The sequence below is a fragment of the Aythya ferina genome (genome assembly GCF_964211825.1).
Source record: "Aythya ferina genome assembly, chromosome: 13".
Taxonomy (NCBI): Eukaryota; Metazoa; Chordata; class Aves; order Anseriformes; family Anatidae; genus Aythya; species Aythya ferina.
In genome coordinates, this window is record NC_140311.1 from 1,457,050 (window position 1) to 1,593,796 (window position 136,747).

The 136,747-nt window shown below is 49.3% G+C and overlaps 10 protein-coding genes and 1 long non-coding RNA gene across 18 annotated transcripts; 6 read left to right on the forward strand and 5 right to left on the reverse strand.

Moving 5' to 3' along the window:
• Window positions 1-1,256: 1,256 nt before the first annotated feature.
• On the forward strand, window positions 1,257-4,836 carry LOC311443672 (diacylglycerol O-acyltransferase 2-like). Its single transcript, XM_084534007.1, has 8 exons — window positions 1,257-1,568; window positions 2,644-2,772; window positions 2,849-2,956; window positions 3,108-3,178; window positions 3,354-3,558; window positions 3,703-3,877; window positions 3,951-4,153; window positions 4,306-4,836. The coding sequence occupies exons 1-8, from the start codon at window positions 1,529-1,531 to the stop codon at window positions 4,458-4,460; spliced, it is 1,086 nt and encodes a 361-aa protein (XP_084390133.1). The 5' UTR covers window positions 1,257-1,528; the 3' UTR covers window positions 4,461-4,836.
• A 488-nt stretch (window positions 4,837-5,324) lies between these two features.
• On the reverse strand, window positions 5,325-10,173 carry P2RY4 (pyrimidinergic receptor P2Y4). The gene is made up of 2 exons (XM_084534006.1): window positions 10,045-10,173; window positions 5,325-6,943 (listed from the first exon to the last, which is right to left on the reverse strand). Exon 2 carries the CDS (start codon window positions 6,925-6,927, stop codon window positions 5,791-5,793), a length of 1,137 nt encoding a protein of 378 aa, XP_084390132.1. The 5' UTR covers window positions 6,928-6,943; window positions 10,045-10,173; the 3' UTR covers window positions 5,325-5,790.
• A 750-nt stretch (window positions 10,174-10,923) lies between these two features.
• Window positions 10,924-19,919, reverse strand: LOC311443943 (phosphatidylinositol 3,4,5-trisphosphate 5-phosphatase 2-like). Its single transcript, XM_084534629.1, has 27 exons — window positions 19,738-19,919; window positions 19,318-19,602; window positions 18,511-18,574; window positions 17,738-17,876; window positions 17,520-17,655; window positions 17,205-17,345; window positions 16,866-16,953; window positions 16,530-16,616; window positions 16,260-16,364; window positions 16,066-16,180; window positions 15,890-15,996; window positions 15,531-15,633; window positions 15,066-15,262; window positions 14,866-14,983; window positions 14,688-14,784; window positions 14,415-14,553; window positions 14,237-14,336; window positions 13,928-14,016; window positions 13,765-13,846; window positions 13,579-13,668; window positions 13,378-13,494; window positions 13,190-13,278; window positions 12,907-12,994; window positions 12,642-12,797; window positions 11,966-12,546; window positions 11,650-11,840; window positions 10,924-11,542 (listed from the first exon to the last, which is right to left on the reverse strand). The coding sequence occupies exons 2-27, from the start codon at window positions 19,452-19,454 to the stop codon at window positions 11,518-11,520; spliced, it is 3,381 nt and encodes a 1,126-aa protein (XP_084390755.1). The 5' UTR covers window positions 19,455-19,602; window positions 19,738-19,919; the 3' UTR covers window positions 10,924-11,517.
• A 1,692-nt stretch (window positions 19,920-21,611) lies between these two features.
• ARR3 (arrestin 3) lies at window positions 21,612-28,787 on the forward strand. The gene is made up of 16 exons (XM_084534633.1): window positions 21,612-21,868; window positions 22,748-22,792; window positions 22,905-22,935; window positions 23,235-23,295; window positions 23,559-23,603; window positions 23,818-24,017; window positions 24,103-24,162; window positions 24,357-24,424; window positions 24,712-24,847; window positions 24,969-25,053; window positions 25,170-25,242; window positions 25,741-25,878; window positions 26,134-26,217; window positions 26,406-26,429; window positions 26,547-26,603; window positions 27,751-28,787. Exons 2-16 carry the CDS (start codon window positions 22,776-22,778, stop codon window positions 27,848-27,850), a joined length of 1,179 nt encoding a protein of 392 aa, XP_084390759.1. The 5' UTR covers window positions 21,612-21,868; window positions 22,748-22,775; the 3' UTR covers window positions 27,851-28,787.
• RAB41 (RAB41, member RAS oncogene family) lies at window positions 28,070-44,869 on the forward strand. 4 transcript variants are annotated; one of them, XM_084534637.1, is made up of 9 exons: window positions 28,117-28,267; window positions 29,235-29,293; window positions 30,965-31,018; window positions 32,790-32,895; window positions 36,438-36,543; window positions 36,791-36,902; window positions 40,039-40,132; window positions 41,958-42,024; window positions 42,561-44,869. In XM_084534637.1, the coding sequence occupies exons 2-9, from the start codon at window positions 29,268-29,270 to the stop codon at window positions 42,623-42,625; spliced, it is 630 nt and encodes a 209-aa protein (XP_084390763.1). In that variant the 5' UTR covers window positions 28,117-28,267; window positions 29,235-29,267; the 3' UTR covers window positions 42,626-44,869. The 4 variants fall into 4 exon arrangements, with proteins under 4 accessions (XP_084390762.1, XP_084390761.1, XP_084390764.1 ...); XM_084534636.1 differs by lacking the exon at window positions 36,438-36,543 and having other exon boundaries at window positions 28,070-28,267; XM_084534635.1 differs by lacking the exon at window positions 32,790-32,895 and having other exon boundaries at window positions 28,087-28,267.
• Window positions 44,870-44,909: 40 nt separating this feature from the next.
• On the forward strand, window positions 44,910-48,019 carry LOC311443946 (START domain-containing protein 10-like). Its single transcript, XM_084534634.1, has 6 exons — window positions 44,910-45,150; window positions 45,235-45,382; window positions 45,606-45,709; window positions 45,925-46,042; window positions 46,246-46,298; window positions 46,444-48,019. Exons 1-6 carry the CDS (start codon window positions 45,007-45,009, stop codon window positions 46,651-46,653), a joined length of 777 nt encoding a protein of 258 aa, XP_084390760.1. The 5' UTR covers window positions 44,910-45,006; the 3' UTR covers window positions 46,654-48,019.
• PDZD11 (PDZ domain containing 11) lies at window positions 47,629-50,223 on the reverse strand (the record flags this gene model as incomplete). Its single annotated transcript, XM_084534639.1, has 6 exons — window positions 47,629-48,720; window positions 49,187-49,247; window positions 49,418-49,516; window positions 49,708-49,764; window positions 49,874-49,957; window positions 50,059-50,223. 6 exons carry the CDS (start codon window positions 50,221-50,223, stop codon window positions 48,686-48,688), a joined length of 501 nt encoding a protein of 166 aa, XP_084390765.1. The 3' UTR covers window positions 47,629-48,685.
• Window positions 50,224-50,226: 3 nt separating this feature from the next.
• On the forward strand, window positions 50,227-70,883 carry KIF4A (kinesin family member 4A). Of its 3 annotated transcripts, none has more exons than XM_084534630.1 (29): window positions 50,227-50,598; window positions 52,608-52,798; window positions 52,906-52,998; window positions 53,789-53,955; window positions 54,181-54,275; window positions 54,484-54,603; window positions 55,740-55,915; window positions 56,939-57,000; window positions 57,707-57,842; window positions 58,119-58,174; window positions 58,381-58,486; window positions 58,792-58,857; window positions 59,159-59,344; window positions 59,578-59,681; window positions 60,321-60,465; window positions 60,960-61,070; window positions 61,815-61,898; window positions 62,043-62,156; window positions 62,383-62,538; window positions 62,928-63,022; window positions 63,472-63,601; window positions 64,478-64,657; window positions 65,057-65,164; window positions 65,859-65,927; window positions 66,019-66,120; window positions 66,876-67,037; window positions 68,403-68,522; window positions 69,250-69,372; window positions 70,048-70,883. In XM_084534630.1, exons 1-29 carry the CDS (start codon window positions 50,358-50,360, stop codon window positions 70,231-70,233), a joined length of 3,684 nt encoding a protein of 1,227 aa, XP_084390756.1. In that variant the 5' UTR covers window positions 50,227-50,357; the 3' UTR covers window positions 70,234-70,883. The 3 variants fall into 3 exon arrangements, with proteins under 3 accessions (XP_084390756.1, XP_084390757.1, XP_084390758.1); XM_084534631.1 differs by having other exon boundaries at window positions 64,478-64,648; XM_084534632.1 differs by lacking the exon at window positions 68,403-68,522.
• Window positions 70,884-72,796: 1,913 nt separating this feature from the next.
• TAF9B (TATA-box binding protein associated factor 9b) lies at window positions 72,797-77,122 on the reverse strand. The gene is made up of 7 exons (XM_084534640.1): window positions 76,089-77,122; window positions 75,920-76,001; window positions 75,559-75,695; window positions 75,356-75,490; window positions 74,789-74,870; window positions 74,110-74,223; window positions 72,797-73,953 (listed from the first exon to the last, which is right to left on the reverse strand). Exons 1-7 carry the CDS (start codon window positions 76,137-76,139, stop codon window positions 73,787-73,789), a joined length of 768 nt encoding a protein of 255 aa, XP_084390766.1. The 5' UTR covers window positions 76,140-77,122; the 3' UTR covers window positions 72,797-73,786.
• A 2,969-nt stretch (window positions 77,123-80,091) lies between these two features.
• LOC311443950 (fibronectin type-III domain-containing protein 3a-like) lies at window positions 80,092-125,480 on the reverse strand. Of its 3 annotated transcripts, none has more exons than XM_084534643.1 (27): window positions 125,383-125,480; window positions 120,792-120,895; window positions 107,886-108,021; window positions 103,805-103,880; window positions 102,520-102,596; window positions 98,323-98,554; window positions 96,745-97,017; window positions 95,337-95,392; window positions 94,023-94,177; window positions 93,700-93,759; window positions 92,164-92,302; window positions 91,052-91,105; window positions 90,253-90,374; window positions 89,995-90,169; window positions 89,659-89,745; window positions 89,302-89,440; window positions 88,724-88,792; window positions 88,378-88,496; window positions 88,173-88,278; window positions 87,331-87,506; window positions 86,616-86,729; window positions 85,886-86,035; window positions 85,248-85,528; window positions 84,467-84,679; window positions 83,949-84,115; window positions 83,625-83,746; window positions 80,092-82,690 (listed from the first exon to the last, which is right to left on the reverse strand). In XM_084534643.1, the coding sequence occupies exons 3-27, from the start codon at window positions 107,979-107,981 to the stop codon at window positions 82,373-82,375; spliced, it is 3,576 nt and encodes a 1,191-aa protein (XP_084390769.1). In that variant the 5' UTR covers window positions 107,982-108,021; window positions 120,792-120,895; window positions 125,383-125,480; the 3' UTR covers window positions 80,092-82,372. The 3 variants fall into 3 exon arrangements, with proteins under 3 accessions (XP_084390769.1, XP_084390767.1, XP_084390768.1); XM_084534641.1 differs by having other exon boundaries at window positions 107,886-108,024; XM_084534642.1 differs by lacking the exon at window positions 125,383-125,480 and adding an exon at window positions 124,431-124,777 and having other exon boundaries at window positions 107,886-108,024.
• LOC311443951 lies at window positions 120,904-130,618 on the forward strand. Its single transcript, XR_014697577.1, has 3 exons — window positions 120,904-124,499; window positions 126,172-126,270; window positions 130,235-130,618. It is a non-coding gene; the product is annotated as an uncharacterized lncRNA (long non-coding RNA).
• The last annotated feature ends 6,129 nt before the right edge of the window (window positions 130,619-136,747 follow it).

The following is a 136,747-nucleotide window of genomic DNA, read 5'->3' on the forward strand; positions in this document are numbered from 1 at the left end:
GATGCCTTAATATAAATGTTTGTCCCTTTGCTTGGTGTGGTGGGCTCTGTGCAGCTGTAGATGTGTTGTGTAGGTACGCGTGGTGGTGTGGGTGTGTTTGGGACCCTCGTGGAGTGCTGCAGGGACCAACGCTGGGACCAGCAGCGCCGTTTTCAGAAGAGCAATGCGCTGGTGGTCAGCGTGCTCTGCGATCTGCTTATGGGATAACCCTGAAGGGGTGAAAACTGTGTCTGCAGTCCTCCAAACAAGCTTAAATTGCAGCTGGTGCTGCTCCTCGACTGACTGGGAAGAGAGAACATGACGGCCGTGCTGTACCTGCGCCCATCCAGAGAGTGGCACTGCCATTGCCGGGTGAGCAACGGAGGAACTGCTGCTGGGGGCTCTGTGCCTGCCGGCTGTGGGCCAGCAGCTGCTGGTGAGATTGTTCTAAACCTGTTAAAAATGCAAGGAACACTAAAAATTGAAAGCACTCAGCTTTTTTTTCCTTCATATTAGCATGATTCAGGCACACCTGAGCAGCCAGCTGGACTGAGGAGAGCTTAGACATTTAGACACAGCCACGGAGCCATCCCAGCTGCTCTTGAGTTCCCTCTGATGCTGAATGTCGCTTGCAGTGGATGGAGTTGCCCCTTTTTTTCCAGATATCGTTTCTCTGATCTACGAGAAAAGATCATGTGGGTGTGTTTGTTTGTTTGTTTGTTTTTCCTTGTGGGTTCTGCACCTTCCAAAACTTTTTTTTTTTTTTTTTTTTTTTTTTGCTTTAATAACGTGCAATCTTACACATCAATTTACCCTTCCTACATTTGCTGTAAGCCTGCTCTTCCCGGCAAGTCCTTCTGTGAGGGCAGCTCCTAAGACGCAGCTCTGCTGGGTGAGATCCCGCATTTCCTCCCTGTCCCTTCGCTGTTGGCCTGGAGCCCCATCTCAGGGCTGCTTCTGCTGCTTTTGCTTCATTTTTCTTCACTCTTTTTGAACTGTCTCTCTCCTATTTTTTTTTTGCTTTATTTACCCCCAACCCCTCTAGTCTCACCTGCCTGTTTTCCAGCCAGACCCACGGCCCGCCGTGACGGCTGTTTGGTGAGCTGCTGGAGAAGGTCCTGTCCCCAGGCACCTCGCCAGCCTGCCAGACCCCACGGAGCACAGGGGGGACGTTTTGGGGCGTCCCTCGAGGGCGTCACACCGTCGGAGCGTGGCAGCGGTTTGTGAAATACCCACGGCACGGACGCTACCATTCCCTGGGGGACGGCGGCTGCCGTCACCACCGAGGAGCCCTGCTAATTGTGCACGTCCAAGCTGCCTTTTTTGGGGGCTCCTCGGTGCTCTGCGTGGCTTCTCCTCCTCCCAAAGACCCCAGGGTTTGTCCTGGCCCCTCCGTCTGGCTCCGCTCCGCTCCCCTCCGTGCGTGCAGCCTCCCTCGGCTCGGCCGGGGCGGTCACCGAGGCTGGACCAGCGATCAATCGCCGCTGGGATTTCCAAACTCGCCTTTTAACCTGCTGAGCTGGGCTGTGGAGCAGAGCTCCCCGCCACCATGAAAACGATCATCACAGCCTGCTCCCAAAATCTGAGCGGTAAGAAATACCCGAAGCGTGTCTGAGGGCTCCTCACGCTCCGGCAATAAGCGCTTGCTGTCACTCTTGGCTCTTTGCTTTTGACTGCTCGGGGGGAAGGGGGGCGTTTGGGGCAGTTTGGGGTTAGTGGCACCAGAGGAAAGCACAAAGTTGCTCAACGGGAGTGGGATTTCTGCAGTTAATGCCGACCGTGCGGTAGGAAACGTTCCTCCTGCGAGATGCTGCGAATTCTCCTCCGGGTCCCCACGGAGGCCAAAATCCTCGGAGGAGGCTCCGGGGGGTAGCTGGGGACTGGCACAGTTGCTGGGCTCGGTCGATGGTTTTCGTTGTGTGGCCTTGGAGATTTGTGGAGTGCTTGGGGTGCGGGGAGGCGGCATGAAAACGTCTAAAAATGCAACTTTTGGGTAGGCACAGCTGGGCCGGGCAGAGCTGTGTCCTCGCTGTAAACATCACGGGGCTTGGGCAAGTTAAAACCACGGGGCTGGAGGATTTCTGGGGATGTGGTGGAGGAGCAGGGGGGTGTTCGTGGTGGAGCAGGGGGGTGTTCGGAGTGGGGCCAGCGCTTCGGGAAGAGGGAAGCCCATCCTTCCCCGCTGGGGATGGCTCTGGCCTTCTGGTGGCCGGCCTGGATGGGGACAGCTCCGTCCCCCCCCTCCTGCCCCGCGCGTCTCTTCTGAGAGATTTTGGGTTGTTTTCCCAAGCCCCGCTGCGTGCCATTGAGGCGCTCTCCGGACCTTTGCCCGTCAGGACAGGCGCCTCGGGCCCGTTTCGGGGAGGAGGGATGGGGCCGTGCGGTGGAGTTTGGATCCTGGCACCCCGCCGGGGTTTGTTAATGGTTCACCAGGGCCAGCCGGAGCGAGCGGGGCCGCGCTGGCCCCGCGGGGGCTTGGTGCTGGGGACGGCCACCCCTCCCCTGCCTCACCCCTCGCCGCTGTCCTTGGCACTGCTGGGGGGTGGATTTTGGCCTCGGGGCTGGGCATCCCCCAGCCCATCCAGCACCGGGTGGACCGGGGCCACCCCCAGCTTGGTGTCTCCGCACCGGGGTGGCCACTTCTGAGCCGTCCCGTCCCCGCAGGCAGCCGTGCCAGCCTCCTGGCCACCCTGCGCACCCTGCTCGCCGTGCCCTGGCCCTCGCAGCGGGACGTGCGCGCTTGGCTCCAGCTCCTGGCCGTGCTGCAGTGGGTGCTCAGCTTCCTGCTGCTGGGTGAGTGGGGCCGTGGGGGGTGGCGGGGACGGCCAGGCACCGACTCATCTGTCCCATCCCCATCCCCATCCTGCAGGCACCGTCAGCCTGCTGCTGCTCGTCTACCTGGTCTTCACCAGCTTCTGGCCCATCTCCGCGCTCTACCTGGCCTGGGTCATCTTTGACTGGGACACGCCGGAGAAAGGTACGGAGGGATGGGGCACACCCCCGTTTCTCAGCGCAGCAGACAGGCCAAAAAAATGGCAGAAGGAGGGATGCAGCGGGTCTACGTGGATTATTTAGCAGTCAGCTTGTTGTGATGGGCTTTACTTACCCTGTCCATCTATGGTTTGCAGGTGGCAGGAGGCTGCCGTGCTTGCGGAGATGGCCGGTGTGGAGGCACTTTCGGGATTATTTCCCCGTGAAGGTACGGAGCGGGGTGCCAGGTGGGGATGCCCACACCCAAAAGGAGGCACTGGGATGCCCATGTTGGGCCAGGCTCCTTGTTCCACGTGTCCCCTGCTTGCAGCACGCGGTGCTGCCGTGGGGACCGATCCTGGAGCCCTGGTGCCCCCTGCCCCAGCCCCGTTTTGCCCCCGCAGCTGGTGAAGACGCACGAGCTGTCCCCCAGCCACAACTACATCATCGGCTCCCACCCCCACGGCATCCTCTGCGTCGGCGCCTTCTGCAACTTCGTCACGGGCTCCACCGGCTTCGCCGAGATGTTCCCGGGCATCCGGCCCTCCCTCACCACCCTGGCTGGAAATTTCCGCCTGCCCCTCTTCAGGGAGTACCTGATGAGCGGGGGTGAGCGGGGGCAGCGCCCGCGGGCAGGGGGCTCCCCCGAGGTCTCTCCCGCAGCAGGGGGACCCCTTTGCCCTTTGGGGTCCCTCGCAGGGTCCCCGTCCCCGCGGCGTTGCGCTCAGCTCAGCGCTGCCGTCCCCGCTGCAGGCTTGTGCCCCGTGACGCGCCGTGCCATCGGGTACCTGCTCTCCAAGAACGGCACCGGCAACGCCGTGGCCATCGTCATCGGCGGCGCGGCCGAGTCGCTCTCCTGCCGGCCCGGCATCACCACGCTCATCCTGAAGAACCGCAAGGGCTTCGTCCGCATGGCCCTGCAGCACGGGTGAGCACGGGCGCCGCCGGCGGGGAGCGGGGTCCCCGGTGTCCCCTCACCTCGTGCCACCTCCCCTCCGCAGGGCCTACCTCGTCCCCTCCTTCTCCTTCGGGGAGAACGACCTGTTCCGCCAGGTGGTCTTTGAGGAGGGCAGCTGGATGAGGAGCATCCAGCAGCGCTTCCAGAAGATGATGGGCTTCGCTCCCTGCGTCTTCTACGGCAGGGGCCTCACCTCCGTGCGGTCCCGGGGCTTCCTGCCCTACGCCCGGCCCATCACCACCGTGGGTGAGCACCTCCGGCGGGTTTGAGGGCGCGGGGAGGAAGAGGAGGAGGAGGAGGAGGATGCCCCGGGTGGTGTTGGAAGGCACAGCCCAGCTCATGGCCCCGATGAGCTGAGCGCTGCCCCGCGATCTGAGCGGGTTCCCCCTTCCCGGCAGTGGGCGAGCCGGTGACGGTGCCCAAGATCGAGGACCCGAGCCGCGAGACGGTGGACATGTACCACGAGCTCTACGTCCGCTCCCTGCTCAAGCTCTTCAACGAGAACAAGACCAAGTACGGGCTGTCGGAGGCGGACGAGCTGCGCATTGTGTGAGCGTGGCAGGCGCCGCCGGGTGGGGGTCTCGGCCCCCCTCCGGCGCAAGGGGGACACGCGGGGACGCGGGGCTGCTGCGTGGCCCTGTGGCTCCCCCTCCTCCTCTTCCTCCCGTGGCACCCGAAGGCTGGCGAGGACCCGTGGGGGTGAGAGCCGGCGGTGGGCACGGTCCCCCCACGCCGACCAGGAGGCCGTGAGCGGAGGGAGGGGACGGGGTGGCGTGAGGAAGAGGAAGGAGCTCCCGGGGGTGGCTTCCCCATGGGGGGCAGGAGCAGGCTGGGGAGATGTCCCCCCGTGGAGGGGGGGAACGCCCGGGCTTGGGGACGGGTGGCAGTGACCTCGGCACGGCCGGGTGCGTTCCCTAATACAAATTTCCACCCCCTCCCTGCGTCCTGCTGGTGCTGGGGGTGCCGCATCGGACAGGGCACAGCGCTGGGATGTGTGGGCATTAAGGGGGGGGCTTTGTGGCACTGCAGGTGCCAGGGGGACAGCACAGGGGGGACACCCTGAGGATGCTCTGGGCTCCCTTTCCCCGTGCTTGGGGAGGACCGGGGGGGCCGTGGGAGGGCAGGGACAGCCCCGTCTCTCCCTGTCCCATCCGAGGCTGCCGTGGGAGTCACCAGCGCTGATAACCATCTCCAGCCTGCTCCTCTTTACGCAGGCACCTGGTTAAACAAAGGCTCTGGGCAAACATTTGGAAAGCAAACACCCGTAAAGGCAGATTCCCCAGGAGTCCTTCGCCACCTGTCCCTCGTCACGGCAGTGCCACCCCTCCAGCAGCCTGGGGCCGTGCCGCTGCCCCCTCGCCGCAGCCACCCCATCCCTCCTCCTTCTGGCACGGGGAGGACCACGGCACGATGTGGAGAGGGGGAAGGTGCTTTATTGGGGTCATGAGCAGCAGGACCCCTCACCGCCTCCCTCCCCAGCCTTCCCCAAGGGTCCCCACCGCAGGGACCATGCAGGGCAGCAGCAGTGGGAGGCTCGACCCCCAGCCCCATCCCCTGGCAGCATTGGGCGGAGTGGCAAAGGCTCAAGGAAGACCCCAGCCAGGTCCGTGGCCACCGCCCCGGCTGTCCGTGTGTCACTAACCCCAGAGGCAGGGGTGCTCCTTCTCCGTCCCCAAAATCAGCCTGGCCCCTGCAGGCTGCCATCGAGCAGACCAGGAGGGCCACGTGTGCCATCTTCCCGGTGACCTGTCCATCCTCGTGTGTCCCCAGGACCGCCGTGGGGTGGGACGTGCCCCACAGCCACCCACCCCTGGGCCTGCAGTCAGTACTCCGGGCAGATTTGGGGGGACCGGGGGTCCCACGCAGCGCTCCCCCGTCCCCCCTCACCGCCCACCTCCGCTCCCCGCCGTCCCCATCCCTCGGGGGTCGCCGGTGCAGCAGCTGCCCCCCACGCTGCTCTCCACCGAGGGGGACACCAGGGCCAGGAGCGAGGTGGGCGCGGGCCGGGGGCGCTGGGCTGCCCCCCGGCGCAGCCTCCCCCGGTACTTGTCCCCCGCCATGAAGTACAGGATGGGGTCCAGGCAGCTGTTGATGCTGGCCAGGGGCCTCGTGATCTTGTAGGTGAAGTTGATGATGTTGAGGGTCTGGCAGTCGGCTTGGAAGTAGCGGGAGGTGTAGTAGAGGGTGCGGGTGATGTGGAAGGGCACGAAGCAGAGGGCGAAGACGGTGAGGACGATGATGATCATCTTGATGGAGCGCTGCTTGAAGGAGGGCACGCGGGGGCCGGGGCTGGAGAAGCTGGGCTTGCAGAGCCGCTTGGCCATCAGGCAGTAGCAGACGACGATCACCAGGAAGGGGATGCCGAAGAGGAGGGCCATGACGGAGGAGCTGTAGTGCACGTAGTGGTCGAACTCCTCGGGCTTGGTGGTGTCGTGGCACAGCGTGCTGTTGCCCTTGGAGCTGGTGGTGACGAAGACGAGGTTGGGGATGAGGCAGACGGTGACGACCAGCCAGGCGCCCACGCAGATGAGGCGGGCGTGCTTGGTCTTCACCCACTTGAGGGAGCGGATGGGGTGGCAGATGCCCACGTAGCGGTGCACGCTGATGCAGGTGAGGAAGAGGATGCTGCTGTAGAGGTTGGCGTAGAAGAGGAAGCGCACGATCTTGCAGAGCGCCTTCCCGAAGGGCCAGTTGTTGCGATCGGCGTAGTAGTAGACCAGGGTGGGGAGGGAGAGGACGTAGAGCGTGTCGGAGACGGCCAGGTTGAACATGTAGGTGGTGGTGGCGTTCCAGGGCCTCATCCTGGAGACGAAAATCCAGATGGCCCAGCTGTTGAGGGGCAGCCCCACCACCAGGACGATGCCGTAGGAGATGGGCAGCAGGATGAACTTGAACTCCTCGTTGAAGACGCACTTGGCCTCCTCCTCCGCCGCCGCTGCCGCCGTGCCGTTCCCTCCCGGCCAGGCCGTCGGGGTCGGCGTCCACAGGGCAACTGGGAACATCCTCGCTGGGACTGCCATGCTCTCCCGGCCGGAGCTGGGGGAGCAGTTAATAACCACACGTTAGCTGCTGATCCCGGCCCATTGTCAGGCACAAAAAGCAGGGGGAAGGCGGCCAAAGACGCCAGATTTTTTTCCCCCCCTCCAGGAGCTCCGGCCACTTTGATGCCATCTCTGGTTTTTCTCAGCTCCGGGCTCGGAGCCTGACACGTCCTCCCCTTCGGAGCCCCCCCAGTGACACCCGCGGACCGTCCCTCGGAGCGGCGCGCCGTGACACCCGCGCCGCGCGGAGCCGGGCAGGGCGCCCGGGCCCGGCCAGCAGACCCGCGGCGCGGCGAACAATGAGGCCTTGATGAGCACCAGCAGCCCCGCTCGCTGCCAGCCCGGCCTCTTGGAAGCCGGCTCAGCCTAATTGGCACCATCCTGACAATGCTGCCGGTCCCAGGGGGGGCCCTGCCAAGAAGAAAGGCGGGAGGAGAAGAAAGGCTTGTCTGGGGGGTTTGGGGAGGGGGGGGTGGCGTGGCCCGGAGAAATCCTCGGGGGGCTGTTGGAGGAGCCTTTGGGAGAGGGTCCCTGCGCAGCGCGGGGCCTCCAGCTGCCGGCTGCTCTCCCTAGGAGGGCGATGAGCTCAGAGGGGCGGAGAGGAGCTGTGCCCGCGCCAAGCCCCGGCCCCAGCAGCCCCAGACAGCGCGAGTTCCCCAAGGAGCCATCGGGGACATTTCCCCCTCGCACGTTGCTGGGATCAAAGCGCGGGATCCTCAGCGCCCCGCAAAGCACTCCCCGGGGACGAGAGGCGAGGGCGAGCCGTGAAACGCTGCCATTGCCCTCTCCAAACGTCCAAAGCTCAGCTCCTGCTGCTCCAGCAGGCAGAGGGAGCTTCTCCGGCTGCTTCTCCACCCTTTGGGCAGGGGGTGGCCACAGCACAGCCCCCCCAGCCCCCCGGCACCGGGGAGGTGCCCCCTTTGTGCCACCTCTGCTGGTGGGCACCGGGCTGGCGCAGGGCTCGGCGCTGCGATGGGGATGCCGGTTTGCCCCCGCTTTTCCCCCCCATCTCCCTCTCCCCCCGTCCCCTTTACCCCGTCCTTCGCCACCACCGCGCCGTGCGGCTGCTGGCAGGGAGCGTGCTTGGCAGGAATCTCCTGCAGGGCGCATCCGTGGCTCAGGTGAGCCGCCAGCTGTCCTGCCCCAGCCCCGGCCCCGCGGGGACAGCCCCGAGTTGACAGAGATGATCATAAAGCAATCCAAGGCAGCTGGGCGGGCACCCCCTGCACGCACCCCCCAGCTCTTTTTGTTTGAGTTCTGGGCTGAGCGCGGCTTTGGGGCCAAAGCAGGAGCCCTGGCACGGCCTCCCCACCGCGGGCAGCCTGGCGGTGGGGCGAGTTCAGAGGGCACAGGCAGGTCCGGATCAAACATTAACAGCGGGAGCTCGCTCAGCTCCCCTCAAACCGGAGGGGAAGCAGGGACCGGGAGCCCTGCCCGGCCGGGACCCCCTCCGGAGGGGTTGCTGCTGGTCCCAAACCCACTGTGGCTCGTCCCCGAGCCGTGATGCTGACGGGGACAGGAGGGACCACGAGATTTCTTTCCTCTTCCCACCTCTGAGGGTGCATGAGCTGAAGCAGTGCGCCACGAAGCCCTGCCAGAGCAGCCCTGCCGCGGGTCTCGGTGACCAAAGCCGCTTTCCATGAAGCAGGTCAATAAATGAGTAAGACACGAAGAATCCAATTAAAAAAAAATAAATAAATAAAATAATCTGATGCTAGAAACACGCAAGGAAAAGGTGTGAGCAGCAGCGTGGGGCTGGATGGCCCTGTGGAGAGGGCAGCTTCTGGAAGGGCCCGTGGACAGCCTGCCCGCGGCACCCCGAGTGAGCTGCTCCCGGGCAAACGTCCCCTGGGAAAGCCTCTGACAAATCCCGATGCGAAAGAAGAGGGCATTTGACAGCCGTGCTCTCAGCAGGCAAGGTTTCCTGCTTCCTCATCTTAGTCACGATCAAAGTCAGCGGTTTAAACTGCTCTGATTTACATCCCCCACCCGGGGCCACGTCACCGCCCGCCCGCTCCAGCCCGTCGGTGACGTCCCCGGCGAGGCTCTCCCTGCCCGGCACCATCCCCGTGCGCTCCTCCAGGAGGGTTTGGGGCCGAGCAGGGGCTCCGAGCCCGGTGCTGGCTCCCCGTCGGGGCCGGCAGGGAGCTGGAGGCTCGGCACGGAGGGCCGTGGAGCTGGGAGCATGATGCTGAGCCCTGCCCTGCCCGCTTTGTGGATGCACGAGGCATGAAACCTGCCTCCCCCTTGCTCCGTGAGCTGCTGGGGGGGACAGCGGGATGGCACACGGGGGGACAGCAGAGGCAGAAAGGGTTGGGGACACCAGCAGGGCCACAAGCTGCCCGTTGGACACGGGGCAGGGGGATGGAGCCAAGGGGCTCGGGGTGGCGTGAGGCTGGGGCCTGGGACACACGGGGCTTTTCTTCCCTCTTAAGCTGTTGGAAATTGCAAAACAAGGGGGAATTATGCAAAACGCACTGCAGAAGGACCCTTGTCCCTAATCGCCACGTGGTTCGCCCAGCCAAAGCCCTGGCAGCAGGGGAGCGTGACCTGGTTTCTGTCCGCTCCTTTTCCGCTCCCGGGAGCTGCCCAAACAGGAGCTGTGCCCTCCCCGGGGTCCCCAGCAGCTCCGGGGCTGTGCAGCGCCCTGGGGGCAGCCCACCACGTCCCCCACCCCCAGGCCTGTCCCCTGCCCCGAGGTGGCTCTCAGAGGGACAGCGGGGGACAGGTTCCTTGCTGCAGGAGCCGGCAGCACCGGGCAAAGCTTTGGCAGCCCAAGGGGCAGCTTTGCCCTCGCAGGAGGCAGCACTTGGGGGGGATGAAGAGGAAGATGAAGAAGAGGAGGTGGCTGCACCGGGAGAGGCGAAGGCCCTTGGTGATGGAGGAGCACCGCGGTGCGTTCCGGAGGATGCACCGAGGGATTTAGGGGCAGCAGGAGGCATGGGGAGGACGGGCTCATCCCCCAACCCTCCACCCCAGGATGCCCCCTCCACCCCTGGAGGGGCCAAAGCAGTGCCCACAGAGCCCCCGAAAGTTTGCAGGGCCGTGGTGGGGCCGTCCAGCTGCCCCCCACCCACCCCAGTGCCCCCAGCTCACCTGCAGTGCGGGGCTGGGGTGGCTCTCAGCCGCGGGGCACCCCCGGGGAGCGCCTGTGCGCCGTGGGGCCGGGGGTCCTGCTGCTGTGCCACCCCATGCCGTGCCGTGCCGTGCCGTGCCGTGCCCTCCCGTGCACACCCCGCTCCTGCTCTCCCACCGCTGGGAGCAAAGTGCCCGGGAGAGGCAGGGCTGGAGGCGGGCAGAGGCGGGGGCAGGAGCCCGCAGCGCACCCAGCACCCGTGCCAGGCGCCCCTGCCAGCCCCACCGCTGCCCGTCCGCTGCCCCTGTAGGTTTCGGGCTGGTTGAGGCCCCCGTGGCAGCCCCAGAGATATGGGATATGTGTGCCTCCCCTGTGGGGACACAGCCTGTCACCCATGGGGGAAAGGACCCTTCGTTATGGGGACCCTCCCCTCCGGTGGCCGTGGTCTGTCACCCATGGGGACCTCAGCCCCTCACCCACGGGGACCACGGCCCTTCTCCCACGGGGACCTTGCCCTTCAGAGCACAGTCCCTCACCCCTGGGGACCACAGCCCCCATCCCTTGGGGACCACAGAAGCCCCCAGCCCCACAGGCTGCCCCATCCAGCCCCGGCCGTGGGGGTCCCAGCAGCGCCCTTGCCCCCTGGGGTGCTGACCCTGCCCGGCACCCCAGACCTGCAGGGCTCTCCTGGGGACAAAGGTGGCCACTGCCACCTTGAGGCCAGCCTGGGCATAGTGTCCCCAAACCTGGGGCCATCTCTGGGCACGGTGTCCCCAAAACTGGGCCCATCCCAGCACCCCAGCAGCGGGAGGGCAGCACCCAGCCGGGTGCGGGCACTCCCCGTGCTCTGTGGGGTCAGCGCATGCCCCCGGCTGCACACACCAACACGCACCCCAACGTCCTCTGAACCCTGAGACTTTATTGCAGGTGGGAGCTCATACAGAAACTACAACGCAGCCCCGGGAGCAGCCGCTGGAGGAGAAATCCTCAGGGATCCCCAGCCAGGCTGAGCGGCGGGACGAGGGAGCGGCCGATGCGGCCAAGGCACGAGGGTGCCCAAGGCCTCCGGGTCCAAAGCATCCAGCGGTCCCCACCTCCTGAGCGGCCTCCGTGAGCCCCATGTCCCCTGTCCCCTCGCTGGGGGGCTCAGCAGGGTCCTTCCAGTGCTTTGGGGAGGTTTTGGGAGGCCGGAGATGCGCGGTGACAGCCGGAGAGCATCCACCCCCATGGCCACGGGCACTTCCCGAGGCTGTCCCGAGGCACACCAGGCAGGTCGGGCACACGGCCAGGAGGTCCAGTCCCAGGTGCTGGCCATGCTCAGGCAAGGTGAGCACCAGAACCCCTGTGGGATTCCCAAATCCCACACCTCTGGGTCTATGCTCTCGGCTCGAGGCGGGCTCCCCAGGGGGCTCCCAAGCACCTCGCCACGGGGGGCGTTGCACTGGGCAGGGCTGAGCCCCCCGGCTTCCAGCAGGTCCCGCTCGGTGCCGTCCCTACACACGTGGCCAGAGGGATCCCCTGCCGGGAAGCCACTGAGCAGGAGCGGGGACCCCCCAGGCCTCCACGAGGACCTGGGGACACGGCGGGTGCACCCCCGGCCCCCTGCGCCCTGCCCTGAAGCTCACCTCTCGTCCCCCCCAGGGCGCGGGGCCCTGCCAGGGACCCTGGGGGCAGCGGTGCCGGGCTGCTCCGAGCCCCCTGCTGCCAGCTCCGGGGCCGGGGGGTACCTGAAGAACTCGGGGCCGTCCCAGCCGTGCACACACAGCCCCTCCTGGCCCTGCTGCACGCCGAGGTGGCTTGACCTGTCGCAGGGCCACTGGGGAAAAAAAAACAACAGGGAAAGGCTTCAGCAGCACCACGGCAGGACCAAAAGTGCCCACCTGCACCCGTGGGTGGCCCGCTAGCCAAAAGTTTCCCCCCCTGCCCTCCCCGTGGAGGTACCTCTCCAGGGTGGCCGTGCTGGCGAGCATCCGTGGTGCGCCCCGGCAGCCCCGGGGAGCGCCGGGGGGGAGGCTCCAGGGCGCTGTGGGTCTGGCGCAGCTGCACCTTGTGGCTGTGCCCCGCACGCTCGGGGGCCAGCCGCTCCAGCTGGCTCAGGCACGAGGCCATGTGCAGCGCCGTCAGCGAGCAGTCGCCCATCGCTGGCGCGTCCCTCTCCAGGACGGCCGATTTGGGGCGTTTCTGCCTGCCCGCGCCCGGGGGGCTGAGCAGGAACCCACGGGGCGAGGGCACCCGTGCCCTGAAGGGGCTGCGGGGCCGTTGCCCCCACGTCGGGCTCTCCGCCGGCGCCCCACAGGCCGTGGGGAGCCCCTCGAAGATGAAGTAGGCTGGGTTGGTGTAGCTGCTGGCCTCCGGGAGGCTGTGGGGCCGGCTCCTGCGAGGCGCTGCAGGGCAGGGCTCGGCACGGCCTGGGGATGGGGTGCGTGGCAGGGCAGAGCCAGGGGGGAACCTGAGAGGTGGTTTGGGGCACGGCGGGGTGTCCGCTGCCGGAGTTTCGTCCTCCTCCTCAAAGCTGATCCACTCTGCAGGGGCACAGAAATGTCACCTGTCCCCCCGGGGGGGTGCCGGAGGGACGGGCACCGCGTGGCAGGAGCAGGGTGGCACGGGGTTGCCTTACCGTAGAGCCTCTCGCGGGTGCTGTGCCTCTCCTTGGGGACCCGCACCTTCATCCAGCCCCGCATGGAGCCCGTCTCCTCGCCCCGGTGGAAGAGGAAGGTCTCGAACTGCTGGGCCGTGCTGCCGATCATCGACCTCATGGCGATGCAGCACTCGCCTGCGCGCACAGCCCACGGTAACGGGGTGGCTCCGGGGGGCCAGCGAGCCCCCCCCCCCCCCTCAAGGCACAGCAGCTCCCTGCCCGCGCCCCCACCCCATGCACGCACCGTAGGACTCGCAGCTCTCCACGCCCTTGATGCTGAGCAGCAGGTGCTGGTCCCCCAGGTACTCCAGGTCCGACAGGATGGGGTTCAGCTGCACAGGGAGAGAGCGGGGCTGGGGGGGTGCCGTGGGGCAGGGCGCACGGCTGGGCTCTGTCCCCGGGGACGGTGACAGCCCCCCTGTGCCCCTCGGGGTTCACCCCGTGCAGGGTGCGGGCACGGCGGGGTGAGAGGGACGGGGTGAAGGGGCAGGAGGATGAGTGAGGACACCGCAGGGTGCGGGGCGTACCACGGGCAGCTGCTTGGCCGACCAGCCCATCCTGAGGAAGCCGGGCACGTCGCAGCTCTGGGAGTTGTTCTCCCCGCTCCGCTGAGCCTCTGCGGGGACACAGCCGGGGAAAGGGGGGCACAGCTCCAGCCCCGTGCCGGCAGCAGAGCGTGCCCACCCCAGGGACCCCTCCTGCGGGGCCACCTCACCCTCCAGGCAGTAGGAGTGGAACTCGATGTAGCACTTGCTGCGGCTGGCGGTTTTCACGATCACCTCGATGCTCTCCCACTCGATGCAGGCCAGGGGCTCGGGGCTGCTGCCGGGGGCTGCGGGAGGCGCAGGGGGGCTCAGTGGGTGTGGGGTGGGTGCCCAGGACCCCGCGGGGACAGACCCCGTCCCCTCGTCCTTACCGCTCTTGGGCACGAACTGCGACGTGACGCCCACCTCGAAGGTGGCGAAGACGGGCGAGTGGTCGCTGGTGACGATGTCGTCGGTGCAGCCTGGAGAGGGACGGGGACACATGGGGACTGTCCCCGAGCCCCGGGCAGCTCGGGCAGCACCAGGCTCAGCCCCAGCCCCGTCCCCGTCCCGCTCACCGTAGGAGTTGCAGACCAGGTGGGTCTCGGGGTGCGACTTCCAGAGGATGCGGTCGCACCACGAGGGGACGTTGATCCTCACCTAGGAGGAGAAGAGCAGCCCGTTTGGGTCCCCTCCCCGGGTCGGGCTGCTTTCCCCCGGGGTGGTGCTTTGGGAACTCACCCCCGTGGTCTTGAACTTCTGCCACATGTAGCTGTCCCGGGAGCCCCGCTCGTACCGGTAGGTGGGGGGGAAGGAGATGTCACCCTCTCCTGGGGATGGAGACACAGAGGGGACATGGGGACGGCACCTCCGGCTGTCCCCAAAGCTGCGTGCTCCCGTGGGGACGCTGCCCCGGGGGGTCCGTGGTGCACACCGACATCCCCCAGGTTTTTGGCATCTCGCACAGAGCTGTGCAGGCACCGCCACGCGCCGGAGGGGGCACCAGGAGAGCGTGTCCCTGGGTGCCACCAGCGTGCCCCCTGCACTCACGGAACTGCAGGAACACCTTGTTCTTCTCCCGCTCCAGGGTGAGCTGGTCGACGGCCAGCAGGACGCCAAACTCCTTCTTGGTGACGTGGCTCAGGATGTCCTGGGCGGGCGGGCGGAGGGCGAAGCGGTGAGCGGCGGCCCCCGGGGGCACCCAGGGGGGGTCCCGGGGGGCACCCACCTGCACGTCCATGTCCAGGCGGTAGTTGAGGTCCCCGAACCAGAAGAGGTGGGTGAAGCGCAGCGTGAGGTCGAAGGCGCTGAGCCGCTTGTCGCCCAGCGCCAGGGAGCGCAGGATGTCGCTGTAGTTCTGGTTCCTCCTGTGCCGCACCGGGGGGGGGACGGCAGCCGCACATCAACCCCCCAAAAAAACACCCCCGGGGCACCCCATCCCTGCCAGCTGGGGACAAGGACAGCGGGGCACCCCATAGAGCCACCCCAAGCTCCCCGTCACCTGTGGGTCTTCTCACTACCGGAGGCCAGGTGGCAGTTGACGAAGCCGAAGGAGGTCCCGTTGAAGAGGAAGGAGACACCCACGGCCCCCTTGTTCCCTGCGGGGACACCGAGCTCAGGGGGGGGGGCCGGGAGCCCCGTGGGGCAGCCCCCCCGGCTCCGCGGGGTCCCCTCCGTACCCAGCGTGTTGGCGATCCCCGTTTTGACGCTGGAGGTGTGGACGTGGCTGATGCGCCGCTCGTGCTCGGGCTTCACCAGCACCACCATCTTGATGCTCCACAGGCACTGCAGGGCGACCTGCGGGGCACACAGGGGGGGTGTGAGCTGCCCGCCCCACAGCGGGATTAGGGCTGGAGGGGTCCCAGGGGGTGCCCGTTACCACGCGGTAGTCGATGGCCATCAGCGTCTTGAGGGAGGCGCGCAGGAACTCGACCCACTCGCGGTCGCCCAGGGAGTTCTCCTGGGTGCCGATGACGTAGATGTCGTGGGGGATGCAGGCGGTGGTCTCGTCCTGCGTGCGCCCCAAGCCCCGCGAGGTCAGCCAGGAGGCGAGGGAGCGCGGCGGCGGGGCGCTGCCTGGGGGATATGGGCAGCGGGTGACTTTCCTCGAGCCCCTCGCCGCCCCCGGGCCCTGCCCCGTGCGTCTCCGGGACCCCCCGGGGTCAGCACCCATCACGCCAGCGCCGTGGTCCATCCATGAACATCTCAGACCTGTGCTGGGGTGTGAAGCCCTCCAGGCATCCACGCCTCCAGCAGCAACAGCACAAACCCCAAAATTGCCAGGCTGGGGGCTGGGGGCTTCTCCATCCCCCTGTCCCCACCAAGGACCAGCTCGGCCCCTTACCCATGTTCCACGTCCCGACGTAGACCGAGATGAGGTCGGGCTCGTCCAGGTTGGAGTGCTGGATCTTCATCAGCTGCAGCAGCTGGCAGAAGGCTTCTCGCTTCTGTGGGTGACACGGGGGGCTCAGGGCACATGGGGGGGCTCAGGGCCCTGGGGCTGGGGCCAGGTGTAGGGGAACAAAGCACCCTAAAAGGCGGCTGGGTCAGGGGGACGGCACCCCCAGGTGCCAGAGACGGCTCACGGGAGTGGCCTGGACCTTGAGAGTGCCTGCTCACTGCGTGGCTAAATAACAGGTCTGTGTTCCCAAAACGGCCTCTCCGAGGAGAAAAAGGGGGGAAAAAGGGGCTGGTGGTGCTCACCCGCGCGCTGGGGAAGACGAAATCCTTGCTCAGGCTGCGCTGCGGGTCGCGGCCGTACACCAGCCTCACCTTGCTCTGCACGCTCTGGTATTTGATCAGCTGCAGGACTGAACGCCGGCCGTCAGGAGGGGATCCCCCAGCGCGGGGAGCGCGTCCCCCGGCCCCCGACCCCGTACTTTTATCCTGCGGGATGATCTCCTCCGGCGACCCGCTGCCCTTCTTGGCGACGGTCACCGTGCCCAGCTCCACGTCCACCCTCAGGGCTGCCCGCTGCGATTTGCCCACCTTCACCTGCGGCACCAGGAGGGGTTCCTGAGGTTGGCCCCCACCCAGGAGCGACGCTGGCTCCGGGACCACCCCGTGCCCTCACCTCGAAGCTCTGCACGGCCAGGGGCTTGGTGGCCGGCGGCGGGGCCGCCAGGCTGGGCAGCGCCAGGTTGTGCCGCGACACCGTGTCCTGCAGGGACCTCAGCACCTGGCAGCGAGAAGAGAGGGAGCTGGGGATGGGATGGGGGCGGCTGAGGGGCCTCCAGTTTGGGGGAATGGTGGGACTGGGAGCCCACGGCAGAGGATTGTAGCCGCAGGAAGAGGCCGTGGGGTCTGGCTGTGCCCAACTCCCCACCCTGCAGGGAGCAGGCACCTTCTTCTCCAGCGATGAGAGGAGGTGGTTGACGGCAGAGATCTTGTTGAGGAGCAGCTCCAGGTCGGGATCGCTGGCCAGAAAGCCCTGGGGAGAAGGAGGGGCGCTCACTGGGCTCCGTGCTCCCCCCCGCCGGCTCTGGGTGCACAACGAGGTGGGCAGGGACCAGCTCCCCCCGTCCTGAACCAGGAGTGGGGACACATCCCTGCCTGTCCCAGCAGGGAGCCACCCCATGTCCCCACCAGGCACACGCAGCACCCTTGGGTGCACACGGGCACTAAAACCACCCCAAAAACCTTCCCCGTGCCCAGGCGGGATGAGCCCCCAGGGCCTCACCTGCTCCCTGGCCGGGCTGCGAGGGGACGCAGGGGGGTCGAACACCCTGGCCAGGGTCTCCAGCCCCGCCAACGTGAAGTCGATCTCACTGCGGAGAGGTGGGGGAGTGTGAGAGATGGAGTGGGAACGGTGCCACGCCGGGCACAGGCTGCCCAGGGCATGGGGATGGGATGGGGATGGGGATGGGGATGGGGATGGGGATGGGGATGGGGATGGGGATGGGGATGGGGATGGGGATGGGGATGGGGATGGGGATGGGGATGGGGATGGGGATGGGATGGGGATGGGGATGAGGCGGGTGTCCCCGCAGTGCCCGTGTCCTGTCCCCGTGCCACTCGCCTGTGCAGCGCCCTGCAGGCGGTGACGAGGGCGGTGCTGAGGTGGCGCAGCTGCAGGTGGCCGTTGCGCAGCGCCTCCAGGTCCAGCTGCAGGTGCTGGGTCAGGTACTCGGCCATGAAGCCCATGAAGTCGCTGGCCGGGCTGCGGGGCAGGCAGTGGCTGGGAGCAGCGGTGCCCGGGTTTTGGGGCAGAGCCATCCCCGGGCACCTCGCTCGGGTTTTACGAAATTCCTACTTTTTTGGGAACCACCAGCACCCCCTGCTCCTCTCCCCGTGGCCGTGCCCACCCCTCGGGAGGGAAGGGTCCGGACGTTACCTGCTGTGCACCTGCTCCTGCAGCCTCAGCTGCAGCTGCTGCGAGATGTGGGGCCGGGCAGGGGGAGCGCCGAGCCCCGTGCTCCCCCCGTGCCCCCCGGCGCTGCCCGCAGGGTTCCCTCTGCCGTCCTCCCCGTCTGCGGGCACAGCACCCCGGGCTCAGCACGGGCACCCCCGGCAGCCCCCAGCCCTCATCCCGCAGCCCCCGGCCCCGCTCACCCGAGTCCTCGTCGGCCGCGTCCCGGTGCCGGTGCACGGGGTAGAGCAGGGGGGTCACCAGCCCGTTGTTGGGCTGCTGGTAGGCGCCGATCAGGTCGGGGAGCGTGCGGAAGCACTTGGCCTGGATGCCCTGGATGGTCTGGGGGAGGCAGAGGGGATGCTGGCACGGGATGTGCCCCCCATCCGTGGGGTCTGAGGGATGGGGGCACCCCCAGGCAGGTTGCCTGTCCCCCAAAACGTGCCCGTGCCGAGCGGTGGGTGCCAGCTGGATGCCAACCTTGCAGGGCAGCAGGACAAGGAGGGGGAGGAGATGAGGACATCCCCTTGGGAAGCAGAGCGGGGCTTTTTTAGGGCCCCAGGAAGGGTGGTGGCAAAGTTAGGAACCAGGAGAAACCACGCGGGGACACCAGAGGGGAACAACGGGGCCAGGCCAGCAGCGAGCGGAGCTGCGGGGCTGCTGTGGCCGGGACGGTGAGAGCGACAGGAAAGGGGAAAATATTTTGCAAAGCTGCCCCAGGTGCAGCAGCAGCAGCAGCAGCAGCAGGCTGCGAGGCTGCCGGGGCAGCACCGTTCCCAGCCGGGCTGCAGAAGGGCTCGGTGCAGAGCTCGCACATCCTGTGCTGCCGCTGCAGCCAGCTCGTGCAAAGAGCAAACCGCACCGCTCGCCGGGCGCCCTGCTGCAGAAGCAGCTGGAGGTGGCAGCAACCCCCCCAGCCCTCCACTCCCTCCCCACCTGCTTCCTGAGGGTGCCCGGCGAGCCCCCCGCCACCCACCTGGACCGAGAGCAGCCCCTCGTCGTCGGGGAGGATGCGGTAGGTGTGGACGTGCCGCTGGAACCTGGGGGAGAGCCCAGCGTCTGCACCGTGCCCCCTCGGCAGGATTTGGAGCTGAGCTCCTGCTTCTGGACATGAAATCAGCGTGCCCTGCACCCCCGCGCTCCCCAGCACCATGTGCTTGCAATTTGGACCTCGCGCCCGGCCAGGAAAAACCACGGGGAGCTGGGGGGCAGCCGTCCAAACCCACAGAGGCACCGCCCCGTGCCACAGCAGCCCAGCTCTCCTGGCCCCACCGACGTGTCCCCGGGCTGCAGGAGGGTCCTGGAGGACCAGCAGCGGTGTTTTGGGGCTCGGGGTGCCAAAATTCTGGCATGGGAGAAGTTAAGAGCAGGGGCTGGACGGAGAGGGGATGTCTGTGTGCGCCCAGGGAGGGCTGTCCCCCAGCGCGGGCACCCAAAGGTGGGCAGCCCCAAAGGGCTCGGGGTGCTGCCCCCCATCCCCTGGGGGGGCTGGGTTTGGGCTGGGAGCTCCTGGTGCGGGTTTCTGCCAGGATTTTCCCTGGATCCAAGCTGGGCATCACCCCGATACCCCGCTGCCAGAGAGCTGAGCAAAGCAGAACCAGCACCCGCGCCCCGCGCGCATCCCTCCGGCTGCCGGATAACTCCCACCCCCACCCCAAAACCCTGCCCTGAGGCACCCCACAGCACCCCCAGCCCCACCAAACCCCACGGGGCCGGGGCCGGCTCCTTCCCCAGCCAGCCCCCAGAAGGATGCGGAGAGCAGAGCTCGGGGGGGGGCACTCACAGGAGGCAAAGGGCGTACGCCCCCGCCACGGACTCGCTGTCCCGCACCAGGAAGCAGCCGTCCCTGCCCGCCTTGGCCAGCAGGTCCTCGGCCACCACCCGGCTGATGTCCCGGTGGTACCAGCTGGCCGCTGCCATCCCCCGGGGCGCCAGGGGGCTGCCGCTGCTCCCCGCTGCTCCCAGCCCCACATCAGCCCCGCAGCCGGGCGGCGAGGGGGCAGCAGGAGCAGGGAGGCTGCGGGGGGATGCCGGGGGTCCGGGGGCTCCTCATGCCGGGGGCTCCAACCTGCAGGGCGCAGCGGGGGAAGAGAGGCGAGCGTCAGGGACCCCCCGGCAGGGTCACCCCGTGCCGCCACCCCAACCCCGGGGCCACCACCCCGTAGGCCGTGCGGGCGCCCCGAACATCACCAGCGGCACTCACCCCTCCCTCGCGGCTCCTGCGGCTCCCGGAGGGCGCTGGGGGCAGCGAGAGGAGTTTTTTGGGGTGCGGCCCCGAGCCCCTTCCCGCTGTGCCCGCCGTGCTCCTGCCCCACGGGGCAGCTGCAGGGCAAGGGGCACGCAGCACCCTCCCCGGTGGCCCCGGTGCCCCCGTCTCAGCACCACGGCGCCCGCCCGCGCTCTTCCTCCTTCTCTGCGCTCTGCTCTCCCCGCCGGCCTCCTCGCTCCTCCTCCCTCTCCAGCCCCGCTGCCAAGGGGAAGCCGGCGGCCATGCGGGGCCCAGGGCCCCGAGCACGGCGGGGAGAGGCTGGGGGGGCTCCGCCACCGCCCCGCTCCCCATTTTCTCCGAGCCCCCTTCCCTCGGCTGTGCGCCGGGAGAGGGGCTCAGGGGGTGCCCCCCAAAATGCGGGGGCACCGCAGCCCCCGAGGGGCCGGCTCCAGCCACTTTGGGCACTGGGTGCCCGAGGGAGCCTGGGCATCCCGAAATGGGGTCGGGGGGATTGGAAATGGGGTGCGGGGGCTTGGGGGCTGCTGGGGCTCACGGAGAGGCTTCACTCCTGCCACAGACACTGAGCGGGTCCTGCACGTGCTGGGCAGCTCTGCCCCGGGCTGCGTTGGTGATTAGCACTGCAGTGTTAATTACAGACGAGCTGCAGCCACCCTCTGCCGCAGGGACCCACCTGCATTTCTCCCCATTTTTCTCTTCGCACAGCCCAGGGCGGTTTGCAAGGCCCCCCTGCAGCAAGGAGCCCCCGGCACGGGGCCACTCCACCACCGCCGTCCGCCCAAACCTCTCCGAGGCTTCCCCTTGCGCTGGCATCCCCCGGGCCCACGGAGGAACCCGTGGCCAGCGCCACCGAGAAGTTGTGCAGCCCGGTTAATTCTGGGCTGGCGGCTGTGGGCTGCTGGTGCCCGCGTCCCTCGCCACGTCCTGAGCAGGGCAGGGTGGTGGCAGAGCCCCCGTCCCCCCCGCTGCCCCTGGCTGTTACTTAACAGCACGGCAATAATTCCCCGCGGCCCCGGAGGCGCCTGGCTTTGGGGGCAGGTGGGATTAGCGCCGTCCACGGCCCCTAATCCAGATCAGGGGAGGAAGCCCCGGAGCTCTCAGGGGCTTTCAGGAATCGGCGCCGCCTGCGCCCGGCAGCCCGCCCCGCCGCAGCGTGGCACGGGGCCCCGGAGGGCAGGCTGGGACGAGGCAGGCAGCATTTTGTGATCAGGGAACGGGAGGAAGGCATCAGCGGGGTCAGGCAGAGGGCTGGCTCCCCTCCTCGTGGTGCCGCAGCCAGCGGGGTGAGCGCGGGGATGGACGTGGCCAGCCGGGACCCCGGGCAGCGCGCTGGAGGAGGGTGCCCGGGACCTCTGCCACCGGGAAGGTCGCAGTTCACGTGTCCCCTGCCCTTGGCAGAAATAGCGCCCGCTAATCTGCAAGCTAAGCAGCTCTCCTGCGTGCAATTAACAGGGATCACCAGCCCCGGCCCCGCTCAGCACGTGCCGGCAGCTAAAACCAGGCTGGGTGCAGGAGCAGAGCACTCCTGAGAGCACTCCCCAGCATCTCCCAAACCAGCAGCCTGCTGCTCGCACCCACTGGCGGTTTTTGGGGTCCCCCCCAGCAGGGTTTAGGATTTAGGGAGCCCCCAGAGCCGGAGGTGCCATCCCCGTGGGCACGTTGGCCGTGGGGCGAATCGACCAGGCAGCCCCTTCCCTCCCCTCCGCCACCGACCGCGGGGCTGCCCCGGCTCCACGTGGGCTGGGAGCGGTGCTGGGGTGATGCCGGGGGGAGCGGGCACCCCTGCCCTCCCCCTGCCCTCCCCCTGCCCTCCCCCTGCCCACCTCAATCAGCATCACCCTGCCCCTAAGCCCCGCCAAGCCCCGTAAGCTGCTTTCTCGGGGCTCCGGCAGCCGCCGTATTGATGGCCCCACTCTTACTCGTGGAGCATCTCCCCAGTTAATCGATTAATAGGATTCCAGCCCCAAAATACCTCTCCCCCACACACACACACGACTCATCTCCAGCCAGGAGGGAGCTGGGGGAGGGCTGGGGCAGGTATAAGAGGCTGCAGGACGGGGAGCAGCCGGGGAGAAGGAGGAGAGGAGGAGAGCAGCACCCAGCCCAGGTGAGTGCTGCCTGCATGGCCCCGGCTGCTTTGTGGGGTGCTGTGGGGCAGGGACATCGGTGACGGACTCGGGGCTGAAAGGAGGGAGGCTCAGGGCCGAAAAATCTGCCCAGATGGCTTTCAGCATGGGCAGAGGCATCCTTAGCCAGGAGGAGCCCCAATCACCCCTCTGTGAGGCTCAGCACACGCAGAGGAGGCTCCGGCTCCCCTCTCCGCTGCCTTTCACCCCCCTTTCCCCAAATCCTGGCCCCCACAGCACCGCTCTGCTCCCAGGCCCTTCGCACCTCCTCGTGCTGCTGCCCCAGGGACCCCGCAGAGCTTCGCAACCCCCCGAGGGATCACAGCCCCTGTGTTTGGGACTAATCCCTTGTTTTCCCATGGGGACAGGGATCAGCATCTCCCCCGCTCCCTCCCCACGGGTTCCTTTTTCGGGTTCCTTTTTCCCCCTCCAGCATCGCTGCTTACGTAAAGGAGCACCTCTGCCCACACGGCCCCGGGGCGTCAAATCCTTAAGCCCCGCTAATGTCCGAGCAGCCTAAAGTTTAAGAAGCTGAGCTCATCCCTTCTAATCTCCCCGCAAATCAGCGAGATATTTGCCCTTTAATTCTGGACGCTGGGCTTGGGCAAGCAAAGGGCAGGCAGCCCCGGGCTGGCTGGGAGCAGGGGGATGGATGCGCCGGGCTCGTGGGGCAGCCAAGGGCTCTCAGCTGCTCTACCTGCGGCTTCCTCGCCCTCCTGCGAGCAACGGGACCAACGGAGAGCTTTCCTCTTGTTAAGTCGTGGCAGCGAATTCCCTGCAAAGAAGAAAATTTATAAACCCAGCGCGCCTTCGAGCCTCTCCTTCATTTTCTTCGCTTTTCCCCCTTTTTCTCCCCGCAGGTCCGAGCCGCGCGGCACCTGACTTAAAATGGCAGATGGAGCAAAGTGAGTGTCTGTAGGGGCTGTGATGTCCCCGCTGCGGCTCCTGGGGACGCTCCTCTTGCCCCAGGCTCGCCGTGGCCATCCCAACCTCTCCGTGTGTGTGTTTTCCCCGCAGGGTGTTCAAGAAGACGAGCCCCAACGGGAAGGTGAGGACCTACAGGACCTACAGGGCCGCCCCCGGTGTGGGTGGGGGGACACGGTCTGGGTTTTCCTTCCCTTGGAAACCTCCCGATTTCTCTCTACCTGTCCTGGTGCCACCAGTGGGCTCACTTCTCAAAGGGAGTGTTTTGAAACCCCCTACGTGACCCCTTAAATGTGGTGCCTGGTCCCACACCGTCGATGCCTGCAGGGTCAGCGAGCCCTGCAACGCAACCCGGGGCTTGGGAATTCGGGGCAGTTGGATGGCAGTCACTAACCTGTTCCCTCTCGCCACGTGCTCCCCTAGCTCTCCATCTACCTGGGGAAGAGGGACTTCGTGGACCACGTGGAGTCCGTGGACTCTGTGGGTGAGTGGGGTCCCCCCATGCTCGAAATCCCGGCGTTTTCCTACAAATACCTGAAAAGAAATACCTTTAAAGATAAAAGCCCTTTGCAAACAAGCACTGCTGGGGGGGATGCTCAAGGGAGTGCCACCGTCCCCATGACAGGCAGCTCCCTCCCAGCCGATGAGCAGACGGTTTTGCCCTTAAAAAGCACAATATTATTACAAGGATCTTCTCTCCCGCTGCCATGCCGAGCTCTCTGCCCCTTCCTTTTTGCTTACTTGCAGATGGCGTCTGCCTGATCGACCCGGAGTACCTGAAGGACAGAAAAGGTATTAAGGGGCAGGGACAAAAGCTCTGAAGTTGCCCGTGCCTTGAAGAAAGATGCGATGGATCTCGTTAGCTCTCTGCTTGGGGCCAGATCTTTAACACGGTCACATTGCTGTAGATAACCGGCTTTTAATGCCAACGAGATATAAACACAGCTCCTCTTTCCTCCCTCCTTTCCCAACCCTTGCCTTCCTGGCACCCCCGCGGCGGCCCCAGTTTACGTGACGCTGACTTGCGCCTTCCGCTACGGCCGGGACGACCTCGACGTTATCGGGCTGACCTTCAGGAAGGACCTCTATGTCCTGACCACGCAGATCTTCCCGCCGGTGCCCGACCAGGTGCCCAAAACCCTCACCCCTCTGCAGGAGAAGCTGATGAAGAAGCTCGGCGAGAACGCGTACCCCTTCACCTTCGAGGTAGGGGCTGCTCCTCCCCATCGCCACGGCTCCGGGGCTCACCTTGGGGCACGTCCTTTATCTGCTCCTTCCCTCTCCTGCCCAGGTTGCCACCAACTTGCCCTGCTCGGTCACCCTCCAGCCGGGACCTGACGATGTGGGGAAGGTCAGATGCTGTCCCCAACCCGTGTCCCCAAGTCGTGGGGAGGTGGCCGTGAGGTGGGGTGAGGGTTGGAGGAAAGGGGCAGGGGGATTTGGGGCTGGGATCTCCTGGGATGCGATGGAGGAAGGAGGGGAACAAGCCCAAACTTCGGGCAGCTCGGAGCCCCCCCTGCTTTGTAACCCGACGTGTGCCCCCAGGCCTGCGGCGTGGACTTCGAGGTGAAAGGGTTTTGTGCTGAAAACCTGGAGGAGAAGATCCACAAGAGGTATTTGCGGGGGAACCCTTTACTTCCCCGTGGCCTAAAACTGAACAACCAGACCGTTTTGGGGTGGCCAGCTCAGGGCTGGGCCAAGGCTGTGCCGTGGCACACTTGGACTGGGGGCTTTGCCCGTAGGATGGGTGCTGGTCCCCTGCTTGCACCCTCCCCACCCTAAAAGCAGGCTGTAGGTTGCATGGTGTGACCAGAGGAACTGGGATGCCCCCAAAGACAAGCCCCGTGTCTGTCCCCCTGTGCGTGGGGGTGTCCGGCAGCGGTGGTTTCTCGCCCCGCAGGAACTCTGTGCGCCTGGTCATCCGCAAGATCCAGTTTGCACCCATGAAAACGGGCCCTGCGCCCAAATCGGAGACCACCCGGCAGTTCATGATGTCTGACAAGCCCCTGCACCTCGAGGCCTCCCTGGACAGGGAGGTCAGCACAGGGGCCGTCCCCTGCCTCGTGCCACCATGAGCACCCCCAGAAATGGGGACCGGGACGTCTCTGTCCCCAGCCCCGCTGGCTGGCCACGTCACCGGCTCTCTTCTGACTGCAGATCTACTACCACGGAGACCCCATCAACGTGACTGTCAACATCAACAACACCACCAACAAGATTGTGAAGAAAATTAAGATCTCAGGTGAGAGCGAGTGCGAGGGGCACGTCCTGGTGCCCGCTGTGCTGGTGTTGGGGATGGGGAATGCGTGCCCGGGCTCCTGCCGCCGCCTCAACGCTGCTCCCTCTCGTCTGCCTCAGTGGATCAGATCACGGACGTGGTTCTCTACTCGCTGGATAAATACACGAAGACCGTGTGCATGGAGGAGATCAAGTGAGCAAAAAAGATCTGGCAGGCAGCGTGGCACGGGGGAGAAGAGGGAGGAAGCGAACGAGGAGTGGGTGGTGACGGTGGTTTTAAAGCGGGCAGCAAAAAAAAAAGAAATCAGTGTTAGAAGAGCAGATGCTGAGGAAGCAGAGGAGAGGGAAGGCTGTGGACACCGAGCCCCCCAGCACAAGCTCGGGGATGTCCCTGGGGGAAGGTGCACAGCTGTCCCCAGGCTGCTTCCTCTCCCCATTTTGCATCTTGAGGCCAGCTGCAGTCAGGCAAGGCCCCTGGGCCCCTGAAAAAGAGGAGGGACAGAGCAAAGGTGGGGGGGGTAAAAAAAAAAAAAGAAGTGGTTGTAGAAAGGAACAAAAGGAGGAAATGAGCCCAGACAGCTGCGGCGGGGAGGATGGGGCAGGAAGGGGGCCCTGCCCTGCCCTGGTGTGGTGCTGAGCACCCAGCAGGGTGCTGCTGGCCCTGAGCTTCTCCTCTCCTGCCCCTTTCCAGCGAGAACGTGGCGGCCAACTCCACCTTCTCCAAAACCTACTCCGTCACCCCCACGCTCTCGGCCAACCGCGAGAAGCGAGGCCTGGCTCTGGATGGAAAGCTCAAGCATGAGGACACCAACCTGGCCTCCACCACCATGTAAGAGCCGGGCTTGTGCCGGGAGAAATCCCTGCTCAGGGAGCTGAAGTGGCCTCCAGAAGTTTTGTTTTCGGCCGTCCCTCCCCTCTCTTTGGCTGCCACGTTGTGCTGTCCCTCCCCACTAACCCCAGTGCACCCCACACCAGTTGGGGCATGGAGGCAGCCCCGGAAGCTGTCACAGGGCTAGAAGGGATGGTGGCATCTCATCTGACAGGGGTAGAAGGGATGGTGGCATCTTCCTGCTCTCTCTCCTAGCCTGAGGCCCGGCATGGACAAGGAGGTGCTGGGGATCCTGGTGTCCTACAAAGTGAAGGTCAACCTGGTGGTGTCCCGAGGAGGGTGAGGCTCAGGGACATCCCCTGCTCCCCGTGGCTGTGGGGGCAGCTGAGTCCCCTTGGTCCCCTCCAGCCCCATTACCACTGCCCTTCATCCATGCTAAAGCATCTTCTAGCTGATCTCAAAGCAAACTCTAACATCTCCCCTCCTTTCCTTGGCTGCTTTCTGTCCCTTCTCTCTGTGTGGAGTAGCATCCTGGGGGATCTCACTTCCAGGTAAGCAGGGAAGTGCCTGCGGGGCCAAGCGCTCAGCACCAGCACGGTGTGGTGCTCAGGGCCCGTGCTGAGTGTGGTGCTGGGGGCATTCACTGAAAGAAGAGCTTTCCCTTCCAGCGACGTTGGCGTTGAGCTGCCCGTCATCCTGATGCACCCGAAGCCTGCGGACGGTAAGTGGCACCTGGGACACAGCGAGAGCACCCGGGAGGAAAAGGCAGATCCCGTTCAGATGGGAGCTGGTAGCAGTGATGGCACGGGGCAGCCCCAAAGGTTAGGCGAGGTGCTCCATGGAATGAGCCAGCGGGCCTTCGCTTCAGCCACACCACAGTGAACAGTCCCTGTTCTTCCCTAATCCTCCCCAAACTCCTCCGTGCTTCCCACGGGCACCCAGCCACTGCTGGGTTTCACACAGCAGTCACCCCGCTATCCTGAGCACGCGGGGAGCAGCTCTGCCCCCGCTGCCACCCGTCCGAGTGTCTGTCTAGAAAAGCACCCGAGCATTAAGGGATGTCTCCTGAGGGCCACTGCTGCGTGAACCTGCATGTTTGTCTCTTTCCACCCCTGCCTCGCCATGCTGTGCGCTCATAAACGGACTGCAGACAAGCCAAGGTAAGCGGGGGGGACACAAACCTTGTGCAGCCATCACTGAGCAGTGTGGGACTGCGGAGGTGTGCTGGGACAAACCACCCAAATTTGTGGCTGTGTCACCGTGTGCTTGGATAAAACACCCAAATCTGTGCCCTTGTCACCGTGTGCTTGGATAAACACCCAAATTTGTGGCCGTGTCACAGTGTGCTTGGATAAAACACCCAAATTTGTGGCCGTGTCACAGTGTGCTTGGACAGAACACCCAAATCTGCACCGGTGTCACAGCGGGGTGACACCCAGCAGTGTGACACCCGCTGTGGCAGCATGGATGTGAGGATCAGGGTCACGAGTCCGTTCTTCCAGCCCCATGCCCAGTGTTGCCTCCCAGATTTGTGGGGTGTGGTTGTGTGCGTGTGTTTAACACTGTGACGGGATCTGAGAGCCAGGATTTGGGGTCTGGCAGCCCGGGGCTGCCCGGCGGAGGGCAGCTTTCTGGGGGGCACCCCCTGGCTTCGCCTTCCCCGTGGAGCCGCCCCATTGCCCCGGCCCCATTTTTGACTCCTTTCTTTTCGCTCTTTCTTTCGTCCTTCGCTTCTTTCTTTTCCCCTTCGCCGCCCGGCCCCGCTGCGCGCTGACAGGAGGTAACCGAGCCCCGCTGCCCTTTCCCCTTAACCCCCATCCCCGGGGGGCCGAGGGCGGCGGGGCTGAGCGTTGCCATGCCCGTGCCTTGCAGCGAGGAGGACATCGTCATCGAGGAGTTCGCCCGGCAGCGCCTCAAGGGCGAGCGGGACGACGACGAGGACAAGGAGGAGGCGGACAAGGAGGAGAGCTGAGCGATCCCGCCGCCATCTTGAGACCCCCCCCAGCCGCCATCTTGGGACCCCCCCCGCCATGGCGGCCCCCTCCCCGCTGTGGCCACGCCCCCCCGCCGCCATCTTGGGCCCTCCCGCCCCCCACCGTGGCCACGCCCCCCTCCCGCTCTGACCACGCCCCCCTCTCCGCCGTGCCCGCCCCCCTCCCCTCGCCCGGCGTCGTGACGTCAGCGCGTCGGCGGCGGAAGTGACGCGGGCGGGGCGGCGGTGGCGGCGAGCGCTCGGCGGCGGCTGCGGCTCCGGCTCCTCCTCGCTCCCGGCCCAGGCCCAGCCCCAGCCCCAGCCCCAGCCCCGCCGCCATGTCCGGCCCCGGCAGCGGCGGCGACTTCGGGAACCCGCTGCGGAAATTCAAGCTCGTCTTCCTGGGCGAGCAGAGCGGTGAGCGAGGCGGCGGGCGGGGCAAGGCCTCGGGGGGCCGTTACCAGGCCGTTACCGGGCGGGGAGGCGCTGCCGGGCTTCGGCGGCCCCGTCGTGCATCCCCCTCGCCCCCCCACCGCCTGGCTCGGCCCACGGGCGGGCCGCGGCTCCGGGTGGCCTCGTTCCGATCCCGCCCCGCTGCCGTCGCCCCCCGGTTACCGGCCGGCTGCAGGTCCCCGGGGGGTTTCCAGGAGCTGTCCGGGCCCTGGCAGCCGTAGCGAGGCGCGACCGTGACAGCCTCCCGTCAACCGGCGATTTATTCCCTTTTTCTCCTCTCCCCGCGCCCTTTGTATTTCCCTTGGCCTCCTCCCCCCTCCCTGGGAGAGAACCCGAGGTCTGATCTTTGGTTCCCGCTCCTCTCCCTTCTGCCCCTTGCCTCTAGGCGGTATTTGAATACGTAAATTTAAACTTTTTAAGCGAGCTGTCAAAGTTTACTGTGTATCAAAAACCTCGTTCCGAATAAAGTTTGTAACGTCTGAAATCCAAGTCGTAAACGTTGCCCTTCTGTGGAGCCAGAGGCAGCTGAAGAGCGCCCACGTTGCATCCCCGTGCTGGGTTCTGCTGTTTGCCTCCAGAACCCCTGGGCTTGGTGGTTACATAAGTGGGAAAATGTGAATAACAAAGCAGGTTTGGTGCTGGCTCAGAGCAAGCAGATAACTGTCACACGCATCGCAGCACACCTCAGCTGAGCGCTGAGTTTTCATCATCATTCATTTTTCCCTTTCATGGGTTCGTTTGGCCTAGCGCTCTTTTGCAAAATCACCAGCTGGGAAATTATTCACAAAATGCCAGGAGCCAGTGCCCGGGGAACGGCCTTCCTCTGGCAGCGTGCTTCTGGTGACCGGTGCTCCCGGCACGTCACCTGCCCCAGCAGCAGTTATTTTTTCCCTCTGCTGCTTGGAAGTAATTTTTCCCTCTTCTTTTGTAGTGGGGAAGACCTCTCTGATCACCAGGTTTATGTATGACAGTTTCGACAATACTTACCAGGTACGTGGTGCGGCCGCTTCTGCATGAGTGCCTCTCCTCCCCGCTCCTCAGCGAGCTCCTGGGGGAGCCGTTAGGGCAAAGGCAGCTCTGCAGGAGATGTCAGCTCGGTGTCGTTTCTGAGGTGGTAATGTGCCTTGAAATGTAGATGAGACCTCGTGGTTCAGCCCAAAGATCTTGTATATTACCAGGGAGTGTGGTGTACAAAAGAGCAGCGAGGTTTAAATCCTGCCTGGCTGTTTGAGAAACTTGAGGAAAATGGGGAGAAACGGTGGTTTGTGGGGTCAGAGAACAGAGAAGACGATGGGGAGGGTGACTGAAGATGGACGTGAAGCATCAGGAAATGGAGAGAGACAATAAGAGAAAAATATGCTTACGATAGGTTTTTGATCTCTTTCATCATTATAGACTTTTCCATTTCAACAGGAATAGTTGAGTCCAGAGCGCAGAGCTGGATCCACAAGATGTCAGCACGGTGTATTCTCTCTCTCTCTCTTTTTTTTTTTTTTTTTCTTCAACTAAAAGGCTATAGATAGAAAAAGCCAGGGGAATTTTGGCAGGGAGGGAGTAGGGTAGGGATGGAGAGGCTTCAGGCTGAAAAGCTGAGGATGTGTAGGAGGCCTGAAGATTTGGGGAAGAGCGAGTTGCATCAAAAGCACTTAGTGGTATTTAAGGGAGTAGCAAATACCTTTAAGGAAGACAAAACTGGTGCTTTGTTTTAGTGCAGGCCAGGAGGAGTTGCTGGCTCAGATTGGAGTCATTTTAAGCTGGCTGTGAAAAGAGAAAGTGGTTTTCTGGAGGACAAGGCACTTACTGAAGCTGGATCTTGTGCTTTCTGCGTGGTTCTTTTATTCCTGGCTCTTGCAGGGCGCTGCAGTGGGTTTATCTCATCACCATAGTTGTTGTAAATTGTGCCTGGGCTGCAGAGAACAGGGCACCTAGAAATGGGTGCTAAGGACAGAAATTGATGGTTGAGGTCTGTTGTGCTGTCAGGTGGTTCACGTTCTAGTGGAGCCCTTCCAGGACTCATCAGGGCAGTGTTTGAGTCTGGGGATGGCCTAAAATACTGAAATGGGGGGTGGGGGTGGGCTGGGACGCCTGCTTGGTTTAAACGCCTGGGGATGTTTAATTCTCAGTAAGTTTCTGTAAATGTTTCTGCACGGGAATTGCTGTACAGCGACGGAAACATGAATGGAAGGAGGCTGGCAGGAAGAGCTGCCTGGGAAACGAAGCTTCTGATTGTCGCTGCGAAGGAGGCGTGCTCTCGATCGGAAAGCCCTGAATCACTGTTACTTTTTAGGTCTCAGCACATTGCTCACAATTTATGTAACTTGTTCCAGCTTCTGGGTATTTCTAATCAGAGAAGTCTTAGCAGGCTGGATTGCTGTGAGCCAGAGGGAGATGACGGGAGAGATAGGATCTGAGTTAAGATGCCTGAGTGTCTGAGAGGCAAAATTAGGCTCTGGTGTGGCTCGGAGGTGTTGGGAGGATAACGGGAGGTGAAGATGGTGGAGATGCCTCGATGGCTTTGTTTGCATCACCTCTATTGAATGCAAACGACTTCAACAGCTTAATTACAAGCTGGGGAGCGTTTTTTAGAGATCGTGTGGAAAGATCTGATGTGCAGATGCTGGGAGGCGACTTGCAGTTGCTGGTGCTTTTCTTCTTTTTCAGGCAACCATCGGGATTGATTTCCTGTCCAAAACGATGTATCTCGAGGATCGCACGGTGAGTGAGGCGGCCGGGTGAGAGCACAGCAACCGCAGCTGCTGGGCGTGCGGCTCTGCCTGCCCGCTCCTTCAGCGCTGCTGAAATCCCCCGGCAGCCTTGGCCGAGCCTGACCCAGTCTCCCATTTCTGGTAAAACCTCCAGAATGAAGTCAAATCCCTTCGTGCAAAACAGGGGCGAGCTCGTGCCCCTCTCCCGGGGGAGCCAGCTGTCTGCTGCACCTGCCTGCCCGAGGCGTGGTTTGCTCCCAGAATTTGCAGCTCTGCCTCTGGGGCTGGCAGTGGAAATGGGCATGGGCACGCCCCAGGCGGCTCCGAGTCCTGAAGTCGCTCAGGATAAGCAGCGGTGGCACAGTTCCCCTGGTAGAAAGGCTCTGTTTGTAACGCAGTTTTGCCTGCCTGTTAATAAAGCAATCCTGCATTTAGCTTGCATAAAGAGACCCCTCACATCCCTCTCCTGTCCTGCAGTATTTGTCTTTTTGCTAGCTCAAGTTTTCCTTTTGCTAATTTTACATCTGGCTGAGAAGAAGGAAGCCGTTGGGAGGAGGGAAGGGCGGGTGGTGTGGTGGAGGTCCTCTTTGCTTGGGGTCTGTTGCTTCTGAAGAAGTCTCATCCCTGCGTGTAGTGAGATTCGAGAGTGCTTCTGCCCCACCTTACCAGTGATCTGCTGCTAGAAGAGACCTTGTTCAGCCTTTGTTTGAGAGAAACTGCTTGGATAGCGTTCTTCAGCGTTGTTAGCAGGGGGAGAAGATCTTGGGAGTGCAGGTACAGGGGGCCTGCAGAGCCCGCAAAGCCCGACAGAGTAACAGAGCTGCTGAACGGGGGTAAGGGGAGGAGGAAAACCAGGAAAATTCAGGCTTTGAAAGAGTTTCTCAGCTGGGGCTCGTGTTGGATTTTGCAGTAGTGCAAATGAGATGAAGAAGGCGAAGCCTCTAACTGCAGCAGCTGCTTCGACACACTCGATAAGCCTTTACACTCAATGCTAGATCCCAAAATTCGACCTGTGCTGATCCCCCAGCTCTCAGGATGGCCTGGGCCGCGTGCGCTTGCCAGCAGAAGGAACAAAGAGATGTGAGCCGGGTTCTGTGTGTCTGTAACACCCAGAGCTCTCTCTGAGTAGCTTTCCCCAGAGCGTGACCATGGTGTGGTGTTTCTGGTGTGTAATTAGTGCCCAGGGAGCTGTGGTGCTACCGGGGCCGTGAGGAGCCCCATCCCTGCTCCTGACAGGCTGGCAGCTCCACGTTACAGCCACACCATGCTTGGAAGCAGAGCGCTTCCTCCCCTCCCAGTTTAGTCCCAGATGGGTGGGTTTCAGCAGGAGATGAGCCAGTCCAGAGGGTGGTTGCTGTCCCGGCTCGCACCCGCTGCCATGTTTGAGCACTTCACATCGGGCTTTCCAGCAGAGTAATCAAACTGGCGGCTGGGTGATGGGCTCCTGACAACCAGGAGTGCCCACACCTCTGGGAGGTGTTTTCGGGCTATCTTGGGTTTCTGATGAAGTGGAAGAATGTGTTCATGCCTGCGAGTTATTAATGGGCTCGTGGAGGGGGAGGTTTCTCTGAGGTGTTAGGCTGAGCTGAGCACAGGTGGAGGTTTCGGTGGCTCTCTTCACACTTCTGTTCCGTTTTAACTTTCCTTTTGTTGCGTTGTTTTTGCCTTGCAGTTTTTGTTTTTTTTTTTCTTTTTCTTTTCATTTCACTTGAGTTTCGGTTTTGTTTTCCATTTTCCTGCTCCTTCCTTTCCCTCTTCCCCTGCACTTTTCCATTTCCCAGATCAGGCTGCAGCTGTGGGACACAGCCGGCCAGGAGAGGTTCCGCAGCCTCATTCCCAGCTACATCCGTGACTCTGCTGTGGCTGTCATTGTCTTTGACGTTACAAGTAGGTATTGAGCCCGAGTGGCTGCAGGGGCCTTGCTTTTCACGGGTGCCTGGTATGCGCTGGAAGCGGTGATGGTGTGTGAAGGGAGTTAAGGCAGGCCCCAGCACTGTAGCTACGTGAGCATCCTCCCCCACAGGCACTGCTAACTGCATCTCATCATCCCCAACCTAGGGAATCGTTTAACTCTGGTCTGGTCAAAGCTCAGGCTGTGGGAGGCAGAGGAGCAGCAGGGGGGTGAGCAGGGGTTGTGACTGCGTGTCTTTAACTATCAGAGTAAAAGAGGATTAGTAGAATTTGGAAAGCTTTTTACTTTTTCTGTTTAGTTTTAAACCTCCCAAGTCCTCTCCGCTCTGGGTAACTAGAGAGGTAGTACGAGGAACCTCGGATGGCAAACAAATGAAATCCTGTCGGATTGGGCAAAGCAGCAAATTGCAACACCCATTGAAATGGAAGCTGTGCTGTGCCTTGTGAGGGTTCCAGCCTCCCATTTCATTGAAGAATGGAGCTGGCAGTTCATCCGAGTCACCAGAGGGCTTTTGAGAGAGACACAGCCACCATCATTTCTAAAGAATAAACAACCTTAAAGGGGAATTGTCTGTAACTCCTGGCAGCAGTATTTAAGTAGTAGATATGAATAGAATTATTTCATTATAACTTGGTTTCTGACTCCGCTTGATCTGTCTTTTTCAATTAAGCTACAGTATCAGCACACATAGCTAGACTGGGTTCATACCAGTGAACAAAGGAAAGAAAAAACTGAAGATTTAAAAACAAATAAAAACCCCACAAACCTCTGGTCCAGCTCCATTCTGCCCCAAATCTAGGTTATAGCAAGTCCTTCTGATCAGGGGGTTGTTTCACTTCGTCAACAGAAATGTTTAACATAATAACAGCCTGTGTGAGATTAATCACTGCACGAAATAATGACATGGGTGCTGCTCCAGTCCTAGAGCTTGAGTGCCTGACTCGAGGAGGATTTGTGGCACGGTGCAAAATAATGTAAAACTCATCTTTTGGGATGTGCACGGGATGATTTATGTGCTGGGAAGGGGTCTGGGTGAGACAGAGCAGCAGGCTGCCGAGGTCAGCAGCTTTTCCTCCCCACTGTTGCGGCAGCTATAGGATGCTATTTATCCAGGCAGGTGGGAAAATTTTGCCACGGTCTAGGCTGTTCTTAATGGCTTCCAGACATGTCAAAAATAATGAAGTGATAGCTGATCTCATTGTGCCTCAGTAATGGTCTGATCTTTTCAGATAATTTCATTTTTTCTTGTTACTGCTTTTTGTTCCGATCTCAGCCACTAAGAGGCTTTTAGTTTGCTTGTGTCAGCGAGGGACCAGGCTCGTGCTTCGAGGGCACGATAATGGTGGCTGGCAGGATTAGGAAAACAGTTTCCTTCCGCTCTGAAGAGCTGTGCATGTGCGTTTTGTTTAACATAACTGTATTTTAGAACCTCAAATAGTCCTCTAACTCAGCGCTGGTCATGGTAGGGCACAACAGGGACAGTCCTACGTGGCATACTCAGGTACCTGCCAAGATGCTCTAACTAGAGAGAAACTGCTGGCTAGTGTCTGGTGGGCTGGGAAAAAATAAAAAAAAAATGTTTAGTTGTTGTTAATTTTTGGGCATCCCAAAGTGCGAGTGGCCTGTGGGATGATCAGTGGTGGAAACCCCACGCTGCAGCTGGGGCCGCTCAGCCGCGCAGTGACCTCGTTCCTTAGGGAGACTCCGTTAAGGCTTGGCTGGGGACTCTCCTCCTTCCAGACCAGCAGTGTGTTTGTGCACACTGTCATGTGTGAGAGGGTTATTTATGGTTTTTCCTCCAAAATGGGCACACATGAACTTCTAGAAATGACAGACCCCAGGAATATTGCAGGTAATTCCTTGGTTCCCTTCAGGGGAGCCCGCGTGGTACTTGCAGGACTTCCCTCACGTAATTTTTCTTTGACTACAAGAGGATTGCCAGGGCCAGTTCCTCACCAGTCTGTGGTACTTCCTCTAGCTGCCTTTTTGATGGTGAGACTGAGGGTTGGAGCATTTAAATCACCACCAGGGTAAATTTTCTGGTGCAGCAGTGATGTCCTGGGGTCTCCACAGGGATTCTCACTGCGAAATCTGAAGGCAAGAGCCTGAAGCAGGCGTTAGCATCAATCCGTTCTGCCAGCACTGCTGTAAAACTGGCCCAGTGCTTGCAGGTCCTCACCCTGAGTTTCCAGGGGTAGGGCAGAGCCCTGGCTTTGCTCCTGCAATCAGTGCTGCCTTCAGACCCAGGAGCTAATTGCTTCAACGGTAAGCCCTCACCTTCCTGAAGTCCCAGGGCAGCCGTGGGGATGCCTCGATGTTTGGAATCTGCTTGTAGCAAGACGTTTTGCAGACACGTGCTCTGCCCAGCATCCATTCAAATTTCTCTTATAAGCAAACTACTCACTGGTCCTTCTGAAGCTTCTGCTCCCTTGTAGCCAGTGCCCTGCAGGCTCCTTCCTACCCCTGAACACCTAACCAAGCCATGAAATGCAGCAGGGAACCAGTAAGGGACCAGTATGGAAGCAGCACCTGCCCACCTGTGAAACTCGTGGCTGCTTTCTGCTGGATTTCTGGCAGTGTGGTGCTGCTCACACAGCCAGCTCCGTGGGGTAAAAGCTCCTGAGGAAATGGCATCGCTGCCAACTGCTGAAAGCTTTTGTTGGGCATTCAGTGGGGTAGTTGGGCGTTTTTTGGCTGCTGGTGCTTCAAGTAGGCAGGGCGCAGCACCACGTGGGCGCAGTGATGGTTATTGCTGTCCCGTATGTGCACCGGCTGCTCCCAGAGGTTAGAAGATGAAAAGGGTGAAAGAGGAGAAATAACCAGCAGCTCAGTCTGGGTGTAGCTGTGGCTCTGGAGGTGAAACTATCAGAGCATTTGGTACTTGATTCGTAACCTTGCCCCTGTCAGGAAGGGAGAGCCCCGTGTCCTGTGTGATGCCTGCACTGCAGCATTGCTTCTGTGGGACCTGAAGGTAGCGACTGCCTTAACCCTGCATGGAAATGGCACTGCCACGGACACCACCATCTTCTGGCCACTCGGTGCTGTTGTGCTGCTTGGTGTCAGGGCTGGGGGAGCTGCGTGTCTGCCATGCAGGAGCTGCCCGAGGAGCTTCAGTGTCAGATTTGATGTCATGGGAGGCTGGGAGTTCTGTGGAGACCCCGTACGTGCCCCGTAAATAATCCTGGGTAGCCTGGGAAGATCAGCTCCGCGTTGCGTGCCTGCTACCACTGGCAGCAGCGGCTGGAGGTGCAAGTCACAGCCTTCAGCTCCTCAGTGCCACGGCTGAGGGAGTGGGAGAACCTCTAGGCAGATAAAGGAGGTGAGGAAAGCACGTTGCCTACAAACAAAAGCAGAAGAGCCAAGTTCTGTGCTGTTTGAATACTCAGAGTTGGGTTGCAAGGTCAGCCTGAGCTGCATGCAGTTAACTGTAGCAATGGCCTTTTCTCTAAAGGACAGTTTCCTCCTTTCTTTTCTCTCCTGCGCTCTCTCTCTGCTCTCCCTGGCCTGGTACCAGCAGGTTCGGCTGCAGCTCTGGGACACAGCAGGCCAGGAGCGGTTCCGCAGTCTCATTCCCAGCTACATCCGCGACTCCACTATTGCTGTGGTAGTGTATGACATTACAAGTGAGTGCTGCTTCGCTGTCTCCTTATTTGAAGTACCGCATGTGAGCAGGAGTATGTGACCTCCACAGGTTCTGCAAAAAGGTTATTTGGTTTTCTGCCCAAGCAGAAAACGATTTGTGGGTCGTTTGTATGTGGTGCGGGGACACCTCGAGAGCACCCGCATGCAGGTGTAGTTAGTTTCATAAGTGTTCTCCCTCGCTTAAAACAGGCTTTGTCCTTAGCTTTCCCCTCTGTTTCCTCCCCACAGACTTGAACTCTTTCCAGCAGACCTCCAAGTGGATCGATGACGTTCGGACAGAGAGGGGCAGCGATGTCATCATCATGTTGGTGGGGAACAAAACTGACCTGGCCGACAAGAGGTAATGGAGGGGAGCTGGCGGCCTCACTGCCCTCGCCAGGAAAAGCAAGGAGCTGACCAGCTGCTTTTTCTTTGCATGCAGAGATAAAACTTAGCTCAGATCAAAAAGATGCCTTGCCAAAGCAAGGGAATCTACCTTTTTTTCCCTGGTTGTGTGAATGTGACCCTTCCTGTGTGTGCAGCTGTAAGATCATAGTGAAGTTTCCTCATGTTACAAGATGCAGCATGAAATATTCCCATTATCAGTCTAAAAGGTTGATCTCTGAACATAAATTGCGTGCCGTAATGTGACACCGACTGTGATGTTGGAGGTGTGAGAGGAAACCAGATCAGCAAAAGCAGACTTTCCCGAGAGACATAAAGTTAATTAGACTCTTAAAATCACATGGATTTCGTGTTTTAGGACATGTTGTAAAGCATTCTGCTTTTAAAACCAATCCTGGAGTGCTGCTTCAGCTAACAGAGCCAATGGAATAGATTCTTAGAGGGCTGCAGGTCTGCACTTCAGCTTTTCTATTTCAGAATCATTTCTTGATTGCTGAATTAACAAAACTTGATTAATGTTTTCAGAGATTTTCCTTCTTTATGCAGCCATAAGTAATACTGTAGATAAGGAAGATTTCTCATTTCAGCGGTCAACTTCACTGGCAGTTGGCAAAGGGCAGTCGGTGTAAGCCACACAACTGCTCGCAGTCCCAATACTTTAAAGGGTTTCACACACCCCAGCTGTTCCTAAAGGTGTGGTTTGTGTATCAGGGGATATACGAAGCGTTGAAGTGATGAGGAATTTTTACCTGGTGCAAAAGAGAACATGTCAGAAAGCACAGCTGGGAAATACACGGATCTCGTAGCAAAGTGGAGTCTCTTAAAATCAAAACCTTATTCTTTGCCCGGTCATGAGACACTTCTGTTCAAAAGATAACACCTTAAAAAGCTGTTCTCTTCAAAAAAATCCTGCCCTAATATCTCAGTTGCCTGCTTGTTCGCTCTCCTTGGCATGATGGGCCTAACAGGAGTCTGGTTGTTTCATTTTGGATGCTGTCACATTTCTAATTCTAAACCTTGCTTCGCTCACTCCTGGTGTGTAAATACTGCTTCAGAATGTATTTTGGATTTGGTTTTTCTTTGGGTTTTTGGTGTTTTGCAAATGCCTGTGTGAGACCATGGGCAGCATCCCTGGCTGCACAACGTGGTGTTGGGAGATGCTTTTTGCCCTTTGTCTCTGCGCAAGTCATGCTGTCAGTTTTTAGTTTGCAAAGCAGGAAGAGCACAGACAGTACTAAAACTGACAGGTGGTTCGAGTCAGTGGGGAAAAAGATAACGGGAAGCTTCTGCTGAGTGCTGTGCAGGCTCTGCGCTGATGACACTTGGTGAAACCTGTCCTGTGTGCACCACGCAGACCACCTCAGCCTTGATGTATATTTTGCTTTTCCCAGTTCCAGTGGAGGTTGCTCTAAGTAACCTGTGCCTTGCGTGCCAGAAATGTTGGGGGAAGCCCGGTGCCTCAGAGCATCAGAAATGCGATAAATGTATGGAGCCAATTTGGATTAGGAGACCCAGGCAGCAAGAACTCAGAGCAGTCTGGGCTCTTAGGTCAGCTCACAAAAGCAACTGAACAAAGTCTGGGATGTTGTCCTTGAGACAGCTCTGTGTGTTGGCCAGGTGCACAAGGTGCACGTGTTTGTACACAAATTAGTAGCAGTACTGTTATCATCATTGCTGTTGTTATTATTTTTGTTGTTATTATTTTCCTGTCTTAACAAACTGTCTCTATCTCACCTCATGGGCTTTACTTTCCCTTTTCTCTCCCCCACCCCAGAGAGGGTGAGCGCACGGCTGCGTGGTGTTTAGCTGCTGGCTGGGTTAAACCACGACGCTGCTTTACATCACGCCCCATTTTCTTTTGGAACTGGAAAAGCCAGTGGGGTAATTTCAGCCTTGATGTATTCCCAGGTGGTTCAGAGGTAGAGTGTGTGCACAGGACAGCTGGCCCAGCACTGCCACACAGATAAAAATACCAGAAACGTGTGTGAAAAATAGTAACAGCTGGGCTTCGTGTGGCACTAAAAATTCCTATTTTAGGAGTTTGATGTAAGTGTCAGTCGTCCTGGTCTAGGCATGAGTGTGGAATTAGGGCGTGTATTCAGCTATTGTTAAAAGAAACCACTTTGCCTTGACCAGAGAGAAAGTTAGATCTGTGGCAGGCTGAAATGCTGGGCCTCTTAAAGCTGGACAAAGCCACAGGATCAGCTTGAGCCTCAGCACATCTTTGGGGAAAAACAAAAAAGAGCAAATTGGAAACCATTCACCCTGTGGTAACAACCAAGTGATGATGCAAGTGAAATTCTGATGCCAGAAAGCTGAATTCAGAATAGGGCTGCTTTCATTTGGTGCAGCCTGTTCAGTTTTTCTCTCCTACTAACATTGCTTCAGTTGGTAGCTGTTTGGTTTTTGTTTTTTCCCTGCAGTTTTTGTTTCTTACCATTTTTGAACTGTCGTTTTTTGGTTCGGTTTGGTTTTTCTTTCCTGTGATTTGTTCTCGTTGCTGTAGACAGGTTTCTGTAGAGGAGGGTGAGAGCAAAGCCCAAGAACTGACTATGATGTATGTTGAAACCAGTGCTAAAGCAGGATGTAATGTCCACCAGGTATGTACAGGGTGTTGGTCAGAGCATTTCCAGGTGCTGGCTCACACGCAGCAGCACAGCTCTTGCCGTTGCACTTGCTGCTGGAGCCTTTCTGATGTCGTTCTGTAATCTCATAGAGTTCCCTTCTGGTGACTTTTGGGAAACTGCATTCTGCAGCAGGTGCAGCTCCTGGGGATTCTGCTTTCCCTTGAGGATGCTGTGAATGAGCCTCGGGTGTACCACACAAACTTCATCCTGTGCTGAACGTCCTTTATTAACGATCCTGAGTCCAGGTGTTCCCTGAGTAACTTTCCTGAGGTTGTTTCTGTCTTAGCTGGAGAACCCAGGGGTCCTAAAGACTCAGAGGTCCCGAGGTCTCCATCTGTGGGCTGTGCTCTGTTGTAAGGGGTGGTGAAGAGGCCCTCCACTGACAGCATTTCAGTCACGTATCTCTAATTCCTCCTGTCTGATTTTCCTTTTTGTCTTTCTGCTTCTGTTTGCACCTTTATCCAGGCAAATCACTACGGAAGAAGGTGAACAGAGAGCCAAAGAGCTGAATGTGATGTTTATCGAGACGAGTGCAAAGACTGGATACAATGTGAAACAGGTAGAGCAATGTTCTGTTTTATAGACAGGAAATGTGTGCTTCCCTGTCTGCTCTGTGGGAGGATTAATGCTGCTTAGGGCTCGTATTCCCCCAGATGCCTGTATTCTTTATTGCCAGGCCCCGAAATGCTTCTTGCCCAGCAGTCAGTGCTGCTGCTTTTCCTAGTGGAAGCTTCCTTCCTGTTGTCTCAACAATCCCCTGTTAAAGCAAAGGAAGCTTAACTTGCCTTGAAAGGAAGGAGAATCTAAAAGCAGCGTGTGCTGAGCAGCAGGAATGTCACTGCTTAGTGCCGCCTGTCAGACACAATTCTGTGTTTCCTTTGCTTTTGTTAACCGGTAATGCACTGTTGTCTAAAATTGCTGTTGACATCAGGCAGGGTAATAGCATGTGCTGATGCACTAGAGTGGAGGTTCCTGGCTCTGTTGGCAAGCTGCAGAGAGAAATCATAGAAGGATTGGGGTTGGAAGGGGTCTCTGGAGATCATCTAGGCCAGCCCTCACGCTCCTAGTGGAGTCAGCTAGAGCAGGCTGCCCAGAACTGCCTCCACTTGGGTCTGGAATATCTCAGCAGATGGTGACTCCATCTCTCCAGGCAACCTGTTGCAGTCTTCAACTACCCTTACATTAAAAAAAAATAATAGTAAGCCCACATTTTTTATACGTTTAAAGAAAATTTCTTATCTTTTGATTTGTGCACAATGCTTCTTGCTGTAAACTCGTGAGGCCGTTCACCCCTGGTTCAGAAATTGCTCTGAAGCACGGCAGAACTTGAAGGATAAGGCAGCTGTGAGGCCTGGGTATCGTCAGAAAGCACCAGCATGGTTGGTGTCAGGAAGCTCCTGGCTGGGATACGCACTTCCTAGTTTGCTGCACACCAGCTGGCTGGGAGAACCTGACAGTGGGATTAGGAGACTTTGGTTTTGTTCTTTGAGCTGTTCTGGATATAATCCACTTCAATCTTTGGTTCTAATTTACTGTTGCTTTATTTGCTTAGTGTGTGTTTGCAGTGAGAATTTCTGTGGCTAAGATTGTTAAGGGCAGGTACTGATGGCAGCAGCTTGTTCGTGCCTCAGTGGCTTGATTTTCCAAGTAATGCAATTTGGAGATGTGGATGAAAAGCCCCTGCCAAGCTACTGGGAGGAAAAATCATCACCATCAGATGATTCCTCTAGTTCTTTAAATGAAAGATCTTTGCAGCATTTTTCACCGACCGCTTCATGGTGTCTGTATGGTTTGCTGCTTCGTTAATGTCAGCAGGAGGAGCTCTAAGCACTGACTAGAAAAATTATGCAAACCTATTTTCTGTTTTTCTGGGGATACGCTAGTCATTCCCAGCTCTAGCATATCCGTAGTAGCTTATGTGTAGCTCACTTGAGCCAGCTGAAAGCAGGACTGAACTGAAAGGTCAGCTGTAAAACCTTACTTATTCCATAGACTTCTTGAGCAACCTCCCAACAGACCAAAGGTTTGTCAGCAGTCCCAGGTACAGCACTGTGACGTTGCTGTGTGCAAAAGCAGCTGAGTCTGGAAATGGGAAATTGTAGCCTCTGACTTGCTTCCTGAGTGCAGGAGGGAGTTCTTCCGTGCACCCCTAGAAGAACTGTTTCTGTTGAAAAAGAACTCCATGTTCACCTCAGTTAGGAACAGAGAAACATAAACCACCTGCTCTGCAGGCAGTGCATAACTTCATTTGTTTAACCAAGCCTGTTGGGTTTCTTGTGGAAAAACATATTTGTTCAATTCTCAGATCTGCTGCAGAGCAATGTTTTGTTCTAACATGCATTTCTTTCTGACAAGCTTCTCGCTTACCTATTGCTATTTTTCAGCTTTTCCGTCGTGTGGCTGCTGCCTTACCCGGGATGGACAGCACACCAGAGAAGAGCAAAGAAGACAGTATCCTTGTTTTCTCATCGGCAGATCTCCTGCTGTCACAGGGTTTGGCAGTTACCTTTGGTCAGATTGGGCTTACGGGCTTATTTTTGCACATTGTGGGGTTGGCTTTTGCTGGGGTTTTGCAGACACATGGCTGAAACCATGTGGTGTGGTGTTTACCTGTGCCCATCAATTGTGGCCCCTGCTTGTGGTTTCTGTATAAATGTACATAAATATTAGAAGCGTGAGCACTCCACTTAAACTTGGAGTAAAGCTCACACAGATTTAAAATACTGTAATATTTTCCTTTCTTTGCACAGGGCTGTTGTGTGTGCAGACAGGTCCAGCTGGGCTCTGTGCTCTAAATGGGCTCAACATACCCAGTCCCCTGGTGTTGCGCCTAACCCTGTGCAGCCAGGATGTGTCCTGCTCAACTCCACAGCTCCAGGGCAGCTGGTAGCATTTTCAGATACTGCTCGAGTTCTCTGTTCTCTAGCTCTTGGCTTTTATTTTATTTCCCTCGAGACGGGTGATTTCCTTAACCCGTCCCCTTTCAGTGATCGACATCAAACTAGAGAAACCTCCTGAGCAGCCAGTCACGGAGAGCGGCTGCTCCTGCTAACAGGCCCGCTCTGTAGCAGCACGTTCCCCGACCGGCCAGTCTCACGGAAGAACATCACTGCTCATTGGCTAGGCAACCCTCCTGTGGGCTGAAAACCAACCTACTAAGCGAGCGAACTCCCTGTTTACTGGTGGGGAGCAGCCCCGGCCGCCCCTCTTACTGCATGGTATGAGCCTTGAGTGCAGAATGAGTGTCCTGTCTTTTATTTTGGGTTATTTTTTATGTTGGTGCACTTTGGCACTGTGGTGCCCTTTACACTCTCTCTTTCTCTCTCTCTTCCTCTCCCTCCCTCCTCCACCTCGAGCCTGTCTGCTCAGATGTATCTTGTGAATGCCGTGGAAAAGCCACCGAGTTAGGGAAAACAAGAACAAAGCTTGGGGGTGGGTTGTCCACCTTCCTTCACTGCCTTGCATCTTAACTAGCTCCCTGCCCACTCCAGCCACGTCTGTCCTGCATCCCCACTTCCTCTGTTTCAAGGCTGCTCCTTCTAAACCAGTCCGGCTGACTTGGCCTTGCCTCTCTGGACAGCACAGGTTACCCGGTTCTAGGCTTTTGCTTCCTGCAGGGCGCACGCAGCGCTAGCTCCTCGGTTTCTCCTTTCTGTGGATGATCTTGGCTAACTCTTGCTCACGACTTCTGAGCTTTGCCCTACGCTCAGCCCCTCGCGACACAGAGCCCCGGCAGCCCCCAGACTGATAGCTTCGACCTTGTTGCTCCCGTTTGCGTAGCAGAGCCACCCCGCAGGGCGCTCCCTTCAGTGGGAATACCTTCCCGTCTGGAGGCTGCTGGTGCTTGGTGAGTGCTGGCTGTCAGATATGGGGGAGGAAGCGGGTGCAGAGGCTTTGCAGCACGAGGCCGGGTGGGGAGAGATCCTCAGGGTGGTTTGTGGGCTCCTGGCTGCCAACGGCGAAGGAAGCAGCTCTGTGGGGTCCATCGCTGCAGGAGCAACACCTGCCCCGGGTGTCACGGATGCCTTTCAGGTTCCTTTCCTCCTCTCCGTCCTGTTCACACTCTCACAACCTCAGAGTTGCTTCTCGGACGCTGGGAGAGCCCCAGCAAAGTGAAGGCCAGTGATAGCTTTTCTGCTTCTGTACCTAGGTTGCTGCTTGATGAAATCACACACAGCTGCTTCTGCTTTTGTAGTAGACTTACAGGGGGTGGGGGCTACTAGACACGTCACTTTGGGAATCATGGTAAGCTGTGACATTGCCAAAACAGACCAGTGGTAGCAGGGACTTGTTACCAGGCACGGCTAGAGGAATGTACGCTGCTGAAGTGCGTTTTGGTGTCGCTTCTGGACCTCCAGGGTTGGGAAATACCTCGCTCTTCCCCCAGCTCTCTACCCCTGGTTTCCAACAATGTTAGTAGAGCTCTTCAGAAACCTTTCTTGTGGGTTTGTGCGTTTGTTTTCTATCCCCCCCCTTCCGTCTGCTCCAGAAGTCAGGAGGTTTGTCCGTTGACAGAGAGGAGAACGAAGCAGCCAGACGGCTGTAAGCCATTCCCTGTCCCTTTTCTCAGCCGGCCTGTGTCGGGGCTGCTGGTGGGCAGGAGCAGGAGGCACTGGGTGCTCAGGGCACGACCCCCTCGCGGTGTTTGGCGGGTTGGTGACACTCCCCCAGCACGATGCCTGGTCGGTCACTGACACAGCGTGTGCACTTTGAAACCTGCGGGCTGGGGATGGAGGGGAAGGGGCAGCCTTGGCCCGGGAGCTGGAGGAGCTGCGGGTGCCTCCCAGCTGCGTCCCTTCCCCTCCACATGAGCCGGCTGCAGGAGGAAGCTGGGATGTGGCTTCCCATTTCCCTCTGGAGTGTCCCCCCCTCTCCCCTCCTTACCCGCCGTCCCAGCCGGGTCCTTGGTGCCCCGGCGGGGAGCTCGGCCCCCTCTCTGTACATAACTCCTGTCGTGTGGGAATTGCTGATGTTTGTCGGTGTGTCTGTCTGCCGTAGAACAGGTTTTGCTCTCCCCTTCTTTCTCACGGGCAGGCGTGCGCGGCCCCTGCTCTCGTATTGTTCTGAGTCACGGACCTGGGGGGAGGGAGGGGAGGGACCGTAAGTAACGGGGGGGGGTAACTAGTGAAATAAAATAGTTCACTTCCCGCTGTCTTCTCTATGGATGTGTATTATATTGAGTGTGTGTCCGGCCCTGCTGTCTCCTAGCTGTTAGCCAAGTAAGTGTGACTATTACTCTGAGTATGGACTGTCTGACCACAGCCGTGTATCACACTAAATAAAGTTATTTCACCAACGCCTCCTCTCTCCTGCTTCCCGAGCCAGCCGGGGCTCGGGGCGGCCGCTGGGGGCGGGCGCAGCGGGGGCCAGCCCGGAGGAGGGTGGAGGCCGGGGCTCCGAGCTCTGTCCCGGCACAAGGAGCGGGTGCCCCGCATGGAGCGGGTGCTGGTACCCGACGCCGATGCCTTCCACGCCTTCCAGCAGCGCTGCCAGGACGGCGACTGGCAACGGGACTGCGGCGGCCTCGCTGTCTGCCTGGAGCCACCGCCACCGGGCTGCACCGTGCACCAGCTGAAGGTGGGCGCCGCGGGTGGCAGTGGCAGCGGGGTGGGTGGGTGGGTGGGCAGAGCCCGGCCCCTGAGCTCTGGGTGCTCCCCGCAGTGCCGCATCGACATCCCCGAGGTGGCGGCGGGGACGGTGTACGACGTGCTGCAGGACGGCGAGTACCGCCGCCAGTGGGACACCAACGTCATCGCCAGCCACGACATCGCCCGGGTGGCCGCCAACGCCAACGTGAGCTACTACGCCTGTGAGTGGGGCCCTCCGCTGCTGGAGCCTCTCATGGGGCCCGTCCTGCTTCTGTTTGGGGCATGGCTCAGGGTCATTGCCACGAGAATTGGGCTGGTGACGGGCACAGGGACACCGGTTCCGGAGGGTGCTCGGGCAGGGCAGAAGCCCCTGCAGTGGCTGTGAGCCCCGCACGCTGCTGGGGCACAGGAAGCAGCTTCCTTTTTCTTCCCTCCCTTGTCTAGGGCGATGCCCAAAGCCCTTAAAGAACAGGGACGTGGTGACACTGCGGGCCTGGCAGGTCAAGGATGGCTGTCACACCATCATCAGCTTCTCGGTCAAGCACCCGGTGAGTGCTGGGGGGGCCGGGCTGGCCCTGAGATCCCACCCGGGATAAACCGGGACCCCCAGAGCCCCTCGCAGGTAGGGACAAATTCCTGGCCGAGTCCTCAGCCCGAGGCAGCTCCTCCAGCCTCGTTGCTCGGTGTATTCGGTGCCAAAACAGAGAGGGAGAGGGCCGGGAGGGTGGAGGATGGCGCCTGACAGCCTGCTGTGCCCGCACAGAAATACCCTCCGCGCAAGGACCTGGTCAGGGCGGTCGCGCTCCTCATGGGGTACCTGGTGCGCCCCACCGGGCCCAGCAGCTGCAGGCTCACCTACCTGGCCCAGGTGGATCCGAAAGGTAACCGCTGCTGCTGGCCTCGGGGTGCTGACACCAATCCTGCTCCGAATTCCTGAAATCCTGCCTGGAATTCAGGGGGCAGCCACGTAACGTGGCCCTCCTCTGCTCCAGCCCCCCTGGCGTGTGTTGGTGCTGATGCTGGGAGGAGCACGGCCCTTCCCTGGCACGCTAACTTCTGTTTTTCCTCCCCCCCAACCCATCAGGGTCGCTGCCAAAATGGGTCGTGAATAAAGTTTCGCAGTACCTGGTGCCGCAGGTGAGCGGAGCGCTTCCAAATTTCCAGGGGCGTGTGCCCAGTGCCTGGCTGGAGCACGGAGCTGTGGGGTGGGGGCTAGGTGGGAAAAGTGCCAAGCTCTCAGCTTCCACCGTTGTCCCCCCTGTGCTTCCCCGTTTCTGAGCAGATGTTGAAGAGACTGCACAAGGCCTGCGTGCAGTACCCTGCCTGGAAGCAGCAGCACGGCCTGAACGTGAAGCCCTGGCTGTACCCCGAGCAGAACGAGCTTCCCGAGCTGGCAGTGACGGCGCTGGCGCTGCAGCACGCTGCCTCGCTGGACGACATCGACGAGAGCGGCCTGGCCGAGGCGAAGGACGAGGGCGGCGAGGAGAACTGATGCTGCTCGTGGTGCTGCTCAGTCTAGTGGGTTACAATAAGGTGTGGGGGGGACAGGGAGATTTTACACAAAAATCCCCATGTTTGTGGCCTTTTCTGCCACGAGCGGGCTGCACCCGCCTGGTCTTGGGACACAGCCTGTCCCGGGGCTGTCACTGCTGCTCCAAGAGGTCGAGCCGGGTGCTGTACCTCTGCCGGGCTGCTTTACCGGCCAGGGAGTTACTCATTGACAGAGCGAGGCTGCTCGTGGCCTCTGCCACTGCTCCGTCAATTAATTAAAGCTACTTAAACCCTGGATGGTCCTGGAGAAGAATCTGCTCCTTCCAGTCGGGGCCATGTCGTGGTGCTGCCGCTGGGCAGGGCCAGGCTGCCTGCAGCTCCCCCCGGCAAGGCCCCAATGCTGCCGGCCTGACCTTCCTCCTCCCCGAGAGACGTGTGGGTGCTGCAAAACTGGCGTGAGCCAGGAGACAGACAGGGCTCGTGGAAGATCTCTCGGTTGACCTGCTCAGGCTGTTGCTGGGGGTGCTCCTGGCTGCTGCTTTCCCTGGCAGAAAAACTGTTGGTTTTATTTTTCTTACATATGTTTTTCCCTAGCATATCTAATTCTACTGGCCCAACTTTATCCCCCCGTGTTTGAGTTAAGGCAGAGCTGGAGCTGCTTTAGGGTTGCTGCTCCTGCCTCAACTGAGGCACTTTGGTGCCACCACAGCCAAAACCCCGCGTTGCAGCCCTTCCTCCTCCTGCCAGTGCCATAACACCACTGCAGAGTAATCACAGGCCGACTTCCATCGCAGCCGGTGCAGAAACACCCCAGTGAGTGAGTTGCACCTGGCACAGGTCCCACAGCTTCCTCCTGCGGGCTGCAAGGCCAACTGGAGCCAACCTTTGTCTCAGCCGAGCCGGGCATTTCCTTGGGGCAGTGCTGAGGGTGGCAACGAATCCTCCTGAGACCTCCTGAGTAGGAATGAGGCAAGCCTGGCTGCTGTACTAGTTTTATTATTTCAGTTATTACAGGTAAGTGGAAAACACCGCAGAGAAGGCCAGAGTGAGGGCTGTCCCGATACCATTTACAAGGTGATACTACCCCAACCTGCACCCAGCTTTGCTGATAACCCCGAAGTTTTCAGCTGTGCTCTCCCAGCACAGGGCCCAGCAGGCTTCCTCCCCTTTCTCAGCAGGACAGCTGCCACCCCACCCCTTCAGCAGCAGGAGGGGGAATTGTCCCAGCAGGAGAGGAGATGGCCGAGGAAAAAGGGAGAAGTTTAACTCCAAGTAGCAGGGAGTTCTGGCGGGAGCACCTGGAAGGGACAGGGCTGTGCCAAGAAAAGGAAGCAAGTCCAGCAAGTGAAACCCTTAACACAAGCACCTCGTGTGAGGGAAGCTGGCTGTGTGTCACTGCAGCTTAGGAATGTGCTCCAAGTGTCCTGGTCCTGTCCCACAGGGGTCGTTAAGCAGTGACACGGTACACGCATGCCTTGGAGACGAGTGCAGCTAGAGATGTGCATTGAGTTTGCCTGGATTTCACTCCCGTTTATGTCCCAAGCAAACCCAGGAGTGTAGAGCAGAGGTAGGACAGTGGAGAGGGAAAGGATTTCATGTCACCAGAGAAGGGAACAGGCTGCTCTCTTGAAGGACTAAGGCCATGCTCTGCTCCAGCACGCTCAGACCCAGCCTTACATCCTAGCAACAAAAGCTGGATCCAGAACCTGCCGAGCACTCCTTTAAGTTACATCCTACAAGAAGAGAAGCACAGATCGTGCTGGACAAGCTGTCCGCTGGTACCCACTTCCACAGCAGCACCATCAGCTTGTTTCCCCACCCAGCTGAAGGAGTACAGACTGAAGCCTCATCCATCTTCCAGCTAAACAGGCTCTGCGGTGTCCTCCGAGCAGGAAGCAGAGCCGAGGCCCGCGCAGTTGTGCCTCCAGTGACAGCTGAAATTTGACACGGCATCTCAGATGTTGAGGAAAGGGAGTGGAGAGTTTTTCTTGCAGGACAGCCGCTCTGGAGAGGACCCAGCAGACAGCTGCCTACTAGTGAACAGTTCTTTCCTTCTGTCTCTGGTAATCTGGAAGAGAGAGAGAAGGCAAGGCTGAAAGGGTAGAAGTGTTTGTCGATGGTGACTGTCAACAGTGAGGGGGAGTTAGCTAAGATGAGCTGGTTTTAAAATAGCACATTTCCATCCCAGCCATTGTTTCAAGTTATTTTAGGACATGTAGAAAAAAAGTTTGCTTTGAAGTCCTCCCTTCCCTTGCACCTTAATTTCCTTCACTTTCATTTAAGGATCAGTTTCCATTTTATGAAGAATCCTTGTCTGGCTTCCCTTGACTTTCCTCCCTCCTTCCCCTCGGTATCTGTGGGCATTATGTGCTCAGCAACCAAGAGTTAAAAACTTGGTATTTTTTTTCTCATTTTGACAATATTTAAACATCCTTCGAGACAGAGATCAGGCAGACAGGCCAGGATGCATGGCGATCTGCTTCCTAGGGAGAAATGCTGCAAGGTGAGCAGACTCGGAGCCGGCAGGCACTTACTGTAGGGGAAGTAACGCACTCGCATGGTGATTTCACGGGCTGTCTTCAAGATCTCCACAGCCTGAAAACGGAAAGAGCTGATCAGTGACCAGGGAGGGCTGAGGATAGGAAAGAGCAGCGCATCAGTTACGTGGTGCTGTCAGCTGAGACACAGAGAGATGTTGGGGTGCGCACCGCTTCCCCTTATCCTTCTGGGACGACGAGAGCACGCTGAGGCGCAGGCGTGCTCACCTTGCTGTGCTCGATGTCCTGGAAATCCACGTCGTTCACGGACAGCACCTGGTCCCCTTCCTGCAGCCCAGCTCTGTGCGCGTCCGAGTCGGGGATCACCTGCGAAGGGCAGGGCAGAGGCAGCAGCTCCGGCTGCGTGCTCGCTCAGCACCGCAGCTCCCTTCCCACATGGGAGAGGCTGCCTGGCCCCAGGACCCTTCACCATGCCCACGAAGCACGTTCACGAGGGGAAGGGGCCGGGAGACACACACAGGACCTGTGCCAGTCCCCGCAGCACCCATGGGACACACCTTGGAGATGAAGATGCCCAGCTGCGAGGCCTTCCCTCCACGAATATTGAAGCCCAGCTGCAAGACAAGGCACACAGCAAAACTCCTCGCCCCCCTCACCCCTCTCCCCCTCAGCTCCAGGGGAGGGGATTTGAGGAGGATGAGGGGGTCCCTGGGGGGGTCCTACCTGCGCCCCGGGCGGCTTCTTGAGGACGACGGTGCGGGGCAGGAACTGCGTGAGCTCGTTGTTGTAGTCGGGGTGGTAGAGCCGCTGTGAGGGGGAGAAGAGAAGGGAGAAAAGGAGAGAGAAGAGGAGAGAGGTGAGGCAGCAGTAGCAGCCCCTCGCTGCCTCCATCCCCGCGTCCCCCCCACCTCGTGCGGCGGCACCCATGCTGGGGGGCTCTCGTAGGGCGGCAGGAACACCACCGGGAAGTCGTCGTAGGGCAGCCGGGCCTCCATGGCGCCTCTCTCTGCTCTCCTCTCCTCCCTTCCCCTCACCTCCCTCCCCTTGCCCGCCCCGCCGTGACGCGCCGCCATGCCTTTGGCCGCCCCGCCCCGCCGCGCCGATTTGAACGCAACGGCCCCGGCCGCCATCATCTCCTCAGCCCGGCCGAGCTCCGCCGTGTGTCCCCCTCCCCAAAAAACAAAAAACCCCGGGCCGCCCCTCCGAGATGGTGCGGGGGGAGGACGAGAAGGGCATCCCCGTGCGGGTGGCGCTGCGCTGCCGGCCCCTGGTGCCGAAGGAGACGAGCGAGGGCTGCCAGAGCTGCCTGTCCTTCGTGCCCGGCGAGCCGCAGGTGGTGGTGGGCAGCGACAAGGTCTTCAGCTACGACTTCGTGTTCGACCCCACGGTGGAGCAGGAGGAGGTCTTCAACACCGCCGTCGCCCCCCTCGTGAGGGGCATCTTCAAAGGTGGGTGCCAGGAGGAGCCGGGAGCAGGCCCCGCAGGGTGCTGCGTCCTCATAAAGCGGCTCTCGGGGCTCTGCAGAAGCTAAAAGGTCCAGGAGCTAAAGGATCCAGGAGCTAAAGGATCCAGGAGCTAAAGGATCCAGGAGCTAAAGGATCCAGGAGCTAAAGGATCCAGGAGCTAAAGGATCCAGGAGCTAAAGGATCCAGGAGCTAAAGGATCCAGGAGCTAAAGGATCCAGGAGCTAAGAGCTACAGGGACCGAGATCTAAGCTGAAAGGAACTAGGCTAAAAGGTTCCGGATCTAAAGGACCCCGGATGTAAAGGATCCAGGATCTGGGATCTAAAGGATCTGGGATCTAAAGGATCCAGGAGCTAGGCTAAAGGATCTAAAGGATCCGGGATCTAAAGGATCCAGGAGCTAGGCTAAAAGATTGTAGTGGGTTTATGTGGCAAGGTTTTGGTAGCAGGGGGCCATAGTGGTGGCTTCTGTGAGGAGGACCTAGAAGCTGCCCCATGTGTGGTAAGGGCCCCACTGCTGACCAGAGCCGAGCCAATAAACGATGTTATTTTGCACCTCTGTGAGAGCATATTTAATCCAGGGAAAAAAAACGCTGCGCCACACAGCAGCTGGGAGAGTCAGGAACAGCCTTGCAGGCTCCAAGGTCAGTGCAGAAGGAGGGGGAGAGGTGCTCCAGGCATGGAGCAGAAGTCCCCTGCAGCTTGTGGTGAGGACCATGGCGAAGCAGGCTGTCCCCCTGCAGCCCATGGAGTACCACGGTGGAGCAGGGTTCCACGCTGCAGCCTGTGGAGGAGACCACGCAGGAGCAGGTGGCCCTGCACTGACGGAGGCTGTGGAAGACCCCTGCCCGAGCAGATCCCAGGCTGGACCTGTAGCCCGTGGAGAGGAGCCCATGCAGGAGCAGGTGACCCGGCAGGAGCTGCTGCCCGTGGGGGACCCAGGTTGGAGCAGTTTGCTCCTGAGGGATGGACCCTGTGGTACAGACCCATATCTGGAGCAGTTCTGGAAGAGCTGCTGCCTGTGGGAAGCCCGCACTGGATCAGTTCATCAAGGACTGCATCCCGTGGGTGGGACCCCACAGCACAGGGGACGAGAGTGACCGAGAAGGAGCGGCAGAGAAGAAGCGCTGTAGACTGACCATAACCCCCATCCCCCATTCCCTTGCGCCGCTCGGGGGCAGGAGGTGGAAGAGGGTGGGTGGGGGGGAAGGTGCTTTTGGTTTCTTTCCTTTGTTTCTCACTTCTCTAGCTTGTTAGTAATGAGCAATAAATCTTACTGTCTCCCTATGCCAAGTCTGTTTTGCCCGTTACAATAATTACTGCGTGATCTTCTTGTCCTTACCTCAACCTTTGAGCCCTTTTCATCACATTTTTTCCCATTCCTCTTTGAGGAGGGGGAGTGAGAGAGCGGCTGTGGTGGAGCTCGGCTGCCCACTCGAGCAGAACCACGACAAAGATCCATCCAGAAACTAGGCTAAAATGTCCAGAAACTATTGCAAAATGCCCAGTCTTGCCTGTTTACAGCCACTGGTACTCCATACTGACATCAACATGACCTGTCTGTGGTCACTGGATTATTTTTATACCTGAATACATATTTTTATGAAGCAAGAGAGAATTTTCTTAAGAATAACGCCGTGATTTAATAAGCATCCTGTACCAGCAACTGTTTCTGTTGCTGAAGTGCAGCTGGAATGACAGAAAATTTACATTGTGTTTCTGTGATCGCTCTGTTGCTTTACTAGAGGTAATCTGATAAAAAAAAAAAAAAAAAAAAAAAAAAAAAGCTGGTATACTAATTTTATGTATGTTTTTTATTAACTTTTTTTCTCCCTTGTTGTTGCCGACTGTGACCGGTGCATAAAGGTTGTATAAACTGCCAGTGAATGATAGTGCTTGTTTGGAAGGATGCTCTTCCTGGAATGCTGCTTTGCTTGCCTGTTTCTTCTGGTTTCTCTTTGGCTCTCTGATCTGGGTGTTCTTTGTTCCCCTAGGGTATAATGCTACTGTCATAGCCTATGGACAGACAGGATCTGGAAAGACGTATTCTATGGGAGGTGCTTACACTGCCAGTCAAGAGCATGATCCAAGTGTGGGGATCATCCCTCGCGTAATCAAGCTGCTATTTCAGGAGAAGGAGCAGAGGCAGGACTGGGAATTTGTCCTCAAAGTCTCCTATTTGGAGGTAAACACTGTTGGTTTTTAAACTGTTATAAACTTATGAGCTGCAGGTGAAGTGAGTTGTTCTCTGGAAAAGCTGCTGGTTCTGAACTGCTGTTTTGATGCTTTCAGATCTACAATGAGGATATTCTAGACCTGCTCTGCCCATCAAGGGAACGGTCTTCTCAAATCAGTATACGGGAAGATCCTAAAGAAGGCATCAAGGTCTGTTAGAAAGAGGTTGAAAAGGGAAGGGGACAATGCTGCTGGGGACAAATGTTTCAGTGAAAGAACTGCCAGTCTGCTTGAGCACTGCTTTGTATTTGTACATATGAAATCACAAAACCTGCTCCTTCCTTTCAAAATTGAGCTATTGACGATCTTTAAATTTACTTCAAGTGTAATGCTAATAGGGTTAGCCACTCATGGCAAAGTCACTTGAAAGTTGTGATCTGACTTTTCATTTGAAGGCTAATTTAGGCGAATACCTGAAAATGTTGTAATTCAGGTCCCTTCACCAAACTTCAAACCCATTTGCAATTTTACTTGCTAAAGTCATGTGCAACAAAGGGATCCTGACAGAAGCTGGTCAAATGCTGAAGTTACTTTCTTAGCAATTTCCTACAGATGCACGTTTATAGCGTAGAGCAGGAAAAACCCTTGTGCTCCTGCATGCTCTGTGTATGTTTTGTAGTTAAACCTATGTCCATCAGTTATGCTTTATTCACGTAGTTTGTCTGTAGTGGTGGGGAGGCTGTTGTCATACCCAGCAGGTAAGCGTACAGGACACCTGGCGCTTTGATCTGTCAGTATTTTGTGTGATCTTGTGCTGCTCACTGTCACTGCTAGAGAGCAGCGATGCAGTTCCTCCGTGAAGTGAGACTGATGCTTGTGAGGCTGTGTGTACACAGACTTCACTTCGCTGTTGGCTAAGGCAGGAGATAACTTTCCTGATGTAGAAAGTCAAGGGTGAAGAAGAAGGAGAGGATAAATGATGCTTTCTTCCTGGGTATAGATTATAGGATTGACTGAAAGAAGTGTCGCCCATGCACAAGATACTGTGTCCTGCCTGGAGCAGGGGAACAATTCCAGAACGGTGGCCTCCACGGCAATGAACTCCCAGTCTTCGCGGTCCCATGCTATCTTCACCATTTGCATCGATCAGAAAAAGAAAAGTGACAAGTAAGTGATGCCACAGCTACTCGTAGCAGCTGTTAGAGTCAGACTTGCTCAGGATTTCATTCTCTTGTATTAATGCAGCTGAGCTACTCTTGAGGCACTTTATTTAGTGCTTTCTGGTATCAGGGATTCTTTGAGCACTGGAGCTCAGCTGTAGTAACCACTAGACAGTTCCTTTCCTAACTCTGTATTTATTGGAGAGAGTAAAATAGTCTGTTTCTGCCATAGGAACAGCAGTTTTCACTCCAAGCTACACCTGGTTGATCTTGCTGGCTCTGAGAGACAAAAGAAGACCAAGGCTGAAGGAGACCGACTAAAAGAAGGTCTGTAGGAAAAGGACTGGTGTAGCTTGGGTTTCTTTTGAGTTCGTAAATCAAGTCCTTATCAAGAAAAGCCATGTAGTTCTTTAATATTTAAAATAAGCACTTTTTTTTAATTAAAAAAAAACCCTTTGTTTTGTAGAAAGGGCAGGAATTGACCAATTCCTAGCCACCTAGGTAGCTCTACTCACCATCATCTATTTGTGTGCAGGTATCAACATTAACAGAGGTCTCCTTTGCCTGGGGAATGTGATTAGTGCTCTAGGTGATGAAAATAAAAAGGGTGGTTTTGTCCCCTACAGAGACTCAAAGTTAACAAGACTGCTGCAAGGTAAGAAATGGATCACGACAAAGCCTAAATCTACTGAGGCATTTTAAAAAACTATCAAAAAACCTAACAGCCATATAACTAGAGCCCAAAGTGGGATCTGCTGTTGACAGTGATTGCATTTGTTGGTTTGATTTCTCTTCTCGCTGTTGCTAGACCTCTTCTCAACTTTTCTTTTTAGGTTACAAATGCTTTCAGACAGGGACTCTTAAGTCTTGCTCTTTCACAGTTACTCTGTGATGGGAGGAAACATGATAAATTCAGTGCAGTTCTTCTGGTGGGGAGAAGGAGGGGGAGAATTTTCAATCTGGAAGCAGCAGAGATCTGTTGTTATATCCTGATTAAAACTACTTACTGGAGACTTATCACTACCAAAATGAAACTCATGCTGTCTGTGCCTTCAGCGTGTTTTTTTTTTTTCCCCTTAATTCCTTTTCTTAATGGTGCTTATTTTTTAATAGTTGCAATGGTCTTCTAATACATGTTATTCAAGATAATCTTTAATACGGGTGTAGCTAGAATAATGCAATTTACTGGGAATTTCTGGATAGTTGTGTGATTTTGTACAAAAAGATAGGCTTTCCCAGTATTTTTGTATCGGCAAATACCTAATGCAAGGAAACTGGATTATGCAGAGCTGGATGTGGGGCCTTCTTCTCTGGCTGCAAGCTTTAAGTAGCCAGTATGTGTTAGTGTGAAACCAGAGGAGAAGATGCTGTGCAGCTTGATGATCTGAACAAATGTGCTAGTCAGTGCTGCCTTGGATTGGAGATCAGTGTGAATTGTGATGTCTGGATATCCATGGAGGTCTTGAGTAATACTGTGTGGGAGAAAGGAAGGGAAAAACCTGGAAGAATTGTACTAGAAATTACTTAAAGAAGTTGTAGTAGTTACCAAAATTATTCAACGGGACAACAATATCCCTGGAGCTTCTGATGTGAAAACATTGGTGCTCAGAGTTGAGGCAACTTTGGGACTTCAGTGTTCAGGAAATGCTCCTGAGACAAAGCTACACCTAGATACAATCCAGCTGTAGTACGGAGATGTGCTATGCTGCCTTAAGTATCTTAATAGTGATGTCTGGCTAATTATTTTTGCTCTCTGTCAGAGCACTGACTGTGTCCTGTTTTCCTTCTCAGATTCTCTGGGTGGTAACAGCCACACTCTCATGATTGCCTGTGTAAGCCCAGCAGATTCCAATCTAGAAGAAACTCTAAGTACTCTGCGTTATGCTGACAGGGCAAGAAAAATAAAAAACAAACCAATTGTCAACGTTGATCCCCAGGCGGCTGAGTTGCATCACCTAAAGCAGCAGGTACTGGACGCTTTCTTCATGTGGTAAGACCAGATTTAGCCTTTTGGTAATCAGCTCCGTGAACACCAAGCAAAGAAATAGGGCACCTACACAGAATATGGGGAAATATTCACTATGTGTTTCTCCATCTCTTGAGATGACTGTATAAGTGCTGGACAGGGAATACATGAGTGCTTCTTGTAATTCTACAGCAACCGTTCCCTGTTACAGTAAAATCATATCATTAGTGTGATTTACATTTGCCTTCCACTGGACAAAACATTACCTGCCTGTTAGCCTGCAGGCAAAGATAGAGATACGGTGATGGTTGCTGTGCTGCCTTCACCTGCCTACATGCAGCAGAGTGGGAAGTGAAGAGCAGCTTGTGGCCAGCTTCGGAGGAGATAAGTTGCATAAACTGGAATTGGTTAAATCCAAAGCTAGAAGTGCTAGAGGGCTTATCTACTAGAGATAGCTAAACCAGGCTCTCCGTGCTCACTTGGCAGCAAGTATACGATACAGCTTTCTTAGCTCTTCCTAGGAACAGTCAATAGTCTGGTTTGAAATTGAGCCAGTAAAGTGGTTTTGATTTTGCATATGAGCATTTGCTAGAGTTTAGTGAACACTTATTAATGTACTGTAAACTCAAATCCTGTATTCAAGTAGCTTAGGAAGGCGAAGGATCTGACTCTATCTCACATGAAATGCAGCAACAGAGCATTGGTCCAGTGAAGTGTGAGACCTTCTCTTTGACTCAGTGGGACCTCTGGCACCCTGCACAGTGGCATGTTAGCTGCCTGTTAGCTGCATGCTGTGATCTGAGTGCTCCTGGTGAAGAGAAAGTCGTTTTGTTGGTTTTGTTTTTGTTTTTTATGAACAAATTACTTCAAATACAGTAGAGATGTGATCCCTTCCCAGAGGAAGCAGTAAAACACAATCCTGTAGCAGGTGACTCATTAAGACTAAGGTTCCGAATTGTATTCTTTCAGCCAGCTAGTTACTGTATGAGAGAAGCTTACAAGCAGTAATTGTTTGTGTTTCTAGGTACAACAGCTGCAGGTGTTGCTGCTGCAGGCCCATGGAGGGACCCTCCCCGTGTCTATCAAGTAAGCTTTGTAGATTATGCTCAATGTAGCTAACAGCCATCACACACCAGCAAAGGCTGTAGATCTCTTTTGCTCCAGACAGTACTGTAGAGTGGGGGTAAAGCAAAATTATTGCTTCCTAAGAGGTTCTCAAGATTTGTTTTCTCTTTCTGCACATTTTGTCACGCTTATTGAGATTCCATGCATGTATGGGTCACACAGTTTTGTAGCAAACCCCTTAGGATTGCAGAAATCAACTGTAGGAAATAAAAAAGGAATGAGGCAATAAATTCTAATTATGTGTTTCTCAGTCTATCCTTCTCTCCTTCCTTCTAACCATTATACCTCTAAATATTTGGCACCTCTAAATGTTTGGCACCTCTATGTCTATCGATCTTAAAAGAACAAAGCAAATGGAAGAGTTTGAACTGTGTGGATGTTGCGTAAGGATGTTTCAAAATCCATGTTAATGTAGTTTACAGGCTTAGCATTGGTTAAACAGCATTATTTTTAAAAAGGGGTCTGTTTTCTTCTCTTGCAAATGTCTTCTTTCAGTATACTGTATTCTTCAGAGATTTTCAATTCAGATTAGACTTCTCCAGTCTTTCTATTCATCAGCTACAACCTGTATATGCTGTAAGTTATTTAGGAAACTTGGAGGTAATTTCAGTGCTATTACAAACCTCTGAAGTCATGCTCACAAGCAAACTGGTTCTTGATATTTCAGTAGTATGGCACCTTCAGAGAATCTGCAGTCCCTGATGGAGAAGAACCAGTCGCTAATGGAGGAGAATGAAAAGCTGAGCAGAGGGCTGAGTGAAGCTGCTGGTCAGACAGCACAGATGTTGGAAAGGATCATTCTGGTAAGGCTCAATTACCTGAGAGGAGCCTTAAGTTGTACGACTTTCCCTCTTAGCTGAAGATTGATAGCAGCTTTTGTCCTAATGGCATGCTAAGAGTGTGTATTCCTGCCAAAACTGGTGTTAGGGCTTCCAAACTAGTGGAAGAAATTGTGGAAAACGTTTTGGTGCATTGATTTGCAACAGGCTGACAGCCTGTCCTTTGCTACAAATAAATTAGCTGTTTCTTACTTTTGTCTCATGCTTCCTATAATTCAGTATAATTCTGGCTTCTCTTAGACAGAACAAGAAAATGAGAAGATGAATGCCAAACTAGAGCAGCTTCAACACGCTGTGTAAGTCTGTTTCCATACCCTGCTTGTGCTGAGAAAATGCCTTTTAGAATTAAATGTTCATGTTGGGATAAACTGGATGCTGTCTACTTACATTTGTTCATCCCAAACTCATTTGTATGTTCTGTTGGGAAGTACTTTTTATTGTCACGTGTGACACAAACCTGCCACATAGGACTCGCGGACTTACTCCTATGTCTGCATTGCAGATGCAAACTTGATCTCCAGAAGCTGGTAGAGACTGTGGAAGATGAGGAACTAAAAGAAAACATAGAGGTGATTTGCAATCTGCAGGAAGCGTTGGTTCAGCTGCAGGTAAAACTGAATTTGAGGAGATCAGAGTGTGTGCCAAATGAGTTTACTAATGGAATTTAGTGCTCTTATGCTGATCCGCTTGAGCAGTGGATTTCACTCAGCAGAAGCCTTATTTAAGGAGCCCAGGAATTAGAAGTATTAAGTGACTCTTAACATCCACTTCCAAACAAGCTGCACTTTTAATGCAACAGCAAAGCTACTCGTGGTTGGAGAATAACTTATGTTGTCATTACAGACCAACAGGTTGCTATTAACTTCATATTTTCTACCTTTATACTGATATTTTTTTCCTTTATCCTATGTAGAGTGAAAGAGCTGCCACAGTGGAAGCCGTTGCGGAGATGGCAAGCCCTGAACAGGATGCTATGACTGTAAGTGAAGGGAGTCCTTAGTCTGCAGTGCAGACCCAGCCAGGGCATGTCTTTATCCCATTCCTCCTCTTTTATTTATGTCTATGCTTTTTTTTTTTAATTCAAGTGACTGGTAAATAATACATCACGTTTGTATGTGCTGCTTTTCTACACCCTTGTTTGCTCAGTTAGTTCAAGATCAAAAACCTGCTCTAATTTCTGAATATCTATTTTTTTAATGTAAAAATGATTTGAAGTGCTCTGCAGAAACTAATCACGTAGTCAAAGAGGCCTCTGCAGCTCATTGCTATGTCTCATACAGAAAGCAGAAACGGGACAGGAGGTCAAGAGATCTTCAGATGACTTCAGCACACAACATGCCCTCCGACAAGCACAGATGTCCAAAGAGCTGATTGAACTGAATAAAGTCCTGGCTCTGAAAGAAGCACTTGCCAAAAAAATGACACAGAATGATAGTCAGCTGGAGCCCATTCAGTCCCAGTACCAGGTAAATTCTTAGAGATCCTTACAAGAGCTTTTTTTTGAAGTTTCTTTTTCCCCAATTCATGGATTCGCTTTATGTTGAGGAAGGAAGGGAGAAAGAAGATCTGTCCTTTCACGTGTTTTACAGCCTCTTGGAAAGAAACATGGTTCCTTAAGGTCTTCCATCTTAAAGCTTTGTCTCTGAGATTGGGGTTTTGAGGTTTTCCTTGTGAGTCATACTACTCCTGTCCTTTCTAGACTAATATCAAGGATCTGGAATTAGAAGTCAGCAATCTGCAAAAAGAAAAGGAGGAGCTGATCCTTGCTCTGCAAATGGCAAAGAAGGATGTCAACCAAGCCAAGTAAGACCGACTACACAAGCTGCATGGCTTATAGCACTCAAAATTGTGTTAATGCACATGAAAAAGTTCGCTGTCTTGGCCTTACTTCAGCTGTATTGAAAAGTTCTTATTTTGGTGTAAGCACAGAATTAAGAACAGTTCTGAGGTGTGAAACTGGAGAACTAGATAGAATATGAAGAAAAACTAGATTCATCTAATGTGGACAACTCAGGCCCTTTGTGCCCTAGCATCTCTTTTGGTAGCACTGTAGTGATCTTTTTGTTGTGAGTCCTGACTCTGAAAGGTGCAGGATTTTGTAACGAGACGAGGGGTCAGCACAAGGTGTGCTTCAGCTCCTTAGTGCTGAGTCACTTGTAATAACTGGCCTTTTGCCTGAGACATTCTTAGTTTCCAGAAGATCATTCCCCCGCCACCTGAGAAGTAGTCATTGAACCGTGAGGTACGGGAGGCTTTCTGGGCCTAATCTTCCCTTTCACATGCCATGCGAGTTGTATGAATTATAAAGAAGCCTGAAAGGAGCAGTGGGAAACGTGATACAGAATTGCTTCCTTTTTCATAAAGTACCTCTGAAGCTGGAGAAGGCTTGTTTGAGAGTAACAGTAATTAGGGGCCTGCTCTTAAAGGGTGGTTTCTTTACAGGCTGAGTGAACGGCGTCGGAAAAGACTTCAGGAGTTGGAAGGGCAAATTAACGAGCTGAAGAAAAAGCTGAATGAACAATCAAAGCTCTTAAAGCTGAAGGAATCTACAGAACGCACTGTCTCCAAACTGAACCAGGAGATCAGGGTAACTAAGCCTAGCAGTTCTCAGGCTCACCCCGATGTAGACAAAGCAGTTTCCAGACAGAAGATATTCACGATTTCTGTTTATTAGACTGAGGGCACCAGTCTTTTGGTGAGATGCTTTTGGCTACGGGGCCATCATTGCTAGTGTGATGCAGTAGGCATCACACCTACAGTGATGTGGAGGAAAAGAAGTCTGAAGTGTCTTCTGACTATCCTGATAATTTGTTGCCTTAGTCAAGTCACTTCATTTTGAGTCCCACAAGTGCATCGTGTGTATATGTGTTTTCCTTTTACATCTTACAAACGAATTCCTGGATTTTAGCACTTTGAAAGCATCCTTAGGCATATACTCCTACTGGGCAGCATATTGTGGTACTTCCTGTCCACCACCACCCCCTGACACCCATATCCACAAACCCACGGCAGGGAAATATAGGTCGAAACTACCCAGAGTCAAAGCATTAGGCAATTTTTCCAGCCATTTCTATATTCCAGGAAATGAAAACCCAAAGGGTACAGTTGATGCGCCAAATGAAGGATGATGCTGAAAAATTTAGGCAGTGGAAACAACAGAAGGACAAGGAAGTGATCCAGCTGAAAGAACGGGTGAGCAAACAATAAGCCCCCAAACAGTACCTCCCTCTTCAGAGTGAAACAAATCATTAATGTCTTTGCTGTGAGGCTTTGTTTAATTTGCAAGCATCTGGAAAAACATCTGGGGAATGCTTTGAAGATAACAAAACGTTAGCTCATACAGTTACCACCTTTCACCACTTGTAAAAGGGCTTGCTAATGTCTGGAGCACTTAAAACTATCAAAAGTCGTCAGCATTCAACTCTAAAGTAAAAGCCAAAAATATTTAGTACTTTTAAGTATTTAAAGTTGTAGGGTTGGGCCACAAAATGGGAGGTCTTCCACCTTTCAAGGGAATATTGAATCTCCAGGTAAACAGCGAGTTAATTAAATACATCTGGCTTGTAGCATTCACGTGTAATGTAGAACGTACATCTGTACGTCTTGCTTTCTGATCTGACAGGAATTCTTGCTGTAAAAATCTTACTCCAATATTTTGGGATGATATGTTTTAAGCTCATGTTTTGCAGTCTCTTACAACATTCAGTCTACTAAACCTTTTTTGGTGGAAATTGTGGAGCCTCTTCTCTAGTCATTTTAAGCCTAAGAGTTCCCCATGGCACTGCATGGCTTAAGCTTGTAATGATCAGTGAAATCATTGTCATGAAGCTCTTAACGCTTATTGTTCTGTAACGCATCTCTTCTGTTTCAAGAAGTGTGAAACTGGCCGTAGGTATAAAGGTGACACATAATTTTCCATCTGACGTATTTCTGCAGGATCGCAAGAGGCAGTATGACCTACTTAAGCTTGAACGAGACTTTCAGAAGCAGGCCAATGTCCTTCGACGCAAAGCGGAAGAGGTAGGGAGCCAGTACCTGCTACAAACTCCTGACCGGTTCCCAAATGTCTACAAAATGTGGTTGGAGGTTGCAATCTGAGCACTGCATGTTTTCAGTCAATAGATATTAAGTGCCATATCACTTTTTGTGTAAACTCTTTTGCAGGCTGCAGCTGCTAACAAGCGCCTAAAAGATGCTTTGCAGAAACAACAGGAGGCTGCGGATAAACGGAAGGAGGGTCAAAATCGGGGCATGGAAGGAGTTGCTGCGCGAGTAAAGGTGTGTACCAACTTTTTGTGCATCCCAATAAGCAGTAGGCAAACTTAGCTTTGTTAACTCGTGACGTGCTGCTGGGGTTGATGGCTGGAGAGCAAGGGGCTGGAACGTGGAGTTACTTATTACGGGAAGCAACTGGATTATGCAGTTCAGCTGTGAAGGCATTTCAGAGCAGGAGCCAGTCCTGAAGCTGAGACTGCAGTGACCCACTGTACTGCTTTTCCTGCAGGGCTGGCTGGCAAATGAAGTAGAGGTTCTCGTTAGCACTGAAGAGGCTCGACGGCACCTTGCAGACCTTCTGGAGGACAGAAAGATTTTGACACAGGAGCTCCTTCAGCTTAAAGAGAAAAAAGACTCTGGGGAAAACCCACCTCCAAAGCTCCGGGTAAGAGGGAAATGCCATGTTACCTGTCCCACATCGATGATTGCCTGTACCTTACTCTTACTCCTGTTTGACCCCTTCCCTCAGAAGGGAGGTAGTGATGGTTCCTTTTCAGGAAGAAAGGATTTAATGTTCTTACTGTCCTGTGACATGTCAGGGAAGAGCTGCTTAAGTAACCTGCTACTTAATGCAATGAATCTGATGGATGTGAGTGGGTCACAGCTGTTACCAAAGACTATTGGGAAGGAACAATGGGATTTCAACTGAAGAAAAGCTTGAAGGCTTTTATAATACTACTACTACTTTTTGCTGAAATGCCTATAAACGAAAGATTGGCTCCCATGCATTGCTTCAGATATTGCTCACTTCTGTCTATTGCTGTAATTCTTTAGAGGCGCACCTACTCCATCACAGATTTGAAGGCATCAGAGGCAGACCTTTCTCTATCAAAGCAGATAGAAAGCCTGGAAACTGAGATGGAGCTCAGGTAAGATATTACTATAAAGCTGATTTGCAGAGCTTGCACCTTAAGCTGGTGGCTTTTTTTAACCTCGTCTTTATCTGTAGCTGTACTGTGAGACAGAAGAGAAATTGAAAGAATTTATTCAATGACAATGAAAATTATAAAATAAGACCATATGGTTTTCCTAGTTTTATTTATATATATTTTTAATGCAGGGATTTAAGGACACAACTCAGTCACTAAAATTGTTTTATTCTTAGCTGTTTACAAGCATTTGTGAGTGAGGGAAACGCTTCTCTTTTAATTGGAGGTGTGGAGGGGAGGAGAGACTGATGTAGTGTGACAGCCAGAGTCTACATTTCTAAGCAGTCACACTATTAACTTGAACTATTTCATCTAATATTCTGATAACAACAGCTTTAGCCCAAGTTCTCTCCTGTGTTGTGACTTCAAATATATGTATTCTTCCAAAGGAATGCCCAGATAGCAGACCTACAGCAGAAACTGTTAGATGCAGACAACGGAGATCGTGCGAAACAGCGTTGGGACAATATTGCAACAATTTCTGAGGCTAAATGTGCTTTGAAGTATCTCCTTGCAGAGGTAAACTGAGTCTACCTATTTTAGAACTTCCATTTTTAGTAATGAAGTCTGCTTAGCCAGGAATGAAAGAAGTGAATCATAGGCTGACAGCAGAGATGATGAATTCAAGTGAAGTGTTTTTCTGAATGAGATTTATTTCCCTCACGACTTCTGATTAAAATATTCTTCTCTACTGCAGATCATTTTGGGGAGTGAAATTGAAAAAGATCAGGGAAGAGGGAAGCAGTATAGACATGGGTCTGGAGGTGCCAGTTAAAGCTGTGCTTGCAGAACGCGTACATGATAATAGTAAAAGGGAAGAGACAAATTTCAGAGGTGGAAGATAAGAGGATGAAGTACCTAAAAAAAAAAAAATAATAATAAAATAATAATAATTCCTGAATAAATAGGAAATCTGCAGGAAGAAACAGGGCAGTACTCTGAGATCAGAATGGATGTTGGGAGGGGAGAAGATCGAACGAGATTGTCATTCAGTTGATTCAGCGTTGGTCCGATTCTTACTCTCTTCTACTGCCAATCATGTGGCAGTCCCTGGCACCTGGAGACTAATGGAAGAGAATAATGAAAACTATATGGAAGAGCATTTATTTGGGAGGGGGTCATCCCTTCCCCCATGTGCTCGGATTTAACATGCTGCAGGAAAGGAAATGAGGAACAGTTAACAAGGTCTCCTGCTATCTGTTCTGCACTTCCATAGTGGCTGTCAGATGTCTAGCTCCAGATGTCTCACCTACTCCCCTTGCTGAAGTGGCTGTTCCACTTCTTAGGGTGGCTGGCAGTTAAGCAGAAGTGCTACGCCTTCAGACTGCGTTATTTCTGTCCCAGTGCACACTATGAAATGTGGAACCGAGCAGTCACCTTGCTTTTGTCTTTCAGCTGGTCTCCTCCAAGGTGCAGGAAAGCAAGCTGGAGAGCAGCCTTCAGCAGAGTAAAGCGAGCTGCTCAGACATACAGAAGATGCTGATTGAAGGGCAAAACTACATAACAGAAATGGAGGCTGAATTCCAAAATCAGGTTTTGGTACGGGAACAACAGCACCAGGAGAAGGTAAAAGAGGTGGGCTCTCAAGATTTCATTTGCTTGCATCTTAGAACTCTGATTCCCAGATCTGCTCATAGATAAAGGCGGTGGACACGTGCTGAAACTGATCTGTTACTTTGTGGTTGTTGGAAATTTGTTGGACTCTTGCAGGATAGGTAACAAAAGCCAAAGAAATCTCCCTATTCATCTTCTGTCCCTCGCAAGTTATCTTGTTCAGTAACTTCTCACAGTGTTTGAAGTGTGAATGTTATATTTCAGCATAAGATGACTTTTAAAGGGGATCAGGGCAAAATAATGCTAGAAACAGTGGGAAGCATGTTCTTTCTGAAACTGTCTGGGCCTTTCATGTCTGAGCTGCCGGATATCTCTTTAGGAATTCACACCTCTTTGTCTGTTATATTAACTTGCTTTTAGGTTCTGTACCTGCTTAGCCAACTTCAGCAAAAAGAAGCAGCGGAGAAGAGACTGGAAGATTCAGTAAATGAGAAGGAGAAACAGCTGCAAGAGCAACTTAAGTGTCAGGTAATGTCTGGATGTGTTTGTTTTTTCAGAGGCTACTCGTTATGGCCACATGTTAATTGGAATAATTGCTTTACAGTGAGGAACATGCAGAGAAATTTGAGGGCTTTGCCAGTTGTTGCTAAGATTTATACATTTACAGTTACTTAATGGAAGAAGAGACATTCTTATTGAGCCTGAAGAGCAACTGTTCTCCAAGACCTACAGAATCTAACTGGCTCATGCAGACTTCTGTGCTCAGGATACCTTCAGTTGAGGTGGTCAACGTGTTATTACTAATCTTTTGCTGAGTACAGCTCCACTGCAATATCAGCAGGAGAATAGCTTTAGCTAGACCATATTAGCATGGTACACACTGTACCTTGTCTCGTCACTTCCTGCAGAAGGGCACATTCAGTGACACATTGGGGTAACGTCAGTCGTAGGTGCACCTAATTTGCCAGTAAGCCTTGGCAATAGAGGAGATTTTAGATCCTAAGTTGTCAGCACAACTGAAAGGATCCAATATTATGCATAAAACTAGGTAGTAGCACTAATGATTCTCCTGATCTAGAAGTCAGACCTGATGTCTTATTGTAAAATACAGAGAAAACCCCTCTGCTGTTACAAGAAAGACCCAAACATAAAAATCTGTCCCAAACTACTACTTGTCCTACCCCCATGTAAGCCTATAGATTTCATTTTGTATTGTGAACAGGAGGAAAAGCTGGAGAAGATCTGCGAGAAGAACCAAGAACTTCTTCAGGAAAATGACACTCTTAAACAGGTAGCAATCTGTACAGACATAAGTCACATGGGAGCATCTTGGCAGTTGGGTTAGTGTGCTTTACAAAGCTAACTTTTGTCCCTCCTAACAGAAATTGCTGCTTCTCCAACTTGCCAGTGGACAGAAGTTCCATCGCACTCAGCAAGAGCCGCCCGAGTCTCCAGATTCTTCTTTTGATTACATTCCACCCAAAGTAAAGTTGCTGCATACCAATTTTCATTCTTGTATTGTACCTATTTTTTTTCTGAATGTTAATGCCGGCCACTAACAATCTTGGTATCTTTCACCCATGTTGCTTTTTACAAAGCATCTTGTTATGCTTATTTTTAGTAGGCCTGTTCTCTACATCAGATGGTCACTAAGGTTTCTGTTTTCAAAATAATTCTGAAAGTAGTTTGCATTTTTTTCCATCTTAAAAAACAAAACAAAACAAAAAAAACAACACAACAGAACAAAGCTCAACAATGACAAAACAAACAAACAAACAAACAAACAAAAAAAACCATTTCCTCAGTTTAATTATGTCTGACTCTGTGTGCTTCCTAGTAATCCAGGTATCCAGGTATTTTCTCTGTAGCATTTCTAGTCTTTGAATCCTGGAGCAAGGTACCTGGTATAGCACACTTAATCATGGCTCTGCAAAAGATCCAAAGCTTAGTGCTGAGAAGAATAAATGAGACGTGTTATAGTCTTGGCAAAATAGTTTTATGCTAATTTTTCAAGGATTTGTCCATTATATTTTTATGGACTCTAGCACTTTAAACTGACTGCTCAATTGAACTTTTAATCCTTGCCAGTTTGATCATTTGTTTCTTCCTTTCCCTAATCTTCTTGGCTGTCTTGAGAGGAATGGGGATATGGTGGCTGGATTCTGAAGTGCCTTAATAAAATGTAAATCCCCTGACGTTTCTTCTGGGGCCTCAATCTTTGTAATTTCTCTGTGTGTAGCCCAAGACCCGCCGGCAAACAGTAACAAAACCCCGCGCACCAACCCCAGAAATGGATGTAGAAGAGCTTTTTTCTGACTCTGCGGAGTCTGGAGAGGAGAAGGAAGATGCAGAATGGGTTCCAATAAAAGCAGTCAAAGGAGGAAAGAAGAGCATGATGGGGGTAAGATCTAGTTATTCTTTGTCACTTTACTACTAAGGGAATCACCTTCATCCCTGAGCATCTAGCATGTGTACAGCACAACAGTGAAACTGCAGCGTCTCCACCAACTGTTTATTATAACAGTATTATTATAATAGAATGCTGATATGGGTTATTTATGATCTTCAGACAGAGCAAACATTGTCTATAGACAGCAACACCTGCCTCAATAGAAGATAAATTGTCCAATGAAAAAACTACCACAAGTGAAACACGCGTTCCCTCTTACTTCTGGGTGTGCAGCTGACCTAGATGTTTTAGACAGCAGCTGAATGTTGAGCCCTAGCAGCTCCTTTGTTCCTTCTTGGAGCCTCTTTTAGCAGGGAAAAAAGGTTGTTCTGTCATGTATCTCTATATACTGTTCCCACAGTTGCGTGCTGTGGGTCCTTAGTCCTACTGAGAGAAGCTTCAGCTTCAGTATTCTGTTTCCATCAGCCTGCTGGGCTTTGAAGCTTCAGCTTCCTGCTCAGTTAATTCCTCACAATGTGGAAGAGGTGACTTGATCTTGCTGAACATAAGTCACTGTGAACCAATGGGCATCTCTGGGTTTGAAGTGCTATAAGGCTAGACCTCCATCATGAGATCTTTGTCTCCTTTTACAAAGGGTAAATTACTGCATAGTTTACTATCGTGTGACTGACAATGTCAGCAGTTACTACAGAAAAGCTTAGGAATTTGAAGGGGTGGCTTTAGTTTCTTTCACTGGTGCTTGTCACCCTGATGAATTCTGAATTTACTGAGTGGTTTGGGTTTTGGTGCGTTCTTTTCTTCCACACTGCAAGAACAAGGGTGGTGTGTGTTTGGCACCTGACTCTTCTAAGTTCATGCACGTAGCCCAGTGGAACTCTAGTGCAAATTTTCTCAGTTCTGAACTGTAACTTGGGGCATCTGGGCCATGCAGTCAGCTATTGCTTCACATACCCAGACTAGCAAAGAAAATACCTCCTCTGATCCATGAAATAGCTCAGTTGGGTCATCTCCATCTAGATGGAGGACCTAAGGTACATTGATGGTGTTTCTCTTAGTGCTTAAATGTTAGCTTGTTCAGCTGGCACTAAGACTAGGTTCCTTTCGGGTAACTTGAAGTCAGGCACTGGATAATCAAAGATTCTTATTTTGGGGATACTGAAGCAAGAGATGGCTCTGTAGGTGGAAAGATCTTACTGCTTTTCCTGAGATGTGGGACTAGCAATGAAATAAAAGGTTCATGACAGCTTGGAATAGCGCTGTCCTTCAGGCTGCCTCAAGCACTGACAGCTATAGCAATCTACATGAAGTCTATAAAACGCCAAAGCTCTTTCTGCACAGAACTCTTCTCTTGCTTAGTGCTGCTGCAAGGGCCGATGTGGAAACAAACAGTGTGGCTGCAGGAAGCGCAAGGCGGGCTGCACTGGAGGCTGTAACTGTGACCCAACAAAATGCAGAAATAGAGACCCCAGCTTTCCGGTGAGTAGCGCTTGTGACCCAGCATCCAGACTACCCAGTATGTCTAAGCAAGTTTGGATGAATGGATAATCAGTTCCACTGCTGGCATACGTGCACGGTTTGTCAAGCTAAAGCGAACACACCTTCCTGAAACCTTTGTAAATGTCACTGTAATTCACTGTTTTATCCACGGTAATTGAGTTCAAAGTTTGCTACTGCAGCGCCAGGCTCTCACGCTAAAGTAAAGAAATTTGGGCAACATCCAAAGCCACATATATTCACCTAGTGCTAGTTGCTAGCCACCAAATTGAAAACAAGCAATTTGTCCTTTCTTAATCCCACTCAGTAAATAAAACTTGTATGTTGTCATTAAGCATGAAAGCTTAATCTACTTAAAATATTTATATTTGTTCCTTTTTTTTTAAAGGAGTAGAAGGGATAATTAAGGGAGGGGGGGTTGTAGCATCAGAGTGGTTCGTGAACTGATGTTCATTAGACTTCTTGCTTGAAACGTATGCTGTATTCTTGGATCTTAAAGATTTGAAGCAGAAACCTCCATAGTAATTCTTTAATTATTTGCTATTTCATGAAAGTGGTTGCCTGATAGAGGCACCTAGCATCCTGAAACAGGAATTACTTGGGAACTAGAGAGAAGGTGGCTTAGAGATCCTTAGAATTTCTTCAGCTGTTGGTGGGAAAAGAAGGGCTAAATGTTGTAAAAGTGCTTCAAAAGAACTCTGTCCCTCAGAATGCCACAGTGTGTGAGGACCAAACAAGGGACTCAGAAGGTTCCTTCAAACTAGAAGACCCTACTGAAGTGACTCCAGGAGAGACCTTCTTTCAGCCTGTGTGTATCACCCCAACTGCAAAGGTACTTGCTAAAGCTTTTTTTTATTTTTTATTTTTTTTATTATTAAAAACAAATAAAACACCATGGTACATATGTTCAGAACCACTCGGTATGTTTAGTGATTGGATCTAAAGGGGGGTGGTTAACCAAGAAAAGAAACTGTGCTAGAAAACTCTGAAAAGAATATGGCTGTTAAGTCAGCTTGTTTTTCAGTTTTGAGTCTGCTGACTTCTTAAGTTTTCATCCTAAAACTGCCACGTAGGCTTTCTGTGAAAGGAACTGGAGCCAATATGCTGACTTCACCCATATTGACTCTTGTATTGCCGTACAGTCCTGCTGCACCTCCCAGCAGTGAAAAGAGACTGAGAATTGGGAAACTAGGATAAAATGATATCTACATCCAAGCTGGTCTTATGCCAGTGTGTAGCCTGACTTGGCAGATGTAGTTTTGCCTCAGGTAAACTGAATGACTTCCCGCATACGTACCCTCTGCACCCTATTCCTATGCTGTCTCATCCTGCCCAGCCCATGAGAACCATGACAGGCCTTCAGAATTTTGACACGAGTCAAGAAATGTAGCAATTCTTGAGCCTGGCAAGGCAACTTCTGTATGCGCTGTCTCCATGCTCCAGTACAAGCTGGTTGGCTTCAGGGTGGTGACCAACATCAAAATTGTCTTCCTCACTTTCCTGATAGGTCCTGAAAGATATCACAGACCAAGAAATGTTCTTGAAGAAGCCCAGCAATGCTGCTCCTGTGCTCGCGATGGATGAGGAGTCCCAAGAGAACCAGCTGCCGTTTGTGAAGAAAAAGAAGAGAATGCTAATTAGCAACACCAGCTTTTTCTCAGGTTGTACCCCTATCAAAGAGGAAGCTGACTGAGCCGTGACTGACAACTGGGTCATGCTGCACTTCTTTACGCCACAGATGAGGGGGATTTTTTAAAAGGAAAAATAGTGTTGGGAACTCTTGCTGCAGTGTAGACTTGTCCATTGTCTGGCCTGACAGCTGCAGGCAGCACCAAGGGAGTGGAGCACTAGTTCTTGCTAGATTGTGTCAATTCTTTGTAAATATTTGTATGTGTGGGGCTTGGTCATATGTCTTCTACAAGGATAATGGTGAGGCTTCCCTCTTCAGAATTTCTGGAGTGAGTGCAGATGATTTATCCAGGTTGTTCATTACAGCTGCCTTCCTCACCCTGAGCTGTGAATGCGTCGGGTACAGATAATCCAGGATCTTGAAAGAACTTTGCATTTGCACTGGAAATCTTGGCTCTGTCTCTTCCAATACAATATGAGGAACTGTTCTAAACTGCCATGTGGGATCCGCTGGTGCTTGATTCTGAGGAGACACTGTCTGTAGTCTTAAACTAGTTAGCAGATATGAAATGCCAGTGTTCTTGTACTGTTTAGGGCACTGGTCTATTCTTGTTCAATGGAATTAGAAACTTGCTAGCCCTATGTGAACGATTTAGTAATTTTAATTTGTTTTATTAGCTTTAATAAAGGAAATACTTTGGAGGAAAAAAAAAATGACCCTGTCTTTCTTTATTGCCTGTGTAATTCTTGGTATCCACTCCAGGATCTCTGTGATTAGTGTCTCTTATTAAAATTGGTCTCAGAAGTGTTTTGTCGGTTGCTGTGTTCAGCTTTAGAATTTTTCTGTTATATCTTAAAAAGTAGGCAGCCTGATTTGTGTAATGCTGCTTTCTTTTCCTTTACAGCATGAAGAAAAGTGAAACTGTTTGTCTTTTCCTTTGCTCATTTCTTTTTCTCCAGTGGAAGCATTGGAGAGAATTGGTAATATTGCAGAGAATTACCACTGGTAATGGTAACAACTGAGCTCTACCCTGTGTCTTGTGGATGAGTGGTGCATTAGCACTGTACCTCCCTTGAGCTTTACGTGTGCTTTAGGTTTATTTTTGGGGCTTGGTGCTGTATTAGCTATGGTAGGTGGCTTCTGGTCAGGTGCAAGCTGAGCAGGCTTCTCAGCCCAGGAGCTGTTCAGACATGCCTTTAATAACCATCAAAGGGGAAGAGGAAGGTTTCTCCTAAGTGAGGTCAGTATCACGGTGAGTGAGCACCGTGCCTCTCCCATTGCTGTGTCTGTTGATGTCAGAGCAGAGCTGGGCTTGATGCAGGCCCTGCAAGTGTTCCTGGCGTCAAAATTACTCGGGTTGGGGCCGTAGGCACGTGCTGTCTGTGAAAACTGCCCACACGTGGCCTCCTCACCGGAGAGCTGTTAGGTGACATCTCTGCTAGACTCTTTCCTTTCCAGGTAAAAAGTCCTGGATCGTTGAAGATGCTCATTTCAAAGTGATTTAAACAAGCTGGTAAGTTGTGAGTCCTTGCGAGAGGGGAAAGGTGCTCATCTCACCCCACAAGCCTCCTATACGTTATATTACTGTATATACGTGTATGTATTACACAATAGCTATAGAATATAATATGCACAATATGTAATTCATAACATAATGAAGCATTATGTAGTGTCTTATATATTATTATTCTATACTGATATAAAGATGGAAGGGTATCTGAGACTGGGTGTGTATTTAGAGTATAAATGTATGCCTATAAATGGGGACTGCATTAGTGAGCGTGTGAGAAATAAAGCTACAGATGGAGTTGGGTAAAATAGGTGTAAATAAATACATAGATGAATTATATTAAAAAGTAGGTGTGTATAAGATATAATTATGTCTACATATACATAATAAAATATTTTAGTCTTATAAGAATAGTGTCTGTGAAGGAGTATGAGCTGTGTATAATGCATATATTTAATACATTGTTGTATAGCTTTATAAAAGGGGTGTGAGATACAAACACAGATTATGTACACAGATCATGTACGTGTGAGATGTCTGCATGAGTGTGTGTATAATACAGCAATGTGTATATACATAGGTATTCCTACTAGATTTAAAAGGTGCCTGAGAATGTGCTTATGTGCCTGGATAAGTAAATATTCCCTCTCGTGCGTGTAACACAAATGCACATGCACATCTAATTTGGGGTAGGAGTCCAAAACACTTTTTTCTTCCATCCTTCTGTAAAGTCTCACATTGAAAACTCACCCATCTACTCTTCCTTTTTCCACAGGGAAGAGAAAGCTTCATTCAGCACTTCTTCAAGCAAAAATGACTGAAAAATGATGCCATAATTATGAAGAATACATTCAGCAGCCTCAAAACTTGTAAGGAGTTAGCTGGGGGTAAGTGGTGGGGGGGTTGTCATTCAGTTATGAAAAAGTGGTGTTGCAAGGAGGTAACATTCTTTTTTTGTATCCCTTTAAAGACCAGTACATTCCATTCCTTGTGACCCTTTAAAGGTCTTAGGAAAACTGGCTTTGCATTTGCAATCTAATCAGAATTCTCACACCAGCTCTGCAAGCCCAAGTCACGTCAGGCATTACAAATTAAAGCAGTCACCAAGAGACATCCTTACAAAAGCACACCACTTTATTATTTAATATATATATAAAAACAATTCTTCAGTTTTTGTTTAGCACGGCATACCCGGGATCTTACAACACACCAGCAGCACTTTCAAGTACCTGAAGCACCAAATCAGGCACCTGAAGTCAAGATCGGAACAATTTGCCCTTCACCAGATCCCCCTTTGTGCCATGCTGACAGTGAGTTCACTCAGTTCACATGTAAAAATGGAAGCTTAACCAAATGACATCTGACTCAGAGAAAACTCATCAGAAATAAATAAAAAAAAACAAGTTGGGTGGGCTTTTACCTCTTCCACTAACTTCAGCTGGAGTTGTGGGTACGTTAGTAGGTGTTAAGGCCAACAGTCTTCATGTAGTAATAAATACAGGTGATCAGCCTAAGTATTCAGACAAATCCTCCTCACCTCGCATCTGTATTTCTGTTGTTAAGAGAACACCCAGAGCTGCACATGGACAATAATGCATACAACTAAAAGCTTAAGCTGTAAATGTGTTTCAGGGAAGAAAAAAAAAAAAAGTAGCCCTGGATACTTTCCTCCTTGCACAGGATTTTTTTTTGTTGTTAATTTAATTTGAAATTTAGCGTCTATGTCACGTTCTCCGCTGCCTAGTGTTTCCTAAAGGTTTTTTGGCACAGAGCAGTACTACACGCAGCTGCCTCGCCAGTCTTCAGAAACACAGACTCTTCTCTTTGAAGTAAGGCAACAGAAGAGAGGTGAGGACTGCACGCCTGTAACAGCGACCAGTGCTCATCCCTGCTGTTGAGGTTCAAAAGCCATTAAAGACTAGAAAAAAAGATGACTTCCTTTTTTGCCTTTCCACAGGATGATGATCTCTCTCTCTCCCACTATACCCCACTGCATGCTACCCAATTATTTACAAGCTATCATACACTTTACAACACCACTCAGAAATAAACCCTATCAGACTCAATATGAATCACTGACGAACAGGAGGGGAGGGGACAGTTTCTTCACAAGTTATCGTAGTCATCATCATCTTCGTGCTTCCTCTTCAAGGTATTTGTTTCACTAGCCGTATTCTGCGATGATACCATGTTTGTAGTAATAAGAATGTTCTTTGGTCCAATTAATGAAGGATTAATTAGGACATTCTGAACTGTCGGTGTAGTTGGTGTGGCTGTGAAGAAAAAAAAAAAAAAAATTAAACAGCTTGAAAAATGATTTTCCCACACTGAAACCAAACTTCCCCTCTCTTAAATATTCTGCTAAAAACTAACACAAAAAGCAGTGCTGATCCGAGAAGGCAGTGTCTGTTTTACAGCGGGCACTTTACCTGCTTTGACTGTGGTCTGAGAAGATGGGATCTGCACGGTGAACCTCTGACCAGTCAGCGACACCGGGGTGCCGACTTTTGTTGAAACAGACACGGTTTGTGCCGAGGGCGTACCTAAAATTTAAAACGGTTCAATGAAAATATAAGAAAACACACACTTCTAGGCCTGCTTTCAGAACAGAACTTGCTGTTGTCAAAGTAACAAGAATACACAGGAACACACTGCATAGTCAGGAGTCAGATTTTCAGGCAAAACTGCAAGTTTACTATGAACACTGATATTCTGGGCTAGCTCCAACCACACGCATTAACAGGGAAGTGCTCATGCTCGGTCACAGTTCTGTGAACCTTTTAACAATGGTTTTTATTTACTGCTGTTTGCAGCTCTGTGTAGTGCTTACACTAAAGAAAAAAAACTTATTTGTTTCTTAAATAGTCTCTTCACCTACAGAAACTCTCAGAAATACAGGAATAAAAACAGAGGCCAGCTATGTATGCAAATACCAGATTATGATCATCTTCTTGAAATGAACTCACGCTGTTAGCTAAGGGGCTGAATGCCACCAAGTTGAGGTGGCACCCAACACTCTCAGTGCTCAAAGCAGGCTTTAAAAACATCCCCCAAGGTTTTTTCCTTCATAAAATCAACATAAGAAGGCCCCAGGGATCTGTTTCTTACCTAAAGTAGGGGTGCTGGGCCTGCTGCTCACAGCACCGACGCTCAGGCGAGGGACTGTTATCCTTCCTGCAGAGGAAGAGACCTGTGAAAACAGGACATTCAGCTTAACATCACATTAGAAACTAACAGTTCTTAACATGACAGTCAGAGGTGGTTCCCCCCCAGAGACCACAGACAGCTTATTTTACAGCAATAATTTGTTAGATCACAATCTGTATTTGGACACAAAGTTCTCTAAGTCTTTGTGGTGTGAACGCCATGGATGTGAGCTGGAAAGCTTGTGGGCTCGGGGCTCTATACTAATGCCTTACTTTTGCCTTTTCCAAGCTGATGTATGACTTGAAAATGCTGCTTTAAGCCTAAGCAGACTCACAGACATGCTTTTTATAGGCTGAAGTTAATTAGCAGTAAGAATATTTGCAAATCCCTCTAGACGAAGGCCACTAACTTGAAACTAAGTGCTATTTCCACCCACCCATCCTTCTGAGGTGTGAAAACCCCAAGCCCAGCATCTTTCCCGACGCACTGTGTGTGCATTCAGCGCTCGCAGCCCTGCCAGCCCCTCACCTTCTTCTGCAGGGACTTGAGCCTGTAGTTGGGCGCCGTCAGGCAGTACCTGTCAGGCGGCAGCCTGGGCCCGGAGTACGGCTTTATCAGCGGCAGCGGCGTCTGGTTCTTCTGCCTGGCGATGTCTAGGAGGAACTGCGGGCGGGGCGGTGAGCCCTAAGCCGCCCGCTGGGCCCCGCGCCCTGCCCGCCCGCAGCACTTACATCGCGGGGCGGCGGCGAGGTGAAGGACTGGTCGGTGCGGCACTGGATGGCCAGCCGCACGTCCTCCGCGTCCACGCTCGGCTTCTTGGCGTGGCTCGAGTACACCTTGGCGTCCTCCAGGATGGTGGTCACGTACCCTGCGGGCACACACGGCCGCTCCCTCAGCCCCCCTCAGCTCCCTCAGCCCCCTCAGACTTTTGACTTGTGATACCTTTTGATTTTTGAGACCTTTGACTTTTAACCAAAATAAGTAGAGTACAAAATGAAGAGTACATTTTGAAGAGATTAATTTCAGACGCCCCCAGCCCCTCCCGGCCCCCCTCAGCCCCCTCAGCGCCCTCGGCCCGGCCCCGCCGCTCACGGTAGGCGAACTCCAGCATCTGGTTGATGACGCGCGGCTCGTACTCCGTGATGCCCATGTCCTTCAGGATCTGCGCCATCACCTGCGGGACACAGGCAGGGCTCGGGCTCAGCTCCGCCCGCACCCCCCCTCCCTGAGCCCGGCCCGGCCCGGCGCGGCCCCCCGGTACCTGCGCGTCTTTGGGGGCGCTCTTGGGAGACGCCATCTTGGCCGGCTCCATCGCTTCCGCCTTCTCCACCGCCCGCTTCCGGCCACGTGACCCGGGCGGCGGGAGTTGCCATGGAGACGCGGCCTGGCTGGGAGGGGCCTTGGCGCTCGCCACCACCCAGCCCTCATTTATTTATTTATGTATTTGTTATTTATTTGTACTTTATTTATTTTTATTTGTTTGTTTATTTATTTATTCATTTATTGTTTCTTTAGGTTTTTAAATAAAGATACTTGTGACAACGCAGTAACACACCAAAGCACGATCAGCTCGGGGAATTGCCCCCCTACACTCCATTAATGCCCCCCCTCTGCCCTCGCCTCCCTCACCACTCCTCAAAATGTCGTAGTTAAAAGTTCAAAAGTTCCGCATCCCCAGCACCCAAGAGAGCCCCACGTGCTGGCAGCACGGCCCGCACAGCTTGTTTTCATAGCTTAGAAGCTCCTGAGGATCTTTGTGCAAATTCCACGCAAGTCTCGTCAGAAGTTCCTCGCTCGCTTTCTAAGGGAAAACAACAACAACAAAAAAAATTGGTTTCATGTGATTTCGGCCAGCCCGGGGATTAGCGGCATACCAGAGCTCGCAGCAGCGTTGTCACTGGGTGCCACGATCCAAATGAAGCAAGGTCTGGGGAAGGAGCGGCACCCGTGTCAGGCCAGCTGATGTAACGGGGAAGGGAGGCCAGGCCAGCCTCCTGTCAGAGCACGGAGAAGCAACCAGCTGCTCGCTTGGTTCACGCCTAGCACACGCTGAAACATTCCAGCAGCAGAGAGTCCTGCTCTGCTTCTCATCCACACAGAGGGTGACATTGAACACCTGGAAGCAGTGAACTCAACCTACACGGATGTAAACGCAACGTCCAAACCTGCCCTGGGCTCCCTCAGTGTTCAATGAAATGGCAGCCGGTGGCTGATGAGGGATCCCGAGGGCTGCACTGGGCTCGGCAGGGCAGCTGTCCCTGTGCTGGCACCAGCGAGGGGCCGAGCTGCGGCCGTGCGCTGGGTGTGGGGAGCAGCTCGCCAGCATGGCCTCCCGGGGACCCCAAAAGCACAACGCCCCGCACGGCCGCTTGGACACAGCCTGGGCTTTGGCACAAGGCCCTTCGGAAAGAGCCTGGCTGCAGCCCAAGCAGCCGCCTGTCAGCCCCGAGCTGTTTCAGGCTGCGGCCGTGGCGGTGGGTGCGGGTGCTTCACGGCGTGACGTGGCCCTGGGTGAGCGGGACAGGCTCCTTATGGGTTTGCTGCAGAGGGGCTGGGGCTGGCACGGGCCCCTTTGCTCTCAGGAGGGCAGAGGCAGCCCTGCAGCAGCCGTGGTGGCTCCAGGAGCTGTAAGCCCGCATCTCGCACGTGCCAGCGCCAGTGCTGGACGTGCAAATGGCCAGAAAACTGCTGCTGCAGCGGTGCTTTGGCTGGAAGTACTGTAGCATTGTAGTCCAAGTCATTTGACTTTCATGAGTCATCGTGTATTACACAAAAACATCCTGCTAGGAGGGAACGAAGGATGAATTCCAGACACTGACCTTAGACAACAAACAAAACCCACTTTTTCCCCTTGTTTTAGGAAAGAGGGGGAGGGGAGCTTTTCCACCACAGACAAGACGCAGGCTGTGGGTTAGGTTGAAACTCGGCATCATCAGGCCATCCGCTGTCCCTGCCATTTATTCCCAGTGCGTTAGGAAAGCAAGGTACTTCATATTGCTGGTGGGTTTACCTCAGAGAGCAGCCCGAGGCCCTTCTGGACCCAAGGGGCTCTCCTCCCGGCCATCACCGCGCTTCCCAGCCAGCCCTGCTACAAGAGGCGACTTTTCAGGCCGAGCAGCGCGATCGAGAGCTGTGGCCAGGAGAAGATGCAGAGAGCCAGATTCCTCAAGGGAGACATTTGTCCCCGAGGCCACAAATACCTTCTGTGTGGGCAGCCGAGCAGCCACTGCCTGCAACAGATCTGCTGCTGAGCTGGGTTGGGGCTGCTTGGCCACGAAAGCTTCCTCCTCACCACCAGTCCTCTGGGGCACGCGAGCCCCGGCACTGCTATGAATGCCTGTGTTCAGCTCGCTGTGGGCGCTCCACATGCTGGCCGAATAAAAGAGCAGTCACCGTTCATCTCTGCCCAGACACTGAGGTTTCTTTCAGCATGACAAAACAGGAAACTGGGTCACGGCGTGGCCAGGCCGAGCGCTGGCTCCTCCGTCTGTCACCGCGGAGCTGGGGACATTCATCCGAGGTGACTGTCCCCCAGCTGGGAGCGATCTGCTCGAATAAATGGGGCCGACAGCCGCCCATTGTTCAGCCCAGGGCACGCTGTCTAAATCCCCACCAGCAGAATCAGGTGGTGGGGATTTTTCAACAGGTTTTTCTAGAGGTGTTTAAGGTGCAGCAAAGCACAGCCTTAGCACACAGCTTTTTTATTTCTTATTTTTTTTTAGGTATTGGGGTGCCTAAATGTCTTGAAAAAAAAAAAAAAACAACTGCCCGTGTTTCTGCCTCTTGGAAATGGCAGCAGAAATTCTGCTAACATTAAACCCAAAGCTCTGTCAACATAATGCAGTGACTGTGTTCAGCACTGACCTTTTAAGCTCAAATCCCACAGTATTTGGCTCCGCAATATGCTGGCTTTTGAACAGTTCTTCAGACAAGAAAAACTGCAAAGAGCAGAAGTCCAAGGAGGAGGGAAGAGAAGAGGCTTATTTTGTACCGGGTACCCCGCTCTCTTCATCCAGCAGCCAAGTTCCTGAGCCACAGAGGAATTTCCGAGGAGCGTGGCGGGACACATCCTGCTGTCAAACCAAGCACCGACTGCAGCATCTCCAATGCTGAGCATCGCTGCTCTCCTGCCACAAGCAGATAACCTCCAGCTTCCTGGAGTCTTCCCTTGTTTTCTCTAGCACTGGCCCCATTTCCCCTTGCCTCCCCCGCACTGGTGCTTCCAGCTCGTAATCTCTGATCTTCTGAAGTGGAAAGTAAATTAGGGCTAAATGTCAGATTGTCTCGTTGTGCTCAAATAAAGGCTTTCCCATCCTGACTCAACAAGCTCATCACAGCAGTCAGTAATTTCTCACTCAGGGGCATCTGCTGAGGCGGAGCTCAAGTGGGAAGGGCCCTAAGTAACCACAGCAAGTTGAGGAACTGGCCCAAAAGGGCAGATTAAATTTCCCCTATCAAAGAAGAGTTTGAACCCACCTGGGAAGCGCAGGCACCTTCTCGCAGGTTAAGGAGAAAAGGGTGCATGTTTTGTGCAGCATCATTAGCAGTCGGTGTGTAGTTGGAGGAAGATGGATCACAGCATGGCGGGCAGCACGGGAAGCAGCCACAAGAAGTCAAACAGCTCCAGCTGATGTCCTCAGAAATTATGCTGCATGACTGCAACATGTATAAGGCTATCCTTTTGGCTTCTCCCTGCACATTTTCTGAGAAATGTTTGTAATATTTTAGGAGATTTGGGAGGCTGCAAGGGCAGGAAGCAGCGGATAGAAGACATTCGCCTTCTCCCTTGTTTGTAAAGCAGGCAAACACAGAGCCCAGATCGCCAGGGGCTGTCCCAGGCCCTGCCTGACCTCACAAAAAAGGGCTCAAGAAACGGCAGTTTGGTGCCCAGACATCTCTTAGAAACGAGAGGACAGCATCGTGCTAAAAACCTACCTTGCAGAGCCTCATCAGAAATTGTTTCTGGAGCAGACTAGGGGCACAGGTGGTAAGGGGTAAGGGTGTGCATCTTTCCCTGATTTTCAAGTCACCAAAACCCTCTGGGACACCTGCCTGGCGCACCTTCCTCACCCACAGACGAAATGCAGGCAACCGGACAGGTTTCAGTTGTGCACTTCAAACAACTTTTCATCCAGAATGATTGTTTTAAAGACAGCTCTTCGTGATGCTCAGTAACCACGCTAAACACGTTTCTTCAGCTTAAATTACAGGCTGTACGAATGACTGAATAAAGTCAAAATCCACAAAAACACGCAACCCGGTAGTCAAATTTGAATACATTTGTATTATTTATTGGCTGTATTAAATATATTATCTATTTGATAGTTACAATTTAGTAATACAATGCATGGCAGCTTTAACATAAGTTTGAGATACCTCAAAATTACAATACAAGAAAAATGAAGATACCTAATACATTAATGCCACTAGGGTATATCGTTCTGGAATGGATAATAGCTGACGTGACATCGGTATTACGGCAGGCTGCCCAGTACACTTCCTGGAAACATGAGTATTTTGTGGCAATTGCAGAGGAACTTTATTTTACCTTTTAGGAGTCGTGACTTGTTAGTATTTACTTTGCGATTCTAATTTATCTTTTAAAATCACCAGAAAAAGTATTGCCAAATAAATCCCTACAAACTTCGTTCTAAGAGTTAAAGAAGTAACCCTTTGGCAATAGAGATTTGCTGAAGGCAGTCGTATTTGCTAAAAGTAGACTATGAAGAGAAAGACAGATTGTAAACCCTTCTGCGAACTAAAGACACTAATATCTGTATAAATCTCTTTCGAACAGTGGAGGGAGAGATTTCTATGATATAATAAATGATTAACTTAAAGTTCTGCTACAAGTAGAACAATACATTCAAACATACATTTTCCAGGACTTTTAATCAAAATAAATAGAGTACAAAATGAAGAGTACATTTTGAAAAGATTAATTTCAGATTGCACCATAAATCTACTTTTAAGAGTATTAAGCGATACTATGTCATAATTTAGGTTTTCCACATCTGAAATACAACACAATGCCTCAAACTATAACGCAACATTATTCATCAACTGCCATAGGAGAAAGACCCTTAAAGTGATTAATTACGGGAAATACTTAGCCTGTAGCACTAGCACATCCAACATTCCACATACAGGTGCATCGCTCTGATGTATATAGTGTAGTCTTTGCAAAATAACGCTGAATCTGCCTTTGTAGGGCATCTCTCAATGCTATCAGGAAGACCCATTCTGAAACTTTTTCTAAACTTGCGAGTTCCAGCTTTCAAAATCTTTGATAAAAAGAAGAGAGCCGTCGGGCTCGCCTTTAGATACTCGTAAGCAGATTTAACAAGAACAGTCATATGTAGTGCACAGTGTCCACGAAAAAATCCCCCCCAGACAAACAGGACGCGTTTCAGAAAAGTTCATAGCAGGCTGAACATTCCCATCTAGAAAACAATGGAATGTGAAGCTGCTACCACTGGGATAGCAAGTCATTTAAAACATTGTATAAATGTTATCTAAAAAGAGTTCTTTCATGTACAATTTGATAATTCAGATCAAGATAGAAGGGCATCCAAAAGCAGTTTGAACTTTCATTTTTAGGTTAATAATAGTACAAAAACATTTGCTCAGTTTGAGCCAAATAGTGTAACATTTATCATAAATGCACTCTTTCTCCTTAAAGACAATACCTGTGCTTTTCTGAAAACACTGCAAAGATTTAATCAGAAGCACAGGAAATTACTTTTCTCTCAGGCACTGAGAGTGAAATGTGGATTGGGCCAACAACTGCTCACCAACAGCAGAAAGCATTTCATTCAGAAATGTACAATACAAAAGGGGCCTTTTCTGCAACGTTACATACGAATGCAATTGCAGCATGTACATTACATCCTGCTAACATTTTGTCGAGCATTTTGATTAAAATTCTAAAAATGCTGGCACCCTCTACTATAACGCTTGAAATGATTATTACTGAATCCAAAATATTAAAATAACTGTAAAGTAGTAATATCGCTAAGTCAAAGTCAATATTCTGCTTTCCTTCTACAGTATATTAAATGTGGTATGCTCTAGTAATGTCTTGCAATACAGTACTGCTCTAAGCTTAAGCATTTGTGCTGCTGTATCTCATGTATACCAAACTACAACGATACCTGATTAAACATTGCTGATCGGCTACCACTGGTCTAGTTGTACTTGAAAAGGACTTGCTCTAGGAACGCCTTCTCTCTCTAACTGGCCAAAGGCCCCGCTTGAATTCAGAGAGAGGAAGAATGTGCACACACACCCGTGTGCACGATAAGGCAGTTTTTGCTGTTTTATTAACAGCTAACCCTGATTACAGAGGACCCAGGATTACCCTTTCTACAAGAAATCTGTGTTCAGTATTTGGAAAGGATCTGCCAACCCAGCCTCACTGTTAGCCAGCAGCAAAAGTGGAAATGCACGTATCGATACATCCCCACCTAGGATTTTAATTAGAACTAACCATAAATACCCGAAATAGCTTCTGTACAAAAAGCTGAGTACTGAATAGGCTCTCATCTACTTGATTACAAAGTACTGAATAACAACAGCAAATAAAATAGCAACCACTGCAAACCCACAGAGAAGAACGATAGCAATGAAGCGCTCTTCACGCAACGTCTTCTTACTCTCTGCCAGCTCTGTTGTCAAATCAGCACACTGCGGAACCAGCTCCTGTTTCTGAGATGAGAATACTGTACTGGGACTGTAAGGTCCATACAGTTCTTGGGATCCAGTAGAGTCTTGGGACTGACGGCCAGCGCAGACTCTGATCCGATATTCACAGTTTGTCTGCAGGCTTGTGAGACGGAAGGAAGTCTCTGGTCCCTTGTATACCTAGGCAGAAGAAGAAGAAAAAGAAAGCACTTTAACTGGGATTCATCTCACAAACATGAAGTTATACTTCCCATTCCGCTTTACGAGCACAGGCAGCACTGGATATGGCCTGAAGTCATTCTCCTCAAGCCAACTTAATGAAATCTCAGCTTTTATTTCTTATGAATTTATGATCCGTTTTCTAGTGAATAATCCAAAGCTTCTTACAGCACTCCACACTGATGGACCTGGATTTCAAAACTTAGAAAAAAAAAATCTATATAGTTCTGCAGAACCACGGGTCTGTATAATTCCCCTGCAAATGTGGGGCAAGTGATGTCCACTACTAACAAAGACAGTGATGCCACAGACTGTATGGTTTAAGGATCAAAAGAACCACGGGAAGCACTGAGAAGATTGGGTAGTAACAGTGGTAACCCCCCAAGCAATTCTCCCAGTGACTCTCAAACCTGCCTTTGCAGTCATTTTCTTCCACAGCACAAGCCAAAGGGCCAAAACAGACCTGAACCATTATGATCTGTGCCTTATAGATTATTTCCAGTTAAGTGCTTCTACTTCAAAGAAAGAGCAGAAGCAGCAGCAATTTGCCTGCTAATGAAAAGGACAAGTTGAAGAAAGCACAGAATTGTGTAAACTAAGCTAGTCTTAAGAACAACACTCTCAAAAGACTGCCCACCCGTATTTGCCTGAACATACAGTCTGTAGTGACATTCCCCTGTGGGGGTGATTAAAAATGCACAACAACATGAAGACAGGCAAAAGTGCTCCTTTGAACAGATCTCCAAAGTGAGCTAAACAAAGGAGACTGTATCTGCAATGTACTTGGGAATAACTTATTTACATTTGGTTAAGAAAAAAACCAAAACAATCCTCAGAGGAGTTTTTTTTTCCTTAAGTAAAATGCCTCAAGTTCATTTGGTTAAATAAAAGGTACCTGATCAAACTCTCTCCCAGCAGCAAGCTGAAGGATGTAAACAATGGAATCTCCTTTCATCGGCTGTAAAGGTTCCCATGTGATTTCATAAGTGTTTTCTTCCAGCTGATTTGCTTTGGGTGCTAGAAAAAAAGTGATTTCTTGTTATTTTAGAAAAAGAGAATAAAGGTCTCTACCAATGTAGAAAATCTCTACGTAAGATAGCCGGCTTCTGTTCAGTCCCACAGTGGCCACGGAGAGGTCTCACTGGGAAAAGAGTCGGGTTTTAGCATTCTACCTGCTAAAAAACAGCTTGCAGAGGTTTCTAGAGCAGTCTAAGCTCACCTTTAAGAGATGCGGGTGGAGACTTAGTTGTAGTGAAAGCGTAAACTTCAGAAAACTCTCCCTCTCCGGCATCATTATATGCCTGGATTTTAAAATAGTACGTAGTGGATTCACTGAGTCTCTGCACCTTGTAGGTATGACAAGGACCGCTATAAACAGTAACAAACCTGGAAAACAAAACAAAACAATATATACGAATTAGAGTTACTCAGTAACCACAAATTTGTGCATCAATATCGTAAGTTAGCTTGGTGAATATTTTTCTATCTAACTTTAGTACAAAAGTAGTGGAAATACTATACTAAAATTACTATTTACAAGTAAATACTAGCTAACAGCGATTAACAGCACTTCTGGTTGAAAGACAGGATGCAAAAATGCACACAAAGTGGCAAACTTTGGGATGCCCACATAACTTACTGGTGCAGACAGAGGTGAGAATACTTAAAATGGTCTTAAAAAACTTGACACGAAGTTTTAATGCAGCTGTAGCATTCTTAGTGTTCTGATTATTTTACCTGCCAAACCTGTCCTCCATCTGCAAGTTGAATTGTGTCGGGTTGGTAATTAAAGCTCTGCTGGGACCTTCACCCCATTTCAGTTTAAGGCTCTGGTAGCTGAAGACCACACATTCAAGATGAGGAGGGTCAGGAGGTAGTGGTTTCGTTTTGGCTTTAATGGAATGACTGAAAGGACCAACTCCAAAGCTGTTTATGGCCTGTATTCTAATTCTAGAAATGGGAGAAAAGCGATATGGTTAATCTACTGAGGCCACGAAAAATACTAATGAGGCAAGAGTTAAAGTTTGTAAAGAATATGACTACAAACAATAAAGCAATTAAAATGCAGTCAGAAATTAACTTTACAAATTATCTATTTCAAAACAGGTCAAAATAATTACATTGTTTTCGACACAATGAAACTTCAGTGTTTCTCAGAATTGTTCAGGTTTATTCTGCGCAGCGAGCAAGTGCCCAGGCGCTCTAAGCTCCCATTTACTTGTACCGTTTGCCTCCTGGTGACACCGAAGATCCATAATCTGAACTAAACTTTAGTCAAACCAAACATTTTGAGATACTAACCACATCACTGTATGCACTGCTTCTGAATAAAAAGTTATAAACCCAGAAAATTTAGAAGAAAGACTTGGCAATTTTATTTTTTTCAGAGTTGTAGAGTGAATCAAGCAAATATTCTGTATGCTGAATGAAATTGCTATAAAGTTTAAAAACACTACCTTCAAAGCTAGTGACTGCAGGTTCTACAAATGTGCTTTCTGAATAAAATGATTATTATTACCTGTACAGAGTATCAGGCAGCAGATTCTCAAGAACATGGCTTGTATTTCTTCCAACAGTTACAAGCTGCTTCTCCCCATATTCTATATTATATCCAGTGATCTCTGACCCATGACAACATGGTTCTTCCCATTGAATTGCAAGGCACGTTGATAAAGGAAGAGAAATTTCCATTTGATCTTCCTCAAGTAAATGCAGTACTGACACTGCTGCAGGCACTGATGCAGGGGTTGTCACCACACCAGTCTCACCAAACAACCCAACTCCAGAGATATTTACAGCCTGAAAGAGAGACTACGTGTTGTTTACTGAATCCACTTTTTTTCTAATCAGTCATATCTGTCATGCTTTCTTTTGCATGTCATTAAAAGGAACTTGGAAGAGCATGGGAAATTTCCCAGGCAACACACAAACATAGCAAAATGTTTGCTATTTAATAAAACACTTGACCTAAACCTCATTTTTAGATACATGCAGTTAGGAGGGACTTGGGGAGAAGGGAAAGGGAGAGTGATTTTTTAAAGCAATATTGTCTTAGTAAGTGACAGCATGTAGTTGTCATCTCTAACTGATTTTTTTCTGCAAACTATATGCGCTTCCTCATTTGTTTAGTAACACATAATAAAAGGCTTTTCATACCTGTACTCTGCAGTAATATGTGGTTGCAGGTGTGAGACCCTTCACTTCATAGCTCTGGCAAGGGCCAGTGTAAATGACATGCATTGCTCCTTCCATCTGACCCCAGTCCAGTCTGTATTCACTGATTTCTGCACCATTGCATGCGGGACTCTAAAGGTTTAAGTGACAAATTATCTTCACTATTGCACATACATACGTGTTCAACATGCAAGATCTTTCATTACATCACACAAAGACATCAAAACAGAAGCACTGGGATTGAAAAACTGAGTTCTTTTTAGAGAACAAACTTAATTCTCAGATATGATACTCGGGCTCTTTGCTACCATTAAAACAATGCCAGTACAACGTACCCATACGCTTGAAGCTGCTACTGCTGTGGCATACTGCATGATTTCTTACAACCTCACTGGAAATTTAAACTCAAACTTTCAGCAATACTCAAGAAAATGACTCTAAGGTCGACTTCTTAAAATGCTTCTAAGTATTAACAGCAAAACACTAGTTGACATACCGTGAGGAGAATTTAAATGGCACTCCATTTATTCAGTTTAAAATGGAAACTGGTAGCAGACAAAATCTGCACGAACAACGTATGGCTCTCTAGAGAAATGTTTAAAATATTACACCCATACCTTTGCCATCTCTTCCATTTCTGTATATTACACATTACTATTATTCTAAAAGCCAAATATTAATTTGTATATTACTGAAAAATATTAAAACTTACCTCCCATGAAACTATAACAGAAGTTGCATTTTTACAAGTTATTACAGGTTTGCAGCATTGATCAGGAGGCCCGGGAGCAGTAGAGATTTCTGCTTTGTCCGAATGAGGACCGAACTGAAAAAAAATAAAAATACAACTGCATGAATATAGCAATAATAGTAAAGCAAAACTGATGTGCAAGTGCGCAAGCCAAAGAAAACAAATTATTTTTAACTTGATAGGGAAGCAAATAGAAGATTTCAGTGCTCAGTTTCATAGCGCCATTTGAAATTCCTTCCAGGGAGTTTACTCTGTAAATTGGCCCCATGCCTACAGGATATCTGTGATCCTCCCACTAACTCACACTCTCCTATAGTCTTGTAACTCCTCCTTCCCCTGTAGTCAGGATTCTGCTTCCACAAGCAATGGTAATGCTTCAGAAAGACTTTTATGCAACCACCATTTGTCCTAACCTAACCTTGTTCAAACGTGGCACTGTTTGACCCCACCTCTCTACACAAGACTATTCCCACACCACCAGTCTGTAAAAGTCGACACTAACTGTGAAACTATAAAACTGTCCTTCCTTCAGCCCCACCTCAGTGAATCCACATGAAAAATCCTGCTCCTTCAATGAAAATCTAACAAGCCGCAAAATACGATCAGGCTCCTAACGTGATAGTACCACCACTATCCCTTGCATAAAACTATCTGCTCTCATGAGCAGAGCGGTTACCCCAACTTTGTTTGCTGCTCGTATCCAGAAGCAGTATGTTCTCCCAGGAAGCAGGTTGTTCACTGCGTATTCCGATGCTGGACCCTGATACACTTGTCTGCGCTCATCTTGTTCCGAGTTTGCCATCTCTACAATGTATTCTGTTATGTCGGAACCTCCATCGATAGACGGCGGGCCTACGAAATAAGAAGGGATTTTTTCTATTCATTTCACAAACCACTTTTTTCTCTAGCTTGTTTCCCATTAGCCTTCTCAAGCTGCATGTCAAGCCAGATGAATTCTAAAAATCACAGAATCCCAGTGCAGGCATTCATCATATCTGAGCAGAAACATTTCACAATGCTCCCCCTCCCTCCCTCCCTGATACTGTTATATAATTTTAAGATAGCCTTTATCAGGTTCTTCCATAAATTTTTCAAACATTGCCTTCAAAAAACAATGTATCTTCTTTACTGTTTATTACCTTCACTAAGATAAAAATTAAAAAAAAACAAACAAACAAAAAAGAGGGGTGATTCTCAAATTGCCCATAACACATCAGTAACAAGGCAGTCAGTCATCAAGCTTTCCTCAAGACCTTTATTTCTGTTTAACTGTCTCCATATTGTTACACATATATGTATCACCAAATCTTAGCTGGTTACCATGCTTTGGTTTTTTTTTTTTTTTTTTGTTTTTTTGTTTTTTTGTTTTAAATTAAACTAGTAACCTGGGCTATATGACTTACATTATTTTTATATGAAAATACTTAAACATATAAGAAAACGTTTTAAAGAGTTCTACAGATTTTTAATTTTTGTTCTGATGTTTAAAAATGAGAAAAATATTTTGCTGGAGCTTACCCCACTGTAAAGTGATTTCCTTGGGCTTAGCTTTGCCTGCCAGGCACGGAGCATGACACGGTCCAGGAGGAACAGCCGATGTTGTAACAGTCATAACATCAGAAGCCTAGCAGTAATACACATAGTTGTAGCATGAAAACACAAAATATTTCACTAAACAGAATGAAATGACTTTCAGATCCAAATTTATTCTCCTTTTTCTCACCTGGCTTTCGCCACCTTTACTGACACAATAAACTCTCAATCTGTATGAAGTACCAGGCTTGAGATGATCACATGTGTGCTCTCTCTGGGAACCACTGTATATGGTATCCCACTTACTCCCTGGGGTAAAAAGAAAATACTTTATACTTCAAAGTTTTTGCAAAAATCAACCTTGAAAATTTTCACACAATTTTTTATGAAGATAATCAAGCCACAGAATCCAATCTGAAGTATCAGTTACACAAAGAACATGTACAACAAAAACAGACATGAAAAAAGAACAGTAATTACTAGAGCAAGGAGTAGTGAATCACAAGCTGAATTAGTACTTAATGAGAATGGCTTACCAATTAATGCTTCTGAGATTTCCAAAAAGTATTTAGAAATGTCTGATCCTCCATTATCTTTGGGTGGCTCTGAAAGAAAACAGTATCTTACAATAAATTATTGAAGCTTTAAAGACAATGCATTAATTTGCTATCAACTATTTTCAGAGAACATTTTCATCTGTTACAGAATTCATTCAAGTAGAAAACGCAATTTAAATAAAAAACTGTGAACACACACACTCAAAATACATTTTACAGAACAATAGTTTTTCTATTATTAATTGTGATTATGTGAGGAAGAAGTGCAACTAAGAAAATACTGCCAATTTCAGAGGCAAACTTTTAAGAGTATGTAAAAATTATGTAAGCATCATGGTAAATTTGGTGCTATTAAAGCATATCTAAAATGAATACTGCTGGCTACAGCCCCCAAACCAGAGCAAGGTGCATTTTTTTAATGCTATGTATTCCCTCTGCAATAACATTCTCTACAGAGACAAGTAATTAGCCTGAGTTTGCCTCTGTTTTTTGATCCGTGTTGCATACACAAATGTATGAGAAGCACTCAAATACAGCACTAATGAAAGGTAACCTACCCCATGCAACTTTCACACTGTGCGAATGGATCTTTCCCTTTACAGCTGGTTTACTTGGCGGTCCAGGTTTGTCAGGATTGGTGCTGTGTTCTACTACCTCACTAGGACTACTTTTTCCTTCACTGTTGTAGGCAAAGAGCTGTTTCAGGAATGAAGAGAACATATAAGCAATTGATTTAATGACAGGTAATACACAGCTAGCTGATTTGCAAAATTCTTCCATGCAAACAAAACCAAACACACGAGAATTGCAGGTTAATTTCTCCAGTCTCCACAAAAAGTGTCTTAGCTACACAGAAATGCTAACCCCCCTGAAATGCCGTCAAAATTAAATTAGAAATAAAATAGAGTACAAACCCTAAACTTATAGGATGTACTCCTCCTAAGATTTCTTAAAGTGCATGAGAGTTCATCTCCATTATACTGTGGTTGGAAACCATAACCCTGTAAAGGAGGGAAAAAAAAAAAAAGAACAAATGCAGACACTAATTTTCCATGAGAAAACAAAATAAAGACTTTTAGACTTTTTTTTTTAGCTGGAACTTCATCTTTGTTTGATAAATACATACAGTACTTGCCAATTGTTGCACTATTTTGCATCATTTTACTGAGAAGTAACATACAGGGTTAAATTGTTATTTATGCACTACTACATATCAAGCTTTTACCCATGCCATAAAAAACAGCACTTACAGAACCTTCTTCCTCCATGTCTAAACTGTAAGTGAGAGAGTCATCTGAAGACACCCCGTTAGGTGGGCTCCACTTCAATGACAGCCAGGTCACTCCTGCTTCAACGAGCACTGGGGGTGCTGGGGGTGGCGGGACAATTCCTGCTGTGTAGTATGTCACTGTCTCACTAAACCCACTGGAAAAGTATTTTTTAGAAAGTTAATGACGGCAGATGTAGCTGCAGAGAAAATGAATGATATTATAAATTGCGTTCATTACCTCATTCCAATATCGTTTTTAGCAGCTAGTCTAAGTGAGTATTTTGTAGAAGGAGAGAGTTTGGTAAGTTTATACTGCTTCAGATGCCCGTAGTAGCATTCTTTGAAGGGTCCATTCTTCCCCTTTAAAAAAGTGAGAACAACCTGAGCAACTTTTTGCACTGGGACTGTATGCTCTCTGCTAAGGTCAGTTTCTTCACCTCTAACTTTTCCTAAATTTTGTTTCACAAATTTAGTAACAACAAAAAAAAAAAAAAAAGGAAGCCTTAAGAATGTAAAAAAATAATGTCACCAGGGTCATACTGAGTATTACTGATAGCAATCCTGAGTATTCCAGATAATAAGACAACATGTTGATTGAGATGTGATGATTTTTTAGTGCTGGAGTTGTGACAAAATGGTCATAAATAAAACTGCAATTGAAAACAAAACACACTTTTGATTTTTTTAATCACTTCAGAATTACGTTTATGTAATAAGTTCAAAATTTGAGTGAAAATTTGAAGATACAAGCCAAAAACACTCAGCCATTTAAAGAAAGCATAGGAATTAATACTCTGAATGACAAGAACCAAATGAGGAAGCTTTGCACTATCCTCTCAGAGGATCTAAAAGGATTATCTACTTGAATTGCTGCAATACTGGTAATTTGATTTAAGCTTTTTAATTGGCTAGTGACTTTAAAACTGTCTCGACAGTTGCACCAAAATAGTAGATGTACCTAAGCAGAAAGTATTTTTAGGTATAATTGGCCTAAAGATGTCATTATGACTTTTTTTTTCCACTAGAAAAGGGCTTACCTCATCCCATTCTAAAAGAAAATTAGTTATTTTGGAACCATTGTCATTTGAGGACTGAAAATAAAGAAACAATGAAAAAAGTTAAAATCAAATGATGGAACTTCACACATACATATTGCATGCTAAAACAAAGCATTTTAAGAATTGAATATATATATTCCAACCACCTTTTAAAACATAACTGTTTAGTGTACAGCTGAAAGGAATCTGCAGTAGGCATACAGAATAGCCCTTTTTCCACAAAGATACTTCCGATAACCTGGAACTCTATTGTGGGCATAGACACATGTATTCAGTGAAGTGTGTTAGTCAGGGTAAGCACTAGCAGCTATTTCAATTCCTTGTTCCTGGTGGCCCTCTGAACTGTTACACTAACTTTATTAATTATGATAGTTTATAATATGAACTCACAAGCAGTTTCATTTTCTGAACAATGAAAATAGTCTTAAAGGTTTTCTTTACATCCTCATGCTGTGTGTTTGCCAACTGGCTGTTTGAGCAATGTAAGCATTCAGACAAGCAACATTTCTGTTTTCTATGGCACACAAATGGGAACTCTATCCTTCCTCAGAATAGATACAAATAATTTAACTGATGTTATTCATTTATAAACCATTAGTTCCAGGTATAAGCATAGCCATAAGAAAAACATGAAATGTCAATAAAAAACAGATACCAAAGATACCAAATCTTCACAGATTATAATGTATATATTCAAAAATTAGATTCAAAAGTAAATGTACAAACTAGACAAAGATATTCACTACGAGTTAGTTCGAGTAACTAACATTGTAATTCCCAAATTCTTTTAAGTCACATCTATCTATGAACTCCACGCAAAACGTCGATTCTCCATTCTTTCTTATGTTGCCATTTAAGAATAAAACTTTCCTGTTAAACAACTGTTCATACTTAGAGAGACCTGCTACAAATTCAATCATACTAAAGTGATATGCAAAAAAATAGGGAAGCAGTAAAGGAAATAGGAAGAAGTGATCATGATTTCAGCCTTCAGTCTTAACCAAGCAACTTAAAAGCCAACACCTAATATACCCAAGTTATTGACAGATCTAATGTAAACATGCCATATATGACTACATTAGTCTACTTACCTTCCACTGCAAACTCAGGCTGTTTTTGGTTCTGTTAATTAGCTTTGGGGCAGCTGGACAATCTGGCTCACAACTTTCTGTAGTGAAGCTCACTAATTCTGAAACGGATTCTTTGATCGAACTGCTGGTTGCTGAAACTCTGAACAGAGGACAATTAATTACGTTATTGCGTTAGCAACTGAAAATTTAAGGAGAAGTTGGCAGCTTGAGAAATTTACTTAATTGCAAATTGTGGTTACAGCAGCAAAACCAGAATGCCCACGCTCTTGGAAAAAAGTACCCAAAGACGCTGATTCCTAAAGACAACAATATCATGCCTTTTCAGTCAAGACTGAAAAAGCCAAGTCTGAGTTTATGATCTTATTCTAGGTTCCAGGAACTGATGTCCCCATCAGAAATTCTACTGACCATACCATGCTCACCAGGGACACGGGTGTGTACTGACAACAGCGTGATGGAGCTTGCATGTGGACACTCACCACACGGAGCCTTCTAGATCAATATCCTTAATTTACAATTATTTTGAACTAATAATTAGTGAGGAATCCTTTCTATTGTTCATATTTTGACAGAAACAATGTGCCAATCTGTGTGTCTCTTGACAAAAAACAAGTCTGTTTAGATGTTTGTAGGCCCCTGGTCTCCAAGAAACATGACCAAGATCATTCACACAAGTGTTCTTTTCTAATCATCACAGTGAGAGGGCGGACTGCATTTTACTCTATCACAGTGGAGATATTTTAGTGATGAAATACTCATGGGAGGCATGATGAAAACTACAGCAAGCGTTACCAAATGGTAACAGAATACCTGACTTGAAATGAACCTTTTCACTGAAAAACCTTGAGATTGAATGTGGACTACACTTACCACAACATTTCAGTGTAATTGTTCAAATGGGACAGGATCTCTGGGACAGTTTTACTCACTTATGTTTGTTTTTCAAGAGCAATGGATTGCCTTATTTTTCAGAAAGGTGAAAAATTGTCCATCTTCCAGTACCCTACGCTGTGCACATGGAGCTCTGCTTCATTTCCAAGAGAACATCTTGTTCCCTTGTAACACAGCATCTACTGTCTCCCTATTTCAACTAGTTTCAGCTCTTCTTGCAGGGCTACGGAAGCTTGCGGTTCAGAGAAGCAACTTTACAAATCAAGCTGACACATCAAACTTCCAAATCCACGCTGAAGTTTAAGTTATTTTATCTGCTACTGCCTTCAGCCCACATCAATCTCTTTCACTAAGTGCAAACTTGTCATTCTAGAAAAGATGCCACAGAGGATAACTTGATGTTTATATTTCGGAGAAACAAGAAGAGAGAGAAGACAGTAGGGAAGAAAACTGAAGAAAGTGAGGCGACACTTCAATGGAGTTAGAAGAAAAGAAGGAATTAGATAGCAACAGTAATGTCCGCAGCTCTGTTATTCTATGCTTAATATTCCTCAAATGTGGTCTGTGACCACATCCTTTTCATGAAGCTAGAATGATTTTGTAATTAACATCTGAAAAACAACATTAAGTATTCCAACAACATACCTGACATGGTAATCAGTTGCTGGTCTGAGATCAGGAAGTGTAATTGTTAATTCTTCCCCACTATGGAAAGGGAGAAAAAAAAAGTTACAGCTCTTCCTTATACATTATTGGATAAAAGCTTATTGAAAAGCAAAACCATCTAGCACACATTTAATTTTCAAGTTTTCCATTGTCCACGTAACTCATACTGACATTACTTAAAATTTATTTCACGTGAAGTATGTAGGTCTGCAAGTCAACAAACAGCTCCTGATAAAGAGATTGCTGATTGGTTAATGTTTTTAAACATCGGTATTGTGCTTAAATGAAGAAACTAAACTTACACATAGACAGATTTAAATTTTCCATTTTTACCACTGTTGGATATTGCTACTTCAAATGTAAATGCTGCTGGACTATGACTATGGCTCTCTCCATTCTGTGAACTAACTGGGAGATTCCAGGACAGAACGGCTGATCTTGCTTGTATATCAGAAACCTATTAAAAGCATAAATAATGCAAGTAAGTTTGCTTTCTGTAATAAAAGGTCAATTAGTTAATAACATGGTGTTGCTAGCTTGCCCATGAAGTTCCTCACTGGAGGAATTCTTTACCTTCGTAATGGAAACACTGAGTAATTATTTGAGTTTACATTATTCTGTTTTCATTTCAATTATCAAACTAAAGGATTTCCTTTCAGAGACTGTATAACCTTACTTATAGGCACGTTACGTTGTCTCAGTGTACGAAGAGAAAATCTGTTATTTCACTTGCACTGTTTGCATCATTCATTTGGAGCAAATTTTCAGATCTGGAGTCTTCAACACTGGCACCAGATGTACCTTTAGGCACAGTCAGATGACGTAACTTTCTAACTCTGTTACAACTCCATTAATCGACCTTAACACGTAACCACTAATCTGGATGATAAAAAGATTTGGTCTAAGCAAGTTTCTCTAACAAAAATCAACATAGCCTTCTGATGGCATTAAGTACAGATGTCAGAGGCAGCAGTGAAAAATATGACCGTAAGAATGCCTGAAAGGCTAGAAAAAAATAAAATAAAATAATAAAAAAAAATAATAACCCATGCTCAACACATAGATAATGCAAAGAAGAGTTTCATTAAACATGCTTGAGATCAAAAATTGGTGCTACTTCAGCCTTTAGACATTTCAATGTCTGTCATCAGATTCCAATGTCCTAAATAGTCTGTAAACACTCAAATATTTGCTCCAATTTCTAAACATAACATAAAAAGATGAGCTGTTTTTGTAAACTGTATTCCCAGTATCTGAAATCATCTATGCTGAATGAAGAATGGTTCAAAGAGCAAATAGGCTTCCATTAGTTCAGCGGGCCCTTTGCTTGCCAGGTACTAAAGTCCTTATATACACACACAACAACATCAACAGTAGATACTGCCTTGGCTTACAAACTGGGAAAACGAGCCAAACTGTTTCAGAAAGATGAGAAAAAGTAGGTTTCTATATGATGATTGCCCTTTCCCAGATACAAACTCTTACAACGAAAATACATTGTTTCTATTAAAAAAATAAACCATTAAAGAAAAGAACATGTGATCAGTGAGAAAGATGCATCTTGTTTAATAGAAAATATATCCACAAAAATAATGGTGTTAAAGGATAATACTTACTACTGGCTTGCCAATGCTTAAGTGAGTATCGTATTTCTTGGATTCTGTGTCAGATTCTGAAATTTCAAATACAAAACAGATTAGAGAAAGCCTCAAGAGTAAAAAACAGTCTGTTACAAAAATGCCACCACAAGATGGAGTTCGCTTCATTAAGAGCTTAACAATAGTACTTATTGTGCAAAGAGTTAGTTTCCTCTGTTTGTTTTGGCTGCAGGATGGTTAGAAACATGAACTATCCAAAACTAACAGTGTTACAAAAACCCTTTTAGTACATCCTGCACAAAGGGTATATTTTCCTAATCTGAGCATTAGTGGATTTTCTTTGATAACACAAACACATTCCTCTAAAAATGAAAGGTGTTTAAAAATGACAATAAGATCTTATCTTGCTATTCTATGTGCTGTTCCCTGAACTTCCACTTGCTTTAGGTATAATTTGGAAGAAGCCTGATCAAAACTGTGTATTAGAAATACCCACAGGTATCAAAAGGTTTACACCTATAAACTGAATCCTATCTTTAAGTTGTCCATGTTGAACAACTTGGGATTTTTTTCAAAGCAAGTTTGTATTGAGACAAATCTTTAATCAAGAATGTCTTTAGTCCCTGAAACAAGCTGGATAAAAGCTTTCACCTCTATTTACTTCCCCTGACAAAGTCAGATATTTGCTTTATGTCTACAACTGAAGAGTTAAATACAATAGTGATAGAGATGAGAACTATACCTTACAGCCTAAAAAGACCATTTACTTTAAGACACACACACCAATAAGAGATGCACAAATTATTTACAGAATCATGATAAGAAACCATTTGTATATCGGAGAAAAAGTTTCAAACCAAAATGAAAGACATTTACACAAAGTATTTTACTGTATGCAAATCAAAAGCCATAAGTTATTAAAAAGCTCAAACATTTATATCAGCAAAAACAATGAACTAAAATTACAACTGCTCAAACAGCAACCAGGGAAGACAGTTGCTCAAACCTTCATATTTCTCCAAGGTTTAAGTAGCTCGTTATCCAAAATGTTATGACAAAGAGCAACACCAAAGGTCACGGTAAGGTATGTAAGTACCAACAGTTCATTCTCACTTGGAATACCGATCAGAGTTCCAGGTCAGAAAAGACAGAGCCCTAAGAAGTTTAGAAGTAAATCTTCTTAAATACCTTATTTGATAAATCTCAAATGATAAAACTTGACATTACTTTAATGTCTTGAGGAAAAAGAATCCAAACATAACAAAAAGTATATCAGGCTTTTTCTAATCCCAAGTAGAGAAAAAACCTTACAAATTCAATTTTTGCAGAAATCATTTTACAGTAAACTTATCACATCTTCTGTTACAAAATAATCTAGTATTTTTTATTTATTAATTTATTTTTAAGCCCTTTCAATACAACTTACCTCCCATCTCTGCATCTGGACTGCCCTTTGTTTTTCCTATCTGCTTCTGCTTTAGTGGTCCTCCTGTCCCTGGCTGTCCCTTTCCATTTCCATTCTGAATTGCTGCATTGGAAGAATTATTAACTTTATGTGGTGAAGATGGAGGACTGTTAAGTTTATTGTTAGTGTGACCACTAGCTTGTCTGTCTTTTAGTCTTTTCTTCAGGTGTTCTTGCATTTTGAGACTCCTTTCATCTCGCTGAATGAAGTTTGTCCTTCCATGAGAACGAGGTTCTGCAAAGCAAAGGAGAACTTATTTCATCGTTCTGTACAACTCATTTGACAACAGAGAAAGGCTCTAAAATCAGAAGAATAACTACAGCACAACTGGAACCTGAAAAAACATGCAACTTGACCGGGCTTGCTTTTGTAAGTCTGAAGACACATGGAGCTGCATGGCTTACAGCTGCACCGAGCCCCAGCTGATGCTCAGATGGCTTTGGGCAGCAGAGCAGCTGATGAGAAACATGCACATTTTACACTGCTGAGTGGCACAGCTTCACTAGACTGAAGGAACTTTACTAATAAAAAGTTTCTGGACTGCACTCAAATTAGCATATGAGTATAAAGATCAGGTAGGAGGAGAAGAATAGCAGCTGGAAGTTTAATTCTTGTCTTGAAATGTCATGTTCATTAAATGCTACAATAAAACACACAAAAATATCTGCAGGCAAATTTCCATTTCTTCTGTTTAACCCAGATTCAAATTATTGAATCTATTCTTTCTTAATATTTTTGATCACAAACTGAGTTTAGATTTTTTTTTTCTTGTTGTTTCCAATTCAATTCTTCAGACAACCATCTTTTGTTAGTTGCTTGAGATTAGGCCTCAGAGTTGCCTTTCTTCCCCTGATGCAGCCCTATATTCATACTTTCAAAAAAGCATAAGCAAGTTTAGGACCCAAACTAACATTTTAAAACGTAGCTTAGGTGCTACTATTTTACCCTAGACATTAGCTGAAACAGCTTAATTAATGATTTGAGCTTGACAGAGAGAGAATGATCTTCCCCAGCCTAATTTCTTTCTATGTTAAATGCTCGTTTATATAATCAGGCTTATAGCCTGTTTCAAGTCAGCAGAGATCCCAGTCCTCCAGTGAAATATTGCTTCATTCAATTTTTATATACAGTGTGAACTTGCATTTCATTCTCCTATGAGATGACTACGATATTTGGTCTATGTATGTTATTGCTTTTTATTTTCTTTTCAGTCAAATTTGGAAAAAGGGGGACATTTAAAAATATCTAGAGTATTGTAACATTTCTAAGCTATCCCTTTTGCATTCAATCCTTAAACAGAACAGCAGAAAGTTTAAACTTTATACAATGATACCTGCAGAGTGCCTCTCCAAGATCCTTTATAAACAAGAGTACCTTAAGGCACCTCATGAGGTACCTAAGGTTCAGGGAGGCTAATAACTAGCACCAAAATTATGGGAAATGTGTGAAGGAGCTACCAACAGAACTTGGTGCCTCAATCCAGAAAAAAAAAAAAGTGAAGTCACTTCTCGTGTATTTAAACATCACCTGCACTCTCACCTTGTTCTTGAAAAACATGCGGTGGTGGATGCTGGTGGATGAACTGTGGCGGCAGCTCTCCTGTGCCAGGAACCGGAGGGTACACCGGGTGAGGTGGGTGGGGAAGCAGAGCATGGTGATGGTGCATGTAATGTGGCACGTGGGGAGGAGGAGGAGGAGGATGCATGGAAGGATGGAATTCAGCCGAGTGTGGCAACACCACCACTTTACGAACTCCATTTTCTTCCACCACCTGTCAAGCAACGGAAGAAATGAAATCTCAGTGCAGAAACAACCTTGTAAATCTTGTGCATTTAATCAAGAATCTCCATGCCCAGGTTTGCACCTGCCATCTGACAGTCGAGGACATACAAGCAGAAACGAACCCCTGTGGTTTTTTTTATATACCCAGCATGTATCACTGGAAGAAACTGAAGTTGAAGGCAGTCAGTTTTAAGAAGCTGAGCCTCACACATCAAAGTGCTAAGTGAGATTTGAATAACGTATACATTCCTTTAAACAAGTAATGTGAATCGATCAGGGTGCAATTCCTATTCTCCTTGCAGTTGCAGCCAGAAGACCTGCTTTACACCAGATGCAGCCTGCCAGCACTATCACACGTACAAGTTGCTGCACGTCACCCATTTGTGGTCCATGTCTGCATGCATGTTCCTAGCCTGTGGCAAGTACAAAGTAGTACAAGTCAGCTCTGCTGTCTTGCACTGCGATCAAACCCAACTCAAATGTCAAAATATTTCATGTTTGCCACAGGCGAAGAGAATTCAGACAAGGAACCTGTCTGCGTGTCTGAACTCTAGGATAAAAAGCTGCTAATGGTCTAACGCATGGAAGAGCTGCCCTGTGTATGCACACACACACAAACACACACTTCTGAGCACGTCCTAAGCTGGCAACACACAGGCTCCTTTCAGAGTCTAATTCAGCCAGAGTTAAATATATTTAACAGCTATCTCAGTGTATTCCTTTTCCTTCAATAAACTTGAAATACATTGAATTTTATACAGTAATTCCCCTCTAAATCTTAAGCTGAGGAAGGGCTTCAGACAGAGCTCAGGTTTTAGAAGACAAAGTCAAGCACTAACACCAGAACAGGATTCACAGAAAGAAATATCAAACAATGATGACATTGAAGTAAAGCTATGCTGCCCAGTTTAGCCTCATCTAAAAGACATCTGGAAAAGACAACCAGAGGGTGAAGTTTACAGGGTCCTTTCTCCAGCTGTCATTCAGAGCTGTTTCCATCTGTGCTGCTTTGTTGTCACCCAGAGGTGAACACGTTGGGATTCTGTGGTTACTATCCCTTTTTGCTATCTGAGGGACCAAGTTTTTTTTTGACCACTTCTGATCGGGTCAAAGGCCTTTGTCCATCAGAGATGACCTGGCTGTATTTCAGTTTGTTACGTCCCCATACAGAAGTGCACTGGCACAACATTCACACTAACGAACGAGGAAGTCTGACTCAGAAGCAACAAGATTGGATTAACTCCTGTTAAAGGCAGGCAACAAACTGAGCACGTTCTGGTCTATTCTCCCTTGCACAGAAAAATTAATCAGGTATCAACAGTGTAATTTGGAAAAAAAAAAAGTCAATAATAGAAAAATATTCAATCTTAACGGCAAACTGACAATCCAAAATTAATCGAGGCATTTTTCTTAATTGGTTTCAGAATTAGTCTGCAGCTTTGTGCTTCCTTCCCTCTACATCTGCCTTCTCCTCTGAGTTGCACTTAAAAATACAAATCACAGATGCTATTAGGAAAGGCCTTACGATGTTTTAGTATTAATACAGCGAGGGACCACATAGCCCATATTGCTGCCTGCAGATGCAAGCAGGGACCTGTGGCAAGAAGGGCCAGTCCAGATGCAAGCTGGCAAGCAAAAATGAGATGCAAAACTATTTTTTTTCTTATGAAATCTGTAAAATAAATCATACAAAATCAAATCTGCTCCTAGAAGATCTCAAGTTATCTACACAGATATCTGTTACTAAAAAAAAAAATACAAAACTTACATTTTCAGGCATTTAATGAAAGCATTTTAATGAAAGCAGACCATATGTTTTATCCTTTTAGTTCCTTCAAGATCCTCTCTTAAAGTATGTTTAGTTTGGCTATAAGAAATCACTCCAGCATTTCCTAGTTGGCAAAGAAGGCATTACGGATGTTGAAATATTGCTTATGCCAAAAGTACATTTTGAAAAGCTCCTCAGCAGAAGATAGAGCAAACTAACCAGAAAGTATTCTTCGTAAAGGAAACAGAATGCGGCCACTCACAAACTGCCCTGACAAAGTTCAGCTGTAATATGACCTCAGAGCCAGCTGTATTGCTAGCAATTCTTAACAGACTCGAAAGAGGAAAAAAAAACATTGTAAGAAGTCACTGAAGACCAAGTTTCTGCTACACTGAATACAATTTGTTCTTGGAGCAACGTGGGGGGCTTTTTGGTTTATCAACAGAACTAAATACACCATTTCAAGCATATTACTGTGCATAATACTATAACACACGCTTTAATGTATGTAAGCCAAAGCTCAGAGCAAATTTTGACAGTTATATTAACTCTGCTCTGCGTATATAGTAAACAAGCGAGCTCATTAGGCCCACTTTCTGGCAGAAGGGATGTGTTACTGTACTAAGGTTTGTACAGGATTTTACAGCCTGAACCTGCTATGTCGCCGTTATCCACTACTGAATCTCTTCACTTCACTTTGGGAGAAACCAAAATTACTACTTCTGGGTTTCTTCTAACAGTTTCTGGAACAGAAAGTTGAAGTCTCATCTGCTGAGAAGCATGTCACAAATAACTGATTAAACCTAGCTTCAAACTTGTCTATCACTGTCATAGTGACCAAGGGAATTAAAACAACAGAAAGAAAAAAACAACAACAAAACAACAAAACCTTATTTTCACGTGACAGCTAACACAGAACAAATGTATTTTTCAGTTTGTACACTTCAGCATTTGCCAGTGCTCTGCAGACTGTTTGCACTGAAGACCCAATTTTGTACTGAAGCATAAATTATCTGGGGGGATCTTTCTTCAGGGTCTGCATGAAAATGCCTATTTATAACAGCAGAAGCACAAACTGCTGAGGCAGCTGTCTGCAGAAAGACAACGGCCTGGGGAACACAAGAACAAGGGGTTAACAAGGCTCTCAAGCCTGCTTGGAAACTGTACATTTGGAACATTACTAGAAATCAAGAAACCTGTTCTATCCTGTTGGGAAAAAAAAAAAAAAAAGATGTTTTTAATTACTTTCCTTTAAAAAATTAATAATTTAAAAGTCAATCAAACTGAACTTCAAATATGCCTGATAATAGTTCAAACACCACACATCGCTCTGATTTGCCTCGACTTAACAGTGCAGAAGAGTGGAAAACCAGTGAGAATGGAAAAGTAAAGCTAGGAGAGAAGCCCAGAGTCCTGCTGTTTCCACAGGCACATGTCAGTAGCATTAACACTCCTGTTCACTCGTCTGCTGTAATGGCAGAGATTTTACTGATTGTTAGGGAGATCAGCACTGGTAGAGGAAGAGGAAACTTCAATAAATAGGAGTTATATTGGAATAGAAAAATCTAAATTATCAGAAGATATGAAAAAGAAATAACTTATGCAGTCTGGAAAAAAAAACAAAAAACACAAAATCAAAAAGACCTGAGGGATGACAGAGAGAATGGTACTGGTATGTGATCCGTATAACCTCAGTCTAAGAAAGCCATGTCTCACATCCACAGCATGAACAAGACAAGTTCAGCTGCTGCCATCAGCTATGTTCTCACCAGGCTGCTTCTAGCACAGCCAAGCACGATCTGTACTCACCAGTCCCCTGGTACTTAGCATGCTACAATCCACAGGCATTGCTCCCGTGCCCTAAGCACTTACTTTCACCCTGAAAACAGGGCTGAAGGCAAATCAGGATGTGCATCCTGCTAATGGAACTCAACAGCCAGCCAATTCAGGGCCACCTACTGCCTTACTGGAAGTAACCTTTATGGCCTAGTAACTGAAATACTAATAAAAGAAAGAAAACTAGATCAAGGTGAGAGCGCGTACAACGAAGTTAAATATTTGATAAGTTCAATGGAAAAAATGAGAGCTGCTTTTACCAGCTGTTATAGATAAAATAATCAATAGCTTTATTGTTAAGAAGCCACACCCACAAACATACTTAAATATGAGAATAAATTAACATTTACCTGAGATACGTAACCGGGAGGCACAAAAATAGGCGGCATAGAACCATTTGGTGACATCATAGGAACATGTGCTGGACCTGAGAAGTAATAAAGTGCCACTTTTAAACAAACAAGGCTTTTACAGGCGCGAGACACCTGCTTTCGAAAGCTGTGGATGGTGTCTCAAAAGCCAGCAACTAGACCCAGCTCCACAGATATGGAACTTCCTTCAGACAGACAGGTTTAGAGGCAAGGCTTCAACAACCCAGTGAAAAACTATTCAGGAGAGAGACTTAAATAACAAGACTGAGCATTAAGAAAAAAAAAATCTGCACCAAATTTTCATCAAGAAAAATAATACCACGTGTCTCACCAAGGATAACTTAATGCCTGTTTTGAATGTGATATTAAGTAGGATTTAATAACTTTCTGGAAGCATCCATCATTTCAGTGTAAGTGTGTCTGTGCAATCATTTTTACAAAAAGCACAGATTAGACACATCCCAACCACCATGCTTGTACAGCCAACAGTAATTCTGTAACTGTGCAACCATGAGCAAAGATCAATTTCAGTTCTCATATTGTAACACAATTGCTACAGTAACACTGACAGCTATTTGACAATTTTTTACTTTTTTTAACATAAAGATATGTTATTTTTCACTTCAAGCTGAAAGGTTTTACTCATCTCCGGGATTTGATCAAAGCAGAATGGACATGTTTTATATAATATGATTTGAAATGGTGAAAAGTATCCCTAAAATGGAAGTACTGATAAATTCAAGTTGACTTATAGGAGAGATTTTGAACCAGCCTCAGATTTGCGGTCGTGTCACTTACCCAGCAGCTAAAAAGCACTTTGAGGCCACACACAGGCGGTAGTGATGCTTCCCTCAATGTTAACAAACTGCTAATGCTGCTACCTGACCTCAAAGTGAGATCACACGGCACGTATTACATTTGTTTAGAGAAGTCTGGATTAAATCTCACAAATTCATGTGTTAAGAGCCTAAGAAGGATCATTACAGGATCTTATCTATATCCTGTAGATATTCAATCATTAAAAGAGCTGTTGAAATGCCAACCTTTTAAGAGTTATTAGCAAGGTCTGCAGAGATGCAAGGAAGCCTGGCAATTTCTCAGTGCTGTCTTATTTTTGCTTAAGTACAAACTGAAAAAATCTGATTTATTACATCATGGAACACATAAAAACACATCTGACATTACAGAAAAATTCTAGTAGCAATTTTAAGACATTTGCAGAGAGTAAGAATATTTGTATTGGGTACTGCAGTGTTTCCTTTACCTTGAATACACTGAATGTGTCCATCTTCAGTTGTAATTGTAAATGTTTCACCCGGGTTTACCTGCACAAGAATAACCTGCAAAAAGCAAAATACAGAGTAGCTGTTTTTTTGTTTATTCATTTTTTTTTTTAATTTTAGAGATTAATTAGAGGAAAAATACAACCATTTTATTTATACCTACACGTTTGATTAGAATGAAAGAGATTAAAAGATTAAAAGGCAAATTTAAGAGATTAAAAGGCAAACTGAGGAAGAATGAAATTTCCTCCCACTTTGATATAAATTACTACCTGCAGTGCTTCCATTGATACACCCGAAATAATCAAGTATTTATTTTCTCTATTTTCCACACTGCTGTATATCCTTCTTTCTGAATCAATAAATGACCTGTTCTTCACTTGGCTTTCTGAGTTTTGCCTTCAGTTCCAGACCTAAACTGGCAAAAATCAAGACTACAGAAAAAGAAAAAGCTGCTTTGTGCAAAAAGCAGCCACATTTTCTCATTGATGGCATATCGGTAGGCATTTTGACAACGTATTTCCTCATGTTATCAGCTAATTTAACAGAAGCATAAGGTCCTTTGGGAGTGAAGGAAGAGGGAATGAGGTGGTAAAGCAGATCATGCCGACCACCTCTGCTCTACAGCTCCTGAAAGATCAGACGTGTTTTCTCATATCTGTGTGATCCTGTAGCTAATGACACGCTCCCAGTGAGGGTCACTGAGTCAATTTGAACAAGAGCATATTCACTGTCACCCAAATCAGGGCGGACAGCTGCCAGAATGATTCCTCTGGCAGTCCAGATTACCAATTCACTTGTGCTGCACAGGGCAAACTATCGCCTCATTCTAGCACTAGCACAGAATTATAACATTTTGGCAACCATGCTTCAGCTTTACCCTAACATTGAGAACTTCACTACAAGAACTTTACAGTGAGATTCTACTATACCACAGGTCTAATTCTTTAGTACAACGGGGGGGGGTTGGCCACGTAAGAACAGCAAAGTTACAGTCCAAATTCCACCCTGGTGATGGTGAGCACAAAGACATTTGATCTAAAAACTGAAATTAAAGACATTTGGAAATGTGTTTTAGAACACCAAAGAACACCAACCCCACGCCGGTGAGTTCACAGTATGAGAAATAATTCTACTCTGGGTAGGTAGCTTGCTTCTGGACAAAAGTAGGACAGCAAATGCCCCTGAAATAGTCATTTAGCCAGCCAGGTATATTTATCATGGCTCCACAAGGAGGACAGAAGGTGATATTTTTTAAAAAGCCATAATTGAAACACTGAAACGTAAGCAGATCTGTCATTTCAGTGTATTAGCAAATATGAAACTTTACTAAAATTCTAGAAGTAAAGAAAGAGATGCAATGTTACTTTTATTTTTTATTTTTTTTAAGGAAACAAAACTGGCAATAAGGGGCTGGGAATTTGCCAGGGCACAAAGAAGGAAAAACAAGGTCTGTGTTAAAGTACTGCTGCTGGGGAAGGACACACTAGCAGGGGACAGGACTCCCCAGGCAGATATTAAACCTCACAGCTAGTCTCATCTCCACAGACAGGAAAATTCAGAGGCAGGAAAGGAATCCTTTTAGAAATTCAGAGCCTCTGCACAGGTCAGAGCTTGGGAAGAAGTTCAGCGAACTGCAGTTCAGGAAGCTATTAGCTGAACTCAGTGAAAAGAATCACAAGTGGTGTAATCACAGGACTGCAGAGCAGCTCCGAGACTGGAATTTCAGGAATGCACGGGGGCAGTGTCTTGGAGGAATGACTCACTCTAATTAATGAAGCAAAAGCAGTTCCATCTACCTTCCATCAAGGAAAATTTCCAGGAAGCTCGAGTGTTTCGATAGCCGGCCTAAGCCAAGCTGGAGGCCAGACGAGTGCCAGCGGTCCCAGTAATGTCAACACCCTCAGGTGTCCCACATACCCATTTCAGAACTAATGGGATCAACACAGTTTGAGAGCTCTTTCAAAGCACTGGTCAGGGTTTTGCTTTTAGCTATTTTTCACTTCCACTGCTGAAGTTTTCTTTCAGAACAAGAAATCCTTCCAGAAAATTTCCAAGTTACTTACACTTCATGTGAAACGAAACTGATGAATTGGATGCAGCATCTCACTGCAGTGACTTGTGGAATGGCACAAATTTTATTTCTGAAGAGAAAAACACTGTGCAATACTTTGTAATTAGCCTGCCCTCTGTGGCTCTGGCAACAAATAATTAAAAATCTGCATTAATAAATTAATACTCTACTTGAAAGCGAGTTTGTGGCTCAGCAGTCTCTCCTCCACAAGAAAATGCAGCAAATGAGCATCAGGCCTGTTTGTTAAGTGACAGAAGGGTGGCAATATGATGTAGCTGTTTATATGCAGATGTGCTAGAATGAGACACGCTGGCACACTCAATGAAATGACATTCCCACCCCTGAAGAGAGATGCACCTATGTTCAGTTGACAGACTTACTCATTACTTTCAAAGCAACTCAATTGTAAGTCTTGGAGGCTCTCGGTTTTCAAGTCTACTCTTCAAATACCCTTTTCCTGTGCATCCCCAAATTTTTATTTTATTTTTTTAAACTGCACCCAATTGCAAACAGCCTCCACTAGGTTCTCAAGACTTCACCGAGGGTCACCTTTTGGGTCATCCACTGCACACTAGTATTCTACACACTGATCTACACAAAGACATGCTGTAGAAAAACAACTATGGAGCCAGTCTCCAATCAGTCCTACTTGATCTATTTTCCTTGTGCAACATGAAACATTAGCTACTGAATAATCTCACAGCTGGTCAGTGTCTAAAATTTCACATTGCTAATGCTAGAACTTCAAAACTAGTTTAGATATTTTATAGCTGTGCTTATTTCAAGACACAGTCATTACTGCCAGATACTTAAAGTTATATATTGATCAGAATAAAGCAATGGACAATTTTATCCCCTGCTTCAACAAGTTGATTGTTTAACTCCAGCTAAATAAAGCCTTCAAATTTATGTTTTCTTTTGTTGTTCCTGCCAACAAATAGACAGTCAGCTATTTAAACAAACAAACAAAACCCCCCTCTTCTCTCCTACAATGTTTGTAGCTGCTGGAGCTGGGGAAAGATGCTTCTTAAATCAAGATCCAGTGTTAAAACATCGGGATGTCTGTAATATTTCTGAACACACACTGAAAATCAACCTCCAAAAAAGGGGAAGACAACTCGGCACTTGTAGTACAAGGCAATTAACTTTTATCTCCAAGCAGTAAATGCACTTCAAGTTTACTAATAACTTGAACAAGCTTGCACTTCAGTCAAATAATTTTGCTTTCAATTTGCCTGTATTTCTACTCATACCAGGTACTTCTGAAGGCTTGTGTCCAATAAAATTCTAAAGTTTCAGCAAAGTATACTCAGGTTTCACCACTGCACTGTAATTATTAATGAAGGTTCTTAGTATCAGGAAACCAGAGGTCTTCTTTCCTCTCCTCTACATTTCCCTGCAACAGACTTCTCAGTTTAGAGCACTGCAGCCACTTTCTAATATTTATAACTTTACATGAGCTTTAAGAAGAGCCTTCACAGCCTTAGTTTTATTAAATATGAAATCCAGATAATAGATTTTCCTTTTATTCTTTTTATTTTTTAGTTTAATTTTAAAGCACTTCCATGTGTATAAAACATTCCTTTCAATTCACAATCTTTTCATACTTCCACTACAGTAGCGTTGAATGATTTTCTTCCTCTGCATAGTTAGCACTTCGAGTTTACTGCCAACATCAGTGCTGAGCACCACATGTTTTTCACAGAATCCTAGAATGGTTCGGGACCTTAAAGACCATCCAGTTCCAACCCCCTGTGTGGGTAGGGGCACCTCCCACTAGATCAGGTTGCTCAAGGTCCCATCCCAACATGGCCTTGAACACTTCCAGGGAGGGGGCTACTTTGTAAATTCGTACCACAGTTGCTTAATTTTGCCTCTTCTTCTTTCAAGCATCAGTTTTCTACAGTGTGCTTGAATGTCAGCCTCCCTACCAACAGCGCAGGCACAGTATGACATGAGCTGTATGGAAATGCAACAGATTTACTTGCCTGCTGTATGCTGTCCCCATTAACCATATGAGGTAGAAGCGGCACTTCGTTCAGTATGGGCGTAGCTTCCAGTGGAGGCGGCTGGTCGGCCATCATGTCTGAAAACCATTCATTGACAATCGCTCACGTTAACCACCTGCTGAAACAACAGACAGTGCCAATATTAGATTTAAACCTTCCTCCTCTCCCGAATAATTGTCCTTTTCAAATACTGTGTTTAAGCAATGCGTATCTTTCTTCTAAAAACAAATTCTTTAAATACATATCATGCACAGCTCGTTCAGCACGGCCACAAGCGATGAAATCAGCACATAGGTGACACAACTATACAGCAGCATAGCTTACACTTACGGAGCACCTTATTCTTAAAATTTGGAGTTACAATTTCTGAACTGGTTACAACTCAAGGTTTAGGCCACATAATTCACATACTACACATACGTTTCAGTCCCTGTGCTGATGAGAAAACCTGCAGTTTCTCCAATGTTGCAACATGTCATTAATACAGAATTTGGACACGGTGAAAGCAAAGCTTAAGGTAGCACAAGAGAGACTAGAGTACTTTGTACAAAAGTCTTTAAGTCATGGAGAAATGCAAATGGAAAAGTGCTGCAGTTTTGGGCTTCTAGTGAATAAACCATAATTGCAATAAGGCAAAATATAATGCAAATGTTAATGAATTTTTGGTGTATAGTTAATTCAGCATCCATAAAAAGCACAAGATAACAGACTACAGGAAATGCTGACATTTCTTTCTTCCTCCCCATTACCTCCCATAACCCAGACAGAAGACCAAAATGCATTTAGGATAGTCCAATTGAATTAAAAAGCAAAACATATGAACAAAATGGAAAAACACCATCCCACCTGTGCACGAACCAAGCCATTCTAGATACTACTGCTACGTCCTTGTTCAGTTCTCTATAGCCAGTATGGAAATGAAAGTATTTGGAAAAATAAAAAAAGCCACAAAACTGATTAATTCTGTACTTGTGGTCTGTATCTTCAGCAGACTAGCAACAGTGGGAAAAATACAGCTGGACTTTCATAATTTCTGCTGGTGTTAACTCATATTATCCAGAAAGGATCTGTGACAAAGGTGGCACTGCAAGATTTCCCCTGCATTAGCATTGCAAGGTAAAGAGGCTGGAAGCATGCAATAGCAAAACCACACTGCTGCTTGTTTGCAAGAGCATCTCAAAATAACTGATACAATCGCACAGCCACATAATAAAATACCCACCACTGCCAAGGAAACTAGCTGAATTCTGCATACCAACTGCTTTCCGGGGCTGCTCCAGTAACACAATTTTAGGGGACCAAAGAGCCAGGTGCGAGGGCTAGACGTGACTTCCAAGGTTTAAATTTGTATCAGGTTTGTCCTAAATATACCTAACTACCTTAGCGTGTTATTTACTTCCTGAACAGAATAATCTTCTGCCTTATTTGCCAGATTTTGAATTACCACTGCCAAGGAAACAAGCTCATCTGACTGTATGCAACTATTTCACTTAAAAATATCTGTACAGTAACGCTGCCAGTCAGTATGCTAAAATTATGGCAGTAGTTTCTTCTTCTACAGCTCTTCTATTTTTAGAGGTTTGTAGTTAAGCCTTAAGAGAAATTGCTTCCATAATAGGAATTCAGTATACACAAGCAGACTGAAAATACGTTGTTTTATTTTATGTTAGATATATAAAATACATGCGCGTGTGCGCACAGTATCCATTTCCTTCATTTAAAAACCTCAAAGACGACAGAAATTAGCACTTAATATAAAGGGGAAAACCCTTCATCAAAAAGCAACTAAACCTGCATTCAGCTGTTCAGCTAACCAAAACAACCAGCTGTAGGAAGACGTGTTCTGAAAGGAGCCCCAGTGCCACCTGCAGCTCTAAATAACCCCGCTGCTCCTGCCCGTGTCTCCCACCTGGCTCAGTGCAGTTCTCTGCGTGCGCCGTCCAACACCCAGGTGCCTTCCAGCATCCCGGACTGCACAGGTAGCAGGCACATTTCACCTCCACACACACACACACACCCCTCCTGCTTGCTTCATGCTCTACCTTGGGATGTTTCACACCAAGAACTTCCTCTTGAAGTCTTTCAAACAAGTGTTCTCATAGGGTTACCGACAGGCTCCAAAAACACTGAATGCTATTTCACGGCAAGTAGTAATCTCCATATGTTAAGAGAAAATGGAAGTGCTAGCGTAAATGAAACCATTTCAATAACCCCTGGGCAGTTTCAGCTGACTCAGAAAGCCAACACTTTACAGCTGGGCTCAGATGGCTGCAAGTGACAGCACCCGAACAGCAAAGAGGCACAGCCCGCTGCACACCGCTTTTTATTATCATTTTTTATTTGCAAAGTCCCTCGTTTTTTTTTCTTGTTTCGTTTTCTTTTCTTCTTTAAGAGCACAGCTTCATTACATTGAGAATACTGATAAAGGAGCAGCAAAACACAGGGCTGCTCTCAAAGGTACCGCTTCTGCTGTTTAGAAGGAACAGGACTCAACCCCAGCATGTTCGACAGCCCAAACTTTTCGATGGAAACAAAGCACACCCAAGCATGGTATCAACAGGTTCACCTCCCATGTCTCCACTTCATTCAAGGAAGCAGGTGGTATTTGGTAAAAGAGAATCCCTGAGAAGTTATTACACAGCACAATTTTCTGAAAAACAACCCAAAGAAGTAGAAATGTATCTTGAAAAGCTGTTACCCGCACCTCCACTACTGCTAGCCTAGGAGCAAGGCATCCGGCCCTGCTGTCTAGGAAGGGAGAGTCCAAAGGAGGGCTGTGAAGCTGGTGAAGGGTCTGGAGGGGAAGATGTATGAGGACCAGCTGAAATCCCTGGGTTTGTTCAGCCCCAAGCAGAGCAGGCCGAGGGGAGGCCTCATGGTGGCCTGCAGCTCCCTCACAGGGAGCGGAGGGGCAGGCGCTGAGCTCTGGGGACAGTGACAGGACCTGAGGGGACAGCACGGAGCTGGGACAGGGGAGGGTCAGGCTGGGGGGTCAGGGAAAGGGTCTGCACCCAGAGGGTGGTCGGGCACTGGGACAGGCTGCCCAGGGCAGTGGGCACAGCGCTGAGCCTGCTGGAGCTCAAGAAGTGTTTGGCCAACGCTCTCAAACACAGGGGCTGATTTTTGGGTGGTGCTGCGTGGAGCCAGGAGTTGGACTCGATGGTCCTCGTTGGACCCTTCCAACTCGGGATATTCAGTGACTAGCTCAGCCCCCTGAGCCTTAACAGAAAAGCAGCAGCAGGGTCAGTAACACCGCATGGCTGCTGCGAGACGAGGGCAAGCGGTGCAGGTGGAGGACAAGCAGCGCGTGGGCACAACGGCAGAGCTGAGAACCAAGAACTGATCTCCAGCCACAACTCCCCCGGTCAAAGCGTTACCAAATGAAGACTCACAGTTCCCCTCAAGCTCTGCCCCTGCCCCCAGGCATTCTCTGAACTCTTGGTTTTACCCAGAACCCAAGACAAGTCAGCTCGGGCAGCCAAACCCAGCTGGTGAGCTGTGGGTGGCCCGAAGAAGGAAGAAGCGCCTGCAGGTAGAGCTGAACCCAAAACCACCTCAGGCCGCCTCTGAGGGCTGGTCACTTCTGCCTTGGTAAGAAAGGCTCAGACAGCTATTTTCCAGGGTCTGTTCTTGGCCCTCAGACATTTTAAGTCTATCATCACTACCAGCTATCCACGTGGGCAGCGAGAAGAAAACAAACAACCAGAAGCATCTGCACTAAAACTGCAGTCAGTGCTAACAGGCAAAATCCAAAGTTATGGATTAAAAACCAAAAATCCCTTCTGGAAGTATCAGGGACTAGACAAATTTTGTCATTTTCCACATTTCAAAGAATACACTGATAGGGAATGGTTATGTAAGAATCAAGAGCAGAATTTGGAGATGTATCTTCTGGAGCTCTGTCACCCTGCCCTGGATGTTTTTTGAGTCAGCATGGAGCTAAACAGATTAATTTTTAGAAAGGTTATGTTTTGTAAGGGTACTTCTTGCCTGCTTCATTTACTTACAGTGGTTTCTAGCATGCATCAGCTAAAGGTCATTCCCCACCCTTGTTTGGCCTGGAGGATGGATTAAAGCCCATACAGCACAACAGTCATTAAAAAGCAGCAGCAGGACTAACCAGCTCAGAAACACCCCTCCAAGAGAGGTAGCTCAAGAAAAATACATTTAAAATGCTGAAATATTTTAATTTTACAAAGCTAATAGAATATAGATTAAAATTTAACATACAGCAGGGTGTACATTCAGCATCTTGCCTGAATTCATTCTGATGTCTCAGTTTGGAATACAAATAAGTGAAAAAATGATTATGTCATATATATGATTATGTCAACATATAAATTGAATTTGCTTCTATAACCTGTAGTGCTCATTGACACAAAGTTAACTAAGTGTAATCAGTTTGTGACACTGAGGACTCACATTTGTTTCCTTATTAATTGGATTTTTGCTGGATCTCGCAGCCAGAGTTGCAGATGATGGCTCTGTGTCAAGGTGGAAGCCGGTGACAAGTGGTGGCCCTCTGGGCTCTCGGGAGGTGTTTTGCCCGTGGCAGGGGGTGGCACTGGGTGGGCTTTGAGGTCCCTTCCAACTCCCTGCCATTCTGTGATCCTAAAACGAATGTTACTTTGTTCTAATACCTACAAATTTTATCAGACTTCCAGGAATATTAGCTCATATGAAAGTCTTGAAAGATGCATTTCACATTACTTAATGCTAACAGACTTTAAAAGTAATGTTTTGCTATATCTGGGTATGACAAAGTAGGATATTAAGGCTTTTTGAATCAAATAAAACCAGCTCATATTTTAGAAGTAAACTCTGAGAAGCTCTGAGTAATCCAACACCGTTAATGTAATATGGTTAATCATGTTAACCATATTAAAAAAAAACGCAGTATTTTCCACTGACAGCCTCACACTACAAAGGCTTCTAAGAAAAACAGAAAATCTTAATGACTAGCCTTCCAGAAAACAATTACAGTATACAGCGGCTGTGCCTGACCTCACTTCCTGACATAGTAAAAACGCAGAGGCTCTGCAGGACTGAAACATCGGCCTTCCCTTTTCTCCAGCCCAAATTCTTCTCCACCAGTGCTGCAGTCATCCTGGAGCCCGTCCAGCTGCTGAGGATCCGCGCTGAACTCAGCGTTCATTGATTCCTGCCTACTCCCATCTGAAGTCACCGCCTCCGTGATAAAGCAGGGCCCTTATTTACATAAAAATAACTCGTGCTCGCCACACAGCCAAAGCACAGGTAGCTAGCTGGGCTTTAGGAGGTGAGATTCGTACCTTAAGCCTGGGAAACATCAGGGATTTTCACGAGACATTTTGAAAATGAAATCTCAAATAGTTGCCATCAGAACGGGAAAGAAACGTGCAATGTCAGTACAGTGGGGTAGCTAATAACAAAAGTTATGTATACAGGGGTGGCGATTAACAGAAGCTTACTAAACCCAATAGAAATAATGCTTACTGCGTATTAGGAAATTTTGCAAAAATTACAAAAGCTCGTTTAGCCATTTGTCAACATGCAGCTCGGAATGAGGTGCCACCTTCAGCTCCCAGCATCACCTCCATCTGAACGATGCAACAGAAAACTTCCCAACTGGAACAGCAAGTGGAAACATTTTCCTCTGCAAAGGCACCACTTCCATCTCAGCACGAATTTTGGAGCAGATACCAGGAAACACCAACAGCATATCAACAATTTTACAGTTTTTTCTTTTTTTTTTTTAAAGCAGTAACAATGAATTTGCAGTTATTAATTACAGGGTTCATAAAAACGAAGAAAAGGTTGGGTATTTATTGTTTATTTTATAACATTGCACAAAAGAAAAACTTCACATATCGAAAAATATTTTTATTGGCATTATATCCTTAAATCACCCTCACAGAATGAGGTTTATTGTGCAAATGTGTAGCAGTGTTATATACTTATCAAGTTTTAGAAATCCCGTTATTTCATGTTAAAATGTTATCCTAGTATTTTAAAAATTTCTTTCCAGAAAGGCCTCGTACATACACTGATGGACACGAAATGCAGAAAGAGAACTCTGTGGGAAGAAATGGGTCAGCTTCATTCCACTTTCCGGAGAAGAAACTGAACAGATTTAATAAACAGTAGGAAAGCTTCTAAGCCCACACATAAGGTATCACAAAGACTGAATTTTTATCATAGCAAGTGGTGGATTTAATATGAGAAAGTTTCCTATTTCAAGGACCTTATTAATTAAATGGAGCTTTTTTTTGTTTAATACAGTAGGCCTGAAGTAGAACAATGTAGCCGAGACCAAAGAGGAAGTCTGACGGTCAGCAAGAAATTTAGCTCAGACTTCCTGATTTCTAGGTTCGCTGCCTTATGCAACCTCCTGGTCTGAGCAAAAGTTTGTGTTACTGCAGGAAGTCAACTACTATTATATTGCTATTTATTTAAAACACTACTGTATCAAAACCAAAACCCTTAATTATACTTCTCTGTATTAATATAGTTATTAATTATTGTTTTATATCTATTTGTTATACTATGTTACATCATGTATATTATTTTCTCTAAGTAGGGGAAAAATCCTCTTTCCAAGCAACGTACTTTGTTACTTTTACATTTGGAAAATATCATTGTATAGAACCAGATCTGTGGTCATGCCCTCTGATACAAAGCAAATGCTGAGATACTTCCATGCCTCACACTGCCAAATCTTGCAAACGGAGAGTTCTGGAGGTTTTAAATACTCTCCAACCTGTCAGTTAAAAGTTTGCATCCACGATCTCCAAAGGTTGTTAAAAAGAACAAAATACACAAACAAACAAAGTCCCCAACCTCAGGCGAAGGAATAACCTCGTCAGAAAGATCAAACCTGATTTATGAATTGTAAAACTCACCCCTCCAGATCTGAAATGCATGCCCCATGCAAATTTGAGGTAGGAAACATTTAGGAAAAAAAAAAAAAAAAAGATACAAGCTACCTTCTCCCACCCAAGTTTTTCAAATAAACAGTACTAACAAGGTGTTTAAGATATCATCCCGATCCCAAAATAGTTCTCCTCTGCCACAGGACCACACATGAGACGTTCTAGGTGGATCGGTTTACTTTCAGCAAGATTAAGGGAGTGAGAGACCTAACAGAATCGGGCTTAACAGAAGCTCAGTTACAATTTTAGCTCTGAAGAGACCACCATCGCTCCAGAACAGTCATCTGTTCACAACTAAATATATGTTTTGATTAAAATGTTGGAAATAATTTATAACGACACCCCAGTGAATTTGTCTGCACCATCCTGCGTGAAGTCTGGCTCCCGTCCAGGAGGGCACCACAACTTTGATACTGAAAACGCTCTTCATGACTTACCCTACAGACGTGCTCAGTCAAACATTGTAAATACTCAAGGCAGGGAAAAAACGATGTAATTTCGCCCTAGGTAAGGCTGTTTTGTTGTAGAACAGTAAGAACCCCAACAAAACACCCTCCCAGCTCCACAGTACGTGGTTTCAGCACGCTGCATCGAATGTTTTCTTCTAGAAAGCCTTTTCAAATCTTTTTCTACGTTGACAGCAACATCACCTAAACTGCTGCAGATGCCGTGGTGGGGAACTACTTGCTTTACATGTGGAAAGAGGTGCGAATCCCCGAACCTCAGCATTTCACTGCCCTCACCCAGGAAGCATTTCTGCTTAGGATCGCATCCAAAGTGACAACTGCAAGAATTGCACTGCTGGAAAGCTTTCAAAGGCAGGGCAGGGACTACCTGAAGAGGCCACAGATATGTAGAGATAACTCTACAGAGACCTGTGTTTTCTGTGTTTTCCAGGAAGCTTCACTGTTCCTTAAATGCTTATTCCCAAGCAGTGCTAATAGTTTCCATGGTAAAATACAGAAGTGACTATAAACCATGCACCAGCCCGGCTAGTCCTCCAGCCCTCTGAAGCCATCTGAGGATCAATGCACAAGTCCAGTTGCCAGAAGGACCGCAAGCAGCATCCTAAAAGCTGCAGAAAGCTGGCTGGTTTCTGCGACCACTGGCAAGAAGGCCCCACAGAATTACCACTGAAGGAATATTAAGATTGAGATGAGCAGTCCTCGTGTCACAGCCACCAAAAAAAACCCTCCCTAAAACCAGAGAACCAGCAGATACAGCAGATGAAGACACGTGGGAACTCTGCCACGAGTGACAGGATCAATTTTCATCCTCCCTTAACAATCCGGATCAGGTTCCTGATGCAACAGTGCCAGGAAAGCAATAAAAAAAATTGCTTCCCTCCACCCTCTAATAAAAACTATACAACCAGCTGCCCTTAGCACTTACAGACTGTTTTGTAGTCATGCCTGAAGATTTCAGAGCTCCCTGTTCCACGAAGGAAAAGAGGCAAAAGCACCTGAAGGGCAGTGCTCACCCTACAGGGCCTCAGCCCCGTCTGTGGGCAGAGCCCCACACTGCTCTCCAGCACACAAACCCCACCATTAGGAGCTGCCACCCCAGGAGAAAGTACCTGCCAACACCCCCTGTGCATTAGATTTGACTTGATTCGACTGTAATTTAAGTGTTCTCATTGATCACGCTATAATTTTCCCAATTATTGATTTTTGAGGCCTATCGAGTTTGTGTTTACAGTTTCTATGCTGCAAACACTGCGCTGCTTTTAGGTCTTTTCCTTTACCGTTTTAGCTGGTTTACATTTTCTATCTTATCGCCAGCAAAGCAGGCTCATATCCTAAGCACTTTTGTGCTGCTTCCGAAGTGCCCAGCCCCGTCAAACGAAAGCCAGGAGTTCCTGAAAGGTCCCGCTCCTGCTCCCAGAAGCGCTCAAGGACAGAGCCCTTAAAACGTTTCATTCTTCTTTCAACTTACAGAAAGGACCGGGATTCGGGTATTTTTCAGCTGTATTGGTGTAGTTAAAGAAACAAACAAGTCAGAAGCAAGCCTGACTGCTTCTTTCCACTGGCCGGGAAGATGAGATGTTCTGGCATACGCCAAGCTGCGCGCTTCAACGCCCTGAAGCCGAACAAAGCCTGACATTTGCAGGATTATGTGAAAAAGCCTCGAATAGCTGCAACGTAATAACATAATTTTCTAAATGTGACACCGTGTCCCCTCAATTTCAAAACATTGTTCAGGTTGTTCGGGCCTTGATGCAAACCAGTTTGTTTACCCATTAGCAACCCACCACTGAAACACTACACCCAAATGTCTGACTAAATGGCCGAAGAGGTAGGGAAGCAGCACACATCATGGTCCACTGAAAAACAGATGCACGAGCCAGGAAAACTTCTGATCAGAGGCACAAGAAGTAGAGCATGTCTTTGAAACGAAAATTTGATTTAAAAAAGAAAGAAACACGAGAAAAGAAAACCCCACAAAGAGAACAGAAGTAATGACAGCATCCTTACAGGACTCGTGGTGCAGTCATAATGTTACCAGTGGTAAAGAACAGCTGGAAAATGAATAGGGCACTTCTCTGAAAAAAAAAATACACACAACTGTAGAAAGACAACAGTACACTCTTAAAAGCACAGGCCCTATTATGTACCTGAAAATAGGAGGAACTCTTCCACACCTTGGTGATAAGCAGTAAGAACCACAGAGAAACCACCAGTCCCCCCCCAGGTAGCTGTGTTTACAGCTTTAAGTAACTGCAGAACTGAACAGATGAAGCAAAATGTTTAAAATGGTGCCAAGATTTACAAGATGGGAAATGCAAGTTTCTACAGGAGCTGCATATGCTCTGAGATTCTGAAATTCAGGTTATGTATCTGGATAACCAGGCACGATTCTTCCTCGTGGGACAGATTCGGTCTTGAGGTGGAACACGAAGTCGAATCCCTTTTTACAGAAACTTTCTCCCCTTCAAAAGAAACATATTTACCAATCTCCTTCATTTTCACGGGAAAAACTGTTGTTTCAAAGAGCAGAAAAAACCTAAAGCAATAGCTACTGTACGTACAGACAGCTCTGCCACAAGAGGAACAGAAATATCGCACAGCACCTTGCTCACTTGAGCCTCCTCTGATCAGGGAGGAATCCCTAGCTCACAGCAAGGAATAAATACCCAGGTACTTCTAAATGCTTTTCTTTAATCTGCAAACGAGAGCTGGCGGAGGACCAGCTAGCAAAGCGCACCCTGAGCACGGCTGACCTACTTGGTCCCATACAACAGATTCCCAGACATCAAACACGCCACGCCGTGCTGCATGCAGCCAGGGAAGTCAGCGTCCCGAGCCAACGAAACCTCCTGTGGTTACAGCACCAAAGCTCAGGCCCTTCCAGAGCCTGACCCATGTAATGCCCCTCCTGAACCAACCTAGAGAGCGCTATGGGATGGCAGACACACAGAGTTGTTATGGCCGGTGCGATACAAACACAATCCAAACCTTGAACTTTTTTTAACTCGACTGAGAGGAAGCAATCATTCAGATTATTAAAAACAACAGCAACAACCCCATTTCCAGGAAAGGCTCTCTACCATGAGACTGCTCGGATCGGTCAGCTGATGTCTAATGCAAGAGAATTGAAATCAGGACTTCATGAGACTAACACAAGCAGGTTTCCGTAGGCACTAAGGAGAGCACAGGGTAGTTTTCCACTAGCTCTGCTTCAATCTGCTTCTGGGAATCAGAAATGTTCCTGATGCAACTTATCGATGGATTGATACAAACAAACTTACAAACAAGTTTTTTACATGTAAACGCTCTTACAAAATACGTCTTCAAGAACAATGATGCAGCGAAAACAAAGCATTTTTACAGCTTTAAGATTATGCAACCTTCAAGCAAGGAAAACTTATTTTGATAGACAAACTGAAGACCTACTTGCACAACATGAGAAGAGGTTCAGGATGTAATGCTTTAGCTGCCCAGCAGATCGAATTAGCCTAGTTAAAACAGATTATACTTAAACCAAGGGCTAAAAACACACCAATAAATTATTTAAATTACCAGATCTGAGCAGTCTCATGGTAACAGAATATGTGCATTTTTTTAAGCTCAGAGAAAATGAAGGCAAAATGCGAGTATGAGATCATACACCAGTCTTAAGCAACACTTCACCCAGCATTCATGACAGGCCAGGAACATGCATAAAGTGATCTAACAGTTCACCTCTTGCATGGTAATACACTAAAATCATCTGCTTCTGTACCTGGATTTATTGCTAAATCAGTTCAACTGCAATAAGTTTGGAGGTGCAATCAAATATGATTTTTTAATATAAATATTTGCAAATCTATGCAAGTATTAAAAGGCTGCCTTTATTCCTGCAGCTAACCGTAGTATGATCATCCTAAATGAAGTTGTATATTAAGGGCACAGGACACTGCCCCTCATTTGGGAGACTAAGACCCCACAAAGCAGAACTGAGAGCAACTGATCCCCATTAAAGATGTATCGGTGTTGAAGATATTTACCAGAAGATTTTAAACAGTTGAGAAAAACACTTATAAATTGAGATGAAGCATGTATTTCACTGGTTAGACTGTTTTCTCCCAAAATATGCATTCAACTCCAGAAGACTATAAGGTAATATTAAAAAAAGCAACCATGTTATTTTATCACATCTTGTGAAAAAATTCCATTTGCTCACAAGGCACGTAACTTTTCGCCAAAGATGTGTTTTGTATTTAATGATGCATTTGCTATCACGCTCTCTTCTACATTGATTTCATGCAACACAAAAATACAATTTCACCCTGTTGTAAGCTATATGGCAGCCAACGTCACAAACCCAATCAAAAGCTTTTTGAAGGATAGGGCTAATTAATGACTATGTGATGGTTGTGCAGTATGGATGCATAGCCATGCTGACAAACAGTAACAAATGCTCTCTTCTAATTTGCAAATAGATAGTGATACGTGAATTCATATACATGACTTAAAGGTCAGACCTTCATCCTTCCAACAGGCACTTCATGGATTACAAGCAGAAGTTCTTTTTAGAAAAACGTGATTATGGCCTTTAGGATGATGGCCTTCAGGACATACTTAAATTCTTTACAAAATTAAAAAACTACTTTGCATCTTTACATTGAAAAGGTGAGTTTTTTCAACCCATAAGTATTTTGTACTGGAGCTGCTTATTCTCTTTTCATGTAAAATACATTGTTTAGCCAACAGTTTCTAAAACTTTTCTTTAAAGAAAAAAAAAGCCAAAAGTAAAGACAGCAACTGGCATGGTTTAGTAGGGGCCTTACCGTTTTGTATGACACAATATAATTCACAGGAACCTTCATTCAAAAAATAAGCAAGTTGTAGAGTTCTTGGTCTCAAGAAAAAAACATGCACATCATACTGATGGCAGTTTTCTGCCTTTTCTTTCTTTTTTTTTTTAACAGACATCAATTCCATGACTTGACCTATTCCATGAGCAAAGAGCTCAACTTCACGAGCTCCAACTAAACTCAATGTATCTAAGTAATGCCATCCAGTTGGTCACTTATCAGTAAGCAACCATTCATCTGAACTGTTTTCTATACAGGAAATGCCTTTTGCTAAAAACAGAATTTACTTTCTTTATACAAAAGCCAATTATGCAAGTCTCATTAAGACAAAAATTCCATCTGGGGGAAGGAGTGTGAGATTAATGCCAAAATAAAGATAAGGTTGCTACATTATAAAATCAATAATGCTTATGTGGAAATAACGAGTCTCTTCTTACCTCAAGAACTCTATCAGCTCTTCCTTCCCTAACTCATTTTTTCTTTGATAATGTTAGCCAGTAATTAAAAAAAAAAAAAAAAAAAGAGAGGGGACCAAAGAAGGAAAAAAAAAAAAAAAGAGTTCTAAGCCTCTAGGCCTAAAAGTCCATCCAATACTTGTACATCGTTTCACCTTAAAATGACTTACAGGAAAAAAAAAGCCTCATAAAATTGGGAGAATAATAAATGATGTCTAATTACCGTTGTCACTCTCCTGACTTGAAATTGCTCCTGCTGATGAATGGTACACGGTCAGTGCCTGCTGTAGTATGAGCAAGGTGCTGTACTGTCCTTCAGTCTTCTTTCTGTAGACAAGAAAAAACGTTAATAGTAATTTTCTTTTTAGTGACTGGCAAGCACAAAGTCTTAGGGAGAGAAAAGAAAACCATGCAGAAAACAACTTAAGATTGAACAAAAGAGCAGAAGCTATCAGAGAACAGCCAGTGATCAACTCCACTATATTCTGCAAATAAAACTCAAGGAAAACTCTGCTGTGAATGACTCAAAAGACCTTTCACAGCCCTTCTGTGTACAGAATGCAAAATCTGACAACTGTGTAAACATATTGCACATACATTTAATGCCATATTGGCCAAAGACACTCCACTGCTTACGCTATGATCTAATCCGTGAGAAGGAACTTGAACGTGATGATGATGGTTCCCGCATGAAGCGCATTCTGTGGCCAGTGAGTGTATTTACCGAGCTGTCTGCTCAGTGCTCTGTTCCTCTACATGACAATAATGTGTGTGTGTGGGGAATCAATTTCCAAACAGTATGCAAAGGTGTCCGAATTGAAATTACCAGGAGCATATTTACCTTCTGATAGGGTACACTGAAAACAGATTAATTGTACAATCCAGAAAACATGGGCAGAGTTTACTGTTACGGGGCAGCACGGCTTTATTCTGGAACTGTTCCACTACAGATGTGCCACCACGAGCAGGTAACGGATGGCTTCAGCAGTCAAAGCCATTCAGGATTTTACATTTAATGGTGTAAACTCTCTTGTGGTGCCGGGTTGAGTACCAAACTCCAGTTCCTAAACCGTTTGCACGCTGAGGAACACGAATTGCACCGCTTTGGGTCTCCAGACTTAACAAGTCTGACAAATATTTGTTGATTTACGGTATGTTTTTTTCTAAAGCTATGGCACAGGCCTGTACATCCTGCAGCTTTACTGGACCACAGTAAGAAATCAGTGCCCGCGGATCTCACTGAGGTAGTTTAGACTACCCTGGCTAACTTTGCACCGAGCCAGCCACGGCTCCCGCAGCTCCCTCCTGCAAACACAGCAGATCCATTGTTGCTCCCACCAGAAAGGTGATACCGTCGCGAAGCCACAGATGTTGCCCAAGTCGCAGCCTCAGCGTGTCCTCCTGAACTACTTTTAACGAGACATGGACAAAAAGATAGAAAGCATCAGGCCCCGGTGCTGGAAAGTGAATCCTGCGCAAACGAAGGCATTTTTGCACATCAATCAGGATACTCGGAACAATAGCAGATTTACATTAAGATTGAAACGGGCTAAGGGCGCTGAGCCAGTGGTCTGTCTTTGCTGGTCAATACACAGAAAGGATTGTGTTAGCACCACTGAAAGAATAAATTATCGCTGCTTTTACAATAAGCTCTTCAAGAATGCAATAAAGGGTTCAGTGTGTGCTCCTCACTCAGGAATCCAAAACTTTTCAGTTAAGGTCTGGCTTGCAGCAAAGATAACAGCTGAAAACTAACCATCTTGACCTTGGTAAGCTTCATGACAACTTGCTAAAAACAGGTGAAAAAATGAAAAGGTTACTTCTCTGATATTCACCAGCCTTGAAACTGGAGCAGCGAGCAACCACAATTTTGAATACCAATAGTTCAGGCTGGATCATTTTGAGACGTACCAAAGTTAGAAGCGAGAAATACTATTTTTTACCTCCAGCCTCCTGACCGTTGCAGCACGGCTAACGGTGGGGTTTTCTCATCTGCTTTCAGAGGTAAATTTAAAATTCTTCTCCGTCCGTATAAAATGATGACAGGCAAAGAAGACAATATATAACTGGGGAAGGCATTCTGACAGCACTCCGCATCAAAGTCGTGAAATATCGCAGGAATGCCTTCCCAGCTGTATGTTTTCTTAAAAGCCACAAGTGTACTTCTACGGTTTGACGAGAAGTCTTCAAAGCTGGCGAAATGGCAGGTCATCAAATAAAAGCACTGGCTTCAGTCTTCCAACCTTGAACGCGTATTTAAATTTGCATGAAGTTCATCCAAAGGGATTCCAAAACATTTTTAATAGCGGGTGTACAAATGGGTCTGCAAATACCCACGCAGCCCCAGCGTACCAGACTCTGGGGGGTGCCAAGGGCAGGCGCTCTCGCGAGCACAGCACTAGAATTTGTACTGTCTGCACAGCAAACACCAAATCCTGTTTTTTAAGGACCCACTAGACCTTTTCTAAAAATAAATCTAAAAGATGAAAGAGCGCTGGTATGGGTGTGACAGCCCACACTGTCAACATGATGCAAATGCTAGCCTCCGAAAAACACCCAAACAAAAGACCGTTAAAAGTGTTATATAGAGCATTTATATTCAGCTTTGTTGCAAATTTGGTTTCTGTACAACATCAAAGAAAGATGCAGTTTGTGATCAAGGGCTGTGGCAGGAAACAGATTTGTGTAGGCAAAGTTATCTTTATTCTCTCTGAAGGTGAGCACGCCAGGAATTACGGTTTTAAACCATTCTAGCATTCGATTCTTCAAAACTGTTGGCAACTACAACACTCCAGTGAAATTAGGGAACTTTACAAACAAAAGTAAGCGATCCTTACATAACGGGAATGAAAACAGCTCCTAGGATGTATCTGTGCAGATATGGAACCTGAGAAGCTGAAATTAAGCAGCACTCTGACAACGAAATGGAATAATTACAGTTAAGGCCAAGTTTTTCAGCAGCACCGAGCCTACAAGTGAACGAACGACTTGTAATAGCTTGCTCCAGGAGACGTCTAAGACAGTCAACACAAGCTCTGTTTATTCAGGGACTGCTGCGTTAAAAATCACAAGCTCTGATCCAACGAACGGCAGATTGCTTTCAACTCAGCTGTACGGACTGAGATTTGATTCTAGCTAACAATAAATTATTCCCAGACAACAACAGCATTCCAAGACTTTCAGGGATTTGGAACACGGTGAGGTACCAAGACCTAAAGGAGAGGACGGCGTAATAGCTGGCTGGTTTTCAGCATGCACGATTACACAGTCTTGAGAGGTCAACTTCTTTCCTATTCTACTGCCTTAGCCTTTTTCACATACAAGTTACATAAAACAGGAAAAAGGAATGCAAGTGTGGGAAGCCACCTGGATTTTGCTTTTTGCTCACAAAGATACCGCGCAAGACACAGAGTACTCCCTTCCATGCGGGATATTAACTCTAAGGACAATTTACTGGCTTAAAGCACAGAGAGGATGCTTCCTTGGTCAAAATACTAATCTGAGTCTCAGGAAATCTAGATTCAATTCCCTGCCTCACCACATACTTCCTGTGTGACCTTGGGCCATAAATATTCCTGTGCCTCAGTCTTTCCATCCGTGACCGAGATAGTCTTTCCCTATCGGACCAGGTTTTGTAGCGATAAATACATTAAAGATGCAGCAGGAATCGCAGGCGACAGGCGCGTGGCCATCGGCACGCCAGCAGGCACAGCCGACCAGCCAAGAACTTGGCTGCACCGTGTCCGTGCTCACAATTCGGCACCAGGTGAAGCACGGGATGACAGACAACACCGAAGACCTCACCGCCACGGGACAGATGAGAGAGAAATTATTCCAGGAATCAACAGAAACTGCAACTTACGGTAGCGGGGGCTGCAGAAGCACCTACGGAAAAGCTCCCATCGCTCCAACGCGAGGGCTGAGCAGCAAGGTTCAAACACCAGGCGCAAAAGCGAGGGAATAGCTGGGGAAGGACGCAGATCCACCTGCCAGCGAGGCGTCAGGGCTCGGCAAACGGGGTTTTTGCAGCGCGTGGACAACAGCAGAGGGGCTGCAGGGGCTGGGGGGCTGCGAAACCCTACGGCTTCCCCCGGTCCTCAGCAGGAAGGCGGCCGTGGAGGGCCGCAGCACAGCAGGCACCAAACGGGGCGAGCAGAGAGCGGCCTCAGCGGGGTCCCCCCAGCTCCGCCGTGCCCCAGGGAGGGTCGGGGGGCAGCGGGGGACCCCAAAAGCCGTGCCAGCATCCCAGCCCCAGCCCGGCAGGAGCAAGGGGGGAGGCGTCTGGAGCCGGCTCGCTGAAGGGGAACAGGCAGCTGAGGCAGAAGGCGACGTGGCATTCGCAGGCAGCGGGGAGAACGGCGGGGGGGGGGGGGGGTTGGGGGGGGCGGCGAGGCTGGGAATGGGGAATGGGGGGGAAAAGGGAACGGGAATGGGAACGGGGGCGGCTCGCGGCCCCCTCAGCCCCCCGGCAGCGAGCGGGGCGCACGGGGAGGGCGGGCGGGGGGCTGCGGGCGCTGAGGGAGGAGGGAAGGGGGAGAAAGAGGAGCCGGGAGCCCACCGGGTGCCCACCGGGAGCCCCCCACACCCGGGGGTACCGCGAGCAGCGCCCGCAGCCCCCCTCAGCCCAGCCCCTGCCTCACGCTGCCCCCGCACCGCCGCCGCCACCACCACCCCGGGCGGGGAGCTACCGCCACCGCTCTGCTCTGCGCCCTCCCGTCCCGTTACATCCTGCCCCGTCCCGTCTCATCCCATCCCGTCCCGTCCCGTCCCGGAGAACCCAGCTCGGAGCCGCCGAGCCCCGGGGCGGCACTGACCGTGCGCGGCGCCGCTGCCCCCGCCTCAGGCGCGGCGCTGCCGCCCGCCAACGGAGCGCTCCGCCATGATGGAATGCGGCCACTGCGCCTGCGCCGCCGGCCGGCCGGACAGGGCAGGGGCGGGAGCGGCAGCGGCAGAGGGAGCGGGGCGGGCGGGCGCGGCAACCCACGGGCCGCCAAACAAGGCTGGGACGCGGCCGCTCGCTGCCGCACAAAGTGGCGCGGGAGGGCGGAGGTTGAGCGCAGGTGGCCTGGGGGCTGTGGGGGGATACGGGAGGGGAGTGGGGGGGACCCGGGAGACTGGGTGGGGGTGGGGATGGAGATGGGATAGGGATGGGGTTGGGGACTGGGATGGGATGGGGATGGGGATGGGATAGGGATCATGTTTGGGACTGGGATGGGGTTGGGGTTGTGATGGGGATGGAGTTAGGGATGGGATGGGGATGGGGTTGGGGATGGAGACGGGATAGGGATGGGGTTAGGGACTGGGATGGGATGGGGATGGGGATCATGTTTGGGACTGGGATGAGGTTGGGGTTAGGGTTGGGATGGGGATGGAGTTAGGGATGGGAAGGGGATGGAATTAGGGATGGGGTAGGGATCATGTTTGGGACTGGGATCACGTTAGGACTGGGATGGGGTTGGGGTTGCGATGGGGATGGAGTCAGGGATGGGATGAGGATGGGGATGGGGTTGGGGTACGGATGGGGCTTCACACCTCACACCCCTCATGTAGACGAGCCACATGCAGCACCATGAAACATTTAAATCCCCGTTGGCATTTTACAGCCGAACTGCAGGTCAAGGAACGCTTGCATGCACCCTGGACCCAGTTTCTGTGTGGGTGCAAAATAAAATTTGTTGGCCGTGTTCGTACAGGACCCCCAAGTAAATCGCCGGTCACGCCAGCGTTGAAGAAAAGTTAGGCTCAAGGCTGTGATGCAAATTGTATAACAGACAAAAAAACTGGCCTTTCAAAATGAGCTGCCACGTACTTACCCCTGGGTGGATCTCAGATACGTTTTTAATGAGTATAGGAAGTTTTGTAATGAATAGAAGAAATTGTTCCTTTATGCCAGAGAATTTCTCTCTCGAGACTAGTGGAAGTGGTTAATGTGACATACTGGACGGCCCGTGCTGAACAGGCCCAAAATAAACTCCCATCCATCTTGTAAATAAGCAAGCAGTGTTAAGGAAGGCCAGAGGTGGCGGCTTCTGCTCAATTTCTAGATAACTAATAACTTACGTTGGTAAATAAATGCCACAAAACAATCAGCATAACTTCACAATTAATTCTACTTAAAATAGTGAGTATGTTCTCTGCAAATAAAGCAAGCAAAGAACAGGTCAAATCATCGTCAGGTTGTGTCCTGTGCTGGGCCCTTGCTGCAGTGTTATCCCTTTCCTTCTCTTTTGTTGCATTTGATCTTCAGTAAAACTCCACTAAAATTTTGAACAAAGCTCCTTTACACTTGTTTGGGGAAGAAGAGAGGCCAATGCTGTCACAGTGCAGCACTGAAAGTGTAGATACGGTGTGCGGTAACACCACGGGCACATTAAAAGATGGCTCTTGCAAGGAGCCCGCTACCTTTTCATTGCAGTCTGTGCTCTCACCCCTGTTTATTTAAGCTCAGAAGATGTACAAGAGCTTCTTTATCTGAGCAGCTCATTGCACTATCCTTTTTGATCTGAAAAGCAACATTTGGTAGCTGGGTCGATGGCCAGTTCCAGGTGGAGAAGAGGGGCAGCCTTTTCCTCCTGGCGAGATCATTGGCAAAAGCTCTGTCACAGTCTATGCCCTGAATTTTCTTCTTTCTACTGCTTCCAAAAGTTTTAATGCTCACCTGTGACCACTGGCCTGATTCTGGTACAGAAAAGGAGTAGGGCTTTTGCCCTGTGGAGTAGCGTGGATCAGCACATCTCAATTATTATTATTGTCAAAGATACATTAATAATTCTTTATGCCCATAAAATAGATTGAAATCTCCAGAAAAAAGATTCAGCAGAAAAATAAGCTGCTGCTCTAACTCATGTCTTACTTTCATCACTAATATTCAGCTTCTGATTTCACTAATAATTCTGAAAAGAGATTCTTTAATTCCAGCTCAGATTTAAGGCTTGTGAACACTCCAGATATGGTAGAAGATAAGTCTAGCACAGGAGTCAGTGAATGCAGACCTGCTTTCTGCATTGTTGTGCTCTGGGAACAAAAGAAAGGTTGGTTAATCATTTCACCTTTGAGAGAATTCCTGGAATCTTCAGCACTCCATCTCAGGAATCTTATAACTCCACAGGCTCTAGCTAATCTGCAGCGAAGCATATCTAGCGCCCCGGGGATTTCATTTCTGAAGTGAAATATTTGTACTTTGGGGAGATCTCTGAAAAAGACCCATCGGGATGTGATTTGGAAGTTTGAATTCGAGGCAGTAATTCAAGGGCTATTTTGAATTTGCAGGCTCAGTATTTATTCGTTGCCAGCTAAACCTTAGAAGTTACGACTACTGGTGTTGTGTGATATACGGAGGTCTGATTCCCCATCACGAGCACACTGTGTCTGATATCCAGAATAAAGAAGGTCTTTGGGGGTGAATGCTGAGCATTCTTTGCACTGAAGGCTATTGGACCTCCCTGCTTTGGTTATTACAAGAATTCCTTTGTAGGTAATAATGCAGTATTTTAGCACTCAGAAAAATCCTTTTCCTTTCCTGCCTGCCTTTCATTAAAATCATTTTTCCCCCTTAATTTTCCCTTCTAAATATATTTTTTGTAATAGCAAGGTATTCTCTGGCAATTCCAGCAAATAGGATGTCTGGTGGAAAAGCATACAGAAACCGTAGCCAGTTGCTAGTGAGACTTAGGATGAAAGATCTAAAAACTGCCCACATTCCACAAGCTCCAGGGCTCCTTTAAAACTGAAATTGCTTCAAGTACGAGAACTATTCCCACACCGCAGAAAATAAATGACTGAATGTTTGCTGCCTACATCCGACATTCAGATTACTATGGGATGACAGGAAAGGAAAATTCTTTTCAGCTGAAACTAGAAACTATATGGCCAGTCGGCGAGGCTGAAGGCATGCAGGCTGTTCCAGATGGCAAAGCTGTACAGAAGAAATATTTGGCATGGGTAGTAGAGTGACCAAACTGCCTGGAAAGAAGGCCATGGTTAGACGGGTCAAAAATTACAGGACAGAATGGATCGAGTCAAGGGGAGGGAGATTGAGCTATATTTTCCTGGAAATTCCTGGAGAGCCATAAGGACTGTACAAGGACAGTGGTGACGCCACCTTTCACACACAAAGGCAACCACTGCTCATCTCGAGTCACTAGGGGATTAGAAAAAGCTGGAATTTGAGGAAATGATTGCCCAGGCCTCCTTTCCGTCTAGAGAAGAAGGCAGAGAGGCACAGACGCTAACGCTGCTGGGTCTGGGGTGGATCCGGGCCTGGGAAGAAGGAATTAAAAATAGCAGAATATAAGATCTGAAAACATTTGGAGGAAGGAAAAGGAAAGAGAAAAGAAACAGCCAGAATGGGAAGTGGAAATGAGTCAGGAGGGAGGGAAGAGAGTACAAATGGGAAGAAATCTGGGCTTATAAAGGAAGGGCAGTCTCTGGGATGGAAAAGGAGAGTTAAGGAGAGTCGGTCTTAACAAAACAATGGCAAGAAGCAGTGCCAAAAACATGCCCATTCTTCCATTAGAAAATTTGGAACTGTAATCTATTTTTTCTTTGCTAATTCAGCTGCTGTAGGTGAGTTAAGAAAGAAAGAAACAAACAAAAAAAAAGTGGAGGAAGAAAGTAAAGAAATGGAAAAGGGAAGCCTTCAACAAGAAAGGGGAGAAAAGTGAGGTGAGAGGAAAATTACAATTACAGTGTATTCTGTACTGCACATCAGGGGGACTTGGGGGGCCTGTTGAGAGGTTACCAAGAGGCCTGGGTAACAAAAAACTCTGCTTGCAGTCGGGTACAGTAAATACCCGGATACACACACACAAAAAAACACCAACTCCAAGCCAACAACTCACTTATCATGATGATTAGCAGCTGCTCTGGGTTTCTAGTTCCAGCCCGTAATAAAAACTTCTTTTTTCCATACTTGCATGGTAATAATAATTATGATTGTGGTTATTTTAGCTAGTGTCTAGCAAAGCCGCCCATCTCTTGAGTTCGTTAGGACCTGCAAACAAGGTCTTGGAACACATTCACTTCATTTTCTCTTATTATATACAAAATACTGTTGTGTACACTTTCAGGAGGGACCGAGGCAAGGCAACCTGGCAAACAAACTTTTATCAAACAGAACTTTGTTGGAAGCGTGTGTGCTTAGATCCTCAAAAGTAAACAGTATATAATGGAGCAGGTTTTCAGCCAGTGTATGTTGGCACGGCTCCATCCACCCCAATGCAATTAGGAGTGTTTTCTCCAGCTGAGGATCTGGTCCATCAAGAGCAAAACAGCAATCCGTGCTGTATATTTGGGAAAAAAAGCACAATGGGAAAAGCCTGTAGGGCACTGGGAGCAGGAGTTTCCCTTACAGGTATATGAAACATGCCTCCTGTTCTACATGCACAGGTGCAGGCATCTCTCGTCCAGAGAATTTGCCATTTCTTTGCCATAGAACCCCAGAAGCAAGTCATCACCAGCAGAGGTGATTTAACATTAACTGATGCTATCTAAGCAAATAGAAGATACCATCAGAGGCTCTGAATTATTCCAGCACTCCACTCCATGCTCTGTAGATATGTATACTCTATCATTACCAAATAATGCAATTTTAAGTGAAGAAATTAAGCTTGGATTTTTTTTTTTTTTTCGGTCCAATTACGTTTGCTGTATTTCTTGCTATTTCAGTGGGTGCTGTGATGTGGTAGAGCTGGAACCAGCGGTCTCCTTATAGAAAGAAAAGGACGCATGTGAAAAAGAAGACAGTTCTTGTTATCAGTACAGACTGGCCAGGCTGAATTGGCAGAAAAATCTGGCAGGTGATGCAGATGGACTCTGTGTTTTGCTGTTTGTGCTTCTTTCTCCAAGCAGAACATAGAAACTCCCCCATGGTGCCTTCCCCACCGCTGCAGACCAGAAACATCTTGCAAAGAAGTTCTCCAGAAAACTCACACATGAAGTCCTGGAATATTATTTTTATATCAACATTGCTATTGTTACAAAGTCAAAGATAAAGGTGCAAAACAAAAAGCAAACCCCGTTGCAACCCACAATAAACATACCATGCATTTATGGGTGTTTTAAGTGGAAAGGAATGAAGTTCAGCGCCTGGGTAATTTGCACTTTGCACAGAACATCTGTTTTATGATTCTTTCTCTCACTTATTATATGGAGCAGACTGTGTGTAAACACTGTGTGTCCTGGCCCCAGGCTACACCCTGCATCTTCATTCGTCCCAGTCTTCAGATTTGACCGAGTTCCTTGGAAACCCAGCAGGGCCTGCTAGGAGAAGCGAGTTAAACCCTGGCTCCTTGCTGCAGCCCTGCTGCTGACCTCTCCACGTGTGAGGAGGAGAAGCCACGCTCACCCTCGCCACCCTCTCTAGCTGCTGGGACCTGGGGAGTGGGGACGGCTGTGAATAATGCCAGCGATGCCCGGGAGAGCAGAAAGGCAGCACGACTCCTCTGAAGCTCGACACAGGCTGCTGGTCAGCTGTGGCCAACTAATTGTGCCCCGGCAGCTTTTGAAATGATGGGGGAAAGCAGCTGGAAGGGCCTCTTCAAAGCCGACCGAGTCCCCGGAGGCTGAAGGTGCAGCACGGTGTTTGTTTGTGAAAGTCGGGCGCGTCTGGCTGCCTGGCCGTGTTCAGCCGAATGGCTGGCTGCGTATATTTAGCAGCAGCTCTGACTCCTCACTGAACTCGGCCCCTGTAATTAACACATTTGCTTCTGCTATTTGCTTCAGGGAGCCAGGAGGACCCAGGGAAAAACACCATTTGTGAGCGGGCTCGGAGCAGCCGGCCCCGCTGGCCCTGCAGAGCCTCGGAGCAGCGCTTGCAAGCACAGGAGCTGCCTGGCTGAGGGTACCTCGAGCTTTGGGGTGCCAGCCCCAAGCACTGCCCTGCCACAGGTGTGGTCCTCATGGGAAGCCAGGCAGCTCTTGCTTGTTTCTTTGTCCCCGGGTTGGGGATGCTGCTGCTGCACAGTACCGCTAGGCGAGGAGCTGGACGTGGGACACCTGCCCGGCCTCACCCGCACCTTCCCCACCTTCTGCAGGCTCTCTCTGCTTAGTTCCTCCCCTGATTGTTCAGCCAGGGCCCAGATAGGAATCAAATATCCCGATTCAGTCTAATTCCAAACACTAGCTGTGTTTACCCCTAATTTTATAACTCTTCCCCCAAGCCAAGAGCCAAACCAAAAAAAAAAAAAAACAACAAAAAACAGTGAAGAGCGCCGTGCTGCAACAAACCATTGGCAACAGGCAGGCCCAAGCAAATACAGGGGTAAGTGAACGTAACGTGGCACTTTTACCTTTTGCTTCAGCACAAAAGCACCCAGCTGAGCAAACCCAGCTTCTCCACGTGGGAGGGAGCCAGTGCCAGCCTTGCAGCCCGGTGGCACCGGGCACACAGGAGACGCACCGGGTGCTGCAGGGGTGGGAAGAGTCAGGCCCGGGGAGCTGGACCGGAGTCATTGCTCCCGGGGTAAATACGCAGGCAGTTCTGCAGCTGACCTGGTAGCAGCGCCAGTGAAGCTAAATCAGGTCTGCTTGCCTGGCCCGACATGAATGTGGTCATATTTCTAAGAAATCCGAGTAGCTGGATCCTCAGAAATGCTCAAAACACCCATAATTTAAACATGTTAGAGCTGGAGGATGCTTGTCCATGCGCTAGCGAGAAAAGGAGCAAGCCAAAATGAGTTCAGCACCAATTTTTATAAACTAGACTGGAAAATGTTTTAAGACAACTCAGGAACATGCTTTACTGCTGCTTTACATAAAGATAAAATTTGCAAGATGCTGAATACAGCAAGGGTCCCGCATTTTTGTCCTGTTTTGTGGGATTTTGGAAGGGCAGGTTTGCTCCCTGGGCCGGGCAGGGCAGAGACTCATTTCCTGCTGCATGAACCACAGCTGCAAAGGGGCTTTGGAGAGCAAGAAGATTGCATCAGAGCCAATTTCGGAAGAACAGAGAGGAGGAAAAAGACAAAAAGGAAAGCAAGCAAGCAGAATAAATCTGAATGTAACAAAATTATAGTCTGTATTGAAAACTCAACATTTGGAATCGATTTTTTCCATCAGACAAAAGGCTGAGGGTTTCACTGTTGAAATATCGGCCTCTTTTTAAACTCGTGCTAAATGTCATAGCTAGACAAGCTGCAGGTGAAACACCAGGAAGAAAGAACTGATGCAATCCGACAATATTTTACTGTCAGGTGTAATGTGATGCTCTTGCTTTGCTTGCTTTGTTTTCTTGTTTCCTGCCCCGTATTTGGTGCAAGTTTCCTATGTTCCATCAGGTGGCTCAGGTTCCCTTAATTTTCTGGCTGCCTCCCATTTCTATCACCCCCTCCCTTCACTTTTAGGGAGCAAAAGCCTGTCTCCCTTGTGGCATAACGTTAACACCAAAGTTTCAGCTTAATTATGTGTGCAGGGGAAAAGAGTTTTATTTGCATGCCGTAAATGTGCACGAAGCTGGAAATGAACAAAGCTGCAGCACCTCTGTGAAAACAGCTTGCCTGTGATCAGAGCTCCTTCTGCTCCGTTTTAACATGGGCTTTCAATTGTTTCACTCTAGTTCTCCTTTCTCCATTGTCTTTCTTCAGAGCACTATTGCTTTCCTATCTGGCATTTTCCTCACTGTCCCCAAGCAACCTCTTTTACTTGCTCTCTCCTACAATAACCCCATTCCTCATTATTGTTTCCATTCCCTTTTTTTGTTCTTTTGCTTGATCGAGGCCTGGGGGCCCCAGCTCGGTGCTGGGGGCTCCACGTTCAGCCTCAGCACTCAGCCGACACCTCGGAGCTGGAGCACTGTCCCCAGCGTGTCAGCTCACACTGTGTGCCATCGCAGGAGAGGCTCGCCATGCTCTCCGATGAGCATTGTATATCTGCTTTGCAGGAGCAGACGTAATCTATCAAAGTGCAGAGCAGCAATGAATCAGGTCTTTGATGCAAATAAGAAGCAGCCACATGGCACGAAGCATTTGGGAGCACTTCAGGCTAAAAAGGAAAAAAAAAAAAAAGAAAAAACAGAAAAAGATGCAGCTGTGAAGAATACAAATATTGGCTCCTCGAGGAACCCTCCATATTGTATCCATTATTACAATCTACTTATTTGTTCAGGGCTAATGCTCTCCATTTTGAGATTGTCATGGATCTGCTTTCCCATCCTCAGGGAAGGTCTATGTGGCAGTCATCTGCAGGAGGTGGCTGCAGAAGGAGCCCTTCTCCCCTTGTCTGGCTGGCAGAGCTGATTGCTGTGTGAGAGAACCTGCTATTAAAATGAATAAGGACCCTTTTGTGCATGAGAAAGAAGAAAAAAAAATTGGCTTGTTCCCACCTTTCCCATCTTCTCTTGCTATGAAAAAATCTGAGCTGCCTTTCTCGTTGCAGCTATTGTGAGTGCCTTGTAATGGAAGCTGCTGGAGGTGCGGGCTGTTATATCCCTTATGAAAGCTTCTCTGCAGAAACGTAAAGTGCTGGCTTTGCTTAGTTCCCTGTACATTCTGTGCTCTGGCAAGGGCTGCCCACGTGGCTCTGCAGGCTGCAAGCAAGGCCCCGAGCAGCTGAAAACCGAGGTTATCTCCTGCAGCCCAGTGTGGGTTTGTCACTGAGATGCCAGCCGAGAGTTTTCCCATCATCTGTGGGAAAAGCAGAAGAGAGAAGGCAAAGCTTGAAGCTGTGGCCATGCACGGAGTCACTGCGGTGCTCCATGTGCTCAGCCCTCAGGTCCGCTCCCATGGATTCAGGAGAAACCTTTCAACCTTTGTGTCCTGCCTGAAACGAGCCACCTGAACAATGCTTTGGCAAAATAAAGGGATTATTAAGGAGCAGTGTGAGGGTGTCATTGAGGATGGACAGGGCTGGGAGCAGCCTGGTGCCCTGCCGTGTCACCGCCTCATGTCCTCTTTCACACACTGGGAACAGCGGTCACTCCCTGTGACAGGGAAGTGACCGGCCTGGGCCCGTTAGAGGTTACTCTTTTCTTGTGATACTGGGGGCGAGATAAGCCCCAGTGGCAGCAGAGGACGGTTTTCTGTTAACGTGGTAAGAGAGGGGCTGATAAGCTGCCAGGAGCTGTGCCAGACCCGCTGTGGCAGAGGCCCACGGGTGAGCAGCGCAGCCAGGGCCCGGGGCAGCATCATGGCACTGCCTGAGCCACCGCAGCACCAGCAGCAAGTGCCCAGTGGCCTTCTTGTGTAGGGTCACAGAATGGCTTGGGCTGGAAGGGGGCTCAGAGCCCACCCAGAGCCACCTCCTGTCAGCACAGCACCTCCTGCCAGTTCAATCTTTGCTTGCGTTTATCCTAATAATTTCAAATGGAGCTGAGCGGAAGCCTCCGAAAATGAAATATGTGTACCTGTGGCTAACCTGGTATGGCAGGCACCCAAGGAAGGCCGCCTGTATCAGAATCCCGAATCCTACCCCAGCCTGAACATGTCCTCAGCACCTGTGCCGGCCACCTGGCTAAAAACAAAAGCATGGGGCATGCATTTAGGACAAATACGGGACTCTCGTTCTGCACGGGGTCTGTGGGCAGGAGCCAGCCCCTCTGCTGTGACAATGTGTGCCAACCTTTTGTGTCTTTGGGAGGAGAAAGCAGCTTTTCGGCATTGCTGCCCACTGCTCACGTGCCGTGTAGCTGCCTTTTCAGCACCCTCCTCGGATAAGCACGCTGGTATTTATAGAGAGAGTTCTGCAGCAAAAACAATCATAAAAGCCACGATTATTTAAATATAGATCCCTTCATCCAGGCAGAACCTAAGCTGTGTTTATGCAAGCCGGGACTGTAAAGGCAGCGCTGTTCTGCAGAGTTTACATGCAGAAATAAAGAAGAGCTCCCAAAGTTTAACATAAACTAAAAAGAAACAAGCAAATCCCCCAATTTAAAATTTTCTCAAACAGCCCCAAATCTCCTCCCTCTCCCAGCAAGCCCAGGGGCTGTGGCCCAAAAGGTTTGTACTGACACGAGCTTTGCAATTGGGATTAGAGCCCGGGTAACCTGCACAGATCTCAGCTATCCAGGGAAACCAGGGGATGAAGCATTTCCATGCCTCTTGCATAATCAAATTAAATTTGGGATTGAAACTTCAGCCGTTGGGCTTCTCTGGGCTGAGTGCTTGATTAATTCTCAACTTTAATATTTTATTATCACAGTTCTTGTTTTTTTTTTTGTTTTGTTTTTTTTTTTTTTGGGGGGGGGAGTGATGTGGAGGAAGGGCTGAGCAGCTTCTCCTGCTTGTAGCCCAAGGAGTACTGCAGTTAGACAAAGCAAGAGAGATACGTGCACCAGACCCAGGCGGCTCCTTGCACATGGTGTGGCCACAGCTACAATGTTTTGCTCCTTGACATCTGCTTTGGTACAGGAGCCCTATTATAGAGAAACTTGTCCCAGCCTTGATGCCTAATATCTTATATTTCTATGATTTTTCCCTTGCAACGACATTAACTCTCAAAACTCACCCTAAGAGTCACTTCACCAACAAAATGTGCCCTGCACAAGCATGAAGTGTTACCGGCATGTGTCTCTACAGCACGGCTCGTTGTTTTAGAGGAACATCCAGTAGCAATACACAGCAGAAAACCAAAATACATAACATGCTGCAGGTCTGGCTGTGGCAGGGGCCACAATACCAGGCACCTCTTGCTGGGAGCTGCAGAAGGCGGTGAGGTTCTGTGCCTTTACATTCATGCCAGCTCAGTGTAACACTGAAAGCGTGCAAGGAGCAGGGGTTATTTCATCAGAAGGACTTCCCACCACAGGAGAGTTACTGTACTTAGAAATTTGATTTGGAAGGGTGCAATCGCTGAGCCATCAGTGCCAATTTCTGTTGCTGCTACTTCCCCTGCCCAACGCTGACCCACTACAATCTCCTCTGCCACGGACAGAGATGCCCCAAAAACCCTGGGGCATTTGCTGGACCTTGGGAAACCCCCAGTTCATAGAGTTTCATTTTAGCTTTAATTGCAATGACATCAAACCCTAGCTCAGCTAGATCAGCTTGGTATTAGCAGTGCAATTCAGACCTGAAGAGGTTCCGGGTAGGCTAGGAGATGAAAGTCCCCAGGACGTCAGGACGTGCAGAAGTCCCCCAGGGCCTTGGCAGCCATCCTGCAGTGCCTCTGCTTTATTAGTTCACGTCTCTGAGGTCTGTTTTTCCTACCACAGGATATGATTAACCCTGAGAGGAGTCATCATGC

Coding starts and splice junctions, on each gene's coding strand:
- KIF4A (XM_084534630.1), top strand. CDS start 50,358: ATGGTGCGGGGGGAGGACGAGAAGGGCATCCCCGTGCGGGTGGCGCTG. Junction 54,276..54,483: donor AGGAGACCGACTAAAAGAAG/GTCTGTAGGAAA, acceptor ATTTGTGTGCAG/GTATCAACATTAACAGAGGT. Junction 62,157..62,382: donor GAGTTGCTGCGCGAGTAAAG/GTGTGTACCAAC, acceptor CTTTTCCTGCAG/GGCTGGCTGGCAAATGAAGT.
- P2RY4 (XM_084534006.1), bottom strand. CDS start 6,927: ATGGCAGTCCCAGCGAGGATGTTCCCAGTTGCCCTGTGGACGCCGACC.
- TAF9B (XM_084534640.1), bottom strand. CDS start 76,139: ATGGAGCCGGCCAAGATGGCGTCTCCCAAGAGCGCCCCCAAAGACGCG. Junction 75,491..75,558: donor CCTCGCCGCCGCCCCGCGAT/GTAAGTGCTGCG, acceptor CCCCGCCCGCAG/TTCCTCCTAGACATCGCCAG. Junction 74,224..74,788: donor GCCCAGCACCCCTACTTTAG/GTAAGAAACAGA, acceptor TTTAAATTTTAG/GTACGCCCTCGGCACAAACC.
- LOC311443943 (XM_084534629.1), bottom strand. CDS start 19,454: ATGGCAGCGGCCAGCTGGTACCACCGGGACATCAGCCGGGTGGTGGCC. Junction 12,995..13,189: donor CGGCCAAGCAGCTGCCCGTG/GTACGCCCCGCA, acceptor CTCCCTGTGCAG/CTGAACCCCATCCTGTCGGA. Junction 11,543..11,649: donor CGCCCTGGGGGGGACGAGAG/GTGAGCTTCAGG, acceptor GCTTCCCGGCAG/GGGATCCCTCTGGCCACGTG.
- RAB41 (XM_084534636.1), top strand. CDS start 28,189: ATGTCCGGCCCCGGCAGCGGCGGCGACTTCGGGAACCCGCTGCGGAAA. Junction 31,019..32,789: donor TGTATCTCGAGGATCGCACG/GTGAGTGAGGCG, acceptor TCCATTTCCCAG/ATCAGGCTGCAGCTGTGGGA. Junction 32,896..36,790: donor CATTGTCTTTGACGTTACAA/GTAGGTATTGAG, acceptor TCCTCCCCACAG/ACTTGAACTCTTTCCAGCAG.
- LOC311443672 (XM_084534007.1), top strand. CDS start 1,529: ATGAAAACGATCATCACAGCCTGCTCCCAAAATCTGAGCG. Junction 2,773..2,848: donor GCTCAGCTTCCTGCTGCTGG/GTGAGTGGGGCC, acceptor CCCATCCTGCAG/GCACCGTCAGCCTGCTGCTG. Junction 2,957..3,107: donor CTGGGACACGCCGGAGAAAG/GTACGGAGGGAT, acceptor TATGGTTTGCAG/GTGGCAGGAGGCTGCCGTGC.
- ARR3 (XM_084534633.1), top strand. Junction 24,018..24,102: donor CGTACCCCTTCACCTTCGAG/GTAGGGGCTGCT, acceptor TCTCCTGCCCAG/GTTGCCACCAACTTGCCCTG. Junction 26,218..26,405: donor CTGGTGGTGTCCCGAGGAGG/GTGAGGCTCAGG, acceptor TGTGTGGAGTAG/CATCCTGGGGGATCTCACTT.
- LOC311443946 (XM_084534634.1), top strand. CDS start 45,007: ATGGAGCGGGTGCTGGTACCCGACGCCGATGCCTTCCACGCCTTCCAG. Junction 45,710..45,924: donor GCTTCTCGGTCAAGCACCCG/GTGAGTGCTGGG, acceptor GTGCCCGCACAG/AAATACCCTCCGCGCAAGGA. Junction 46,299..46,443: donor CGCAGTACCTGGTGCCGCAG/GTGAGCGGAGCG, acceptor GTTTCTGAGCAG/ATGTTGAAGAGACTGCACAA.
- LOC311443950 (XM_084534643.1), bottom strand. CDS start 107,981: ATGATGGCCGACCAGCCGCCTCCACTGGAAGCTACGCCCATACTGAAC. Junction 87,507..88,172: donor GGAAATCACTTTACAGTGGG/GTAAGCTCCAGC, acceptor CTTATTTCGTAG/GCCCGCCGTCTATCGATGGA. Junction 84,116..84,466: donor ATGGAGGACAGGTTTGGCAG/GTAAAATAATCA, acceptor TTTGTTTTCCAG/GTTTGTTACTGTTTATAGCG.